The sequence below is a fragment of the Heteronotia binoei genome, chromosome 5 (genome assembly GCF_032191835.1).
Source record: "Heteronotia binoei isolate CCM8104 ecotype False Entrance Well chromosome 5, APGP_CSIRO_Hbin_v1, whole genome shotgun sequence".
Classification (NCBI taxonomy): domain Eukaryota; kingdom Metazoa; phylum Chordata; class Lepidosauria; order Squamata; family Gekkonidae; genus Heteronotia; species Heteronotia binoei.
Window position 1 is genome coordinate 129,908,296 of NC_083227.1, and position 144,179 is coordinate 130,052,474.

Below are 144,179 nucleotides of genomic sequence, written 5' to 3' on the forward strand. Positions count from 1 at the left end.
ATTTGTCACAGCAATCCAGGACTCTAAAGGTGTCTTCCACTCTAAATCAGTGGATATCAACTGTATTTTTCGTAAATATTATCAACAACTCTACTCTTCAACCAAACACTTGGGCAAACTGATTACTGACTTTTTTTCCTCCTACCCTCTCATTAAATGTCTAGGCAAAGTTCATTGCTTTGCCAGTACTTCAAACTTGCTCTCAGTCCTTCAAAATCCTTAATTGGTAATATTTTGAAAATTGCTTTATTTTCATCCAACTTCTTGCCCCTTTTTTGGAAGAAATGTGAAAACCAAGGATCATTCACACACAGTTAATGGGAGTGCCCCCAAATTGAAACTTTTTGGATTGATGTTCTCCAACATATTAAAGATATTACATCCCACTCCATCTCTCTCTCTCCTGAGATAATATTTCTTAACTGGAATGGTGTATGAGTTCCCAAAATCTGCCTTGAACTTTTAATTGGTCTCTAAGTGGTGGCCAAAATGCCCATTGCTTCATATTGTAAAGCCACTTCTGCACCCCCAAGAAACTCCTGGTTTAATAAAGTACTAGAGCATTTCATCATGGAAAAGGTCACAGATAGCCTGCAACAAACAGAAATTTATCCCCAAAATACTAATTTCTCAGAAAAATGGCTACATTTTCTGAACTACATTTCCTCCAATAATATCACTTCTGACAACTCTACCTTTTCCAGCATGTTTCACTTCTGTCTTTCAACACACAATCAGACACTTCTATCTTCTCACACTTGATTGAACTTGCAGAGTTGAATTGAGTGCATCATGAGATATAGGTATCTAGGAACTCAGGTATACGTTCTGTATATTTTCCTTATTTTTTGTCTGTCTTATTTTATGCTACCAATTTGCTTCACAATATTGTCTGGATTCTTTAAATTATTATGCCTTGTCATATTTTGAGTTGTTCCTAGATGACCATTATAAGCTACAACTGTTCTGTTCCACTACAATCTGTAAATATTTGATCTACGGTTATGTGATGTATGCATGAAGTAAGATTTTTGTATTTACTGTAGCATCCTTTGTGAAATCTCAATAAATATATTTTTAAATATATATATATATATATAGCTAGTCTGATTTAATGCTGTAATTTTATCTTGTTTATCATCTTGTAAACCTGCTAAATTTTCAAGAGAATGCAGGGAATTTTAAATAGAGTAAGACTATGGAACATCAGAATTAACTCTAGAAATTAGCTCTCAGCTTCAGAGAAGGCAATCCATGTATAGAAGCCTGTGTAGCAGAAACACAAAGGCTTAACTGGATGTTATTTCAAATGCATTCTGTATATGCTGGATTACTTTCAAGAGAATGTACATGTGCATACTTGTGAGAATGCATTCTCATTTAGATGTTCCTCTGAGTTATGCCTGTTCCTAACACCCCATAGGGAAGCCTGCCTTCATAGCATACTGCATTTTCTAGATGGGGCATCTGTATTTCAATCCTTTCAAACTGTCCCTTGAATACATAATACTTTTAAGAAGTTATCAGGTACAAAACTAAAAGACATTTAGCCCTCACCTGGATAGCCCAGGCAAGCCTGATCTCATAAAATCTTGGAAGCTAAGCAGAGCTGACCCTGGCCAATACTTGGATGGGAGACCTCCATGGAATACCAGAGCCAGGATGCAGAGGCAGGCTGTATCAAGCTACTTCTCTGAATGTCTTCCATGCTTCAGTAGGGATTGCCAGAAGTCACCATGACTTCCAGGCATGTATGTACACATGCACACACAAAAAACAACAACAAACCAGACAAACTAAAAATTTATTTTTCTGTTACATTGTGTAGGCTAACATCTCACTGGTAAACCGTTCTTCCACAATATTGTTTTTAGGTATCTGAAGGGATGCCAGCTTCCAGGATGAAATGAGACATTTGCTTTTTTTCCCCCTGCCCAAAGAAATAAAAAAACCCCTCCAAATTATTAGTAGCACAGTTTTGCCCTTGGTCCTCTTTAAAACTTCTCACCTGATGGAACATGCCTAGCAGCTCAGAAATTAAACTCAGCCAAACTGTCACATAAGACATTAGCCAGTGGCAGTCAGCAGACCAACTCATTAGTAGCTCCTTTTATACTGCATGTAACTCGTCATGCCTACCATTCAAATCAAACTGGATATAAGTTATGGGAAAGCAGCATTCATACCTTACACGTCATCTTGACATTACGACTGATTTCCCACTAGACTTATGCTGGTCTCATGCTCATCTCCGCGGGGCTTCTGTTGGATTTCACACTATCTGCCCAGGGGCTGCAACTAGCGTTACCTTTTTCACGTGGCAAACAGAAACTGATTTTTAGAGGATCTTGTTTGCTGCGCAAAAGAGGTGAAGTGAGTTGCAGTCTTGGAACAGCTTGTGCGAAATCCGACAGAAGCCCCGCTGAGGAGAGTGAGAGCGAGTTAAGTCTAGTGGGAAATTGTTCTATCTGTAAGAGATTAGTATTCTATGCTTTCTATGTGATTACATATTGAAAGACAATCCCCCTGCCCGAAATTTCAGTAAAATTAGAGAATTCAGCTGCCCATCCCAGGTAGGCAACCTTGTCTTTCCAACATCAAATACATATATGCATTTCCCTATTCCACATTAAAAATACATTTCTAAGCACAAGAAGATTTCCCTGATAGTGCTTAAATCCCAAAACAAAATTTCAGCTTTTCCTTTTCACAGAATGAATAAGGCAGAGCAGATGGGGATCTGAGACTTCTTGATTACAGCTGGTCCTTCCATCAAAATCAAGCAGATTTAGCTGCAATAAGCATGTCTGCCAAAGCACTGGCACGATCAGCTACACAAAACAGTTGTGCCGCTCCCAGTATCTTCAGTCCAAGCCCTCTATGTGTGATGCTTGACAGTGGGGTTTAATGTACTGAGAGATAATTTAAGATTATCATCAGGTTTTCTCTGACACTGAGACAACATGTGGCAAATGTGAACATTAATGTCTTGGTGGTAGCATGTTTATCACAAAAAGGAAATTAACACATAGCTTCCTGATTCCTGTACCTTTGGTGAACAACATCTGCATTGCTATGCAGATATTTAGAACATACTCTTTGAAAGGTTTCCCTTTATATGTCTAGCAATGTCAGAATGGTAATTAACTGCAGAAGCTGGCCTAGAAGCTGGAGAAAGCAAAACTGTGCATCATGAACTCAGCCAGATTGATTGCTATGAACATGGAGTATCCATGCATTAAGGAAGAGGTGAGTAGAAAAAAGTAGTTGTATCTCAGATTCACTTGTCCAGGACAATCATTTGGTCCAGTGTTAATTGGTCCCTACAGGTACCTAGCTTTGTCTTCTCTCAACTTTTGATTTCATACAGTCTGTCTTTGGTTAAATCTTTGGCTGTCTTCCATCTCTGCTAGTTCCATGTCTTGGGTTTGAATGAGTTTTCTGTTTTGTCAGTAAAAACCAATTCCTTTAAAAGCAAGAAATCCATTAAAATGTATAGTGAGGGTGTCATGATATGTGTGACATGTTGGGGTGGAGGAAAGTGTATGAAAGTGACAGGATAAAAGTGAAAAACGGGGATTTTAAACTGCCAGTTATTTGAAAATCCCCTAAAAATATGCTTTTAATGACCTGTAAGAATTAGAATGAGGCTGTACTAGCTCCTTTCAAAAATTTCCTCCATGGTACAGAAAAACTGTGGTGGTTTTCTTATGAGTGAAACAATGGATTTGTTCCCAGCACTAAAACTAACAGTATACCCACCATGAAAAGGACCATGCCCTATGATGATATGGTTCTATGTACAGTGTTTGCCAGTATGGATGTATGTGCATCAGTGTAGTGTAAATGTAGAGAGTAGATTGGGGGTGGGGGATTAATATATTCACAGGGGCTGCTATATGCCTTGATAAGTGAGAATTAAGAATATACAATCTTCTCCATCTACTTCAGCTGATGTGAAAGTCTCTACTACATCAGTATTTGGACCACACAGCAAACATGTCCTGTTACGTTCCTTTTTTCTACTGAGAAACAGGTCAAAAGATTGGCTTATCACTAGGGACGAATGATGGGGCATTATGTTACTGGTTTTCTCTTTGGCCAAATGATTTACTTAAGGTGCTCCAAGCAAAACCAAAGCAGCATTGACTGGATGCTGCTTTGGTTTTGCTTGGAGCACCTTAAGTAAATCATGGAAGTGAGCTTGATACCTGATGCAGCAGGATCCCTCTTAGGCCTGAACTGTAAAACTGGCCCCTTCCTCTCACCTCTTGCTATTTCTATTTCTTATCTCCTGATCCTGAACCTTCAGGTAGATTTTTCATAATTAAATCAAGTTTAGCAGTCACATGCTTCAACTGTTTCTCCAGTTCTTGTGTATATCTGGAAAGCCTAGGGGAGAAAGGAAAGAAAACCCACTATAACGGAAATGCAAGCTGTTGATATACTTGATTTTACTTGTCCTTTTTGATGGAAGACAGAGCTTCAGTGGCAAAAATTAGGTTACCAACATAAGGTCCTCTTCCCTTTGCACAATTTTGTGCATTGTTTTTTCATCTTGCTTCTTATGAAACCTCTTGAGCATTACGGAAATCCTCTGTGCCTTTTTGGCATTGCATCTAGGAGCCACTTTATACATTCATCTTTAGATTGTGGCTAGCGTACCATATAATATTCTCTGTGGATCTCTTCTTTCTACAGGTTCATATTGTTCCCTCTTTTCTTCTTTTGGTGTTCCCACATCCTCTTTTACTTTTTTCTTTTTACCCTTAGTATTATGGCATCTGCTTTGCATGCAAAAGGTGCCAGACTGTGTTCCTAACACCCCCAGTTAAAGGACCTGGCAGTAGGAGATAATGCAAGAGTTCTTCCAGGGACCATGGACAATAGACAAAACTGGGCTGCTTCATGTATGTATTCATTCTTCTTCTTACATGCTCTTGTCTCCAGTCACAACTAAGTGTGTACTGTCTTAAAGCTATAGCATTCTTCCTGTACGATGACAGCCCAGTAGATACTTTATTTACAAAATTTGTCTCCTGCCTTTCTGCCATTAAAAGGGTTGGCTAACAATTTAAAACATTTATTTAGATAGATAAAATCACGTGTTAACACCATTAAAATTAACCCCCTTCCAAAAAAAGATCATTAAAACAATTTTAAAAGCAGTTCAAATACAAAGCATAAAAACATCATTTGTTAGGAGGGAGGACCTCCCCTACTCATCCTATCTCACCCAGAGGAGAGAAAAGTATCAATCTAGATATTATCTCCACAGGTTTTTTTAAAGACAGGGAAGCATTTACACATATATTCCTGCTGCATAAAAATTAGCAGATCAGGCTGAGCATGTAAATAGGCTACAAATGATTGCCTGAGTAGCTAGCAGCTAACAAATGCTACACCTCATAGAAAGTATATCCTTATGGCATCATTTAGATATGTTTTGAACAAAGCCTAATTGAATTGGGCTTTTTGAAAGATTTTACTGGTTTACTACTATTGATCTTTTCACTTCTTAAAGATGGGCCATTTTGGTGAGCATCTGGTTGGCCTATGGCTCTATGCTCTTTTTGAATGAAATTTGAGTTTCAGATTCATCTCAACCTAGAACATCTTTAAACACAAACCAAAAAGCAGCCACACCCTCAGGGCTGATTTTCATACTAAACATTTGGATCCGGTGCCATCATTCAGTCTCCAGTGTCACATGTGAGTTTCTCAGCTCCTGCATATGGGGTGCCTTCTTCAGACTGGCATGCATGGAGAAGGGTTTCCCTGATGGATCAGATTGACTCCCCCCCCCCAGATAGTTCAGGTCAGGACAATGGGGGAGCCCCTTTTCTACGTATACCATGTTCACAATACAAATTGGGCACCATATACATGAAAACCGTGACACCCATGTATGACAGTTACTTTGGAAACAGGGTGGGACTTTTGTGATGTGGACAGAGCACTGCCTCCATTTTGAATCCATGATAAATTAGTATGTTAAAAAGGCAAGAGTTACCCAGGCATGAGCCATTTATTTTAATCATGCTGTACTAGGTAACAAAGGAGACCCAGGTTCGAATCCTGCCTTGACTCAAACTAGACATGACGAAATTTAATGAGCTGCATCCAGGAGCAAATAATGGCCCAGGCACACTTTGACTCAGTAAAATAGGGTTTTGGGGTGGGGGGGCTGAAAGTGGAAATACCTCCTCCTCCCCACATTGTGATCCCCAGTAGAATCAATCCCTTGTGGCTCTTTAAAAAGCAGCTCCTGTTTGTCTGCAAAGAATGCAAGCTGGGTCTGGGTTTCTGACTTGTTAAATCATAATGTCTAGCTTGAGCCTTTGCCAATGAAATTTAAATGGGTAGGTACTCTTACTCAAACAATCCTACTTACACAGAGTTATGGCATTAAATGAGGAAGGGGAAATATGTGCAGTGCTTTGAAGGGTGGGGTCAAAAAGAGGTCCAACAGATAGCTAAACAGCTAACACCTTTAGCCAGAGACTATGGCATTGAACAACATACCTTTGAAATTCTTCAGGAGAAATGGAATCATGTAGTCCTGCAGCATGACTTCTTCGCCTTCTTTCCTGTCCAAGAAATGAACAGTCAATGTCATTTGCAAAATGACATCTTTCTGTATGTGCACATTCTGTGTGATGTACTTACTCCAGGAAAAGAAAGATGCTGCATCTGTCAAGGCAAGATACCTTCTACTAGACATGTTTCTGTCTTTAACACAAGTTCCTCGTTCTGATTTATGTAAATATAAGGCTTAAAAAGGAGGATTTATGAATGGCTGGGTGAATGCAATGATTTTGCAGGAGGACATAAAAACTGGATTGAGGGTTAAGATGTAGAATTCACCTTCCTGACAAAGCCATTTTCCATTCATTTAAAAATGCTACATTTCTAGCCTTTATGTGCTTGGAAATGTCTGTAGCAACTGGTGGCTTCCTTCACATGACTAGCAACACCAAAATACATCATACAAAATAACAGCCATACAATTGTGCTCCATGCATAACTTGTACAGATTACAGAATTCATCTCGATGCTTAAGCACATAGTTTTAGAGGTAGAAATCTGCCCCCTGAACAGAGGCAAGAAAATTCTTGTTCAGCGTGTCAACAATGGTGGTCAAATCACAGCTGACTTATGATGACCCCATCAGATTTTCTAGAAAAGAGACAAATAGCCTGCCTCTGTGTAGCAACCTAAGATTTCCTTGGTGGTCTCCCATCAGAATACTAAGCAGCAGGGCTTTTTTTTTTTTGTAGAAAAAGCCCAGCAGGAACTCATTTTCATATTAGGCCGCACCTCTGACACCAAGCCTGCCGAACTGTGTTCCTGCTCAAAAAAGCCCTGCTAAACAGGGCTGAGCCTGCTTAGTTTTTGAGATCTGACAAGACTGGGCTAGCCTGGACCATCCAGATCAAACCACGTTACGGATAGGGTTTATGAGGGTTTAGTGCATTAACAGGATACATTCTGAGTTAATTTTATTTTAGATTTGGTCCACAGACTACCAGTTTATTTATTCATTCATTTATGTGCAGGTTTTTTATTCTGCAAGCAGGCTCAGGGTGGATCACGACAACCCGTTACAATATACAATTAACAAGAGATAAAGTGGTTAAAACAGGTGGGAGCACATTACATAAAGATGTCTTTGGGCCACATAGGTGGGATCAGGTGGACAGACACCTCAGCTAGATGGGAACTACAGCAGGGAGGCCAATTTAGGTAGACACGCCTCCTGCCTCACTCAAAGGCAGTTGTGATACTTCAGACTGTTACCATGCCAACTAGTAATTAGTTCTCCAGCTGAAGATTGCAAAATTGTGGTGCTGAGGTACTCTGAAGAAACTGCAAATAAATTTTGCTGTAAAAGAAAATTACCAGCTTCACCATATCAAAACTAATCCCACTCTTGCAATGACAAAAACTGTTCTTTACTCCTTCCTGAACAGATCCAATTCATGTTACACTGTTGTCTTGCAACTGGATATGGTTAGTTCATGAAGGGGAAAGGGAATAATAATAATAATAAAATTTTATTTATATCCCGCCCTCCCTGCCTAAGCAGGCTCAGGGCGGCTAACAACATCCATAAAATATACAATAGAACATAACAGCCTTACCCTCTCTGTACTAGTAGTCTCGGAAATATTTGTGTCTACGTCTGTTCTGGAGGTTGACTGTCCTCTTCTAAGGCTTGTATAAAAAAAATCCATCCAAGTGTGAAAATATCAATTAATTATCTTTATCTTGTGTGAAAAGAGTAAAATATCAAGGCATTTTTTTTCCATTACTGAAGGGCAACAATCATAGTTTTCCTCCAATGGCTGACAACTTAAAGCTCCATGACAGTAGGGCAAAACTAGACAACACCTGAAAATTGTGGCCTTTGCCACTCCACTTATGCATCTCACATCTCCCAGTAACTTCTTGCTGAAACAGACATGTGACACCACATCACACTTAACTTTTATTTGTTTCTAACATGCAGCAGTGACATAGGGCCAGGGAAATGCAGAATGCGATTACATTACATCTGATTTCTAATTCAACTAGATGCCAACAGATGCAAAGGTGTGGATTGGTGGTGGCCATGTGTTTCAGAACCAAAACACATCTGCTTTTGACTTTAATTCACATAGGCCAAGGCCAGGAGCTCATTTCACCCCCATCCACTGTTAAAATTCTAAGGGTGCAATCTGGCTCCACTAAAGTCGGTTTGCTATTTGATTTTAATAGTAGATGATACTCATAGTATGTATTATAGCAAAATTCTCCTGTGAGCCATTCTTCTGTTTGTCTACTCTAAATTATATGGGACTCCACCACTCATCTTCAGTCACAGATAGTGCTAACTAATGGTAACAACTGCTCATGTAAGCATATGCTGTTTAGGGAGACACCTATTAGCACAGAGTATTAAGTTCAAGATTGTGGGAGAAAAGTAAAGCTCTCTATCTTTTCATATTTTGGACAGTGTCATGGACACATTGTACCCAAGGTCCTGCACCCTTATCTACTGCAGAGAACTATTATGAGAATAAAATAGGACAAGCCAATTTATATTGTTCCAAGAGCTGTATGGTTGAACAAACTGCTGGATTTAGCACTGATACTTAAATGCAAATGCTTGAAGGTTCACCGAATATAAGTGACAAAGGCAGGATTGCAGAACTGCCATGATTTCCCTTCCTCCTTCAGTCCCTTCCAGCTCAGGGATGGCTGATGGTCAGGGTTACTCCATGTGGAGTAGCCATACAGGTTGGTGAGCTACAGTGAGGAAGGGGAGCGGGGGTGTGACACTGAACGGACAGAAGAGGTTGGAAGGAATGCTTCTGCTTCCTTCTATTCCTTTAGTTCAGCCCACCAACCCATGTAGCTATTACAGTCACTTTTATTCTAACAATGAAGGAAAGATCTAGCCCATTCTTCCATAGGCCTCAGTCTTTGATTGTGTGATAGGACCAACTTGACCCAAGACTTCTGGTCCATTGGAAAACAGGTAAATGTTTCTGTGGATTCCCTAGTTACAGAAATGTAGACTTCCGGGGCATTCAAAACATCATGCAATAGAACTAGAATGATGACAGCTGGACACTCAATATGGTCTTATATTCTGGCCTTATTTGCCTGGAAGCAGATTTGTGGGTTTACTTCCAAGACTTTACTAGGAGCTGTAAACTCCAGTCTAGACTTATCTTTGCTGTAAACATTTATGTATTAGGCTCATCTTTACTAGGGGCTGTAAACTCCCGTCCCACCAGTAGCTTCCAGTTCTCAATCATAATATTCTCATACCCACTGGCTAGAATACTGTGAAAGTCAGCAGCAGCTTTGTTTCTTACTGAACAATTGGGTACAATACTCTTTGCACATCTTTCCTTATATCCTTGTAAGGAAGCCAGTAGGCAACTTAGATCACCATGCAGCAAAAATTAAGATCATTTCAATCCTACTGCTTTCAGCCTCCCCCCCTCCCAAAATTTCTGATTAGTTGTGTCTTACCACATTTTATTTCAGTTACTCACTCCTCCATTCTATAATCTTCACTTGGGTTTGTTTTTTTAAATTACTTGTAATTTGTACTATGTTAACTGCACCTCCTACTTAAATAAATGAAACTACTGTGCCCCTGTTCCCCTCCCCCACTCTACAGGCATTAGAATTAGGAGGGACAGAACCATGACCAGGAAGTGCAAGGTTTCTGCTGTGCAAGACTTCAGATGAGACCAACTGTAGAACATTTAAAGGGGTACATGCCTCTTAATGCCTGTTTACACTATCCTGAATGCCTTAGAGAAAGAGTGGGCTATAAATGTGCTGTGAAGAACATCTACCTGGAACTGCCACATTAAACAGAAATCATGGGTAAGTTATCCACTCGTGACCCACATTAGGGTGCTCCAGTCTGCTTCACAAATCAAACACTGTGAAAAGTGACCTCTCCAGATGAAGTGTGCTTGCACACAAAAGCTCACACCTTAAATAAAACTTGGTTGGACCCTAACTTTGCTGCAGGCCAACATGGCTGCCCACCTGGATCTCTTCAGACACACACAAAGCAAACCTGTCCTGAATGCTGTCTTAGCAGGGGAAGAGGAGTTCCTGCGTGTGTTGACCTTCCATGTCATGCTTAGTCTGCTCAAGAAAATGAAACAGATGAAATGTTCAGCTAAGCAATCTGCTGGATGACAATTCTTACCTTACTGCATACAAATCTTCTGTCTTTGATGCACTCTTCAGTTTCAGTTTCACCAGAGCTTTATTGTAACTCTAAGCACAAAATAAGAAACAGCCCCAGTAAATTAGTTGTGTCAGGACTGGTCAGATTTTGAATAGAGAGAAGCTTCCATCCCAAGCACTGAGCAGACATTATTTGCATTTCATGATAAGTGCAATGCATATAAAATGGGCAACTATAAGCTCCTCTTGGGAATCATTTCTAGTACCAAGTTTAAAAACATATTTTTAAAATGAGCCCAAGAACATTATAGAGAGGGAATGGGTGATTTCAAAAGTCACATAAATGTTTACCACATCTTTCCAATACAGGGATGCTCAGATCACAAAGTGGTATATTTGCTGTGAAAGAGCTGGCATCTTTTGTCTCAGGTAAAACAAACAACCCAGAAATGGCTTCCTGTACTCAGATGCAAACTGAACGATAACCTAATTCAGTGTATAAAGTTGTGTCCCATTCAAGTACATGATACCCATTTAATTTTCCCTTCAACTTCTTAACACTGAACAACTAATCTTGTAGGACAGAATCATAGATATGGAAAAGGACTGGTGGTGGGGATCATCTAGATCTACCCCATACAACATCCTATACCTTATCGCATCCCCAACAGATACACATCCAACCTTTTATTTAAAAAAAATCCCATAGAGATGTCACAGCCTTCCAAGGCAGTGTATTGTATTGCAATCCCTCTCATATGGTATATTATTTTATTAAAAGCTCATAGCTGAAGGCTTTTGAAACTGTCAAGTTCCAACCAGTAGTATTATTGAAATTAACCTCTCTTTAATTTAAGACCATCTTTTTTGCCCTCTCCCTACAGGCAAGGAGGAATAACTGATGTGCCTCCTCTCTATGACGTTTTTACTAATTTGAAGACCATCAACATCTCCCACCTTAATCTTCCTTTCCTTAAGCTAAACCAGAGCTTTTTTTTTTTTTTTTTAAAGCAGGAACGCACAGGAATGCAGTTCCGGCTGGCTCGGCATCAGGGGATGTGGCCTAAAATGCAAATGAGTTTCTGGCTTTTTTTTACAAAAAAACCATGTGAAACTATAGTGACATCAGGGGGTGTGGCCTAATATTCAAATGAGTTCCTCCTGGACTTTTCTACAAATAAAACCCTGAGCTAAACATATGCAGTCCCTGTAAGTATTCACAGGATTTGTACTTTTTTTAAATTTGTAAAGCAGCATTTTTCAAATGCAGTTTCTGAAGCTGTCCAACTATTTCAGATGTGGATTTATAACGACTGAACATAATGGTTCAATTATTTCCTCAAGTCGTGGTCATGTTAACTGTTTTTTTTTGTGCCCGCAGCATCACATTTAATCTACCATAAAATCTAAGACTTAAATTCTATCTGCAGTGGTTTAGGATTAAGTCCTTCTGAACTGAGATTTACTTCTGGGGGAGGGAAGCAAAATCAGCCTCTTAATCTTTCTTGTTGGACAAAGTATGGTGGTGTTGGACAAAGTATCCTTTGGTATGGTTGTGCATTAGTTATAAGCAAGCCTTTTTTTGGTAGAAAAAGCGCAGCAGGACCTCATTTGCATTAGGCCACACCCCCCGATGACAAGCCAACCAGAACTACATTCCTGTGCATTCCTGCTTTTAAAAAAAGCCCTGGTTATAAGATATTTGAATAGTTGCTGCCATAACCTTGCCACTTATGAAGAACCTATGGAGCTGATTTATACGGACTCATTGGTCCATATAGCCTAACATTGTGTACTCCAGTTCACAGCAGCTCTCCATGGGCTCAGGCAGAGATCTTTCCCATCCCCATCAAAGATTTTTCGAGATAGTGGGAAGTGAACCTGGGATTTTCTGCATGCAAATCGTGTTCTGCCACTAAAATATGGCTCCTCTCACATTCATTAAGATCATTTTAAAACTGAGTGTTTTAAATCCCTCAAAATTTTATATCACCTATGGATTTCATGTTTGCATCATCCACTCCTCCATCCAGACGACTGATGAATAGTACCAGACGCTAGTGCAAGCCATGTGAACTGCTGCTGGAAATCCAGAAAGATATTAACTCACCCCTTCCCCCCCCCCCCATACTCAAGCAGGGGGGATGAATTAAACCTATTTTTCAATGTCATGGCTGAAATGGTATAGAAAAGGAATCTGCTTCACTGTTCTGTTGCTCAGAGTATTTTTGACCAAAACAATGAAGTACTTACCTGTCTAATAAGGTCACTGATCTCAAATTCTCTGCTAGGGATAACAGAAAAGTCAGCTTTCACTTCAGAGTATGTGTCATTAATGATCGCCAAGAACATGTTCTGTCCAAAAAAGAATCAGAGAATGAATTGACAGAATCCTAAGAGTTACCTGATCTGATCAATCCCACTCACAATTGTAATATGAGATCACAACACTACTCAGGGTGAAGGACCATGTTCAACAAGTAATTAGCATGAAAATAAGTTGCAATCCACACTGGAATGTGACTATACCTGACCACAAAACACCACATTTATCATTGGCATAGATATGATTTCTACTAATTTCACAGTTGTATCTATCCCCTCACTAGGACAATGCCATACCTCAGCATATGTCTTAAGAATAATCACAGGAATAATGGTTTTCTAAATCTGGATCTTATGTTAATAGATTAGGGCTTCATTTCTGAGTGGGAAGTCACTTCATTAAAGAGATACACACAAACTTCTCCACAATGTTCCTTTTGATTTTTGGACAGACTCTACAAGCAATGGAGTGGGGTTAAATCCTTTCCTTTAGCGTCACAAACCCAATCCAGTTTGACCCTCTGCGGTTTTTACTTTGAAAGAAAACAGTGGAAGATCTGGTTAGAGATCTTCTATGTAATGGGTAGTTTGGATCCTAGAATCATATCCTATATATGTACATCTCAATATTTGGAGCTAATTAGGTCAGGAGGCCTGGCAATTAATGGACTGGATTATTCTTCTAGGTCACTATGACAATGAAAAAAGCAAGGTTTTTTTGTAGCAGGAACTCCTTTGTATATTAGGCCACACCCCCTGATATAGCCAATCCTTCAAGAGTTTACAGGGCTCTTTGAACAGGGACTACTGTAACCTCCAGGAGGATTGGCTACATCACGTGGATGTGGCCTAATATGCAAAGGAGTTCCTGCTACAAAAAAAAGCCCTGAAAAAAGAAACACAAGTATTTTTCACTCATGTCTGTTTTTTACAGAAGCAACTGTTTGCATTTTCTTTGCTATCTTGCTGAAGATATCAAGGCTCATATTGGTATAATAAAAAGAAAGTATTAGAAAATCCATTAATACCACAGCCACCTTCCCATGCCTTCTGATTTCACCTTCTGAATCAGAGGAAATAGCTAAACAGTTATGATGAACACCTTCTCAAATTAACTCAGCTTCCCAAATTCGGGTGCCTGCAGCCCACCGTGCAGTGGCTGGGCTGCAAAGGCACGAGTTTGCCTCCCTGGACGGGGAGAGACAGAGGGCGCCCGTTCTGGCGCGCAGGCTGGGAAGCGAGGTCTGGCTGATTGACAGCTAGACCTGCGCTCCTCTCAGTCTGCGTCGGGCGCGTCTTCGGTCTGGCCGTCTTTGAAGAGCTCCGGGTGCCACTGGCTGTCTCCGGTGTTGGGAGCGTTTTTCGTCGTCGTGACTGCTGGCCTCCTGGCTGAGTTCTTCCTTCTTGGAAAGGGGGTGGTCAGGCGCGGGGCTCGGGACTGCTGAGGGTGGTTTTTTTTTTTTTACTTCAAAGGGGAGGATCGTGTGGGCTTTGTTGGAGGCAGGCGCGGGCCCCTTGAGCAGCCTGTGGGCAGAGTGTTAAGCTGCGTTACTGCAGTCATAAGCTCTGCTCACGTCCTTATATCCCAGCAGCTGAGCTTTGGGGTGTGAAGGGGGCTGGATTGGGGCCTTTGAAACGGCTCCTTTGAGGTGTGGGATCTGGCTGGGGTTCCTGTGGCATCCCAGGAGGGAGAACTGGCCTGAGTTTTCTTGATCCGGGAGGCAGTGGGACTCAGCGGAGCAGCTTCTGCTCAGCACACAGAGGGTCCCTGGTTCAATCCCCAGCATCTCCATTGGAGGATCTTCCATAAGGGCTCAGTCAGTCCTCTCTGTTTGTTATACTGGAGGCTCTTTTGGTGGTTTTTCGAGAGGGATGGTGGCTCAGTGATAGAGCATCTGCTTGGGAAGCAGAGGGTCCCAGGTTCAATCCCCGGCAGCTCCAAAAAAGGGGTCCAGGCAAAGAGGTGTGAAAAACCTCAGCTTGAGACCCTGGAGAGTCGCTGCCAGTCTGAGTAGACAAAACTGACTTTAGGGAGGGACAGTGGCTCAGTGGTAGAGCATCTGCTTGGGAAGCAGAAGGTCCCAGGTTCTCTTCATTTAGAGCCAGCTGTTTGGTTTTGTGTGTGTTCCTGGGCTCCCTAATTAGCAAAGGGGGGTTAGGGGGGCTGGATTGTTGCCTTTGGAGCAGCCCCTTCGTAGTGCGGCTGGTGGTGCTGCTGGGGCCTGGCAGGCAGCCATTGGAGGCTTCATTTTCTGCCCTGGTAACAAGGCTTCTGGCCATTTAGAGTTTATTGACAGAGGGGGGGCGGTGGCCATTTTAGGCTATATTTTTGCCTGGCAACAGGGCGGTCGGCCATTTTAGGCTACAATTTTTGCCCGGTAACAGGGCGGTCGGCCATTTTGAGGTTGATCAGCAGTGGGGGCAGCGGCGGACATTTTAGGTGTCAATTTTGCCCAGTAACAAGGCTGTCGGCCATTTTAGGGCTCATCCATCAGAGTGTGGTATTGCCATTATGGCTGGTGGCAAGGGGTCTGGGAAGTCTAAGGGCAAGAAGCCGGCGCCCAAGACACCTAGGGCGCCGCCTAAAAGACCTACACCTCCTGCATCCTTGTCTGATGAGGAGGGTGACGGGGTGGTGGAGGCTAATATTATGAGCAGACTGAGGGCGCTTGAACAAGCGTCTGGTCTGCCTTGTCCTGGTGGGTTGGACGGTGCTGGGACGTCCATGAGGGGTCGCCAAGCCAACATTTTATCTAGGCTTTCTCTCCTTGAGGGCAGGTCTGCTGGTGCATCTATGGATAAGGATTCTGGGTCCAGTGGGGGCAGATGCGGCAGCGGCTGCTGGAGCATTTGGTCTGGGGTTGGCGGTTGCTCCTTCTGGATGGTCTGGTAAGTCGGCAGGTAATTTGCAGGAAGGCAGTGGTTTGGCTTGGCCATGGGGTCCTTGTGGACCTACCTTATTGGCTGGGCAAGGTTGCCCCTCTTCTAGTTCAGCCATGCCTTCTGCCTCTGGGTTTGGGTCCCCTTTTACTTGGCCTGGGTTTAGTGGGCAAGGGGGGCCTTGTGGGGCTTGTTCGGGTGTTGGTAGTTTGGGTATGGCTAGCCCCTTTCTCGGGGCACCTTCCCTTTATGGGATGGTGCCTTTTGCTTCTTTGCCCTTTGGGGATGTTGCTCTGCCACTGGGTGACCACCTGCTCCCCGCAACGCGTGAGAAAATATTGAAAGGGGAGTATGTAGATATATTTTCCTTGCTCTTTAGGGAATTAGAGAAAAAAGATAAGGAGGATTTAGACGAAAAAGAGAAGGAAAAATTGAAGAAGCATAAGGTGGACAGAACCTGGGCCAATTGGCTTCCAGGGTTCTGTATATATGCAGGGGTGATCGCCCGGGCCCAGCCTTGGAGGGCTGCAGCCCTTTTTCAGTACTTAGATATTATATATAAGGGCTATACGGCCTTTAGTGGCCCGGCGTGGCTGCAGTATGACGAAGAGTTTCGGATGAGGGCTGCCCTTTATCCGTCTCTTCCATGGGACAGGATCCACCAGCAGCTTTGGCTGCAGGTTATGTTCCCTGCCAGGCCTATTCTGGGTGACCGCTCCGACAGCGGCCCTTTGGTAAATAGGTCCTCCTCCGCTGGGTCGGCTTCGTCAGGATCTCCCCACGATGCTGCGGGGCAGGCAGTTCATCCCCGCTTGCTCTGCTGGGAGTTCGGTTCCCTCGGGGTTTGCAACAGGAAAGCGTGCCAGTTTAGACACGAATGCCCCTTGTGTGGGGGCTCACATTCCTTTGACAGCTGCCCCAGAGCCAGAGGACATAAGAACCCGAAAAAGCCTGGGGGAGGTGGAGGAGCCTTTCCAGCTAAAAAAGGGCCCCAGCCCGATAAGGGTGGGGCCTCTTGAACGGTGGCTGGCAGAATATCCCAGAAGGGCCGATAGTTTGTATTTGTTGGATGGTTTTAGGTTTGGTGTTAGGATCCCGTTTCATGGGCCTAGAGTTCCGTTTCTTTTAGGTTACCTTAAGTCTGTGCTGGGTCTAGAGCACGTGGTTAGAGATAAAATTGCTAAGGAGCTAGGTGAAGGTAGGGTGTTGGGCCCCCTTTTCATGTCCTCCAGTGAGTACTCTTAGAGTCTCTCCTCTGGGGGTGGTACCCAAGAAGATGCCTGGTGAGTTGGCTGAGGAGCTGGGGGTTCTGTGTGATGCTATGGCAGAATTACGGTTGCCTCAGCATAGAAGTAGGGTCACACGCAGCATGAGGGATGATCTGGAGGTTTGGCAGGAATTTTTGGAGTCCTTTAATGGAGTCTCTTTGGAGGGACGATTTGAGGCTGGAAGCTGAGCTCCAGGTCATGTCTGATGCTGCGGGATCATTAGGTTTTGGGGTCTACTTTCATGGACATTGTGCGCTGATAGTTGGCCTGACTCCTGGGCGCTGATAGGTGTGAACCGAGATCTTACGTTTCTTGAGTTCTTTCCCATTTTAGTCGTGGTTTGGCTGTGGGGGAAGGATATGGCCAATCACACAGTGCATTTTTGGTGTGATAATATGGTGGTAGTCCATGTCATTAATTCCCTTTCATCCAAATCCCAGCAGGTTATGAGGTTGGTGAGGGCCTTCACTCTGCGCTGTTTGCGGCTTAACGTTTTTTTTTTAGCCAAGCATGTTCTGGGTGTGAGTAACGGGGTGGCTGATGCTCTATCTCGTAAGCAGATGGAGAGGTTTCATCAGCTGGCTCCGGAGGCCGGCAGAGGGCCAGTTGCAATGCCCCAGGAGCTATGGCTGATTGGAGAGCCGAGGCGTGCAGAGCGATAGGTCTAGCCATTGCGCCTAGTACTCGGAAGTCTTATAAACGGGCTGTGCGGCAGTTTGAGGACTTTCGGGTAAAAGTCCAGCAAGGCGCTAGGTTATAGGGCATTCATTGGCATAAGGCTTATGTGCGGCCTTGCTTAGGCCGTGTATGAGTTGGGTTTTGGGAATGTTTGTTTGGCTGGTGTTTAACTGTTTTTTCTTTTTAGATGCTGCTGTTCCTGGCCAGAAGAGCCGGAGCCGAGTTCTCATCTGCGGCCATAGCCACGTGTTTTGGGCCGCTCTGCAAGCACAGAGAACTGCGGTGGGCTCTCAGCTGGGATTCAGCCAGCACACTGTTTTTGAGTGACAGGAGCGCCGTGGCCTTCAATGGGCGGGCCTGCTGCCTTTTTGCACATTCGGGAGCGATGGCCGGGGACCATCATAGTGTGGTCAGCCATGCTGCCCCGCCTGGCGGGGGCGCCGTGGCCTTCAATGGGCGGGCCTGCTGCCTTTTTGCACATTTGGGAGCGATGGCCGGGGACCATCATAGTGTGGTCAGCCATGCTGCCCCGCCTGGTATGGCATTGTGCTTTGGACCCCGCAGCCGTAGAGAGGGCCAGGTACAAGGCTAATAAGGAGCTTAAAAAAAAAAAAAGTTGCTCGAGAAGGGGTTGGGCCACTACTGTGAAGCATCCCCCTTTTGGGGACTTTGGGGTCTGGCATGATCAACCCTGGGGTTTGAAGACCCGGGTGGAGAATGCAGACTGCCGGGAGACTCAGCTAGAGGGTGCTTTCTGGCGAGACGTGCGTCTGGGTTTGGGCCCTCTGGTGCGGGCCTCCCTGCTGGGCCTGCCCGGAGGGAGCTGAGGCCCTCAGCTCTGGCCGGGGGGCTGGGTCTCTCGCCCGATATGGCAGGGGAGCGGTCGCGGTGACCCCTAGCCCTGGCCAGGCCACCTCTGGTGGGGTACCCTTGCTGTTTATGAAGTTAATTAATAAAGTGGTCCAATTTTATTCCAATACTTGGTGTCTGTCTCGTTATTTCGTCCTTGGGGGGCAAAGAATACTTGCAGTCTACAGTCTCTCTTCCTCTCCTCATTACATCCCTGATTCCTGCACTCTTCTCCTTTTTCCCTGACTCATTAACAAATCATTACTAAGCTTAGCACTGTGGGGACTGCAGAAATGAAAGCCAGCCCTGAGTGCTTCAAAAGCAGAATCATTTCTTACTGCAGGTGATCATGATGTCCAACTTTGCATAAATCTCTCTCTTTCAAGGAATTCTAGCAGACTGACACAGTGGCATAGTGACAGACTGGTGGCATAGCTCTGGGATAAAAACAGATGTCAGTGCTAATTACTTGATGAAGATAAATTTTTAGAACTCAACTGTCAGATTATCAAATCTAGTTGGACTCTAATATATATCTTAAAAGATGGAAGAACACAAAGAAAAATAAACACACACACAGTCCAGCTATACATACATGCACTACCTCTTCATGTTGCTGTGCAGTACCTGGTTATGTTACAGTGATGATCAGCTGCAAAGGCAGGAGGAGGAAGCCACAAATGAACCTAATCCAGCCCTTCGCTCTCCCTGGTTATATAGCTTACTTTCTGACTGGCATTATGCAAATGCAAATTGAGCTGCTAGACTGGAGTAGGGAACACTTATCAGTGTTTGTCTGAATTTATAACTCCTCATGAAGGGAGGGACCCCCACACAATAGAAAGTGTCTAGAGGACACATTCTCTCCCAGTGCCACCCTCTGTCCCTGACCATGAAGATTAAGTAAGCCATTGAAGAGCCACCCCACAAACTCCTACGTCTGCAAGGCAGTGGGTCAAAAGATCATAACCATGTTGAATGCTGCTATCAGATCTAATAACAATAGCAGCGCCGACCCACCTCGATCCAGCTGTCTACAGAGATCATCTGTCAAGGCGACCAACACCATCTCCCATCTCATGGCCGGGGTGGAAGCTGGACTGGACTGGATCTAATGCTGATGTGTCATCCAGGAAACCCTGGAGCTGTTCAGCTACTTCTCTCTCAATTACTTTGCCCATGAATGATAAATTTGATTCTGGTACCTAACTAGCAGGATCAGAAGGATCCACAGATGGTTTCTTTGAGAGTGGTATCATCACAGCATCCTTAAGACTCTCTGGATGGATCCTTTTTCCTCTCATCACTGGCTTTTACTAGCCATGAGGGGCATGATCTAGAAAGCACATGATTGATCTGACAGCACCCAGGATCCTATCAACATCAGCAGGTGAGAGCAGGTTAAAAGTGTCAAAACCTGAATCCAAAGGTGGGCAAGGGGCTTCCAGTTCACATACTGTATCAATGTTTGCAGGCAAGTCACAGCGGAGTGACAGGATTTTATCCATGTAAAAGCTCACAAATGCTTCACAACTAATAACTGAATTTCTACACTTTTGCTTTCCTTTTGTCAGGGACGTCAAAGACCTAGTTATGTTAAACAATTGTGCTAGCATAAACTAGCAGACATGATGGAGGCTGAGAAGAACTCTTTCTTTGCAGCTTTCACCACAATCTCATAGGACTTCGTAAACATTCTAATTGATGTTCTTGCCACTTCATTGCAATCTCATCACCAAACTTGCTCATGTCGTCTGAGTTCCCATTTCATCCTCCTGAGTTTGTTGAGTGCCAGAGGGACAATCTACCACAGGACCTCAGAGGACATAAGGGGGCAACCTCATTGATGGCTTCAAGGAGATGGGAATTCAGTTCTCTTATCAGCTAATCAGCCGGAAGGCACTGGATCCTACAGAGCATTCTGGAATCCTATTGGATACATTAGTCTCTGCAGGCGAGCATAAATTAGCTCACTGCCTAGATAGGAAGGGGCAGAAACACCCAGCTGGGCCTTCAGAACCAGATGATCTGACCTTGGCACTTCTTCCCTGGAAGTCAGATCAATATCAATTCCTGCACCAAAGATCAATTCCAATGTGTGGCCTGCTTGATGTTGATTTATATTTTAGTTGATTTATATTTGGCAACAAAATGTTTGTTGTAGCCCCTAATATCCCTGTGAAATGCAGTATTTGCCTAAGAGAATAGAGAAGCTTAAGCACACCTGTTGGTGCATGAGATCCAAAGCTGTAGTAGCTGATACAAATGAGGTGAGATCCAGTGCTGCCATAGAAGACACCAGGTCTGAGGCTTGAGTGGAGGCAGAAGTACTAGCATGGAAATTGAAATCTCCAAGAACTGGACTTCCGAGGTTGGATCATGGAGAATTGAACCGCTTCTCAAAAGGGGAGCTGACCGGAGCCTTTGTTCTGGGCAGAGAAGGCGAATCCAATGCCTGCTGCCTACTTCTCAGTGAGGGAAAAGGCCAAGACATGCATGGAATATTCTGAGGGGATTTACTTTGGCTGACGAGGAGTCCCAGCAGGGTTCCTTTTAGGCTTTGAAGAATCCTCATTGAGGAACTGCATTCCAGCGTCTTCAGAGGGTCTCCGTGGTCATTAACTTGACTTACACTCATCAAGATTCAAGCTTTCTTTGGACTATCTAAATTTTTAAATATTAATTTTTGAAGAGGACGGTGTTAAGAAGGTTAAATTTGACTGCAAGGTAAAGAGATCTTTATCTTTCATTCTGGGACTAAAATCAACTTTATTAGAGATAAAGATTGAAATTTGGATTTAGCTACAATATTCTAAAGTTATAAACGAGAAGGGGGCAATTTTGAGACTTTTTGGAGATTTAGAAGCAAAATTAAAGGCTGAAAAACAACTTATGTTTGGAATACTTGCAGTTTCTGTAAAAACCCCCCATCGTCACTGAGTTGCTGAGCTGGAAGACTGCACAGGAAGTGACGCAAAAATTGTATTGCGAGATCTTTCAACCATTGAGAACGGGACTTCGTGGCAAGAAAAGCAGGAAGAGGCTATTAGAAGAAGGGAATTTAAAGACCTCCTGGTCTTCTCTAGGACTTGAAAATCATAGAAAAATTGCGGCCACCATTAAAAGAAGGTCAAAATGGACTTTAAAAGTTATTGGAGCCGGCAGATTTCATCACTACAGAGTGAAATATATTGGAATATATGAGTGGTATTAATTTTGGTGGCCTTTTGGGAAAAAAGAAAATTTTAAAAGGGCTAGAAAAATCACGGCCACCATTTTGTCTATTTTAAAAACTTTAAAAATTAATATCTTGGGCTAGGAAGCCCTGAGAATGGCGATTTTGGGTGCATTGGAAAGGGCATCTCCCAATCTTTAAGATCCAGTGGTTTATTTTTAATTTGGAGAGATCAACCTGAAAGCTTATTTTGGCAGTGAGGGGAGTGGAATGTTGGAGCAGAGGCTGCCAAAACAGACACGTGCAAGGACTGCTTCACTTGAGGAGGGAAAAAATGCCAAAAATACAAGAACAACTAGATGCCATGGAGACAAGACTGATCAAAGTGATGAAGGAGCTAATAACAGAAAATAAAAAGCAAGTAGTTAAAGAACTAGAGGTGGTGAAGACAGAAATAAAGAAAGAAATTGAAGATCTCAGAAAGGACTCACAAGCAACGTTAAACAAAGTACATGTGGTTGAAAATAAGGTGAAAGATCAAGATCCCATGATTAATAAATTGCAGAAGAAAGCAGCTCTGCAAGATTGCAAGTTAATGGAAAACCAATTTCGTTTGAGAGGAGTGCCTGAAGATGAAGGATCTGATTTAAGGACATATATAATAAGAATCATTGCTGAGTTTTTAGAAATAGACTCTGATGACTCTAGTTATCTGTATGATTACATATATAGGGTTAATTCCCTGTATGCCAAGAAAAATAAATTACCAAGAGATGTGGTAGTCAAATTCATTACAAGAGATATGGTGGGAAAGATCTTAAAAAAGCAATTTGAAAAAACACTGGAAATTGAGGGAAGCAGAGTAAGAATTATGAAAGAGTTGCCAAGAAAAGTAATAAATGACAGAAGATTATACAAAAAGTTAACAGATAAGTTGTGGGATATGGACATGAGATACAGATGGATACTGCCAGAAGGTCTAAGTTTTGAACATGGAGGAAAAAGGATTACAATTACAAATGTCCTGGAACTGCAAAAGTTTTTTGAAGAAAATAGGGGATTTGGGGATACAGAATAAAGAGAAGAATCATTATGGATTACAAATTAATATCTTGCAACGTAAATGGACTAAATTCACCGCAAAAAAGAAGGGCTACATTTCAATGGATCAAAAACAAAAATGTAATATAATTTGTCTACAGGAAGTACATATTAAACAATTGGATTACAAATTTTTATGGAATAAACAATTGGGAAAAGAATTTTTCTTCTTGGCTAAGGAGAAAAAAAGGGGTGATTTTTTATGTTAAACAAGAATTAGATCCAAGATTGATTTTTAAGGACAGTGATGGCAGATATCTAGCTGTGGAAGTAACAATGAATGATAAAAAGACGTTGTTGTTGGGATTGTATGCCCCAAATGGGGCAAAAGACTCTTTTTTAAAAGATATTACGCAAAAATTAGACCAAGTGATTTATGATCAAATGATGATAATGGGAGACTTCAATGGAACAATTATACATGATTTGGACAGATCAGGAAAAAGAAGTAAGGAGGGGAAATTACCAAAGTCGTTTTTTGATTTAGTGAAGCAAGAAAATCTGGAAGACATATGGAGGAAATTCAATCCCAAAGTGCGTGACTATACTTTTTTCCAGCAAGGCATAACTCTTTCTCAAGAACTGATATGTTATGGACTACAAAAGATCTTGGACTTATGACAAAAAAACAGAGATTCTTCCTAAAGTTGGGGCTGATCACAACCCAGTGATGTGGTCGGCAAAAAGTGTGAAAAAGTCTAGGAGATGGAGAATAAATGAAGATTTGCTACAGAAAACAGAGATAGTGGTGTCTCTAGAAAAAGAAACTAAAGCTTTCTTTCAAATAAATGAAAATGAGGACATTCATTTTCAAACCATGTGGGATGTGTATAAAGCTGTAACTAGAGGTTTTTTAATTACTATGAATAATATAGACAAAAGTGATAAAGAGAAACAATTGCTGGATATTCAAAAAGAGATTGGAAAAAAAGAAAAGGAACTTTAAAAAAAGACCGGGAAAAAAGAAAATAATAAAGGAAATTACAATATTGCAGAATCAACTGAGACATTTGTTAAATAAAGAGGTAGAATGGAACCTTAAAAGATTACAACAAAAATCCTTTTAAGGAGCAAATAAACCTGGAAAATACCTGGCTTGGCAAATGAAAAAAAAAAAAGGAAAGTAAATTTGTCACTAAAATTGTATTGGAAGGTAAATAAATAGTTGACCAAGCAGGAATTAAAAGGGAATTTTTTAAATACTATGTTAAGTTACTTCAAGGTCAAAAGGTGGATAAAAATAAAATAGATGCATATTTACAGAAAATTCAAGTAATCCCCTTAACAGAAAATATAGAAAAGGTCTTAAATGAACCAATTGAAAAAACTGAAGTTGAAGCAGCAATATATTCAATGAAACTGGGAAAGGCACCAGGTCCAGATGGTTTTGCAGCAAAATTTTATAAAGTCCTCGCAGAAGTCTTAGTACCAAAACTTCAAAAATTGATGAATACTATAAGGATTGATGGGAAAATACCAAATACTTGGAAGGAAGCAATAATTTCGTTGATACCAAAAGAAGATAGAGACACCACAAATGTAAAAAACTATAGACCAATTTCATTACTTAACAACGATTACAAAATATATGCCAGGATACTAGCTGAACAACTCAAACAGCATTTGAACAACTTTGTTAAAGAGGAACAAGCAGGATTTTCCCCCAGGAGACAAATAAGAGATAATATCAGAACTGTTATAGACATTGTTGAATATTATGAGAAGCATCCTGAAAAAGAAGTGGCATTATTCTTTGCAGATGCAGAGAAGGCCTTTGACAATTGGATTGGGACTTAATGTTTGCAGTGATGGAGAAATTAGGACTTGGAGAAGCTTTTATAAGAATGGTTAAGGCGCTATATACTGAGCAACAAGCAAGACTCTGTATAAATGCAGATTTGACGGAGAAAATGATAACCAGGAAAGGTACAAGGCAAGGTTGCCCTCTATCTCCATTGATATTCATAATGACGCTAGAGATATTGCTTATGCAAATACAAGAAGATAAAGGAATAGAGGGGCTGAAACTGAAGGGTTTTTCTTATAAATACAGAGCATTTGCTGATGATGTAATGTTTATTAATGAAAATCCCCTATCCGTGACACCATTGCTGCTTCATAAAATTCAAGACTATGGAGAATTGGCAGGCTTCTATATAAACAAAGAAAAATCGAAAATTTTGTGTAAAAATATGACAAAGAGTCAACAGGAAGAACTGCAAAGAGTAACAAAGTGTGAAGTTGTTTCAAAAGTAAGATATTTAGGTGTGGAAATTACTATGAAAAATATAGATATGTATAAAAATAATTATGAAAAGCTTTGGCAGAAAATTGATGAAGATTTGATAAAATGGAATAAACTGAACTTGTCTATGCTGGGCAGAATTGCTGCAATCAAAATGAATGTTCTACCAAGAATTATGTTTCTATTTCAAACAATTCCAATTGTGAAGGACAATAAACAATTTAGTAAATGGCAATGAAAAGTCTCAGAATTTGTATGGGCGGGCAAGAAACCAAGAATTAAAATGAAAATTTTAACTGATGCAAAAGAAAGAGGAGGTTTCCAACTGCTGGATTTAAAATTGTATCATGATGCAGTATGTTTGGTATGGATTAAAGAATGGATGACGTTACTAAATAAGAAGCTGCTGGCGTTAGAAGGTCATGGAAATATTTTTGGTTGGCATGCATATTTGTTTCATGGGGAAAATAAGATGTATGGCTTTTTCTCGCATCATTATATAAAAAGAAATTTGCTAAGTACTTGGGTAAAATATAAAAAATATGGTGATGAGAGAAAGCCGCTATGATTGTGCCAATGGAAGTATTAAAATTATCTTCAGAAACTGATGCAGGGATGTGGTTAACGTACAATCAACTATTAAAAATACATGGAGGAAGGGTGGAACTAAAATCAGCTGAAGAATTACAATATAAATATAATTGGTTTCAACTACAACAAATTAAGAGCTTGGTGGAACAGGACATTAAAAATGAAGGTATAAGACAGGAGCAAACAGAATTGGAAAAAAATGCTGTTGGGTGATAATGAAAAGTTGATTTCAAGAATTTATAAATTACTATTGAAGTTGTCAACAGAAGATGAAATAGTTAAATCTCAAATGATAAAATGGGCAATTAATTTTAACAAAGAAATACAATGGAATCTTGGGAGTATTTATGGAAGAACTCTATGAAGATTTCAACATGTTATAATATTAAAGAAAACTGTTTTAAAATGCTGTATAGATGGTACATGACACCTAAGAAACTGGAAAAAAATGAATAATCAGGTGTCAGACAGATGTTGGAAATGTAAAAAACATGAAGGATCTTTCTACCATATATGGTGGACTTGTGAAAAAGCAAAACAATTTTGGCAAATGATTCAGAAAGAAATGTCAAAAAATTTAGGTTATGACATCAAGAGGTCTCCAGACTCTTTTTTTGTTGGGATTACAAATGGAAAGTTTTCCAAAACAAGATAGAACGATGGTGTGGTATCTGCTTTCAGCTGCAAGGACATTGTATGTGCAGCTATGGAAGCAAGATAAAATACCAGAAAAATGGGACTGGATTTTAAAAGTTATGTCATGGAGTGAAATGGACAAACTTACAAGAATCTTAAAAGACTATGATTTGGAGAAGTTTAGGAAGAAATGGGAGAAATTTCAAAAATATGTTGAAAAACAATGGAAAGTAAAGAGACATTTAGTGATTTTTGATAATAGATGAATTGAGTGGAACCAACGGACTAAAATTTACAAAGGGAACATTTTTCCTTTGAAAAATGAAGATGAACTTATAGAGTTAACTTTTCTTATTCTATGTTTTTATTTCTTCCATATTGATATAAGGTTCTAAAATGGAGATTCTTGATTTGTTAAGTTACCTTGTTTCTTTTTTTAATTTTAAGTAAACACCGGCACTGGTCAAGAAAAAGGGAGGGAGGAGAAGGGGGGGAAAGCGATGTTTTTATTTTGTATTATTTTAAAATTGTCTTATAGATTTCGATAACAAAATATTGCAAATTAATAAATTGTTTTTAACAAAAATAAATCTTCAAGAACTAATAACCTTAGGAATTTCAAGGCCCACCCTGCTACCACCTCCAACAGGCTCAGCAGGCTGTCAGCCGGTGTGCTAGGCAGTTGATACACCAGACAGACAGCCAAGCTCACCTCAACATCCCACGCGAGGCCAGCACAATCAGTGTTGATGATCTTTGGTGTACAGAGTGGTCTGAAGGAGAAACCCTCCCAGATGAGTAAAGCTACCCCTGCCCCCAAGTTTGTGATTGATGAAGGATCAAGAACCTGTGTGTGTGAGAGAGAGAGTTTTTACAGGGTAACAGTTTCACCCTCTTTAACCCAGGTCTCAGTCACACAGGCCCAAATCCATGTTCTTCACCACAAGATAGCCTTGCAGCTTCTGATATTATTATTAATGGATCTGGCATTGAACAACATCAGTGACGAAAGGGGTTTTTGATGTCCTAGTCTTCACACCAATGTGTCTTGGGATGGAATGAAGGTTGGAAAGGGACTGAGCATAACCATATTTCCATCCCCTGCCAATTCTAGACCTTTCCCACTGCCATATCTCCCTCTGCCCCCGATCATTGGGATCCCCAGTCCAGGCCTGGCACCCAACAGGATGGTATCAGACTCCACCCCCCTATTCTTCCCCCACCTTCAACCCACAGTATAACTGAAATTAATATAATATTAACAATGGCCTGAAAACAATTTAATTTAACCCAATTAGACAAACAACTAACCACCTACTCTAACTACCCTCCTGCTCAAACCTCCCTTCCTACTAATTCTCCCTACCACCAAGTAAGATTACAATATAATTTATGATGGATAGGAAAAAGCTTCTCTACACATTGCCCAACTGAATCAATAAAACTTGTTTAACTCTATCCTAAGTTAATTAAAATAAAACTCACTAAGCAGCAGCAAAGAATCACAGAATATTCAGGTGTTTTATGAATTGTTGGGAAGGATACTGTACCTAGTCTAAAACAGTGTTCAATATTAAATTAAGATGGTAAAAAGCACTAAGCTCAGTTTTTCTGGCTGGAAAATTGGCCCAAATCCCAGGCCAGTTGTACAGTCACACCTAGGAGCAGCCAGAGATATCCAGCAAGGCTAAGGTCCAAGGGAAGTCTAGTCCGTAGATCTTCTTCGTGGTCCCTGTGCAGTCCCACACATGGGTCTTGCCGCAGGCAACGGATCCATACCTCGGAGCTCCAATAGCTCGCCTATAGCGTCTTTTGGCGCGCTCTCCTCCCGCCCTGGGGAGCAGGCAGCGACTGCGCATGCCTGGAGCGGGGGGAGAGCGCCCATTCCACTCAGTTTCTTCCCTACCGCCGCCCGGACAACACCCTCCTCGCTGCGTTCCTTCTTAGCTCGTCAGTTACCTCATCCTTTGCGTTTCTCTTTCTTCTCATCTCCGCTTGGTATTGTATTCCTCTCCTTCTTATTTCTCCTATTTTCGTCCCGAAAAAAAAAAAAGGCCCGTCTATGCGCTATCTTTCCCCTCTTCTCCCTCCCTCCCCTCCCCTGTCCGGAGCGCATGGAAGGGAAAGTTACCTTTAAAAAGTGCACGCGCTGTGGGACCAAAATCCCCACCTCGGACGGCCACAGCCACTGCCTATTCTGCCTGGGGGAAGCCCATCGAGTCGACTCCTGTCCTCACTGTGCTAACTTCGGCAAGCAGGCCCGTAAGAACCGTGCAGCCAGGCTCCGGAGTTTTTTGATTGAATTGTCCCTGAGGGCTATGCCCGCGTCGGGCTCGCCGCCTCCCCAACAACGAGCGGGAGATTCGGCCTCTACAGACGTGGTTCTCTCAAAACAGAAGCACAAGTCCGAAAAGAAACCCTCGAAGCACGCCGATACCGGCCATAAGACTTCGAAGAAATCGCGCCATTTTGAATCCACGGATTCGGCGCCCAAAAAAGCTCGTCATTCCGAATCGGCTGATTCGGCTTCGAGGAAACTCCACGAGTCACATTCGGTTCCCAAGAAGCCTCGGACACCTACCTCGACTTCGACATTCATGGATCCCACGCCTCCAGCACAGCCGTCACTTCCGCCCGAACTGTCGGCCCCGTCGGACGTCATCACCGACATGCCGCAACTGACGCCTCACTCATCCACAGCAGTGGAGGTGATACCAATTCAATCCCGTTCACCTTCGGTGCATAGCGTGGTTCCTTCGGAGTTTCTAGAGCCCGATCCGACTACCGACTCGACTCAAGCATACCTTAAACCACCTCTTTGGATCGGATCCTTCCGAGATATCGGGATTTCTCCCCTGTACAAGGACTCTGCAACTCAGGCTCCCGCTAATCGAGCTCGCTCTCGTTCGCCTGCTTATCCTCCTGCACATCAAATCCGATCCCGGTCGCCGACATTCCGAGGTCGCTCCAGATCTCCACGTAGGCGCCGCGATTCCGGCTCTTCTAGCTACTATCAAGACTACTATGCCCCTGGAAGGTTCGACCGCCTTTACTCTCGGTCTCCCTCGCCCAGACGCCGGTCTTACCACCACCCCTCTCGCTCTCCATCTGTAGAGGGATTGCGTTACTCCCCGTACTCAGCACAATTCTTCGGCCGTGAGGTTCTCACACCTCTGATCCGGTACGAGGACTCCCCTCGACCCCGTGGACGCGATCGGCTTCGGGATTCTTCACGACCCCGTGATCAGGATCGGACCCGAGAACTTGATTATTCTCGTGATTCTCCTCGACTCCGTGACCACCGTCAGATTCGAGAGCACGAATACCACTCCCATGCGGAGCCGCTCCGACTCCGGGACCATTATCATCATCGTGATGTTGCTAGGCTGCGCACTCCATCAGCTTCGGCTTCGATTGCTCCCCCGGTCTCCGCTCCTACGGACCAGCGTGATCAGATCGTAAAGCCTAAGACTGGCACTTCGGACCCGATCCCGCTTCCACATCCTCCTTCGGGTGAGGACTTCCACTCCGAAGGTGACTCGGCAGCATCATCAGACTCTGAAGACCATCCTGACTCTGTAGTCTCCGACTCGGCGCCACAGCCCCGGCTTTCCCCATCGGACGCGTCCAAGGCCTATCTCCATCTGATCACCACCATGGCCGAGGCCTTAAAGATTACTCTTCCGTCGGACTCACCAAAGGTGTCTGACATTGTACATGACTTGGTGCAAGCAGACTTCCCACCGGGTTCACTACTTCCAATGCTACCTGTGCACCTCGAAGGCCTCCGTGAGACCTGGGACAAGCCTGCTTCAGTCCCACCCACCTCTAAACGTTTTGAATCTCTCAACAGAGTTCACGCCCCTGAGGCCAAATTCCTTGCTTCCCATCCAGCACCTAATTCTATCATTGTGCATTCAGCCACTAAGGCTAAGCCTCCAGACATCCGACACCTCCAGACCGAGAGGGCAGGAAGTTGGACACTTTGGCCAGGAAAATGTTCAACCTCGCTTCCACAAATTCCAAGCTAAATAACTATCTAGCCTACTTTTCGGCTTACATCTTCAACTTGGCTAACCAATTTACGCCTCTCATCCCTTCCTTTCCCGAACCTTCCCAGAGAACGGCCTCTAGTTTGGTATCCAAACTGTCTAGAGTGTCCAAACAACAGATAAATACCATACGCCACGCTGTTTCCTGCTCATCCAGGGTCTTTGCGTCATCTGTTGCCCTGCGTCGCCACGCCTGGTTAAGGTCCACCAACTTACAGCCGGACATTAAGCAGAAGATTGAAGACCTCCCTTTTGATGGTCTGGGCCTCTTCCATGCTTCTACTGACAAGGTTCTCACCTCAATGGATGATGGACGCAAGCGTGCTAAACGCTTGGGAGTTTCCCAACCGTTCTCCCAACAGTTCAACCGTACAAAACCCTGGAGACCATCATTCCAAAAGCGCCAACGGTCACCCAAGCGAAACGACTTCTGGAAGAGGAAGAGTGTGCAGCAGAAGCCTCAGTTTCAACAAAGAACTCGGTCACAACAACTCAAGAAGTCCTCCCTCCCTCCCAAACAGTCTCTTTGACTCTCTTCAAACCCCACCTGCTTACCGCACACGTCTCTCCCCATTCCTTCCCACTTGGAACTCGATCACAACCGACTCCTGGGTGCTGACCATCGTGCGCCTAGGTTACGCAATCGAGTTCATTTCTCCACCTCGTCACCACTACTTCATTGCTACCCCCCCGTCTTCACTCCTCCATCAGGAAATCCTGGACTTGCTCCAGAAAAACGCCATAGAACCCGTCCCTCCTCTACATCGAGGGACAGGCTTCTATTCGAGATACTTTCTGGTCCCCAAGAGGGATGGAGGCAAGCGTCCCATTCTAGATCTGAGGAAGCTCAACAAGCACATCGAATACAGGAAGTTCAGAATGATCTCCCTGCAGTCCATCTTGCCCCTTATTCCCAGAAATTCCTGGATGGCTTCTCTAGATCTTCAGGACGCTTACTTCCATGTGACCATCCGACCTCAACATCGGAGGTATCTGCAGTTCGCCATGGGCCAGGACCACTTCCAATATGTGTCCCTACCATTCGGCCTCTCCACTGCACCCCGCGTTTTCACCAAGTGCATGGCAGTGGTGGCAGCTGCGCTTCGCATTCGGAAGATCCCAGTCTTCCCATACATCGACGACTGGCTTTTCATAGCTCCGACTCAACAACAACTGCAGCACAACCTCAACACAGCTCTCACCCTTCTGAGATCCCTGGGCCTTCGCGTGAATGCGTCAAAATCACACCTCACACCTACCCAGGACCTAAAGTTCATAGGGGCCCTTCTACGCACTTCTCTCCATCGTGTTTTCCTCCCCGAGGATCGGGCACTAACTATCATTGCCTTGGCCAAGTCAGTTCAACAACAGCCTCGTCAGTCTGCATTCACAATCCAACGCCTGCTGGGCCTCATGGCCGCCACAACATCTGTCCTTTACTTTGCCAGGCTATGGATGCGACAACTACAGCTCTGGTTTGTACGAGCCTACCACCCCCAGGCGCAACCGCAGAGCGTTTTGCTTACTGTTCCGCAGAGAGCACTTCTATCTCTCACGTGGTGGACTGTACCCAACAATCTCCTCGCAGGCAAGCCGTTTCTACCGACTCCTCCGATGGCCATCGTGACAACAGACGCCTCCAAGTGGGGATGGGGAGCCCACTTAGAGGACAAGACCGTCAGGGGGCTTTGGACTCCCTCCGAGAGGGCCATGCACATAAACTGCTTAGAATTGATTGCTGTGCACAGGGCCCTTCAATCGTTCCTCCCACTGATAAGGGGTCGGCACGTTCAGATCTCCACGGACAATATGGCAACAGTTTACTACATAAACAAGCAGGGAGGCACCAGATCTCTCCGTCTGTGCCGTATAGCCGTACTACTCTGGGAATGGTGTGTCAAGCACAACATCTACATGACTGCCATTCACCTCCCGGGTGTGGAGAATGTTCTGGCCGACTCCCTCAGCAGGGTTCGCATAGACGACCACGAATGGTCCATCAATCCGACCTACCTTCGTCGTATCTTCCGATGCTTCGGAACACCCAAGGTGGACGTCTTTGCTTCCAGGGACAATGCCAAATGTCCTCGATTTTATTCCAGGAGGGGCAACGACGCCTTCCTACACAGCTGGACAGGTCCTCTTCACTACTTCTTCCCACCAACCCCCCTTCTGACACGGGTGTTGGTAAAGATAGCACGAGATGGCACAGACTGCATCCTCATTGCTCCATGGTGGCCTCGGCAACCGTGGTTCACGAGGCTTCTTCAAATGTCCCGCCACACTTACCGCCGTCTTCCTCCTGTGGGCGACCTTTTATCCCAGGCCAGTGGTCAGGTTCTACATCACAACCCTCGGGTTCTGGCCTTGGCAGCCTGGAGAATACATCCGCCTGCCTCTCCACAGAGGTAGCCAACATCATCCTCAACGCAAGGAAGCCTTCCACTAGACTTTCGTACCAATGCAAATGGAAGCGCTTCTGCTCATTCGCGACATCTAATCATCTGCAGCCAGAATCAGCACCCCTTAACCTGATCCTTGATTATCTACTTTCTCTACAGAAATCAGGACTCTGCTATTCCTCCTTAAAAGTTCACTTATCTGCGGTTTCTGCGTTCCATAACCCTGTTGAGGGCAAAACTGTGTTCTCCCATCCCTTGTCTAAGTCCTTTCTTAAGGGCATGTTGCACCTCAATCCACCTGTTAAGCCCTTCGTCCCGACCTGGAGTTTGTCACTAGTCCTTTCCTGCTTGATGAAAGTTCCCTTTGAACCTATGGCTACCATAGACCTTAACCTTCTTTCCTGGAAGACAGCATTGCTGGTAGCCCTTACCTCAGGCAAACGGGCAAGTGACTTATGCGCCTTCCGCCACGATCCTCCCTACACCATTTTCCACAAGGACAAAGTTGTTCTGCGACCGGACCCTGCGTTCCTTCCTAAGGTTGTCTCCCAGTTCCACTTATCAACTTCAACTTCTCTACCGTTTTTCTCCAACCCATCCGACCAGGGTCAACGAGCCCTGCATTCTCTGGACGTTAGAAGGGCTTTATCTTTCTACCTTGATCGTACACAACCTTTCCGTAAGGACCCTAATCTGTTTGTGGCCTACGGAAATCCTCACAGAGGGCACAAAATCTCTACCCAGAGACTATCTAAATGGGTAGTTAGTGCCATCAGGTTGTGTTACGAACTGGCTAAACAGCCTCTGCCCGAAGGTCTTAAGGCCCACTCTACTAGAGCGGTCTCGACGTCTTCGGCTTTCCTGCAAGGCGTCTCCCTAGAGGACATTTGTGCGGCTGCATCGTGGTCCTCACCATCCACGTTCGTCTCCCATTATGCTTTAGACGTTCGTGCGAGACGTGACGCCTCCTTCGGTCAAGCGGTCCTCAGATCCATCTTCCATTGAAGTCAGGGGTGAGTGCATCCGCTTCCATCTCTATGTTGCATAATATGATGTGATTGGGTTATGTGACTAACTTTCTTCTTTTACCAGCGCCCTCCTCCAGGACATTTAGCTGGCTAGTCACCCATGTGTGGGACTGCACAGAGACCACGAAGAAGATAAACAGGTTGCTTACCTGTAACTGATGATCTTCGAGTGGTCATCTGTGCAGTCACACACGCCCACCCAGCCTTCCCCACTGCTGGCCTCTTGTAATTGTTGCTTAACCTTGTATAGTGTCAGTGCCAACGGCGGCTGGAAGAAACTGAGTGGAATGGGCGCTCTTCCCCCCGCTCCAGGCATGCGCAGTCGCTGCCTGCTCCCCAGGGCGGGAGGAGAGCGCGCCAAAAGACGCTATAGGCGAGCTATTGGAGCTCCGAGGTATGGATCCGTTGCCTGCAGCAAGACCCATGTGTGTGACTGCACAGATGACCACTCGAAGATCATCAGTTACAGGTAAGCAACCTGTTTTTCTCCTTTGCACCCCAGAGACTCACACTTCCACTCAAGAGCTCCAGGTGGAAGAGTGCAGACCTGTCCTCCATCAGGTCACATTGTCAAAAAAAATAAAAATATGAAGACATCTGTTGAACTTCAAGCTTGGCAGAACCTCTCTTAAACAAGAGAGCCAGTTTAGTGTGGTGGTTAAGTGTGCAAACTCTTATTTGGGAAAACCGGGTTAGATTTCCCACTCCTCCACTTACAGCTGCTGGAATGGCCTTGGGTCAGCCATAGCTCTCGTAGGAACTGTCCTTGAAAGGGCAGCTGCTGTGAGAGCTCTCTCAGCCCCACCCACCTCACAGGGTGTCTTGTGGGGAAGATTCAGTGTGGAGGACAGAATATAAATCCAATGTCGTTGTCTTCTTCAGAAGGCACCTGAGACAGGTCAAAGGGATGGGGTATGTCAGGATGATCCATTTCCCCCTTGGATCCCTGAACTTCACTAGACACGTCGCTGGGTCCACATGCATTCCTCCCAGCAGTGGCAGCACAGGGCTTCCCAGTCTAGATGAATCCAGGCCAGTTAGCCTTGGTCCCCAACTCACTGGACAAGCCTCCATGCTGTTCCCATCAGTTCCTTAGGTAAACAAATCTCCAGAGAGAGGGGCAAGTGTTGTGGCAGTATGAATACTGCAGCCCAAATATGCAATAAACCTGGCCTATGTGGCCTCCAAAATGGACTGAAGTGGTTATTTTAATGTCCATGAACTACAGCTTTGGATCTCATGCACCAACAGAGCTCTGGTGTGCAAAGGCTTCTCTATTCTCATAGGCAAATACTACATTTCACAGGGATATTAGGGGCTACAACAAACATTTTGTTGACAAAATATAAATCAACTAAAATACAGACATAATGAACCATTAACATCTTCATCTTACATCTACTTTTATTTTTCAGCCAGCTCAGCTTTAGAGCTGATGTTTCGTATTATCTAAAACACCACTCACCAGCAATACGAAGAACACAAAGAATACAAACGTAATGAAGTAAATGGGTCCAAGGATCCGGTTTGCTTGTTCTATACTGGCAAAGTTAAAATCTCCAAGCACAATACGAAACTGGGTAAAACTAGTGAGAAAGAAGTAACACACAGAATAAGCCACTATCATCATTAAATTTAATTCTAAACTAGGGTCCAGAGTGCAGATCAAAAAAATCCACACAATGAGGTCAGGGACAGACAGGGGATAAATTTCTAAAAACATGAGGAAGCCTGCTGGGAGAAGGAAGATGGAAAAGCACACCCCCTAATGTAGCCAATCCTCCTGGAGCTTACAGTAGGTTCTATACTAAGAGCCCTGTAAGCTCCTGGAGGATTGGCTGCATCAGGGGTGTGTGGCCTAATAAGCAAAGGAGTTCCTGCTACAAAAAAAGCCCTGCGTGTGAGATAGGGACCATAACAAGGGGGAGAACTGGGTGTGATTGAATGAAAAAGTTGGCTGAATTCAACACAAATGTAAGTAGGTACATTGGTGGATGTGAAGAAGACAAGGATTCAGTGTAAGAATACTTTGTCACACGGGAAAAATCAGTTTCTATTGGGCTCCTAAAACTTAGATGCCAGATAAACTGCTTTGGGCAAACTTCCAGAGTTGAGGTCCATGGAAAAATGGCCCCAAAAGGCTGTACCCCATAAACACATAGGAAAGGAGCTGAAGAAGGAGGAGAGCTTGTGGTGGGGAAAGGATTGGATTGTCCCCTTAGATTAATATGATTCACATCATGATGGGATTGATGGGATTTCAAAATACCAGTGATATGGTATGGTGTCTCCTCCTGAATGAACTTTCTAGTTGAATTGGGTGCTCTTCAGAGGCCCTCTTTGGGTGCCTCTTCCTTCAGTAGTGATGTGGAAAATGAAAAATAACGGCATTTTTTTTCCAGTTGTCATGTTGGTCTTAAAGGTGCAAATGGACTCTATGTTCTATTGTTCCTATTGATGATAGAATAGTACCAGACAAGTTGGAATACTCCATACATGCAATTCTGAAAGGTGGAAAATTCATCCACTTGTGACCCGAAAACCAGGTAACCCAATTGTGCGTATGCAAAGAAGATGATAAAGAACATGATTGCAAATCCTATGATGTCCTTAGCGCAACGGGATAGAGTGGAAGACAGTTGAGTCATCGTCTTGTTAAAGCTTATGTATTTAAATATCTAGGAGAAAACAGAAGAGGTTACATTATGGGGCTGCACCTTTTGAGTTCGATCCCACAGAAGTTTTTCACAGACACAACAGTACTTGCAGAAACCTAAAACATTTAACTTATTCCTTGCTTTCTGCTTGCAATCAGTGGAAGTGACTGTACCTCCACTAATTTATCTCTGAGTAAAAGCCATAGAGCAAAGCATTTATTCTGATACTATTTCTTTGTTGTTGGTGGTATTGTACTTTTTATATGTGCATGTGTGTCTGCATGTGCACCTGGCAGTCATGGTGATCTCTGGTGACTGACCCCCAACCGGGGGCCTGGAGGATATTTAGGGAGGTGACTCAATAAAGCTTGCCCCCACCACCTGGCCGCAATTATTCCAAGGAGGTCTGCATCCAAATATTTGCCAGAGTCAACCCTGCTTAGCTTCTGAGATCTGATGAGATCAGGCTTGCCTGCACTATACAGGCCAGGGCTACTTCCGATACTATTTTAAATGAATTCATGTGAACCATTCAATTGCTCCAGATGCACAATTTATTTTATTTTATTTTGTCTTTAAAATCATATTGAAGTGCTTTGTGTTGCTGCGGTCATTGCTAATAGAACTGCACACAAAGTACATTTTTCTTTCTCTTCATGCGCCACTGAATCCAACCCATCCTACAGCAACAGAATTAACTGATCAGCAGGTAATCTGTCAGGTGATCTCACAAAGGTAGCTTTGACTCTCAAAAGTGTATACCGTGAAAATATTGATGGTCTCGAAGGTGCTTCTGGGGATGCGGATTGGTGTAGTATAGCCCAATCTCATCAGATCTTGGACGCTAAGCAGGTTGGTACTTGGATGGGAGACCACCAAGGAAGACTTTGCAGAGGAAGGCAATGACAAACCACTTCTGCTTTGTCACTTGCTTGGAAAACCGTATAGGGTTCTCATAAGACAGCTGTGAATTGACAGCACTTTAGGCACACACAAGGAGCTACTAGACTCAAAGCTAGCTTTTATACTGCAGACCAACCCAGACACCCTCTGAAACTGATGAACAGGTTCCTCACAGTAAGCCCCATTTAATACAGTGGGACCTGCAGCACAGTTCTATGCAAGTTTTCTCAGAAGTAAAACACTCTTCACTTTGTATGTGGCATAAAATAATAATATATGTAAATACTCAGGGCTGAAGTGGGAGTATTAGCAGATAGAAGTGGAAAGTATCTGTAGAAGAGAGCCAGTGCCAGTTAGCACAGCTAGGGTAGACAGTATTGGTCTTATGGACCACTAAGCCCAATTTTACACATCACCTCTTCCCTGGGGCTAGATCTGTGCAAGACTGACATGCTGCAGACTTTGTGCTTGGCTTTCTCTAAATTTCAAAGATTATGTAACTGAGGAGAAATTAATGTGTGCATGAGTAGGGGAAGGAAAAACGGAAAGCAACGGACATAATATTGTTTTCTTCTCTATTAGGGTCCAAGTCCAATTCAAGAAATATCTGGGGACTTTGGGGGTGGAGCCATGAGACATTGGGGCGGAGCCAGGAGCAAGGGTGTGACAAGCATAATTGAACTTCAAGTGAGGTCTGGCCATCACATTTAAAGGGACCGCACATCTTTTAAATCCCTTCCCTCCATAGGAAATAATGAAGGATAGGGGCACCTTCTTTTGGAGCTCATAGAATTGAACCCCCTGGTCCAATCTTTTTGAAACTCGGGGGGTATTTTGGGGAGAGGTACTGGATGCTATGCTGAAAATTTGGTGCCTCTACCACAAGAAACAGCCCCCCAAGAGCCCCAGATATCTGCAGATCAATTCTCCATTATTTCCTGTATGAGAATATCTCCATATGGAATAACAGAGTTCCCTCCCCTCCCCCTGCTTTCTCTCTCTCACTCACACACACGCTTAACTTTCTCTGGTGCCTCCACAATGAGGTCTGGAAAGTACAGGAGCTACGCTGCTCTTTTACACACATACTCACTTGTCTGAAACGAAAGCAAAACAAACGGAGGGGATGCACTCTGACGAGGTCTGCTGTTGCTAACTCTTCCCCATGAAGTACTTCCTGCTCCAATTTAAAGGCACACACACATTTTAAAACCGTACCTGTTTGCAGGTCCTGCCAAAGATCTAGAGGTACATGGTGGCTGTGAGGGAGGGGTTTCCCCCGCCGGCCAGTTGGCTGAGGGCAGGGGGAAGTCTGTAAAACCGGGGGATCCCCCGCTGGGATCTGGGGATTGGGAAGCCTATGCTCTATGGTTGTGTCACTAGAGTTTTTCCATAGGAAGTAATTTACTGAACATTACAAAAGTCCCTAAGGAAAACAGACAAGCAGAAGATTATACCACAGGTGTAATATTATTCTCACAAAAAATGAGGCCCACTAGCAGAACTGAATCTTCACTCAACTTAGGTCTCATAAATGCTAGAAAAATAAGCTGCACAACTGTGAAATGTCTATTGCACAAATGGAGAAGACATTATGCCAGACAAGAACAGCACATGTGGAAGTGTGGTGCAAGACCTTGCTTTCATTTCTATTACCAAAAGGAAAACTTGTACATATTCCTCATAGTGAGTTTCATGTATTTGGCCTTGTACATCTCACGGGGAGTGGAAACAATATTGAGTTCTTCCCTTACATATTCACCAAGAAGAGGAGAAAGGTGTACCATTCATTCACCATTTGCTGCTAATTGCATGTAGTGTACAAACATCCTTGGAGCTGTGCCAACAGTCTGTACCAATGCAAAGACTGGGGGCCTCTAAAACAGTGCATATCTACAAAAGCAGTTACTAGAGAGAATTTTTGCCCTTTTATTTGTATCTTCAGTTTCTAACTTACCTTTCCCCCAAAGATTAGGTTTTGGATTTGGAATGCCCCCAATCCAAAACCTAATGTTTAAGAAGCATAGTGTAAGGGCTGGGAGGAGATTCCCAGATCCTAAATTTTATGATATCTGTATTTTCAACTGCTATGGGAAATGGTGACATAAGATAGATATTTATTGCTATAGTCAGCAAACATTAAACAATCAATTTACGATATTTCTATTATATAATCATGATCCTATAAAAATCAATGAAAAAGGAAAAACACATATACATTTTCAAATAGGAAAACACTATATGCAAAATTAACATCGTTTAATAGAATACAATGTAACTACTTCCCAAATGAAGAACAAATAGATTTTGCTATTGAGCAGAATTTAGCTCTCCTATCTGTAATCTGATGGTATTTATCTGCTAGGAGGACAATAAGATTTTCCCGTTCTTCCTGGAAATAAATAATATAGAAGAATGTAACCCATTATTTCCACTTCTTGACTACTGAAAGAGCAATTCCATTCATAATACGCTTTTTAAAAAATATCTCCCATTTAACAGCTCAGAAGGGGGGAACATTAAATCACGCTTGAGGAAAAGCCAATCTTGTTTTTGGAGCTATAAAATTCCCAAAATACTTTGCTGAACTGCTTATACTCTATAATTCAGGGGTGTTGAATTCATTTGATGAGGGCCAGATCTGACATAAATGACCCCCCGTTGGGCTGAGCCATGTGTGTCATAAAATGTAATGCCAGCAGAGATATAAACTTTATAAAGGACACAGAATAACACAATTAATTTTTTAAAAATAAAATAGGCTTAAAAGATTAGTACTCTTGCAGTATTTTGTTTATTTAACAGTTTCTGATAACTGACACCTCTTGCTCTGAATTATTGCATCAAAATCTGGAGACAATGTCTGTGCTGTTGCAATCTACAGTAGGCTGTTCAGGTGTGTTTGTGTAAGTTGCAAACCTAGTTTTGATTTATTGACATTCATTACAGAAATCTCATGGTTAATGCTTTGGGCCTACCCAGAGGAAAACATGAGCTAGGTTTCCCAATCCCCAGGTCCCAACGGGGGATCCCCCGGTTTTACAGGCTTGCCCTCGCCTCCAGCCAGCTGGCTGGCAGGGAAAGCCCCGCCCCCACAGCCACAATGCACCTCTAGATCTGGGCAGCTTTAGAAACCTGCAAACAGGTCCATTTCAAAATGTGTGTGTGTCTGTGTGCCTTTAAAGTTGTGCAAAAAGCAGGAAGTACTTCATGGGGAAGGGTCAGCAGCACAGTCCCTCTGTTTTGCTTTCATTTCAGAGCAAGTAAGAGTGTGTGTGTGTGAGAGAGAGAGCAGCGTAGCTCCTGTTCTTTTCAGATATCGTTGTGGAGGAACCAGACCCAGTAAGTGTGTGTGTATGTGAGAGAGAGAGAGCTGCCAATCCCCAGGTTTGGAGGTCCTTCTCCCACATTAGAGTCATCAGAAAGTGGTGGTGGGGAATGTCTACTGGGCACTCTATCATTCCCTATGGAGAACGATTCCCATAGGGAATGGGGAATTGATCCATGGGTATCGGGGGCTCTGGGGGGGGGCTGTTTTTTGTGGTAGAGGCACCACATTTTCTGTATAGCATCTAGTGCCTCTTCCGAAAATACCCCCCAAGTTTCAAAAGGATTGGACCAGGGGGTCCAATTCTATGAGCCCCAAAAGAAGGTGCCCCTATCCTTCATTATTTCCTATGGAAGGAAGGCATTTAAAAAGGTGTGCTGTCCCTTTAAATGTGATGGCCAGAACTTCCTTGGAGTTCAATTATGCTTGTCACACCCTTGCTCCTAGCTCCACCCCCAAAGTCCCTAGATATTTCTTGAATTGGACTTGGCAACCCTAACATGAGCTTTTGTACATAAGTCACTTCATGTGCTGGTAAGTCAATGGAGAAAATAGAGGCTTTGCTCTGTAGCTCTTGTATGACTGAGCGAGCCTGACAAAGCAAGCTGTGATGCAGAAGGAAGCAAGAGAGAGAGAGAAGAAAGCAGATGACAGTGAGTTGCTCGCAGGCCTGATAGGAGCCCTCTGGGGGCCTGATGTGGCCCTCGGGCCACATGCTTGATGCCCCTGCTCTGTATAATAGCATCTCCTAGCCATGCTCAGATGCTATTGTAGCTGTATACTGCAAATTCTTTGGCTGATCGCAGTTGAGGCTTTTGTATATTCTAAATTCACTAAATCCCTAGGACGAAGCCCCATGTTCTGTAACATCAGATTTAGGAGATTTTTTTCACCTTGATTGTTGACTGTCAATCAATATTAATGGGGTCAAGTTGACTGGAAAATAAATTAATTTCAGCCAATACCTAAACAAAGAGAGCCACATTCGAGTTTCAATAGTAATCAGGCCAGCTTCTAAATGTAAGACAGAATTTGGCACACAGTATGTAGAGCCAGTATAGTTCTTAAAATTTTGGTTTGTATTCTTTCCAAAGGATTAAAATTTTCATATAAACAAAGTTTATATTTTGATCCAAGTAACATTTAGTTAAATATCTTCACTACAAAAAACTTTAACCACAGAAGAAATATATTGTTCTCCTTTCATATATAAAAGCCTCAAAAACACTATTAAACTCTTTTGGGTATTTGCTTTGATACCATTTAATTGAGCATGCCAGGTACCATAATCATGAAAAGCTACCCCCTAAATATTTATAACACTTAACCTGATCAATATCTCTTTTCCATCTATGGATAATAAGAACTTTGGACTTAATAAAATAATTCGTTAAACTACCTTTAACACTGAAATATGGTAATGCTCTCAATAATTGTTTTAAACCTATAGGAGTTAAAGACAACAGCACTAAGTCATCTGCATATAGAAGAGTCACAACAGAATGCAACTTTGGAGGACGAGGATGTTCAAGGGTCTTAACTAATGTATTAATATAAAAATTAAATAATGTAAAGGCTAAAATACATCCTGCTTAACACCTCTAAGTGTACTAGTTAGTGAAATGCCCACCATGGTTACAAATGACTTTCAATCTGATGTCTGAGTAAAGCCGTTGTATCAATGATACCAGATGTTTATTTATATATTCTGTAATTTTACCCATAATCTATCTCTAGGTATGAGGTCAAAAGCTTATTTAAAATCAATAAAAGCCATGAAGAGTTATGACAGTATTTATCTACAAGGTGCTGTCAAATGAAGCGCTGAGCGTTGAGTGTCCAGTTTTGAAACCTGCTTGTTCATCTGCAAGAATATTTTCTTCCTCAAGGCAAACCAACAACTTCTCTAACAGAAGTTTTGTAAACAATTTACTAATAACAGTCAAGAGGCTAACTGGACAATGAGTAGGATCTGACCTACGGCCCTTTTTAAAATTGGAAAAATTATAGCGAAACAACAATCATTCAGAATTCTGCATTGGGGGCCTCAGTAATGGAGGAAGCCACCTTTGTCTTTGAGTTTCTCCCCAATAAGGTACCAGGGCTCTGTTCAGAATAAGACTTGTCAGAAATCATGACTGGATAAAAGGGACAGAAAAGATCTTATATAATATATACCCTTGAAAATATTTCTCAGTCGATGGGACTTCCTGTTTGGCTGGAAGACAGGCTGCAGCTCCCTAACAGAGGGGGATTTTATTGTCACTGTTCAGGTATAAAAGACCCCTGATAAGGTCTATGCTCATTAACCCTAGGCAAGGGTTAATCCAAGACGACTTATTTTCCCTTAAAGCTGTTGATATCGATCTGGGGGGGGGGGGGTCAGGGAACTGACTCCTTCAGTTCTTGATGTCCGGCAATGGGATTTGTCAACCATCGTCTGCAGTGACTCTAAAGTCATAATTTGACTCAAGGCTGTCGGAATCCAAACACTCTAGACGGACTGACTTTAATTGCAAGAAAACGTGAGCTGGGGGAGTTGAGAACATCTAAAAGGTACATTCATCATTCTTATCTTCACTCTGAGAGACTTTGAATATAGTTTAAACACTGAGTGGATTATAAACAGACGAAGGCAAAGCATAATTGAATGAAAAAAAACCCTTTTACCTTGTTAAGCTGAGCTCTGTGGCTTTGGAAGTGAACAACAGCAAAAGAACTTTAAGATAAGAGTGAAGGTTGGCAGTCCGAGGCTGGTGACGCAGAAGAAAGAAAAGAGATTTGCCGGGTATATATGCCCATAAACTGTGGAACTTTGAATGAACTGAGCTGAGTGGGCGCATAGTAGGAAAAGAATTCAGCCTGTGAAAATTGAATGCTACAAAAATAATTGCCTTCAAAGATATTTGGAGAAAGACATATTGTTTTGGGTTTTTGTGGTTACGGTTTCTTCATGTAGTTCAAAAAACTGCGAGACTTAGACACGAGATTAGACCAAGCTGTAACAGGAAGTGAAACTAAAAGGGGCTGGACAATAATTCAGAGCCTATAAGGATTACAAAAGCTGTGACATCCACCTTTGAACCAGGAAGGAATTGAGTCCAAGACCAAGAAAGACTAAGAGAGACCTCTCTGGACTGGAACTGTACCATAGAGAAATAACGATTGCCATTTTAAAAGGGAGAAAAACTGTCAAAATTGTTAAAATTCAATATCTTTGCTCAGGAAGAAGGGAGGAAAACGAAATTAGTCTCATCTGAAAGAACTGGCTCTAAGCTATTGGACTGGATGCTAAACTTTATGTGGGGATTTTTTTAAGGTTTGGTGATTTTTTATATGTCAGTAGAAAGAATAACACGTGCAAGAGCCCAATCATTTGATAAGATGCAGTCCCAATTTGATGCTCTGGAGGCAAAAATGTTAAAAGCAATGGACAAATTGCATTTGGCAATGAAAAAAGATTTTTAAAAAGAAGTTGGAGATCTTAGGAAAGAGATAGAGGGTTTTAAGGAAGAGATTCAAAATAAAGTGAAGGAGGTAGAGATGAAAGTGGATACACAGGCCTCTGCCTTGCTAAAACTTCAAGAAAAGGTCATAATACATGATTGTAAGTTGATGGAATCACAAGTTCGTCTGAGAGGGGTACCTGAAAAGGAAGAGGCAGATTTAAAAGGCTATATGGTGAATATCATCACTGAGTACATAGAAGAAGACCCTGACAAATTTAAGAGTATGTTGGAGGGTGCCTATAGAGTCTACTCAGTTTATGCGAAAAATAAAGGCCTGCCAAGAGACATTGTCATAAGACTAAGATCAAAAGAGGTGGCAGAGAAGATTTTGAGCAAAGGGTACCAAAAAGCCTGGGCAATAGAAGGGAGCAGAGTTAAAATAATGAAAGAGCTACCAAGACAAGTGATCAGTGATAGGAAAAAATACAAGAGGCTAACTGATCAGCTACGTGCAGAGGGCACAAGATATAGATGGATAATACCGGAGGGTCTTGGATTTGAACAAAATGGCAAGAGGATTACAATAAGAAGCGAACAAGAGATGCATAGCTTTTTTGAAGAAAATAAAGAACCAACATCATAATGGAGTACGAATTACTATCTTGGAATATAAACGGACTAAATTCACCACAGAAAAGAAGGAGAACATTTCATTGGATTAAAAAGCAAAAATGTGATATAATTTGTTTACAGGAAGTTCATATACAACGCAAAGACAGTAAATTTTTGTGGAATAGAAATTTGGGGTTGGAATTTTTTTCACTAGCAGAGCAAAAGAAAAGAGGGGTGGTCTTTTGCATCAAAGAACAACTTGAGCCAAAATTAATCTTTAAAGATAAAGAAGGAAGATATATTGCTGTTGAGGTGACGATAGAGGCGAAAAAAACGTTACTACTAGGACTTTATGCACCCAATGGAGCGAAAGACAAATTTTTTAAAGACATAAATCGACAAATGGATGAAGAGACGTATGATCAGGTATTGATGATGGCCAATTTCAATGGGACAATACAAAATAATCTTGACAGATCAAGTTCAAAGAAGAATGATAAAGAAGGGAAGCTGCCCAATTCTTTCTTTGAGTTGATTAAACAGGAAAATCTAGAAGACATTTGGAGAAAGTTCAACCCTGATGTAAGAGACTATACATTTTTCTCAGCAAGGCATAATTCTTTTTCCAGAATTGACATGTTATGGGGTTCCCAAAGTTTGGGCCTCATAACAAAAAAAATTGAGATTCTTCCAAAGGTTTGGGCGGACCATAATCCAATATGCTGGTCTACAAAATTGCAAAGGAAATCAAGAAGATGGAGAATTAATGAGGATTTACTACAAAATAAAGACGTTGTGTCATTCTTAGAAAAGGAGACTGCAGCATTCTTCCAAATAAATGAAACGGAGGATATGGAATTTCAAACAGTATGGGACACTTATAAAGCAGTAATGAGGGGTATATTAATTACATTGAATAATAAAGACAAAAGAGCAAGAGAAGAAAGGCTGTCAGCACTGCAAAATGAAATAAATAAAAAAGAAAAGGACTTGAAAAAAAGACCAGGGAAGAAAAAATTAATAAAAGAAATTACGATATTACAATCCCAAGTTAAACATTTGCTGAATAAAGAATTAGAATGGAATTTTAAAAATTTGAAACAGAAATCGTTTGAAAGTGCGAACAAACCTGGTAAATATTTGGCCTGGCAACTAAAAAAAAAGAAAGAAAATAAGACTATAAATAAAATCATGGCAAATGGGAAAACAATAGTGGATCAAGAAGGAATTAAAAGAGAATTCTTTAAATACTATGCAAATTTATTCAAAGGTGTGAACATAAGTAAAGAAAAAGTGGAAGAGTATCTACGAAACATTCAGGTGGCACCTTTGACGGAATATATGAAAAAGACATTAAATGATCCAATAGAGAAAATTGAAGTAGAAGCAGCAATAAAAGCAATGCAAGAGGGTAAAGCTCCAGGGCCAGATGGATTTACATCAAAATTTTACAAATCTCTTAAGGATGAATTAACACCCAAACTGTTGAAGTTGTTAAATACAATAAGAGAAGAAGGGAAAATCCCAAAGACCTGGAGGGAAGCTGTAATTTCTTTGATTCCTAAGGAAGATAAAGATAGCACAAATGTAAAAAATTATAGACCAATCTCATTGTGGAATAATGACTATAAGATCTATACAAGAATTTTGGCAGAGCGATTGAAACAATACTTGATCAACTTTATAAACAAAGACCAAGCGGGATTTCTTCCTAAAAGACAAATAAGGGACAATGTAAGAGCTGTTGTTAACGTCGTGGAATATTATGAGAAGCACCCAGAAAAAGAAGCGGCCTTATTTTTTGTCGACGCAGAGAAAGCCTTTGACAACTTAAATTGGGACTTTATGTTTGCGGTAATGGAAAAAATTAATTTAGGGGAACAATTTATAAAAATGATAAGAGCAATATATATAGATCAGCATGCAAAACTGTGTATAAATGCAGACCTTACCAAAGAATTGAAAGTGAGTAAAGGAACAAGGCAAGGATGCCCGCTATCACCATTGTTGTTTATAATGACCCTTGAAATTCTGTTACAACAAATTCAAAAAGATGAAGAAATAGAAGGTCTAAAAATCAGAAGATTCTCTTATAAATACAAAGCTTTTGCAGATGATATAGTGTTCATAATGGAGAATCCGATTCAAGTGTCACCATTGCTGTTAGCTAAGATAAAAGAGTACGGAGAACTAGCAGGATTATACATAAATAAGGAGAAATCGAAATTCCTTTGTAAAAACATGCAACCAAATAAAATAAAAGAACTACAAAAGGTGACGGGTTGTGAAGTCACAACCAAAGTTAGGTACCTTGGAATAGAGATAACAATGAAGAACATTGATTTATTCAAAAACAATTATGAAAAACTGTGGTGAAAGATGGACAAAGATTTGATGAAATGGAATAAGCTCTACTTGTCTTTACTGGGCAGGATAGCTGCAATTAAAATGAATATTTTGCCAAGGATAATGTATTTGTTTCAAACCATCCCGATTGTAAAAGATGCAAAACAATTTAACAAATGGCAAAGGAAAATTTCTGATTTCATTTGGGCCGGAAAGAAACCAAGGATAAAGATGAAGATCTTAATGGATGCCAAAGAGAGAGGAGGTTTCCAACTTCCCGATCTAAGATTGTATCACGATGCAGTTTGTTTGACATGGATAAAAGATTGGATAATGCTGTTAGACAAAAAACCTTTATGGTTAGAAGCTCACGGAAATAGATTCAGCTGGCACGCGTACATGTACTATGGGAAGAATAAAATGGATGGTTTTTTCTCTCACCATTATGTCAGAAATACTTTACTAAGTACTTGGATAAAATACAAGAAATACGGGGACGAGAGAAAACTGCTATGGATAGTGCCAGCAGAAGTAATTAAAATAACAGCTGAATCTGAAGAAAAAAGAGAAATGTCATATAATCAACTGCTTAAGATTCAAGGAGACAAAATTGAATTAAAAACCTCAGAAGAGTTAAATAACAATTATGATTGGTTTCAAATGCAACAAATTAAAAGTATGATGGAAAATGACATAAAATCAGAGGGAATTAGACGAGAACAAACAGAACTGGAAAGGGTCTTGCTAGGTGACAATGAAAAATTGATATCAAAAGTATATAAGTTATTATTGAAATGGTCTACAGAAGAAGAAGTAGTAAAGTCTCAAATGGTCAAATGGGCAATCAATGTGAACAGAAAAATACAAATGGATGCATGGGAGCACCTTTGGAAGAACTCAATGAAGATATCAACTTGTCAAAGTATCAAAGAGAACTGTTTTAAGATGATGTATAGGTGGTATATGACTCCGAAAAAACTGGCTAAGATAAGTAAGAAAATGTCGGATAGATGTTGGAAATGTAAAAAACATGAAGGTTCTTTCTTCCATATGTGGTGGACATGTGAAAAAGCAAAAGAATTCTGGAAGATGATACAACAAAAAATCTCCAAAATTTTGGGCTACGATTTTAAGAAAATTGCAGAGACATTTTTACTTGGATTACAATTAGAAAAATTTCCAAAAGAAGATAGGACTCTAATTTGGTACCTGTTATCAGCTGCTAGGACTTTATACGCGCAGCTTTGGAAGCAAGAAAAAATACCAGAGAAATGGGATTGGACCATGAAAGTTTTATCGTGGTGTGAAATGGACAAATTAACTAGAACACTAAGAGACTATGATTTAGAGATATTCAAAAGGGAGTGGAGAAAATTTAAAGGATATATGGAGAAAACTTGGAAAGTAAAGAAACATTGGACAATTTTTTAGTTGTAAGAATATATATACGGAACTTTGAGCAGTTAGAAGTGCCTTTAGTATTGGTTTGAATTTATAACCTCGGGGAAGTCAACATTGGAGGGAGGGGGGATGGAAATGTCATATGGGTTAATGCGAAAAAAAAATTAAGAAATAGTTAAGTTTTGTAACCATATGCTACCAATAAATTGTTTAAACATGAAAATATTTCCCAGTCAATGCTGTATCTCACATTAAGTTCACCCTCTGAAGTTTCCCCACGCACTATAAAATAGAAACATCATTAATATGTTTGGAAATACTGAGAAGTACCTTTATCCAAGCAAAGAAGACATTCACTGAAATCATATTATTGTAACGTGTCTGCCAGAACGCAAGAAAATAAAAGTCTGGATAGGCAAATGAATTGGAGAGCAGATTTTCCATCAACCTAGCCACTTCCATAGTGCGGTAAACATTGAAGGCAATAGCAAAAACAGATAACTGGGAAGAAAAAACCCACAAATGTTTGTGATGCTACTACAATCTAGATGCTTCTTACATTTTCTTCATATATGAATTAGATTAATCAATAAAAGAGTGGGGGAAATAAACCATGCATGTCTGCAAGCATTTTACATTTTAAAAGAAGTTGATGGAGGCAGAGAATGTATAAAGAGTCTTACTTCAGGGAACACAATCATTCACACTCTTTTTATCTTAAAATAATACCACAGAATCCATATTTTTTGTTGTCATTGTTAGGAATTAAGTACTCCATTTTCAGGTGCTTTACAATTGCCATCTTGGCTCCCCCCCCCCCTTTGTTAAAGCAATGAGAAGGAGGATACTTCAGGTGTATCTGTTCTATTTCACAGATATGTGAAATTATTCTGCTTTTGAAAGCATCCAGTTTAACTCATACATGCCACCTTTCTTTTGGCCAGTGGGCAATGCTGAACACAAGCCTTGCACTTTGATTTAGACTGGTTACGGGAACAGCCTGCAATGCATGGATAAACTGACAAAATTCCCCAAAACAACCAAATCATGAAATTTACATGAAAGGTTAATGGACTCATTAACAGGATATGAGTCCAAAGGAAATACATTTGCAGATAGTTCCAGCTTCCAAACTAGACATCTACTGTGCTAAATATCTCAGTAACATTTGGTTAAAGCAATAGCAGGTCCAGGCCTGTAGACAGAATTGTTGCTTTGGTAGCTTAAGGGTGACAATGTAAAGGCTTGTTTAAATTACTTCCATGTAGAAATATCTGAAAAGGCATTCCTACTGGCAGCATACAACATACCAGCATACAACTTCCTTACCATGGACAGATCCAGAGAAGATCTTGCATGAACGGAAGGCACTTTTGCTTTCAGGGGCAGTTCTGATTTCTCCCACCTATCTCTGGATCCAACATCATCATTTCAGTTTCATATGGAGTGCTTCCAGGGCAAGGGGGTTTTATGTTGCCTTTACATAGTGGTTTTAATATTTAAATCAGACTTTACAGTGTTATCCTTCTATCCGCTAAGCCATGTAAAACAGAATTTTGGGTCTCAATATGACAGATACAACAATGAAACAAATCCTAAGACTTCTCTAATTCCTTTCCTGATCTACTGTAAGGCACCCTTGTTTTCCTGTCCTTTCTCAGCATACTCACTTCTCTCCAATAGTATGCTGACAATAAATATCCTCCTCTTTGCTTGCCCTTTGCAATATGATATCACAATTACTTTTTCTTGAAGCTATTTTCAAAATCATAATGCTGAGACTTACCAGGATCAATAATATATCCAGCCAGTTCCAGGCATTTTTAACATATTCTTTTTTTAGTGTTTTCATTTTTATAAATTCTTGGATGATGAAACTTAAGATGAAGAGGCAAAAGATGACTTCACAAGAGGCCAAGAAATAATCATAGTAAGTAACATATCTGAGAAGCTTTACTGAATAGAACTGCCAGGAAGGGAGTATTCCACCTGTTGCGGGAAATTCCAGAACCAGCCTGAAAAGGAAAGCAATAGCATCTGGGCATCTCATAAAACCCTCACACACACACTAAAAACTATCCTGGTCCTTTAAAAATACATTCTAATGGATACAAAAGCATGGTGACCTACTCTAATCTCAGCAGTCCTTCGCTGTTATTACCAGCAGATAATACCGCACCTCAAAGTTTAGTTTTTATTTGTTTATTTATTAGCCACATTTTCCTAAAATGTTCAAATGAATGAACACACAATATGAACACACAATATTACTACTAGCAAAATAAAAATATAAAGAAAATTCTGAAGAGACAATTAATAAACCTCTCGAGGCATTAAAAAGCACAATATTACAAAAATAATTTACATTACGCCTGGTCACATAAAAAGGTTTTCATTTGGTACCTGATTTACAGTGAACTTCTGCTCAGAAGACACTTCACTGCCAAGATGCTTCACTGAAAATGGCATTTCTCTAGGCCCCCATCACCTAACTTCTGAAAATGCAGAACTGAGCCTTTGAGCCTCATCTTATCTGTTGGGCAGGTTCATACAGGACATGGTGATCCTTAAAATACCTGGGTCCTGGCCTATTCAAGGGCTTTAAAGATAAGCACTAGCATTTTAAATTGTGCCAGGAAACAAACTGGAAGTCAGTGAAGTTTTCTATGACTAACACAAGTCAGTAGCCTTCTACTGCATATTGCACCATTTGAAGCTTTCAAACAGTATTTAGAGGCAGCCCCGCGAAGATTGTAATACAGTAGTCTAATCTGGATGTGATAGCTATTTACATATTTTAGTATAAGAACATAAGAGCCAGTTTGGTGTAGTGGTTAAGTGCACGGACTCTTATCTGGGAGAACCAGGTTTGATTCCCTACTCCTCCACTTGCACCTGCTGGAATGGTAGGGTTGCCAAGTCCAGTTCAAGAAATATCTGGGGACTTTGGGGTGGAGCCAGGAGACTTTGGAGTGGAGCCAGGAGACATTGGGGGTGGAGCCAGGAGACATTGGGGGTGGAGCCATAAGCAAAGTTGTGACAAGCACAATTGAACTCCAAAGGGAGTTCTGGCCATCACATTTAAGGGGACCACATACCTTTTTAATGCCTTCCCTACATTAGAAGTAATGAAGGATAGGGGCACCTTCTTTTGGGGCTCATTGAATTGGACCCCCTGTTCCAATCTTGAAACATGGAGAACATTTTGAGGAGACTCATCAGATGCTATGCTGAAAATTTGGTACCTCTACCTCAAAAAACTGCCCCTTCAGAGCCCCAGATACCCCAGGATTAATTCTTCATTATACCCTATGGCTCAGCAGACTTTCCGTCCCCCCACCCCGGTTTCTGATGGCCCTGAAGCTCTGGAGGGCCTCCAAACGGGATCCCCTGCCCCCACCTGGGGATTGGCACCTCTACTCACAAGTTGCTGAACTTCCAAGTTTTTCACAGTAACACAGGGCAACCAAAGGTTCAAGTTTTCCTTCACACTATGCAAACAACTTCTACAAAGATTGTGCAACAAATGGAGGGTCTGGGCTGCTTTCACAGCCATGTTGTTCTGCCTCCTCCCCCCCTCCCCTTCAGCCTTAAAGACGCAGGCACACCATCCCAAGAGGAAGCCTTTCCATGTAGAGACTGAAGCCTCTGGAGGTGGAAAGACACATGATGGATGTGGGGGTGGGGCTTCCCCCCACTGGTCATCTGACTGGGGGTGGAAGGAGCCTGGGAAAGCCAGAGAACCCCCGCTGGGACCTGGGGATTGGCAAGTCTATGGAATGGCCTTGGGTCAGCCATAGCTTTCACAGGAGTTGTCCTTGAAAGGGTAGTTGCTGTGAAAGTTCTCTCAGCCCCACCTACCTCACAGAGTGTCTGTTGTGGGGGGGGGAGTAGAGGAGATTGTGACCACTCTGAGTCTCGGAGATTCAGAGTATAGGGCGGGATATAAATCCAATATCAAATCCAATATCATCATAAGAGAAGCCATGTTGGATCAGGCCAATGGCCCATCCAGTCCAACACTCTGTGTCACACAGTGGCAAAAAAAATCAAGTGCCATCAGGAGGTCCACCAGAAGCCCTCCCACTGTGCCCCCCCAAGCACCAAGAATACAGAGCATCACTGCCGCAGATAGAGAGTGCCAACAATACGCTGTGGCCAATAGCCACTGATGGACCTCTGCTCCATATGCTTATCCAATCCCCTCTTGAAGCTGTCTATGCTTGCAGCCGCCACCACTTCCTGTGGCAGTGAATTCCATGTGTCAATCACCCTTTGGGTGAAGAAGTACTTCCTTTTATCTGTTCTAACCCAATTGCTCAGCAATTTCACTGAATGTCCACAAGTTCTTGTATTGTGAGAAAGGGAGAAAAGTACTTTCTCTGCCTTCTCTATCCCATGCATAATCTTGTAAATGTCTATCATGTCACCTCTCAGTCGAAGTTTCTCCAAGCTAAAGAGCCCCAAGTGTTTTAACCTTTCTTCATAGGGAAAGTGTTCAACCCTTTAATCATTGTAGTTGCCCTTTTCTGCACTTTTTTCAACGCTATAATATCTTTTCTGAAGTGCGGTGACCAGAATTGTACACAGAATTCCAAATGAGGCTGCACCATCGATTTATCCAGGGGCATTATGATACTGGCTGATTTGTTTTCTAATGCCGTTATTCTAATCTGGATTATATATACATATTTGAGCTAGATAATGATAATGATGATGAGTAGCAGTACAATTTGAATAATAACAATTAATGAATTTCCTGTGAAATATAGACTCAAATGTATAGTATAAGAAGTTTAATTGTGGTTACTGCATAAGGTAGGTATCAATCTGACTACCCTTGAAATATTGATTCCAGAAATGACAAAAAGTAACCAAATACCTTCCTGTTCAAAACAGAATCTCAAAACCAGTGAATATAAAAATCTCACCTGACTATACAAAAGAGGTTTACATTGGCATTATACATTGAAAAGTCAATGAAGACAACTCTTGTCCCTCTGGTGAGCCAACCATGCTCCTTGAGATAGCTGAGCTTGTCTATACTTGCAGTCTTTGACTTGGGCAAAGTGAATATAAATCCGCCATTACTGTATAAACCGATACGGCCCCAATGCCACAATGATAGTGACTTAGGAGAGGAATACCGCCACCTGTTGGAAAGAAAGGATTGGGGTACTTAAAAAGGTAAAGGTAGTCCCCTATGCAAGCACCAGTCGTTTCTGACTCTGGAGTGACATCACATCACGACATTTTCATGGCAGACTTTTTACGGAGTGGTTTGCTATTGCCTTCCCCAGTCATCTACACTTATTCCATAGAAATAACCTATTCCCCACTCTGATAGTTTATTCACCTTGGAATGCAGCCTAAATTCTTTTTAAAATTCTCAGAATGGCATTCACTAGCACACATACATATAATCCTTCTCTACATGGGTGCCAGTGCCTAGTCACAGAGTGATCCCAATGGAGCTCAATAGTCTTTTCTCCCAGTTTCTTGGTGCCTGCATACAAGTGTGTACACAAAAAAGTGCACCAGAGAAGAACAGGCGGGTACTAGAGATTTCTTAATCTCTCCTATATCAGATGATGGAACTAGACGGAATACAAGGGGAAGACTGGAGCCATGGCATGGACAATATGAAAGGTATGCACAGATTTCCCATTTTCCATAATGGTTCACTGCACTGCCTGATTACATTTCCCAGGCATGCACAGAGGGGGAAAGGGGAGAAACAGACAGCTCATGGACCCTTCACCAACACGGGGAAGGATGATACTCTTTCAGTTTAATTCATATATACCCCACTTTTCAGTTTATATGCCCAAAGCAAATGACAAATAAGTGCCAAAACAATTTCACAAATGATTGTAACAAGGTAAACTCAGGTAAGCTGTGCTGGTCTGAAGAAGAAGAACAAAGTATGAGTCCAGTGGCACATTTAAGTCCAACGAAGTTTAATTGCTTTATGAGCTTTCGTGTGCATACACACTTCCTCAGATACAATGAAATCAAATTTACCAGTCCGTACATATAGATAGAGGTCGAACAGTAAATCAGCATGCAACATAGTGACAATATTTACCATATTCAGAAAAAACAAGCTTAGTTTATATGGTTACCATTTAACATATGAAGATGTTTTAACAGATGCAAAGACCAAATAAAAACAACAAGTTAAATTCACATGGCCACCATTTGTTTGGATTCAATTCAATAGAAAAAAAACAGAGAGGCAAATAAATGTCAGATATGGAGGCTGATACGTAAATGTATTGTTCTTCATTTTGAAATGCTAAAAAGCAATTAACTAAGACCCTTTGTTACGCTCCATTCATCTCCTAACAGTATCCTTTTCTTTGAAGACCTGAGAAATGCATTTCATTCTATCATCCCAATATTAATTGCAATACATTACAAATTACAATCACTATTCCATTTTGCTATACACTAAAATAAAGAGGATGTATAGCCCTTCTTGGAGAGAATACAGATGTAAGGACTGAATGAGTTTAGTATGTCTCACTACATATGCTATACTCATTCATTCCTTACATCTGCCTCATCAGATTCATCCAGAGTCTTTCTCTACCCTCACTCTAGTTGTCTCCCTTTTTTTAATTGTCACAGCCCCTCATTTTTTATCCTCAGAACAATAACAACAACTATGTCACTGGGCCAAGATCACCCTGTGAGCTTCTGTGGCAGAATGTGGATTTGAACATGGATCTCCAGGATCTTAGTTCAACACTTTAACCACTGCAGGGAGTTAAGTATTTTGGCGAGTATGGAGATTAGGTGCCCTACTCTCCTTTCCTCAATCCTTGCTGCACTTAGGTCCTCGTCTTGTCAGCCTGTCAAGTTGCTTTAGACTTTTCCACAAACAGAGCAAAAGTATTAACAACGGGTTTTTCCAGTCCTTTCCAACAAAGGCAAATTCCACTGTTAATCTCACTATGTTCAAAATGTGTTAAATCCACAAAGACTGCTCATGAAAGTGAAATGTCACTATACTTACTCAGTATCATTCTTAAGGCCAAAGGTTTCTTTATCCTCTGACAGATAGCTGTATGGACCATAGCACTCTTTCATAAATGCTCGGAAAGAGGGATAGATAGAACATGTGTCATTGCGAATTTTCAGCTGCCGGACTTGAGCGACTCCTAACAGTAAGTTCTCGTAGTAGATATTACTGGTATTTCTGTGAGCAGGTGTAGAATTACTAGAGTAAAACGTGTCCCAGTAAAGGCCATCCAGAAGAGGTCCTTCTACATACTGTATTACATGACAAAGGAGAAAATGAATGTTATATTTAACATAGCAAACTCTTTCTTTTAAACGCTTTAATTAGAGTTTTAAATGGTTCATATTGCCACTGATAATATAGTGGGTCACACAGCAGACTGAAAAGCTTTTTTTTTTTTTTGGCTTTATTATATCTATTTATATCTTCAATTTCTAGCCCACCCTCCTCACAAGTGGGCTCAGGGCAGATAACAATATATAGTATAAGACAATCAAAAGACATCATAAACCATTTAACAACTTTAAATTAAAATATCAATTAGGATATCAATTAAAATGATCACGTTGGCAATACAACTGTTATCCCATGTGGGGTCCCACAGCTAGAAAAGGCAGATCAGATGGAATCACTTCTGCATGATATTCATAGTTCTGTGGGCAGAGAGTGAGGCCATTTTAAGCAGGGAGGCCAGAGGGTATGGTATCCACCACTTCAACCTAAGGTCTGGCAGAACGGCTCCATTTTACAGACCCTGCAGAATTCCATCAAGCTCTGAAGAGCCCCAATCTCCAGTGGGAGATTGTTCCATCAGGTAAGAGCCAGGACAGAAAATGCCCTGGCCCTGGTTGATGCTAAGCGGACCTCTTTTGGGCCAGGGATAACCAGTAGATGTTGATCAGCAGAACGCAAGGCTCTCTGGGGGGTATATGTGGAGAGATGGTACCTTAGATATGCTGGTCCCAAGTTGCTCAGGGCTTTAGAGGTAAATACTAATACCTTGAACTGGATCTGGTACTCAGTTGGCAGCCAGTGCACCTGGTGTAGCCCTGGCTGCATGCACACCTGTATAGGCATGCAAGCTGCTGCATTCTGCACAAGCTGGAGTTTCCAGGTCAGGGTTAAGCCTGCATAGAGTGGATTACAGAAATCTAGTCTGGAAGTGACCATTGCATGGTGTCACTGTGGCAAGATCCTGAGTAGAAAGGTAAGGGACTAACTGCCTGATCTGTCGCAGATGGAAAGGCAGATCTGGCTGCTGTGATGACCTAGGCCTCCATAGAAAGCAAGTCCCTTATGTAAGTCATTTAGACAACCACAACAAAATCAGCCACTTTCATTTGGCAAAGTAAGAACATGGAGACTGTGAGCAAGCCCTGTATATCTGGAGCTTTATTTTCATTTATTATTTCCAACTCCAAGGTGGCTCACAACATCCAATTAAAAACTTTATCCAGAAATACATTAAAGGTAAGTTTTCACATGTGCAAATCAGGGCCCTTGCACGTGCACTGAAGATTTTAGGTTCCTAAATTTTACGCCTGGATATATTTTTTCTAGGTTTCTTCCTAGTGATCAAGCTAGTTGGGGGTTTTAAATAAGGATATAACTTGTCCTTACAGATCATTTTGAAATAGTCTAGTGACAGGGCATAGATATATTGGAGAAACCATATATGCCAGCCATCAGGTGGGAGGCTCCCTAGTCTAGCAAATATGAAATGTGCACAGGAACAGATTTTCATAAATCTGTAGTCTATCCTTCTGGATTGTGTCAGGTGCTGTGTGAAGAACAACCCCCACATCCAGCAGTAGTGTGAGGAGGGAGAAGGACTGATAATTTCTGTCGGAAGTCGGGAAACTGATTCTAGTCCATCTTCACCAAAAACAGACAGCATCAAGTATCCGTTCAACAAAAGATACCCTTATTGTCAAGCATCGATATTTCGCAATAATCAAGCGTTTGTTCTTTAATCAAAGACTTGTTTTATTGTAAAACTCCATAGCTTGCTCCAAGGACGGATTCCTTGGAAGTAATGCCATACATAGTATTGAAAAGTATCTTATAGGCAAACTTCAAAAGGCAGGGTTACAGATAACTTCAAAAGAATAACATAAAGATGCAAATTGAGTTGAGGGTTCAAAGGCTACTTTCTAGTATCTCTTTTATGGCTAAGGAATATTAGCTAATGACAACATCTCCATTTCTCACACATTCTCTGCGAGCCGATAAGGCATGGCTGTGTGAATCTGGGGGAGAGGAATTCTACACCGTTAATACAAGGTTACACTAAACATCCTGGTTCCAGATGGATTTATTATGCATCCAAAAGGGGGGGAAGAGAAAAAGGGGGAAAAGAAGAAAGGGGAAAAGACAAAGGTGATACTCTGCTGTAAATCTGGCTTGTTTACTAGGTACAAATAAAACCAGCATTTAGAAATAGCATGCTTGACACTCATAAACAGCAGTGTACCAGCAGATCACTAAAGCTTGCATGGAAACCTGAGTCAGGAACAGGTAGTCTGTTTACTAGGTACAAATAAAACCAGCATTTAGAAATAGCATGCTTGACACTCATAAACAGCAGTGTACCTGCAGATCACTAAAGCTTGCATGGAAACCTGAGTCAGGAACAGCTAGTCTGGTTACAGCATCAAACTAGGATGTGGGAGGCCCAAATCTGAATCCTCACTCTTGCCTTTGAAGCTTGCTGAGTGATGTTGGGCCAGCCACACAGCCATCCTTAGAGAGTTATTGTGAGGATAAGGAGTGGGGAACATAAGCCACCTTGGGGCCCCACTGTGGAAGAAAAGTGGGGTATAAATTAATTAAATAAAATAAATACTTGGGAAACTTTAGTATAAGAACAAAATCATTAATTCATTGGAACTACCATTTTAAGAAGTGCGCTCTCCTTCAGTTTCCTTAAATGAACTGGGGGGAGGGGGTATTAATGAAAGCTTTACCTTCCAAAAGTCAGCAACACTTGCAATGGACTTGAAGTCAGTGTCATCTGTTTCTGACATTGTGGTGTCCAGAAAGAGAGCCGACATGACTTTGTTTAGGTAATACATATCTGTGCTCACCATTCCAAATGTCACTAAAAAGAAAAAAAGGGGGAAACTCAATGCAACAAAGTGAGAGCAGAGGGCTATTCGGATTAGTAAATAACAAACCTACCACATTTATTAACAGGAATCCAGAACAGAAATTCTTTCTATACTTTTTAATAGGGCAAATGTCATAAAGGATTTATTGCTTCAGCTGTATTAATGACATGTAACTCTTGCAAGTCAATAGTACATACGGAAACCTTATTTACAACTTCACAGGCTTCCAACATTAAAGGATAAAAAAGGATTATGTTGCGTGTGTATGAGTTAAGTCAAAATCACATGTGCATATACAAGTCATTTAATAATTATTCACTAATTTCCCATGTCAGTGAATCAACATTATCATCATTCATCAGTCAATCTTCTACTTTAATCAGTGATCACAACCTTCATAACCATCGCCCTTACCAATCCTATCTGTGCAGCAGGTTTTGTGCAGCTGTCTATCTTGGGTATATCTAGTAGTTCACAAAGATGGTTTTCTATATGCAGCTTGGAAGCTATACTGTTCTGCATACTCCATAAAACAATGGGTGCAGAAAAAATAAATTCAAAATGATCCTCTTTGCTCGTTGACTTACATATACAGAGATCTGTAAGGAAAATGATGTATAACAATAGCTCTTGAAGAGTAGTTTTCATTTCTAGTTCTCTGCTACGGCTCAGTCGTGGTTTCGTAACACCTGTAACGTGACATTTTCAAATGCAACACAAAGGGAATGTTAATAACTAAAAGCTTGATGTAACTATTGTCAGTTCTAACCAAGCAGGAAAATTTTCAAGCTGGGGTGGGGGGTGGTGGAAGGAAGCAACCTTGAATTATCTGTAGATTGGTAAAAGGACAATGTAATCCAAAATTTATCAACTAGTTTCTTGCCTGTGCTGAATGCAACTAAACTAGGGCTTCTGCTGCATTTATGGAATTCAGTGTGGTCACACTGGAATTCAAAGTTGTAGTGGTGGACACTAAACAGGCTTTATAAAGGATCTGATAAATTCATAAATGACAGATATATCAGTTGTTGTTAGACACTGAGCGTGGAATCTCTATTTTTAGCAGCTGCATACCCGATTGTCAAATCCTGGAGGCAAAAAAGAAGAAACAAAAGCTGCTGTCTGCATTACTCTGGCTAGCAGCCCTTGGAAACTGACTGTTCTACTAGATGGACCTTTATCTAAGCCAGTAAGACACATTGTTTTATCTTCTCATGCTAAAGTCAGAGTCAATGTAAAAGGCCTTGGGTAGTCTCAGGATGAGCAAAGTAGGCAAGCAGTACTTGTTGCTTCTTAGTTCAGCCCCCCCCCCCAACATGGTGCCTACTTAGTTCAGGGCCCCCCTTCTATGGCGACTGTCAAGTGTTTTGGAAAGTGTTCAGAGCCAGAGGGCTTTTGTCCAGCACTGCTTCCAGCGGGCCATTGGAAGTACGATTGCCTGTGCAGATCTTTAAAAAGTTGTTTCAACAGCAGCCACCACCACAGCATAAACATCTTCTTCACTGAATGACTGAAAGTAAGCTGTATGCATGCAAGCAAAACAGTTTAAAACAATTTATTCATTTTTTAAAAGGCATCCTGTTAAACAGAACTTCGGCCTTAAATAGTGAAAAGTTACTATTAGATTTATGCATAATTTCACTCCCTGTCTTGTGACTGGATCTGTCTCTTGCAGCTGCCATTATGTGGCTGTGCCCACCACCACCCTGTGTCAGAACTCAAAAGGTGACCCACAAGTTCAAAAAGGCTGGAGACCCCTGATTTGAACTGTTAGAGAACTATATGTCCATATTATTCTAATGAGGTAGATGGCATTTGGAGACTCCTCACTGCACTTTTTTGACCTCTATGGCTGTGGGTTTTCTCCACACATATAAGTTATAACAACAGCAATATGCTCAGTAACAAGTTCTCAGGGCCATAACTAATGGCAGGGCTTTGGGTTTTTTTTTCTTTTTTTTAGCAGGAACACAGTTCTGGCTGGCTTGGTGTCAGGGAGTGTGGCCTAACATGCAAATGAATTCCTGCTGGGCCTTTTCTATGAAAAAAAGCCCTAACAGGTTCTTAGTTGGCCAGTGTGGTGTAGTGGTTAAAAGTGGTGGACTCTAATCTGGAGAATGAGGTTCAATTCTGCACTCTTCCACACGAAGCCAGCTGGATGACCTTGGGTCAGTCACAGTTCCCTCAGCCCAAAAAAATAAGTCTACCACGCCACCCAGTGGTGCATAACGCTAAAAAAAAAAATAGTACAGGGGTGGCCAAACCGAACCTCAAGAGCGGTGCGTAAGGCTAAAAAGTACTTCAGGCAGCCATACAATAATAGGATCTTCTGGCTATCCCACACACACTATCCTATAATTATATTATTATTAGTTCACCCCTGACACACGGATGTCTCACTCTCATTTACGCACACACTTCAGGCAGTAACACCAACAACAGGATGTAAATAAGTTTTAGGCTCGTGGAGCCAAAACTCCCTTCCAGCAACATTTTTAATCTGCTTGACATTACTCTCCAGGGTCTCTCTCCACAGATGACAGAGAACGGAGAGAAATACGGCAGATGCAATGGGGGAAATGGGGACTTTGGGACGCCTTCGGCGAAAACGTGCTCAAGAGTGCTGCTGGGCAAGTGGGACCGGCAGGTTGCGGAGAAACCGGCTGGATTCCGTCCAAAAGGACGGGGAGGTGCCGGGACTTGGCAACATGGCCGTACCCACCGCTACCCCGCCACTCTAGTCCGCCTGCTGAGCTCGCATCCTGGCCGGCGCCCTTAGGCATAGGTGCGTCCATGACGGCCTTCGGGAAGGGAAACGAAAGGAGCGGCCCAGCCCCACTGGCGTCTCCGCCGGTTCTCCGCGCCACATTCCAGTCACGTGTTCGGTTAACGACCTCGCTGCCGGGGCGAAGGGAGGGGCGTGGCCGCCGAACCCGGCAGGTGGGGGCGTTTCCCGGCTCGGGGGAGGGTAGAGAGCGCGCCAACAACGAAGAGCCCCCCGGGCCCGCTAGCTGCAGACGGGCGAGTAACTCGTGGAGGAACAAGCGGAATCGTTGCATTCATGCTAGCTAATCGACCTGAGGGGATTGTTGCGAAGATAAAATGCGGGGAAAGAACATCCTTTACGCTGCCCTGCGCTTTTTGGAGGAAGGACAGAGTAAAAATCATAAAACGCGGGGGGGGGGAGGGGTTGTTATACCTTTGCAGCCTAGTTCTAAGTATCTTTCCTGAAATGAAAATGCTGCAGCGTTAAGTGCATATGATTAATTCCCTTTTAATACTTAAATAGATAAGGAATTTCACCAGGTAGGAAGAGAGACTGCACCTATTAAGGTCATCTACGCAATTATAAAGGTAAAGAAGACACAAGTCTTAGGTTCTTTGAGGCCAGCTGGAGGCGGGAGAAAAGTCACAGACTGCTGTAAACTTTACACACACATACGATTGAGCTGGGAATAATTGTAGAGAAAGTACTGTCAATTTATAATTAAGGCCTAGCACTGATTTGTTTTATGCTTCACATGAATTTGTGTGGTGTCATGTATGGAGGCTACCCATGTGCCTAAATTAGGTTTTGCTTACTAGTACAATGCATATAAAGACTGGCCCTTACCTCCTTTATGCCTACTGCAAATCAAGAGTTGCACATAGCTACCACTCAGGGTGACATCTGTTGCTATAAATTGTGCTTTGTGGGATTTACATTACGATCAGCTATGTACTGCATTAGTGGGAGTGTGGATCATTCCTGTATTCATATAGATTGGACAGTTAACTGCACATTCCAGCACTGGAAATGTGTGAGCAAAGATTGACTTTGCATCAGGACAAGTGTGTTGCGAATAGTATCCAGAACTCACCTTCACAGTATTTAGAGCCAGGACTCAGAATAAAAGGCATAAGTATATAAGAAAAGCCCTTCTGGATCAGACCAGTGGTTTTTCTGGTCTAGCAACTTTTCTCACATAGTGGCCAACCAGCTACAGGGTCAGCAACAGGATATAGAGGCTGAGGCCTTCTAGCACTGATTTCCAGAGGTTTTCCCTAACATCTGAACATGGAGGTTCGTAGGCAGCTATGGATGGACTGCTCCCCCATGAATCTGTCTAATCCCCTTTTGATGCTAACTAGGCTAGCCCTCTACACCCACTAGCAGTGAATTTACTAATTGAGTAAAGTAGTACTTCATTTTGTCCATCTTGAAACTATTGCCCATTGACTTCATTGGATACCTCCAAATTTTCCTGTTATGGGAGAGGGAGGGGAAGTTCTATCCTCTTTCACCACCCCATAATTTTATAAACCTCTTGCCTTTGTCTTAATAGCAAAGCCCCCACACTTCTTTCCTTGTAACAAGAGTTGTTCCATTCTTGAGTGCTCTTCTGCACTTTTTCCAGCTTTGCAATACCCTTTCTGAGATGTAGTGACCAGAACCATAAATAGTGTTTCAAAATGAGGCCATAGCATAGATCTGAACAGGGTAATCACAATACTGGCCATTTTATTTTCACAGAACCTTTCCCATTAACACTAGCATGGAGTTTTTGCTGCTGCCATACACTGAATAAACATTTTGATTCAGCTGTCCTCTACCACATCATCTCTTTGTCTGAGCTCAGACCCCCATCAGCACATATTTAAAGTTGGGGGATTGGTTGTTGCAAAAGTGCATTACCTTACACTTACCTGCGATTAATTTCATTTTCCATGTTGTTGCCCATTCCCCCAGTTTCCAGCAATCATCTTGTAACTCTCCAGAATTTGCCTCGGTTTCCACAATCTTGAATAATTTGGTATCATTTACAGCCGTGATCACTACACTGCTCATCCCCAATTTCAAATAATTTATAAACAAATAACACATATCCCAATATTGATCCTTATGGAACCCCACAATTCACCTCCCTCCATTGCAAGAACTATCAGTTTATAGCAAAGCTTGCTCCAGAGAATGTGGAATGTGCCTTTCACTCATCAGAAAGAACCCATCGACTTTTCCTCTGTAAGATTCAGGACAGATAGCAATTTCTAGGGATGCTGGAGCCCATGTATTTCTGTAAGCACTACCTCAGTTTGTTTACTTTTATGACACCACTTTCCCAATATATTTGGAGATCAACATTCCAAAGATCTCTCTTGACTGAGGATTCTGAATCATCACAAAATGAAACCCAGTTTTCTCCCCACCCCACCCCCACACACTGGTTTTTAGTGTCCTTGCCATAGAGTTGCACATAGCCCTTCACTAGTTTCCACTCTGCTATAGCACACAGTCCTGACTGTAAAACAATCAGTGTAGATTTGAGGGTTCAAAAGAACTGCTGTGGAAACACTTTGTACTACAGGGAAACAAGTGATGATCACTGGTATTACAGGAGTAGTGTGCACTATTACTGAGATTTTGCTTTATGATCCCCACGCAACTGCAGCATCTTTCTTGCTTCTGCATGACACTTTTGCATTCTGCTATGCGCCACCCCCCCCCCCCCAATCACCACCACTGACAGGCTTTCTTTTTTTGTAAAGTTGGAAATGTGTATATTATGGTGCTGCATTTCTACTGCTTAAAAGAACTTGGCAAAAACCCTGCTTGTAGTAATGGGGAAAATGGCAGGAACAACAGGATACCCAGAGAGGCATTTGTAGCAACACTGAGGACAAAGCAGGGAATCACTGCATGACAAAACAGCTGTTGTCTCTTTGTTACAGGTTATATAGGCCAAGGGTGGCCAACAGTATCTCTCCAGATGTTTTTTGCTTACAACTCCCATCGGCCCCAGCCAGCATGGCCAATGGCTGGGGCTGATGGGAGCTATAGGCAAAAAACATCTGGAGAGCTACCAGCCACCCCTGAATAGGCCATCCCTGAATACCTGGCTGCAGATCCTTCCCATACAGTCTGTGAATTCCCTTCCACTTTGAGTGGATGTAAGAAATGGGGCCTTCAGGTGTATAGCTTCCTTCCAGAGGACACCTGTCCTAGCAAGAGTTGACATGTTTCATCCTTGGGGGAAAATTTATTTCGAAGTATGATCTCAATAAATTTTGCTGTGGCCATCTTTCCCTGTGAAATTTGAGATCTGCTGTTTTATTATTAGTTGAGCCTTCTTGGCTGGTATTGTATGACTGTAAAAAGTGAGCTACATAGAGAAAACTTCCAACAAACCAGAAATTTGGATATAGTTTAAGTATGCTAGAGCCTGGAGTTCTAGTCTTCTTGGTATAGAAAAGCTCCTTTTGCAGCACATGAGCAGTTCTAGAAAACTTTTAAGTACAAGTCAAAATCCAAAAAAATCAAAAATGAATTTTTTTCTGATGTTTCTTTGAAGAGTGATAGTCAATGTGCATGTTGTATTTAAAACTTTATTTGCATCTACAACCTTCATTAAAAACACTCAAGTTATGTTTAGTATTCAGCCAACAGAAAATTGTAATACTATTAACAAAGCAGTACAAATAAAAACCACTTTAAAAAAAAACCTTGTGACTGAGTCTAGATGCCTTCAAGAATTTCTACATTTTCGTAGTCATCTACTGACCTGGATGCTTGACCCTTACAATTAAAAATAGAAACGTTTGATATTTCCCACTGTTACAGTCACACAAGATTGATTTTTCACAAATTTGTAAGTCACAACAGCAGGAAGTTAAGAGCTGAGTCAAAATATAAATTAAAAATGTGCTAGATATGTTTCCTATCAGTGCAACCACCACTTAATTGCACCTATGTGCCATACCTAAGTGTATGTTGCAGGAGCCCTAGAACTTCTTCCCTGTTTTCAATTAAAGTTCATCACTCTCATAGAGTCCAGACTGCGCTGCCATACGCTGAAACTCGCCTTCATCAGGCAGGAAAGCTTGTTTCACATCCAGACCTTTGCCATTTAGTGCCAAGTATTTGCTAAAAGTTGGTCGAACTCTCAGTTGCTTTGGATGCGGAACTGGTTTATACATGTGAGCTGAAATAAATTTCGAAAGTTATATGACAATATTCATTCCTATCATAGTTTCAATACAAAAGAGCTACTGGACAGTCAAATGAAACTCCCCACTTCATCTTGCTACTGTAGATTCGCTGTATAGTACAGATGAGAGGCATAGAGGACTTAAGCAGCAGTTGCCTCTCACACCCAGGAAGACATGCACATGTTTAGTGCATCAATACTGACTCGGCTGCACATAAGCAGCCTAATCTTGCCACAGTTTAGTATCACTGGGTTGGGTTCTCCTCTGAAGCTCTGGTGACTCTTCTGAGCACTGTTCCTCAAAGTGCCATGGGCCCCATGTTTCAGGAATCTCCTCTGTAATATAATTCTCCAGACAGGTTTACCTAATCTCCCACTGGCTGAGCTGCCTGACACTCAGTCTCAATGGAAAGTAACCCCCCCACCCTCCAGCCACTGGCTGAGCTGCCTCCCACTCAATCTCAATGGAGAGACACCCCCCACCCTCCAGCCCCAGAACAGACAAGGATTGAGCCACTGCTTCGCATAAGAGAGAAAGAAATCCTTCCCTTGATTAGCTGAGGGAGGAGAAAAGCCAGAGAAAGCATTCTCTTAATTGGCTGAGGGAGGAGGAGGGAAAGAGCCAGAGAAAGCATTCCTATGATTGGCTGAGGGCTCCTCCCTCTCCTCCTCTGGAAAGGAAACAGCCAGAGATGGAGGAAAATGGTGACCTGTGGCAGCAGACCAGATACAGAGAGGGAGGGAGGGAAGGAAAGCAAGACACAGAGATTCTATGCTTAAGACCATCAAAGAGAGAGTTGGTCTGAAAGGTATCACTAAAGGCCTCTGGGGGAGAACTCATTGGGACCAGTCCTGACCAATGTTCCCTCTAAACTGCAGTGTCTTGTGAGCAAAAATTCTATTTTGTGAGCTATTGGTATTAAAGTTGTGAGCTATGGGCAATAAAGTTGTGAGCTACTGCATAAATTATTGTGCTCTGGGGTCATCCTTCTTGATCTAAGACAAAAATGTATGAGCTGGAGGCTAAAAATCTGTGAGCTAGCTCATGCTAACTCAGCTTAGAGGAAACAATGGTCCTGACTAGGGCTGCCAGTTCCAAGTTGCTAGTAAATTCCTGGAGATTTTGTGGTGGAGTTTGAGGAAGGCATAGGAGTTAGGGTTTCAGAGTAGGGTCTGCCAGGCTCAGGTTCTTGCTGTGGAAGCTGACTGGGTGATTTCAGGCCAGTCACAGACTTTCAGCCTAACCTACCTCACAGGGTTGTTGTTCAGATCAAAGGGGGGAGAGGAGAACGAAGTAAGCTGCTTTGGTCCCCCCGCCCCAATTGTGGAGAAAGACTGTCCTTTTCCTAGGTAGACACTGCAGGGAGGGGGGAGGCAATGGAGTCAGAGAGGCAGATAAAGGGAAGGATGTAGCCAAGAGGCGCTGCCTGCTTATACAGGAGCACCCCACTAGCAAGAGGGAGTGGGGCTCCTAGTCCTGGAAACAAAATGAAGTAGAACCAGCAGTGAGCTTGCTCTGGTCATCACCTAAGGCACCCTCTTGACATGGCCCTCTTCCCTGCCCAAACAGAATGCATGAGGACAATGAGGTCTGCTGGTAAGAATTACTCATGATCTAATTCTCAGCTACTGATCAATAGCTCATCCCTTAGGCCCATTATTTTTACTCAGCTTTTTCTATTTACTTCTATGCTAATGCCTATCACGTTGCTCAAGGTCTTTGTCTACTACACTTATTCCCTTCCTGGGTGTCGAAACCAAACCATTTTAAACCCATCAAACTGAATCCTGGCCCATCCTAGTAAGTACCATGTAATCGTGATCTATTTTTTTCAACTGGGATTCCATTCAGGTGTCCCATTAAGACCCATCACCGGCCATTAAGGTCTCCCTAGTTACTAAGGGGTCCCCACCCCTCAGGACCCTATATAAACTGGGTGAAAATTTCATTAAATTGTGCATTCTGTAAGGTACCATTTACAGTCTGTACCCCCCGTTACTCTTTGTAATAGGGTCTACAGGATGTCATGCTGGTCATGCATGCCCTTCTCTTCAATTTTCCTGCCAAATGGACGTCTTATCTCCTGGACCGGGTAGTATCACCCTCTTCAACGATCCCTTGAACTCTCTATCAATCACCCTTACCCTTCCTAGCCTCTAGATTGCCTGTATTGTGTATTTTTGTGTGTGACTGTACCTTTCTACATATTTTTAAGTAAACATAAAAATATATTTGCTCGGAGTATTCCTTTCTGAAAACCCAACCTCCGTATCCATTGGAGAAAAGATCCTTGCTTACAATTTGCTCTACCTAGTCTCTCTTTGCTAATTCCCCCATCTAAAAAAGAAGACTCAAACATTTCCAGTAACATGGAGATAGGGTTGCCAACCCTATTAGTGGAGATTTAAGGGGTGGCCATACCCTCCAAACCAGCCATGCCCTCCTGAGGAACCACTGTTGCTGATGTCCAGGTGAGGGCTGGAGATCACTCAGAATTACAACTGCTCTCCAGATGGCAGAGATCAACTCTCTTTGAGGTGTGTGTGTGGGGGGAATGAATGCTTTCACTTGGGTGGGAAGACAGCAAGGGTGGGGGGCACTTGCCCAGAGCCTCTTTCTAGAGCTAGAGCCCATTATATTTTTCTTCACAACAGGCGTTATTCCTAGTATGAAATGAAACAGAATATAGTGGAACCTTAAAGACCAACTGGCTTCAGCATAAAGATTGTGGGCAAGGCTCTTGCCTAGTGGGCTTGTGGTCAGCAGTCTTCCGGTTTATGGTTAATTATCAATGTGGCTCTCATGAGTTGTGCAGTGAGTGCTGCTGACTTACTGAAATTGCAGAATTAAGTATACCCACCTTTGTATGGGACAGTGCCATTACTTGTATGGGGACCAATATTAAGTGTATATTAAAATGACACAATGTAACTTTTAACTAGAGGTGCCAAAAATGAAACATACCTCCCCACCCTTTATAATTTAGCAACTTCTGTAACAACTCAGTTCACACCTGAGGGGCATAAATTGTTTTTGACTGATGGTCCCCAGAGGAAAAGTTGGGTGGAGACTTCAAAAATTCCTGTGGCAACACCATGATGTCACTTTCCATTTTAGAACTGGAGTGATGTCAAGGTGTTGCCAATGTCAGTTTTGCTTTCCCCCCATTTTTCCCCTGTTGCTTAATGGAGTGGCAGCTATAGCACACACCTCCAGGTTGCTAGCCCTATTCTTGCATTGCTTAATCAGGTTTGTGTATAATAGTGAGGCTAAATGAAAGTATTCAAAAAGACGACATGAGTCTACCTTACGATCACTTTTTTTTTTTTTAAGTGTGTCACTTACTGGCAACATCCAATCTGGCATGACAAGTTGCTACTCCTGCCTCATTGACTGCAGATACTGTGTACCAGCCAGCATCTTTCTTAATTACATTGTGGATCAACAAACAGACTTTCCCAGAAGCATCATGAAACATACTAGGAGAAAAAAGAGAATATGCTCATGAACTTAATTAACAGTTTTCATTTTCCCCTCCATGAAATGTCCATATATATACACATACACATCATTTTTTAGAATTTTCAGGCACTTTGTCATCTTGGATATTAGAATTTTCAGGCACTTTGTCATTGACTGAGGGGTGACATGATAGAGGTTTACAAGATTATGCACGGGACAGAGAAGGCAGAGAAAGAAGTACTTTTCTCCCTTTCTCACAATACGAGAACTCGTGGACATTCAATGAAATTGCTGAGCAGTTGGGTTAGAACAGATAAAAGGAAGTACTTCTTCACCCAAAGGGTGATTAACACGTGGAATTCAGTGCCACAGGAGGTGGTGGTGGCTGCAAGCATAGACAGCTTCAAGAGGGGACTGGATAAACATATGGAGCAGAGGTCCATCAGTAGCTATTAGCCACAGTGTATTGTTGGAACTCTCTGTCTGGGGCAGTGATGCTCTGTATTCTTGGTGCTTGGGGGGGCACAGTGGGAGGGCCTCTAGTGTCCTGGCCCCACTGACAGAGCTCCTGATGGTGCCTGGTTTTTTTGGCCATTGTGTGACACAGAGTGTTGGACTGGATAGGCCACTGGCCTGATCCAACATGGCTTCTCTTATGTTCTTGGATAAAACAACTTTTCTCCAGACTGAATCATAACCAGATCTGGATCTTTATGTAAGCAAACTGCCTGACTGTATATTGTAGACCTACACTTTGAAGAAAAGTGGTAAGAGAACCCAGAACAACTTTTGATATTGATTTATCTATACCATGAAAAGATCAATAGTTATTTTAGTGAATGGAACCACGGAGACAACAACCCACAATCCATATATTAAAGGAGAACTTGCAATACTTTTCACTTTGTGAAACCACCAATAAAAACTGATTCTGCTTTGACTCCTGAACAGCCGAGAGCATACCCCTCAGGTGGCTACCTACCTTATTCGATCTGTATTAAACTGTACCATTTCATTATTTCTTTTCCAGTAGATTTGTGGAGGAGGGATAGCAGAGACTTGGCATTCGAGCCTGGCTGAATCCCCCTCATAAACTTTTGTACTTTGTGGTTTAAAGATGAAACTTGGGGCTTTCCGATGTTCTCGTGCTACAGATTTTAACAAGGAGATCAGTTAGAATGTTAAACACATGCACAAAGACCAAAAACAAATCCCCCCCCGCCCTTATCTACATCAATGGCATGAACACTGAAGGCCAAGAGAAGATCTATCCCAGAAAGCCTTACAAATGACATTCTTTGTTGTCCTAGAGCAATGGATCCACTATAAACTCTTCCGGTATCCCAATTCAAATGGGAAATCAGGTGCATCTCATTGATGACTTTCAAAAATGTTATTAAAATTATTTCCAAACCCAAGCCCATGAATGTACACCCACATGTAGTATAGAAATTTATAACTATCATTTAACTTTACCGTATAAAGAATTTTGCTGGCTCAAAATGTGCATTACAGTACACATGAAGAAGTGGTCAAGATAATCAGTTGTAAGAAAACACAACACATGAAATATCCAAGCATTCCCGTACCAATGACATCGAGTTTTACTGTAAATGAAGCTTCTCCAGCACGATTGAAAGCTACACACTCCCATGTTCCTGCATCAGAGACATGAACTACTTCAAAAATGAATGAGTGGAAGCCTTTTTCAGATACAATCATTTTATGGAAGTCATCTGGGTGAACCAGCCGTCCATTCAAATACCATGCCACATCTGGAGTTGGTAGTCCACTGACCTGTAAGAAGAAAGACCGTGAATATGGTGGTGGAAAGTGTCATCAAGGTGTCACTGACACATGCCAACCCTGTAGAATTTTCAAGACAAGAGATGTTCCAAGGTGGTTTGCCTTTACCTGCCTCTGTGTATTGACACTCAATGAAATTGCTGAGCAGTTGGGTTAGAACAGATAAAAGGAAGTACTTCACCAAAAGAGTGATTAACACATGGAATTCACTGCCACAGGAGGTAGTAGTAGAAGAAGAATTGCAGATTTATACCCCGCTCCCCTCTCTGAATCAGAGGCTCAGAGCGGCTTACAATCTCCTATATCTTCTCTCTCCATGACACCCTGTGAGGTGGATGGGGCTGAGAGGGCTCTCACAGCAGCCGCCCTTTCAAGGATAACCTCTGCGATATCTATGGCTAACCCAAGGCCATTTCAGCAGGTGCAGGTGGAGGAGTACGGAATCAAACCCGGTTCTCCCAGATAACAGTCCGCACACTTAACCACTACACCAAACTGGCAGCTAACAGCATAGACGTCTTCAAGAGGGATTAGATAAACATATAGAGCAGAGGTCCATCAGCAGATATTAGCCACAAGGTAAAGATGGAACTCTGGGGCAAGTGATGCTCTGTATTCTGGTGCCTGGGGGTAGGGGGTGGGGAGAGCTTCTAGTGTCCTGGTCCCACTGGTGGACTGCCTGATGGCACCTGGCCGCTGTGTGACACAGAGTGTTGGACTGGATGGGCCAAAAGCATTATGCTCATATGAACAACAGCTTCTGCTGGTCCCTGGCCCAAATGACATCCGTTCAGCTTTTCAGCCCTGGCTCTAGCCTGGTGGGACACTTTCCTAAGTGAGATCAGAGCCCTGTGGAATCTGCTTCAGTTCCATAGGGCCTGTAAAATGGAAATGTTCCACTGGCCCTTTAGTTGTTGTGATGAGGGTCTTGTTTGTTCTGGCCTCCCCTGCTCCATACCCTGACCTGGCATGTTCAGTGACTACTGGGGGTGAGCATCCACTGCCCTATTTAAACTTGGGCACTTCTACAGTCTTATTGGAGCATGCTCCTAGGTTTATGGGCCATCTTGATGTGTCTAATGCATAACAAATTTTTAGAACTGTAAAAGGTTTCTATTTTATTATCCGTGTTTTTAATTGTCGTGAGCCACCCTGAGCTCTGAGGGCAAGAAAAGGGGGAATAAAAATCTAACTAATTAACAAATAGCAATGCTGACAGATTTATGCCCTTGTTCTCCTTTCTATAAGGTTACTAGTAACTGCGTAGTCCAAAATTAGAAGATCTTGGTCTATAAGAGAGAGAATTCTTCACATTCTTACAGCTACATAAGAGAGTTCTTCAACAATGGGTGATTAGGCTGCTCAAGAAGGCTTTTAACCAATTCCTCTTACTAGAGTTCCATAGGTAACATACAGAATTCATTACTACAAGATGTGATGCACAATGACTTTGAGTGTTTTAAAAGAGGATTAGGAAGATTTACGGAGGATTTAGGTTTATTATTGTTATTAACTATGGAGAAGTTAAATCTGATCAGTGGCATTGTTCTTCCAAACAACAGATGGACAGAAATGTTATCATCTTCATGTTTCTAAACTTCCCAAGAACACTGGACATACAAAAGACAGTGGCCGTTTTCGCACTCACGTTTTACTGGCGCCACGACCATCCTGACGCCGGCGAATCTGCATGGCTTTCGCACCAGAAGCTCCGGCGCTCCCAGAAGCGCCGGCTACTTCCGTCGCTAAGCCAGCGCAAACGGAAATCGCAAAGATGCAGGAAAACGTTTGCGCTGGCTTAGCGACGGAAAGCGCCGGCGCTTCTGTTGCAAAATCCATGCAGATTCGCCGGCGTCAGGAGGGTCGTGGCGCCAGTAAAACGTGAGTGCAAAAACACCCAGTGCCACATCATTGTAATATTGTCAGGGAAGGGTGGAAGAGAGCTATTATGATTTCAACTGTGTCAAACAACATCTCAGAATTATTATTACCTTGAAGTCAATTCTGCAAAATCGTCCCTCTTCAACTGTTAAGTCCTCAGGCACTTGCACAAAACGTGGCTGAAAAAACTTCTCCTGGATTGAGCCATGCTCACTCCTCTCTCCTCTTGAAGATGGTCTGCTCCTATAAAAGCACATTTGCCAATTAAAAGCAATTAAATTTCTTGTAATTTGTATCTCCAGATAGTCCCACCCCATACATACACATCACGTTCACAGCATGTTTTAATACCACCACTCCACAGTCATCCAGGGACCATAATTCCCAGAGGGATGAAACCTTGGACAAGGCACCGAGGGCTGTGGCTGGGTGGCTAAAACAGAGTAGACTGAGATTAAATCCAATGAAGATGGAGGTCCTGTACCTGAGCCATGGAGGTGAGATCAGAAATCAGGCTCCCAACTCTTGGTGGGGCATTGTTGTTGGTGATGAGGGTGAAAACCCCGGAGGGTGATCCTGGATGCATCACTCTCAGTGGAATCCCAGGTCAACAGTTGTCAGATCAGCCTTTTTCCATCTTTAGCTGGTCAGGCAGCTGGTTCCCTATCTTTCCTCCCAAGACTTAGCTACAGTGATCCATGCAATAGTCATTTCCAGGTTAGATTACTATAACACATTCCACCCAGGGCTGCCCTTGAATCTGATCTGGAAACTGCAGCTAGTGTAAAATGTGGCGGCATGCCTACTGACTGCAATGTCTGTGGAGGTGTGCATTCAGCCAGTATTACGCCAATCACACTGGCTGCCAATTGAGAACTGGAGCCAGTTCTAAGTTATGGTACTAACCTTTAAAGCCCTATGTGGCTTAAGACTGACATATCTGCAGGACCACCTCTTTCCCTCTGTGTCCCATAGAGCTCTGTGCTCTGCCAAGCAACATTTGCTGGAAGTTCCCAGCCCAAAAGACATCCAATTAGCTTTGACCAGGGCCAGGGCATTCTCTGCCCTGGCTCTGGCCTGGTAGAACATGCTCCCACTTGAAATCAGGACCCTGTGGGATTTAACGCAATTCCATGCCTGTAAAACTGAGCTGTCCTGCCAGCCCTTTGGCTGAGGTGGTGAACATCTAAATACTTTGACCTCCCCTGCTTATACTGCTTGGGTAAATTGCCTTTTTACAGATTGCCACGGCATCTGCTTAGTGGGTCCTTATCTTGTCAGCATATGTCCAGCACTGGAGGAACCTGTGGATATTGGAAATTGAAATTTTCTGCCATTTGTTGCTGCTTTTAGGAATTTTAACATTGTATGAATTTGTATTTGTATTTGCTATTAGGTTTAATCTTTTATGACTTGCCCTGAGCCCATTGGGGAGGGGGTAGGATATAAATCCAATAATAAATAAAATAAATAATGTTCCTACATGTGAAGTTTCATAATGGCAGCAAACACAGCCACTACCGTGTTGAACAGGAGAACTGCTTTCATGTAACGTAACTCCTATTTTTGGCTTCATTCTCAGGATATTCGACAGATTTCTCATGCTTTAAAGTTTTTCCTCACATGCACCTAAAGCAAGTAAATTATGTTTTTGTAAAGGCTGCCATTATTTCTCAAATCACCAGCATACATCTTGAAGTGCATTACTTCAAATCACTCAGATCCACCCCACTGAACAGGCAACTGGTACTTTGCCAGTTGTTCCACTGAACACAGCTCCAGGTATTTCCCTTAACCAATTACACTAACAGATCAATCCTAAGGGAGGATGGGCTGAAAGCAATCTGTGAGCCACCTGACCTGTAAATTGGCATATGTTCCAGATACACATGCATAAGGGCCAATTACAGTGATGAAAAAGCCCAGCGCTGCTCTGTTGATCTTGGCCACCAGTGGAGGACTGTGGCAGCCACCCATTGGTGCAACGAAGGCATAGGCCCCTACACTGCCATGGTTGCAGGTGGTTGGGGGGGGGCATGGCCAGAATTAGGTGGCTCCCTAAGTCCTTTCAGCTTGGGAACACCCCCCACCAGAGATGGAAAGTTATGCCAACAAAAAAACATGGTGTAGCCCATAGGCACCAACAGAACCAAAACCTGAAGTCTCGCCCCACCCTCCATTGCAGCCTCTTAGGCTCGGAGGAGCTCAGGATGCTGACTACAAGCTCACCCAATCACCTCCCTCCCCATGGCAGCCAAGCCCCCTCCCCAGCACCCAATCAAACATCCCTCCACTGTACAAAAACTTCAGCCAGGATCTCTCATAACTTAGTAATTAGGTCACGCAGCATGGGACTCTGTCTCAGAGCTGCTTGCAGAGTGGATGTAGAGTATCTGACAAGGCACTTTGATGGTGAGACAGACACAGAGAGGGCACTCAGTACTACTGGGTGAGCACTTAGCATGAATACCCAAGGTGGAGAGCAAAGTCATTCTCTGTGCCTGACCTATCCCAGGTACTCCACCTTTGGAGGTTCAACCCAGAGGGGCAACCACACACAGATAAACAAGGGCAAGGATCCCAAACCTGTTCCCCTCACTTGTGGCTGGGGGCAACAATGATGCCTCCTGCACTCAAACCCAGCTGCAAAAGTTGAAGCACAAACCACAGCCATGCAGCACCATGGTCCTGACATGCCATGGGAAAAGATCCCAGGAAAATTTCTCAGGAGATGGTGGGGGGGAATGCTCTGTCATTTGCCTTTTTCCCACCTTCAGCTGAGGACAGGGCATGTCTATGGCTGGGGTGCGGGGTTTGACAGCTGCTCCACTGTATGTGGTGAACCAGCTTGCCATGCGACCCTTTAACTCATTTCCTTGAAGAATCTGAGCCCTGAGCAGCAGCTGCAAGTGCTGCTATAGATGGATCACCAGCAATCTGTCAACACCTCAACACAGGACAGGTGAGTGTAATTTGGATGGTACCATCATGTGCCACAAGGGAGGGTTTGTGGTGAGCCCACCCCAGAGCTCTATCTGCAGACTCTGTCAGGACACCCCGCATCCATAGCTAAGCCATTCATGCCCACTTCCCATGGATAGATATTTATTTTTTTACTTTCCTGCAGAAGATTCAACAGGCAGACTTGTGGGTGTGGCAAGTTCTGCCTCCTCCCCACATACTGCTCAGTCTGCAGTTCCAGCCCTCCTCTTGAAGTGGAGCATTGCACCCAGCCAGCCCTTCCAAGCTCCACTTGCAATGCCATCCCACTTAGACACATGCCACTCTGGGGATCCTCATTCCTCTTCCTTGTGGACCCAGGAAGAAAGTGAATGGAATCTTGACACCTATTCATGGTTTGCAGTACGTCTATGCTGTGCCACAACTATGTATCTGTTGGTTTGGTTTAGACTACATGAAAGGAGCTCTATGCCTCTCCCTGCCCCACTCCCTCCCCAGCCTATCCGTGACTCCCCATGAGAGCTTATTGATGACAAGTCTTAGAGGGAGGGTTCTTGAGGGCCTGAGTTGGCTGTGGATAGTTGTTCAGGTCCCACTGGCCATAGTCATCTGCCAGACATAGCAGCAGCACCTCCAAAACTGACCTAACAACAGGCTTCTCCCTTGCTTCACAGACTTCTGTGGGGAGGGGGAGGGTGGTCTGGGTGAATGAGCCAGTTTGGTATAGAGTTGGTGGTTACAGAATGAGACTAGATCTAGGAGACCCAGATTCCATTTCCCACTTGTTCCATGGAAGCTAGGTAGGTGGCCTGGGCCCACGTGCACACTCTCAACCTAATCAACCTCACAGGGTTATTGTGAGCATGAAATGGAGAATAGAGAAATGAAGTAAGCCACTTGGGGGACAAGGGTCAGAAATAGACTGAATGACTGAAGTTCATAACAGTTTGTCTGCTCTGGGGAGGGGAGGGGCTTCTGACTCCAAGGGGAGACCATCTGTGAAGGTAACATTGAGAGGGGAAGGGGATCACAGGGATCCCTGAGTCAATAGCTGGTGAGGAGCAAGTGCCGTAGACAGACTCAGTGTTTCTGCAGAGGGGTGGGGCTTGTGGGGTATGGCCATTGGACATACTGGCATGCAGGAACAACAAATGACTTGCAAGGTTTCCATTGCAATGTGTCACAACTACATCACTACACATGGAAGCAATGAGGATTACAGAATGGATTTGGAATAAGTTTCTGGGCAATGACTGCAATGATTGCTCTGGAACTGGAATAATGAAGCCCAGAGTGGAATGACAGTTATGTTGCCCCTTCCCCCATTCTGGGGACTTGGAAAGAGTGAACAGCTGTTCAAGTCGGATTTGTGGGGGCCGCAGCCGCTGCCACAAGTCAGTCAAACATGGCCATGGAAGGCAAGATGCAAATCCCATCCTGGATGGGAGGACAATCATGAGAAGGCATATGCCCAGGTAGTTGCCTCTATTCAGCATCCTTCCCCCTGAGGGGTAATGGATTCCTAGTCTGAAGAGGACATGAGATACTGAAGGAGCCCCACATCCAAGTGGAAGGAATGGCAGTCTAAGTGGTCCCTCTCTCGAAAGATGGGAGCCATGTGCCTGACATTGGCACAGATCTCTTTCAGGGGGGCACATCAGGAGAGAAGAATGGGGCTCTATCACCTGCCCTTCTCTGCTCCCTAGCTATGACATGCACTAGCATCTGGCCCCTTGAATGGCCACTCCCGTAAGCTGACAGTAACTCACCCCTCATGCTGCTCCTGCCTCAAAACTATACCACAATACCACGCTAAGGCGGAATCACCATGGACATGGCAGAGCAAGCCGCCAGCTTCGCTGCCAGAAAACTCTTTCCCCTGCTCAGCTGTTGTATAAAATGCCACTTTGGGAGCCAATTAGCGCCACCAACCCTGCACCACGGCTGGCTGCTCCAGTGCAGGAACAGCTCAGGATTGCGCTGTAAATGCATCACTCCACATAAACCATGTTTGTAGACTGCAGATCATGTTTGCAGACTGTGTATCATCAAAATACACAAGAGACACTTTGCACCAGAAAAGTGGTGCATGGTAGTTACCTGCTTTGTGCTGTAGGCACCTGCAGTCTTGTGGTTTCTAAATTCTGCTGCTGGAAAGACCAAAACAGGTACATTATCATCACTATCAGATCCTGCTAAAGCAGTTAAAGCTGAGTCAGAGCTGTACATCCAATTTCAGCAACCTGCTTTTCAAATGAAGCCCTATTAAAGCAAGCAATTAATTCCCTAGGGCAACAGTAAAGTTTTGTTCTATTGCACCATCATCAATAGTAACAAATGCCAACAAGTGTCACATGTATGCCATGATGCAATTCTTTCCACTTATCAAAAATATTTTGGCAAAGATCTAAGCCTTTGTTGGAGGAAAAGGGAGGGATACTACCCCACTGGAATATCTGAAATGGGAGCTAGGGACATGGTGTCCTTCAGTTGAGCAGGAATAGAAGTCATTCTAATACAGTACTGGCAACAGCACACTGTTGTGTCCACTCACAAAAGGGAACCAATGGCAATTAACACATCTTAAGCTGGAAAATATTTTCCTTGTTAGATCATAGCACTAGTTAAACTTTCCAATAGCTTTTTCACTAAATCAGAGAAACATTTCTAGCAGCTGAAATGTTTTTACCCTCCCTAACTGGACTCATTTTATGTTAGCATTTTGAAGAACATAGCATATGCAATAGAAATCAATACCTGGTATAATTCAGGCACTGTGGTATTCCTACCATTTCAGCAATGAGGACAGTTAAATATAGGAAGTGCAGCACTGACAGTTCTGAGTATTTGCAACATATAAGCTCTATATCAAGTCCTTCACATCCACCAGGACTGCAATTGGAACACCTTTACAAAGTCTGGTCTTATGAACGATATTGGGCACTATTTTTATAAAAACAATATATAGAAATGGTTTTATTTCAACTATCTAGAAAGAAAATGCAAAACTGATTTTTGGCATAGACAGAAATGGAGCAAATTTGCTATGTGGAACTATATATGCCCTTTGCCCAAGACCATGTTATTCCTCTTGAGAAGCACAACTACAGCTCTTCATTATGAGGAAATACTACTGTGGAGAAAAGAAAGGACTGACTATACCAGGCTGGATTCACTAAACAGCAAGACTTGGAGAAACGTGGTAGGTATGCTTGCATGACACTCACTCACACAATGCAATTCCACATATTGAAAGAAAGTTAAAACGACAGCCTCACAAAAAGACAACACACACTGCCTGACGTTAATCTATAGGAGAATAGGTATATAATAATGGATTTCATTTGGCAAAATTAATTAAGCAAACTGCTTACAGGCAAAACACAAAAACCTGCAGCCACACTCAAGCATGGCAGAAAATATTTTTTTCCAGTCAAGGCTAATTAGTTATTTCAAGCTATGCTGCCTCTCCATGTTATGCAAATATCCGTTCACTACTAAAAAGAAGAAAAACCTCTAAGTTTTATTACGAAATGTGTTCTGCACTCTATACCATCCAGTGAAATTGTAAGAGCTGGGACTGGGACCAAAGTAGATGCTCTAATATATTTGAAAAACATCTTCCAATGCCAACAAGTCACTCAGGACCTCTCATTCCCAGGACACACTCCCGTCAAGGGCACTCTGCATATGTACACTCTGCATATTGCGGAGAACCATTCAAGGTCAGCCAGGGGCCAGAGTAGCCTTATCTACATTAACCAGGCAGCACAAGAAACTGGATACAAACCCCACCTTGACCATGACCTCAGTGCGTGACCCTAGTCAAATGCCAAGGGCTTTCCTTGCTGGTTGCTACTCCCAGAAGTTGTTTATGTATCTGTGGAGTACCAGTTCTGGGGGATGTGTCTCATACTGTCTTGCCCCTTCCGTATAGAGCCTAGAACCAAATTTCTCACAGTGCTCCTGAAGGGCTTAAACTTTTCCTCAGAAGCAGAGAAGCTGATTTTCTTCTCTCAGGTACTGACAGTGGTGGTGCTAGCCTTGGCAGCCCCTGTGCCCCCCACAAAAAATTAGAGGTAAAAGTTCTCATCTTAAGGGTGATTAAAAAAAAATTGATAAGCACCTTCAGGCCTGGCTATTCCAGTGATGTTACTTATGATTTATATTTCATGCTCAACGTGACTGATTATAACAGCCTTTGAACATATACCATAAATACCTCCTACCTGCCCATCCAGTGCATTTTCCTCACTCTGCGCTTCAAACACAGATGCAGCATTTTCTGGTCCAAGTAACCGACGAGCCATTCTCTCCTCGTAGCTTAAACGCTTAACAGAGCAAAGTGAAAGCTAGTTAGAAAAACATTGGTTAAATTTTAATTTCTTTTCAGCATTACAGAGCTCATAGTAAAAGATACAGAAGAGGGTAAAATCATAAATGAAGCAAAATGCCCATAAGCAGGTATGGGGCTGAGAGAGCCAAGCTCAGAATCAAGAAAGAAAATATTAGAAAATTGCATCCCTAAGACTGGGGAAGGCAATGGCAAACCACCCCGTAAAAAAAATGCCACATGAATTCTTCCATTGAATAAGACTGGATGCATTCTTTTTATCCATTTTTCCAACTGAAAAAAAAGGATTTTAATTTAAATGCTCAATGCTTCAGAGCAGAAGAAATTTTCCTTGGTAACCCTACACTCAGCATGGTCTACAGACAGATCTTGCTGCAAGACTATATATTATGTCTCCCCATGCCTGGTGGCATCCTTTTCATCCAGATACATTTGGAGTAACTATGGGAGTGGTGCTTCCAGAACTGTCCACCTGCTCTAGCATCTTCTCAACCTAAGCTTCTTTCTGCCAGACAAAGAGAAGGTACACTATTTCAACAGCAGTACTAATTTTATTTTCTTAGATAAGGGTAGGAGGGAAAAGGAGGAATTAATAGGACCAGGGCTTCATACAGCCAACAAGCAGGCATCAGCCAAAAATGCCCCTAGAGAGAAAGACATTGCCAGATTATCTACTATTTATTTATTTATTTATTTATTTATATTTATTTATTTGATTTATACCCGCCCTCCTCGCTGAAGCAGGCTCAGGGCGGCTTACAGCGTAAAATTCCAGAAACGATAAAATTAATAAGTATTAAAAATACATATTCGGTAATAAATAACAATGATTAAAACGGTTAAAACTAAAACAGAAAAACGGACTATTAAATTGGCATCACACAACAGAAGCTTGACAAGTTTTCGGTTCTTGGGCCAAGAGAAGTCACTCACACAGAGACTGAACTGGTGGAAAAAGAAACGTGTGCTTCACCTGAAAGCCAGTTTCACTCTTAAGATCCGACACAGACATTCTTGCTAGCAAAGAGTAAAAACAGCACTGATGCAATGTAAAAGATCTGTTCAAATAAAGCATACCTACTGAATGTTGATAAAGTGTATCAGTATAAACTACACAGCATGGTAGTTTACAATGCGATCCTCCTGAGTCAGGGATCCATAACTGCAACTCCCAGCAATTTTTAAAATTCAATATTCAGCCCTAATTCAGATTAAAGCTGGGGGGGGGGAGGGCATCACACCTTCTGCTGCTGTTTTCCCAGGAAGTTGTTATTTGCCCAAATGAGGCAAAGATACAAGTACTCATGTCCATATATATTTGAAATGGGGTGGGAATTAAATGCAAGCTCCTTCAAATATGAAGCAGTTCAGTTCAAGATGAATGATACCACATAGTTAAGCCAGCTGTATAAAGCTGTCTGGATCTTCCAGTTCAGGAGAACAGGGTCTGAATTTGTTTCTTTCCAAAGCATTTTAAAACTTTGCACAATGAGAACTCTACACCCCGCCCCCCTCAGAAGTGTGTGTGTCTGTCTAAGATGCATCTCTTTATGCCACATGCAATAGACAGAGTTGCCAACTATCCAGTTTTCTACTGGCATAACCAGTTTTTCTCTCTTCTAGCCAGTAGCCGGAAGCTTTTTAAGGAATAGGAAAGAGCCCTGTTTTTAACAGTTTGGTTCCTTTTTAGGCAAAGGAATTTGCTGTGCTGTACCTTTAAGATTTTTGGAGCACTAAGCTTGAAGCCAATTTTAACTTTCATTTATAACGCAACATTTTCTGTGTTTCAAAAGTGCCTTCTGTGCACACAGCAGGTGTCTTTGGATGCCTTTTCTGCAAGGGCAGAATGTCTGTTATGGACACAGGGAAAAGTTCCAGTGGTCCAATGATCACTGGCCATTCCAGCCAAAGTGAGTTTTACCCCACTTTGAGTAGATAGGGTTGCCAGCCTCCAGGTGGGTCCTAGAGATCTCCCACTTTTACAACTGATCTCCAGCTGGAAGATAAGCTCCTCTGGAGAAAATGCTCTGAAGGGTGAACTCCATGGCATTGTACCATGCTGAGGCCCCTCCCTTCCCCAAACCTGACCCTCTCCCAGATCCACCTCCAGGTATTTTCCAACACAGACCTGGCAACCCTGTGTGGGTAGGATTACCAGCTCTGTCGTGAAATATCTGGAGATTTTAGGGGTGGACCTAGAAGGAGGCAGAGTTTGGGGAAGAGAGGGATCTCAGCAAAGTATAATGCCATATAGATAGGGTTGCCAAGACTAATTTAGAAAATATCTGGGGACTTTGAGGGTTGAGCCAGGAGACTTCCCCATTCCCATGAATGAATGAATGAATAAAATGCAGCAGTGCAGTTCCCCTGAATAAGTCTTCATTTTCTCATCCCCCAGCAGCTTCACTTTCACTAATTGAAAGTGAACACATACACTCACAAAGCAGCCAAAATACAGTTTGCTAGCTCACACTTTTGTGGTCTCACTGGGGCAATTTACTCACGGTGTTGAATGTAACCATCTGCTGTATAGTCAACTATGTTCTTCAGACTAACACAGGGAAACCAAGGGTTCTAGTTTACCCTTTACTATGCAAATGACTTCTGAAAGGATTGTAAAACAAACTGAGGGTCTGGGCTGCTTCCCCTTCCTTTGTTACAGCTTCAGAGCACACTGGGAGCAACCATGTTATTCTGCTGGCTCACCCGGCATTTGTTACTCTGCTGCCATTTGCCGGTATTTGCCTTCACTTTGCCTTGTATTTGTCTTCCTGAACAAGTTCTTGCAGAAAAGCCAGCCAGATGAGAATGGCTTTTGAAAGTGCACAGCTAATACTGACGACATTAGCAGGTGTCCAGAGTACACACCCAAGCTCTCTTATATAAGCATGCCAAGTATTGCAAGACCATCTGCCAAACTCTGAAGTATTTCACTGTTGGATATACTCATAGAATCGGTATTCTCTTATTGCAATCCTATTTACTAAGAAAGGGACAAAAATAAAGTTATTATTTCAGCCTCTTCCATAATAAATGTATCTATGTGACCACTTGCAGGTTTCTCAGGATTTATACAGGGGACCTACTTCTTTCTAACCACAAAGCTGATTTAGGCTGTGCTTGTGGCTATACAACCAAATCTAGACACTCACCATGGAAAAGATAAGTGTAACAATCAAGCTGATTATTTGCCTCACAAAAGCCACCAGATCAGAATTTCAGAGGACATTTGTTTGAATTAGATTGATAAATTGAAGAGGGGAGTCATGTTAAGAGATGGTAGACTTCATTTTTTTTTCAGAGTTACAGTATTAATTTGAAAGTTGGTATAGGATAATCTAGTACAATTCTTTTGTCCTAAAGCAAGGTAGAAGAAGAGATTGGATTTATACCACGCTCTTTACTATCTGAAGGAGTCTCAGAGCAGCTTACAGTCTCCTTTCCTCTCCCCACAACAGACACCCTGTGAGGTAGGTGGAGCTGAGAGAGCTCTTTTGAGGACTGCTCTTGAGAGAACAGCTCTGAGAGAACTTGTGACTGACTCAAGGTCACATCAGCAGGTGCATGTGGAATCAAACCTGGTTCTCCCAGATAAGAGTCTGCGCTCAAAACCACTACACCAAACAGGCTATCCAATCCAATCACCAGCCACAATGCCCTGCTCCTACAGCCCATATAATTCAATGGGTTGGACAAACCATTGCCCCAAATCCTATAGTTGAACCATCATTTCCATAAGACTATGGCTGGCGTACAATAGTTTCCATGATTAAATTACAGACATGAACCTGACACTGAAAACAGCAGCCCTGTTTTTCCCATTTCTCTGTAACTCCCAGTTCAACATGCATCTTGTAATGAGGACAAGACATGGAGTAAGTTGAATTAAATGTTACTGAGGGGGAAAGAAGATGCAACACAGAGTAATCACTCAGAACAGCAATTTGTAATGAGTAATACTACAATTTCACATAGTTTGAACAAGTTCCTGATCACACCATTACTTTGATCCTTTGCACTCCTAAACACACCTCGGCAACATCAATGGGTCACAGTACTGCATTCAAGAATGGTACTAGGTCAGAAGGCAGGCACTGGCCAATTTAAGAGACATCTTATCCCCAGTAGAATCATTCCAATTCTGCAATAAACATAAGGAGTCTGCTTGATTGACAGTGAACAGCCTGAGAGGACAGACAATTTTGTGCATGCTCATTTGTTTTTAAAATTCACATGAACAGTGGGTTTTTGTTTTTTTAAAAGGCATTAGCTTATTAAAGTTGTTATAGTAGCCAAGCTTCATGTAACCCAGTTCAGTTGCTAACTTTCTAATCCTTCAGCACACATGATATGTATCGTTCTTACTTGGTTGCCGTTGTGGAGAAGGTTATCTTTGCATCGTAATTTCCTTTCCAAGTCTTGAATGAGAGCGTCTTTTGTTCCTTGTATCTCTCTGTCAGAAGTCTTCTGCACTTGTTTGGTGCTGCTAGCTTGCTTCTTGTACATAGGCTTTGAATAACTGCTAATTTAAGGGAAAAGGGAGGGGTCTCAATTTAGTCATTTGGCACTGATATCAGGTACTGAAGATAACACCATTACAAGTCCCTCATTGTCCAGTTGATGTGCAAAGAGAAGATGACATCACCAATACTATGCACAGAATTCTACGTTTCACTGAACTGCAGTACTGAGTACCATATATCATGTGGTATCCAATTGTAAAGACTGGAAGAAAGGAAACACAGATCACTGTAGCACCCATACCTTATGTTTCATATGCACTCTTCCAGCAGGTATACAATGAGTTTCTTCACTGAAAACTTTGTTTGCTTCCAAACATTTTAGATTTTAAGAGATAGTTTTACACAGAGCTACTCTAATCTAAGGCCATCAATTTTAATGGGAGTACCACTACCACCCTAAACAATGTTATGCTCTTTTAGATCTATGGGTTTTGAAGGGCATAAGTCTGCTTAGGATGCAGCTTTCCTTTCTAAGACCCAGGACTACTCCTTTAGTGAGGAGACCTGAAAACTGTCACTCATTGCCCCAGGTAGCAAGACCACAAAAATGCAATTTCACTTAACTTGTTTTAAACTCAGATAGTCAAAGAATCTGGATTGCAGTCTCTGGACAACTATTTATAATAATATCCTCACTACTTTATTTCTTTTTATTATAAGGAAAATTCAACTGTTTGTCCTTAAAAGCTAGCATTTTCCAGTACTGCAAAATTTATGTAATCAGATTAAACTATATTTTTTGAAAAATTGTAAGATAACAAAGGATGCCACCAATGAAACTAGCAGCATGTTTTTAAAGAAAGATTTTTAAAAGATAAGTAGTTGCGGTGCTTACCGTTTGCAGCTTTTATATTAAAAGAAGGAAATTCTCCTTTCACAGATAATGCCCACTAACACACATGTAGATTATCTAAACAAACAAATACTGCATTTTGCTTCAGAACTACTGCTCTTACTCATATGTAAATTGATGCTATTTTAATCAATTTACAGAGGACTTAAACTGAAGTAACTGCATTGCAGTCAGTCAAATAAATTATACAATTCACTGACTAAACTCAACAGAATCATTAGTCTAATTTTTAGAGCAAACCACTGGCAGTATTTTATTATTCTTTTTCTGTCCATCATTTATAGTTAATCTCCATTACTAGTTACAGCAGGATTCATGAACTGGAAATCTGTTCTTGAATTTGTCACACTTGCAAGTCATTTAAATTCCACTTATGCACTTATACAGAAGCAAGTCTCACAGACTGCAGTGGAATTTCTTCTAGGTTAAGCATGCTTTAGGATTGCAGCCCCAAAGATGAATAAAGATTCCTTGCCTCATATTATGTTGAAGTCATTCAATAAAAAGGTAGGAATATTTAGTAAATTTTCAGTGAAAACCATTAAAGGAATGCATTATATTTTACAGTGTATTACAACAGTTACCTCAGGAATGTGGTAAGCCTTGTGCAGTTCTCTGAAATAGAATTCCAACTGGTATTAAAGTTCCCAGACTTCTTGTGTTCCTGCCACCTGTGTTTCAGTCCTATTATTAGTACCTGCCATTCCTCCTACCATTGTCCTTTGTGCCCTTCCTTCAAGCATTAAGCAGAACCCTGATGTCACTGCTTTTTAAAGCAGGAAAGAGAGAAGGCTGGGTACACAGAAGTCTGGACATTTAGCGTTTTGTCGTGAAAAACCAGAGAGTTGTTACTATCACTCATTCTGGGAGTGTGAGCACTTATACACCCACCCATCCCCACTGTCATTCAAGAAAACCTGGTTTCCTCCTTTCATTAAGGATAAGAAAGAACTTTCCTTTCCCTTTCATTTTCCACAGCTGGATCTTCATTATATATTCTGCTGATTTAAGTCAGAGCATATATTGCCAAAAGTGCAATACACTGGAGAACAGCAGGATCTATACTCCACTACAGTCATTGGACATTTTCCATTCAGAGCTGTAATGCACCCAAGTGATGCTGCCACTTGTTCCATTCCACTTGCTTAGGCTTCTTCCACATGGATTATCTGCACCAAGTTCAATGCTTTGGGAAATGGGTCCCCACCCCCCCAACTGGAGAGCCAGTTTGGTGTAGTGGCTAAGTGTGCGGACTCTTATCCGGGAGAACCGGGTTTGATTCCTCACTCCTCCACTTGCACCTGCTAGCATGGCCTTGGGTCAGCCATAGCTCTGGCAGAGGTTGTCCTTGAAAGGGCAGCTGCTGTGAGAGCCCTCTCAGCCCCACCCACCTCACAGGGTGTCTGTTGTGGGGGAGGAAGGTAAAGGAGATGGTGAGCCACTCTGAGACTCTTTATATCCCGCGGAGGGCGGGATATAAATCCAATATCTTCTTCTTCTTCCCCAGAGCACTGTGGTGCACCTCCAGGGGTTTCCCCAGTTTTTCTCCAATCTTTCTCAAACTTGCTTTTCTTTGGAGTTCTGAGAAAGACTGCAGTAAAGCCAGAATGGGAACCCAGCAGACATTTTCCTTGACCCTGTGGCACAGCAGCCATTTCCTCACCCCACTACCCAAAGTTCTTTAATATTTTTAATCACCACTATAATGTCATTATATTGATATAACAAAACAATATATGCACCTGGTTCTTTGAATTCCCAACTTTTATAAAAAAGAACATCTCCAGTAACTTCCCTTGCAGAGATATAAGAAAAAAGATCTATCTACATCTTTTAAAAATGAAAGTTGGGAATTCAGAGTACTTGCTGCACCAATAATTACAATGGTGTATCAATGTGATGATATTCTCTAACACTGATTATTTTAAAAATTTACAAAAACCCTGTTGGCCAGGGGCGGGGGGGCTGCTTCCAAGGGATTTGGGCAGGGAAACTATGGGGAAATCACCATGTGGAAACCCCATTGTTACACTTAATCTGCAACTGCACCAGGGGTGAGGGGGGGGGCTGCTTCCAAGGGATTTGGGCAGGGAAACTATGGGGAAACGGCCATGTGGAAACCCCAGTGTTGCACTTAATCTGCAACTGCACCAGCAATTGGAAACTCACACACACAAAAAGCATCCCTCTGTAGAAGGCACTTTAGCTTCTGGATACACCAATGTGGAAGCAGGAAATGCTCCACAGAAAGAATCTTTAACAATGCAACCCTAAAGTGAGTTACTAGTTTCTAGACTTAATTTACTTCAATGATCTTGGAAGGATGCAAATATGTTCAGAACTTCACTGTAAGTTGGCTAGCTGGACAACTACAATCACACTCCAGAACAATTTTGTTTTATACAAGACAAAGCTGTTCGCAGCAACCTTTTAATAAGAATGGCTTTCACCACAAATCAATGTGTTTGCTGCATCTTTCAGCAGTAGCAAACCAACTGTTGATAAAGCTGAGGTATTTGGGGACTGGTTTAGAAATCCACCTCAAGTATTCTCCATTTGCAAGTGACCTCTTGCATCTGTGTTCATGTTTTGGAGGGGGGGGGGTTGTTAAAAATCTTGTCTTTCCTTCTGTTAGGCTTTGGAAAATCCCACATGTACTTCTCACATACAGGAAAAAAACCCAGTAAGACACATCCCTCATTAGGAAAACAATAGCAGTTAAAGTTTGCCTGGCTTAGCCTTCTTGCCTGCTTCCCACTGCAGTGCCAACACCTGTGTTGAGTGGACATGATTTCATATGGGCGCACAAGTTCAGCAACACTGAATGTTTCAAGAGCCACACACACACACATACAATTCAAAGCAAGGGAAAGCATACTTACTTGGATTCCACTGAGGAAGGACCTTGACTATTATAATCAAAGTGGGAGGGCAACACAGAGCAAAGGAATGCTGCAGGGGACTGGTTATGCATGGATGAAATCCTCTGCCCAGATGATGAGCTAGCAGGAGACTGTGCAGATGCAGGTGTTACGGGAAATGAAGCACTATATGAAGGCGAGGAGAGTGAGATTGGCGAGCTCAATGATGAAGAGGAAGAAAACTTCTTCTCACTAGGGTTACAAGGCTGGATTAGAATGGAAGACTGTTTGGTTTGCCTGCTTGGAAGCGTAGCGGATGGTTCTGGTCCTGGAGGCTGCAGTTTCCCTTGATGTGCATTCTGAGACTGGATAAAGTGTTTTGGACGCTCATAGTTAAACATGCTTGGTTGGTACATAGAGGAAACAGATGGGAGGTTACTGACACTCATGGAGAAGCTTTCACAATTCTCCTGTGCTTTAGGTGAAAACGGGCTTTGGGCTGGTGGCTGGAAAGAATTGGACGATAAATTTTGTGGCCTTTCTTGGCTAGGTTCCCGGGAGGCAAGGAACCCCTGCCTCAGAAAAGAGTAGCTGTCTTGATGATGATAATCCCTTTAGGAAAACAATACAAATAAAATAAATAAATGGCATGCTATTAACAACTAGCAAGAGTCCATCCAGTCCTAGAACTGGAAGGATTACCAGTGAAGGATGTAGTCCAAAGCCTGTTTCTGACAGTGGATTTTGCACCTAAAACTTCCCAAAGAAATGTCTATTTGATGTCTTCTTTCCCCATCTTAAGTTTTTCTGCTCAATTTTTATCCTTGCAAACTGTGTTTTACCACTTATCACCTATGATTCAGCATTTTTCATATGAACACTCAAAATACCTCACAGATTTTAGAAGTGTTTAAAAACTCATATTCCTGTGTATTTTGACAGTTAGCTATGAGTGATCATCAGCATTCACTTGTTTATGCCACTGTTCACTGAAACCCTTATCCATGCATATTTACATGTCTGTTAAAACACTATGCTCCTCTCCCAATGAAATCAGTGTAACATAATAGTGCTTAGTTTTGAACAGACAACAAACACCCTTTGTTTTTACTGAAAAATATTTGCTCCTTACATGATCTGCTGTAGCAACCATTATCACTAGAGACTCTCAGAATAATGCAGTTCTGCAAATTATTACAGTCCAGTAATAACAGTACTTGCACTCCACTACATTTCCCCATAAGCTTTCCATTTTGCAAGGAAATAAAGGAAATGTGTCCCTAACAGGTGGCAAGAAACTCACCACTTGTCTCCTAACCTTTAGTTCCTCCCAATAAGGAAGGCATCTAGAGTTTGTAGATAAAAAGACATCCTTGAAGACTTCAGAATAAATAGATTGGCAAGAGATCCAAAATAAGTATTGGACGTGTATGAAGTGCTCCCATAGAAGGGCTCAAAGCTGACATCAAAAAGGTGGTGCTTTATATTTCTGTATGAAGACTCTTGCTAACATACTGTTAAGCTTCCAAAATACAAAGCCCCTTTATGGTTATTAGATACAAGATCCCCTCCAAAAAAAGTTAAGGGCATGTATGAATTAAGATCAATGGAGTTTAAATACATTGATTTCAATGTAGATAGATCCAAGAGGGCAGCCGTGTTGGTCTGAAGCAGTTGAACAAAGCAGGAGTCAAGTTTCACTTTCAAGACCCACCAATTTGGTTGGTCTTAAAGGCGCAGCTTGACTCCTGCTTTGTTCAATTGATTTCAACGGCACTTGTCAAAGTTCAGCTTTCTCTAGACTACACTCAGACCTGCAGAGACCTGCACACACATGCTTCATTAATATGTTTGGGAATGTATGCATCCCAATAGCTTTTCAGGAACCAGTGGTCATCCTATGGATTTTTAAACATCTTTCCCAAATTTCCTGATCTACTGATATAGTACCAGTCATTTAACAATTGATGTATGTTGAAAAAGGATTGTTTTCTGCAGTAATAACAGTTAGCCCAAATATTTATGCAACTCACAAAGATACCCTGAAGATTTATACAACTATTTACACTGGGGTATTCACAAACAGTGTAATCTATAACAGATTTATGTGCTTCTAAAGCCATGAAAGTCAATAGGATGACATCAAGGATATAACTCTACTGAGGATTGCTTTGATCGTTAGCAGCAATTCCCACTATGATGGCAGCGTTTTTTCTAGCTTTGTGATCAGAGAATTATTTCTGATTAGACTCACACTCACACAGGCCAGCCCACATAAGTGCATTCCCAGGAGCAGTAAGAGAGACCGCTCCCTTGGAAAAAGAGATGCTGTGCGAGGCAGTCCTGGAAATCTAAATATGCTTATTTCACAGTTACAGCTGAGCCAACTCTCTAGTTAGTTCTGACCTTTAAAAAAAAAGCATTAAATGAACTTTTATGAAAAAGACTTGACTATTTAGGAAATGTAGCAATAAATACTTAGAGGATCTTAGATGTAACTAATACAGGTTTTAAAATACTGTTGCGGGTCAAACTACTTGTTACACCCTCCTGTAATGAAGCACTCCCCCCCTCTCGAGAAGAAAGAAAAGCAGCTTCAGAAGGCTGCTATTCTGAACAAACTTTCCTTGCAAGTGGGGGGTTGTTTGCATTACCACCCCCCACTTGCAAAGGAAAAAAGCAGCCTCGGACGGGTGCTATACCGAACAAACTGTGCAAGATGTTTAACTCCTTCCCTGCAAGCAGTTTTTCCATTGGAAAATGAGACCCATCAGCTGCTTCCTCCAGGACCAGCTGTTTAGTAGCTATATATGTACAGCACGTTGTACTCCTTTCCTACAAGGCTCCATGAAGCCGTCAAGAGATCCTCAGTAGCTTGCTAGATCAAAATTTTGTTTTTATTTTACTTTATCAAGAGAACTTACAGACCAAGTAAATCAGAAATGTCTAGGCACTGGAAATAAACAACCCTTCCACGCCCCTCCGCCGGGAAGATAAAACTAACAATTCTAACTAACAAACTCACGAAGAAGAGGTAGAACGCTTTCATGGGACCTTCCCCACTCTAGAACAAAGCGCTCCAATTCCAATTCCCACCCCCAGCCAGAAAGAAATGAGACCGTGTCTCAGGTCCTAATACACATGTTAAAAGTTAAGCCTTTCCGCTACACTCGAAAGCAATGGGGTTTCCCCGCGCCTGTTTCCCCGTTAAAGCTTTCAGCAAGCTTGTCCCGATCCCCAGTTACTGAAACTCACCTCCACGGCACTACTACGCTTGAATCAGATCTCTTCGCAACACGGCGCGGACAAACGAAGCGCGCGAAAGCTAGCTGGGAACGGCGGAACAAAACCGCTCTTTACCTACGAGCACAAGAAGGCGCCACCCGAGAAGGCTTTTTAACCAACGTTTAGGAGAAAGGCTGGCCATTCACTCCCCCAGCCCACAACCATTATAGCTCTCTTCTTAGTATTAATAAGCCCAGTGACTTTTATCTGCTGCCAAATAATGACATCCGATGTGCTGGCTTGTCCACCTCTCCAGGCTAAGGTATCAAAATAAGAGTCTCTGCTCCGTCTCAGGCGCGAGCACCTACCACGGAAAGGGGCAAGGAAATGGGCGAGAGCTAGGGGGACCCCTCGTTCCTCCTCCTCCGCTTGTTGCCTTTTAAACTCGCGGAAGCAAACCTCGCGCAGTTCAGCCGCGCTTTAAGGGAGCTTTAGCTGCACAAATCCTTGCAGAGGGAGAGGTACTATAAGGTGGCAACCTAGCTATATAAATATCCGTGCAAAACATTTTGAGGGCCACAAAGAAACCCCGCGTTTGTTGACGGGAGAGCGACGGCGCTTGCGTGCCAAAGGCCCTCTTTAAAGAGGAGGACGCGGCTAAGTCTCCCGCAACGGCTTGAAGCAGCCGGCCTTTTCTTAGAAGTCCGCTGCCGTGAACACAATTCTGAACAACGACCTATGAAAGACTCCTATTCGTTGAAGGACATAGACAGAACAATGCGAGAGTCTCTTTTTTGCAGCCGGATCTTCTTCAGAGTTGGGTGACCTCACTTTGTATTGGAGGAGTTACTACTACGTCCTATGGAGTTAACCGGCTCATAAGGGTGACGGGCAGCCTTAAAAGACCGCGTAGTATCCCGGACGTTCCTTTCGCATCTGACCGATGCTAAGTCGAGAGGCGGCCGGTGATTTGATCCGTCCTCTGCTTTGGAAGGGAGTTTGCTGAGGACACGAACTGCTATAGTTAGGGCGCTTCTTGCCAAGCGAGCAGGCGTGGGGAGCTGCAGACGCAAAGTAATCCGCAGCACCGTGCTGGAGTCTCCTCGCTCTGACTCGGCGGGCACTTTAAAACGAACTGGCCTCCCCGAGGGGACTTTGATTTTGAAGGAGAGCCATTCCACAATCCTTGTGCACGCGATCGTATTTCAGACAGAACAAAATTCAGTGGCGCCTTTTCAAGACCAACAAAATTGTATTCAAGGTATAGGCTTTAGTGTGCAGGCACACTTCTTCAGATACATTGAAATGGAAGTTACCTGTCCATACATTATAGGCAGAGGGTAAGCAGCAAATTAGCATGCAGGCATAATGAAGATGTTTAACAGAGGCAAAGACCAAACAGGGATAACGGACTTAGTTTATATGGTCGCCATTTGTTTGGATTTAATTCCAGGGAGAAACATTAGTTAATAAATATATCAAAACTTGGAGATTGATGGCTAAATGTATCCTTCTTAATTGTGGAATGTTGAGAGTTATTAACAGAGACCCTGCTGTTAGGCTCTACCTATCTCTTCTCAAGCATGGAGGTAAAACTAACAGCATCCTTTTCTTTAAGGTGGAGTGATTGGTTATGCAGTGTTATATCTCTTATGTCATCAGACCAGATACATGCATTCCAATCTACCATTTCAAATTACGTTACATTCTACCATTCATTGCATTACAATCACTATTCCAATCTATCATTCCAAATAAGAAATACAAAAATAAAATAAGGAGAATGCATGACCTTTCTTGGTGAGATGTAAGGACTGAATGAAATTAACATATGTAGTGAGATAAGTAACTAATATCCCTGTTAAGTCCTTTTTTGGGGGGGTTGTTTTGAGTGTTGTATAACTTGTAATTCAGCAATTTCCCTTTCCAGTGTGTCCCTGAAGTTCCTTTTCAATAAAACAGCAGCTTTGCAGTCACCCATTGGATGTCCTGGAAGGATCCTGTTCTCCTACAGGTTTCTTAGTCTAGTGATTCTTAATGTCAGATTTGTGTCCAGTTATCCTTTGATGCAGCAATTGACCTGTTTTTCCTATGTAGAGAACAGAAGGGCATTGTTGCCATTTAGTAGTATATACAGTGTTAGACGTTGAAGAAGTGAATGAGCCTGAGATGGCATAATTGATGTTGTCAGGTCCTGTGATTATATAGTCTGGGTGTATGTGCCAGCAAAGTTGGCGGCTGAGTTTATTGCAAGCTCTGGTACCGGTACACATGTTCAAGTTAGAGGTTGTATTATTGTGGGTAAACAGTTGTTTAAGATTGGAGGGCTGTCTGTGCAAGGAGACAGTCTTTGCAACAGTGTCCTCCTGGTGCTCCTTTTGTTCAAGCAGCCCTCTGTCCTTCTTGCCTTCAAGAGAGACTCTTCAGACAGCCCTCCTTCAGACAGCAGGCTACATTTGGGCATTGTGTTGCTACAAAAAATGGCCCCAAAAAACGGTTTATTCTTCACCCACATTTCAACCACTTAGCCTAAAAGCACAAACACTCAGTTTAAACTGCCTTTCATTGGGTAAAACAAAATCACCTTGGCTCCCCACATAGTACACTCCTTCAAGATTTTGGCATGCCAGCCCCACAGAGCTATCCCATTGCTCTTAGCTTACATGTGCTGCATTGCAATAAGGAAACCACAAGCCAGGCTACAAGGCTATCACCAAATTATCTTACCCTTCCTCCAGAGAGCTTCAGGCAACTGAGCTGGTACTTTCTCATTCCTTTTTTATGGGAGAGTTGCTGGCTCAGGGTTAGGTACCTCTTAAGATTCAAGCTGAGCAGGGCCCTGACCTGGATAATACACTGGTTAATACACCTTGACAAAGATGGTTGAAATAACAGAGAGGCAGGAACTTAAAACAAGTAAATGGAAATGTGTTATCCAGTAGCAAGCCTGGCCAGGACTGGAGACTGGATTGAAACACAAAATCAAGCAGAATTGGAGTCCTACCGTGGTAAGAACAAGAAACATAGGATTTTCTGAACAAAACACTCAGAAAAGTCATGCTCTAACAAGATACTATAGATGGAGGAGCTGAATAGGAAGATTGATATGCACAGTTCATAGATGGAACATAACTATAAATGACATCAAGAGAGCAAATGAAGATACACATTTTGAGGAATGCAGAACCTTATTAAAGTCCAGATTTCCAATGAAGACCAAGAGTTTTCAGGAATCCTGCCTAAATTACCAACAAATCTAGAAAAGGTATTTCCATAGGAAACATGACACTGAGAATAACTGGATCACTGGTAAAACGAAGTATTAGTTTCTCAAGACTTAAGAGAGAATGCACAGTGAGAGGGCAGTTTCACCCAAGGAAGGGCACAGATGTTCCTCTATAACACGTTATAACTTCAAATGAAAAGAGGTCTTGTAGAAACCAAATTTTGTGAGGCAGAACTTCAAAACACTGCTCTTTTCAGGAAACAAAAACTCAGTACCAACAACAAAAGGAACCCCCAGATCCAAATGAATGAAAAATTGGGAAACAGCCCAAAGTAAGACAGAAAAACTACCAGATTCAACACCTGAAGACCACATGCTTCTGGTATGAGATATACTTAACAAAAATCACAAGAGAAAATTTCCAAAAAGTTGGATACTGTATTGTTTTAGCAGAATAGATGTTCCATATAAACCCAAGATTGCAAATATAAACTTTTAACCCATTATCTCAGATCAGAAAAACTTAACAAGAGATCTGTTAGGTGCACCATTTCTTTAAAACAAAGGAGATCACAAGATAAATATCTTAAAAGTATTCCTCTTTAAATTAAAGCTACAAAATCTAAGTACAAGGGAAACTGATAATGGCCACTAGAAGAATATTCTCAGACTCAAAAGGTAAAGCAAAACAAAATAAATTATCAGAGGAATAGCTTCTAATCTAGAAGAACTCTTAGCCTCAAGGCAGTTTACAGGCAGGGTCTTTTCTCTGGCAGAGAAAGATTAGCTGTAAGTGGAACTTTGGGATGCCAGCTGCAGGCTGGAGATTTCTGAATATCTGAATCAAATTTGAAGATTACAAAGCATGCAGTCCATTTTCTTGGACACTTTCTCTCCCAGAGGCACTGGCCTTAATGTTCTGGGCATTACATTATATTTTTGGGAGTGATCTCCAGGTTCCACCTGGAGACTCGCACCCTTGCAAAACAGTAGTGTTTTGAGCAAGCCAAAAAGCTTTCAAACTGGCTTGCTTATTTTAACATATACACATCTTTCTTCCAGGCATCTAGAACTACACATTTTGTTTGTGGAGACATTCTTGCAGAATTTCAAAAGTTTGAATTTGTATCTTTTAGACCCAAAATCAGGAGAATATGAGAATTCAGAAAAATATCTCAATTATGCCTCCCCCCTTAGATACCATGGGGCATATATATAAACACAAGATGGGGAAGGTGATGAGATATCTGCCTGGTGGGGGTTCAGATTTTACACTTCGTATTTCAACAATTAAGACTAAATTTGGCTAAGTGCCTTTTCTTTCCTAAAACAGTTAAAGATTGTCTGCAAAAGTTTTCCTAGACAAAATCCAGTGAAAGTTGCTAGGACATAAATTCCTTGCAAAAGAGAAAACTCTGACTCTTTGCAAATATGCTGGCAGTTTACTTCTCTTAAGGAGACAGGATTAACTTTGTATCAGAGAAAAGATTTTCTTTCCGATTATGAGAGGAGAAAATTCAAGCTTTAGATGTTTCCTTATTTGCATGTGAAAAAGATGATACCTGGAGTTTTCCATCAACTTAGTCACATAGTTAAGATTTTCAAATCACCAAATTTCTTCCTTTTTCTGGTTCTATTAAAGATTTCAGATTGAGTAAAGAGAAGATTAGCATTCCTTCCCGATGGGGGAAGGGCAGGAAGGAAAAAGTCCCCTGTGCAAGCACCAGTTGTTTTCGACTCTGGGGTGACGTTGCTTTCGCAACTTCACAACGTTTTCATGGCAGACTTTTTTAATGGGGTGGTTTGCCATTGCCCAGTCATCTACACTTTTCCCCCAGCAAAGCTGGGTACTCATTTTACCAACCTCAGATAAAATTGTTTATCACGAAAGAAGGATGAAAGGCTGAGTCAACCTGGAGCCAACTACCTGAAAACCCTGCTACCACTGGGGATCGAACTCAGGTCATGAGCAGAGCTTAGGACTGAAGTACTGCAGCTCTAACACTCTGCGCCACGGTGTTCTTGTGGGGGGAAGGGCAGGATGACTGCAAATTTGCAATCTTTAATTTCCCTAAGCCAGGCTCCAATTTGGGGCTGATTTAGGCACTCTCTGTACATGCTCAGAGGCCTTTCCTTGAGCCTGAAATTTATAGAACTGAAGCAGTAAATATTTAACAAAACTAATTTAATCTCTCTTTCTCAGAGATATTTGGTTCTGGCATTTTAAAGGTAAAAATAAAGGTACAACTCTCTGAATCTCTCTTTCAATCATGGCAATAAATTGTATTTATTTAATTTGCATCTTTGCTGCATTTTAAAAGAGCTGAACCTAAGTTCTTTTGGGCTAACTGTAATGTAGTAGCCATGTACTAACTGAATTTTAGTGCTAAGATAGCTGAATAGCCTTAACTGGCTACACTACGAGTGTCTGGGAGGCATAAAAATAAGTACATTTTTTTGCCTTGCCTAACCTAGACTAGAGCCTCTATTATGCTGAACAGCCTCCTGATGGGTGCCAATGAAGAATCAACCATCTTTGTTTTGAGGATCTGCTAGGTAACTGATTTTTTATGACATGTCATTGCAGGTTTACTCCTGGTCATCATCTAGGGTTGCCAAGTCCAATTCAAGAAATATCTGGGGACTCTGGGGGTGGAGCCAGGAGACATTGGGGCGGAGCCAGGTGCAAGGGTGTGACAAGCATAATTGAACTTCGAGGGAGTTCTGGCCATCACATTTAAAGGGACCACACATCTTTTAAATCCCTTCCCTCCATAGGAAATAATGAAGGATAGGGGCACCTTCTTTTGGGGCTCACAGAATTGGACCCCCTGGTCCAATCTTTTTGAAACTTGAGGGGTATTTTGGGGAGAGGCACTAGATGCTGTACTGAACATTTGGTGCCTCTACCCCAAAAAACAGCCCCCCCAGGGCCCCAGATACCCGTGGATCAATTCTCCATGATTTTCTATGGGAATAAATCTCCATAGGGAATAATAGAGTTCCCAGCAGACGTTTCCTTCCCCTCCCCTCGCTTTCTGATGACCCTGAAGCAGGGGAAGGGTCTCCAAACCGGGGGATCCCCTGCCCCCACCTGGGGATTGGCAACCCTATCATCATCACTGTAAATGCTGAATACTTTTTTTGGGGGGGGGGGGAAGACAAAATGCAATTCTAAACAGCCTAATGGGTAATCGGCACTCTGCTACTTTTATCTTGACTTCTTGCCAAGGAATGAGGGGAAAAATGAGAGGAGAAAAAGCTCAGGAAATTGTCTAATATGCAAAGGGGAAACTTGCATATCTTCCCAATCATATTATGCAGAAATCCTCCCCAAATCTGGAGCTCATACATCTCACAGGGTAGTTTGGAGGAAAGTCTTTATTTACTTCATTTATCATCTGCTTTTTGACTAAGATTCAAATTACAGTGAGGTATTTGAGTTACCTCTTCAGGCATTATGCTGAAAGCTTAAAAATGGATACATTATTTCCTCTCTGTCTGAACTTGTTGTCAAAGAGGAAGTGTATGAATATCAAAGAGCTCCCATTGTTCTAGTTCTCAGTGATAGTTAACATGTGCTTGGGTTGTATCACCACTTCAGATGCAGCTGGGGTCTCGTGATTGAATGTTGATCCGTATCACACCCCCTAACCCAGTGTACACAGAAAACTTGCACACCACAGAGAAAACTAAGCTAGAATCTTTCTTGATACCTGTTCTTGTATATGCTAGCAATTTTTTTTGTATGAATGACCATTCAAACATGTGAGTACCCACCAGTATCCTGGAGAGGTACATCCTAGTCATACGTTTACCACCCCAGTGAGAAACAGGGCTGACTTTACAACTATGATCTAGAAAACTTCTGAAGAAAGCTCACTGGTGAGTAGAAGACAGCTGTCCCGTGGCGCAGAGCGTTAAAGCTGCAGTATTGCAGTCCTAAGCTCTGCTCGTGACCTGAGCTTGATCCCAGCAGAAGCTGGGTTTTCAGTTAGCCGGCTCAAGGTTGACTCATCCTTCTGAGGTCAGTAAAATTAGTACCCAGCTTGCTGGGGGAAAGCATAGATGACTGGGGAAGGCAATGGCAAACCACCCCATAAAAAGTCTGCTATGAAAACATTGTGAAAGCAACGTCACCTCAGAGTCGGAAACGACTGGTGCTTGCACAGGGGACCTTTCCTTTTCGGGGAGGGATGGTGGCTCAGTGGTAGAGCATCTGCTTGGCAAGCAGAAGGTCCCAGGTTCAATCCCCAGCATCTCCAACTAAAAGGGTCCAGGCAAATAGGTGTGAAAAACCTTAGCTTAAGACCCTGGAGAGCTGCTGCCAGTCTGAGTAGACAATACTGACTTTGACGGACCGAGGGTCTGATTCAGTATAAGGCAGCTTCGTATGTTCATATGTTCAACTTTGCTTCCTTAACCCAGTCATATGTTACCTGGATTGGTACCCTTCTTTGCATTTTGTAAGAGCACCTCCACCCAGCACTAATGATAATCAATATCAATATCCAATAATCCATGTCAATAATCCAATAGTATAGATATCAATATCCAATAGTATAGCTATCACTATCCAATAGTATAGATGTCAATATCCAATAGTATAGACCAACCTCTCTCTCTCTCCCCCCCCCCTCGCTCCCTGATGCTGTTTAATTGTGTAAGTAGGATTCCCATACCATTGGGTGTCAATATGAAGTGCCTGACCCAATCATTTTATCTTTTGCATGGTAAAAGGAAAGAAGGCATCCTCTTCTACTGTGCGAACTCTTCTTCAAGGCCTCTTTGTTAGTTCAGCCCAAAGTAAACTCTTAATGTTGTAGGAGTCACTTTCGGACATGAGGGAAGTGGGATAAAATGGAGGAGAGGTTGATGGAGTTTGCCCCATATGCTTATTTTTTTCCCATGTGAAAATCTAAAAAATGCTATGTTGTTTGAAAACTCACTCCATCATTTTCAGCAGGTATGTGCTCACCTAGGATTGACTGATCATTGCCTGTTATATCTCTTGTGATTTAAATAGCTCAGATTTAAACATGTCTGACTTTTTACTGAGTCAGACTGTTTATTTTGTCTTGCATAATATCATCTGCTAAGAATGGCAGCAGGTTCCCCCCAAACTGCTCTGCCTAAGGTCTTTTACCAGAAAGGCTACGGAGTCCTTAGTAAGGACTGAACCTGAACTTTATAATAAATGCAAAGTGATTGTACATAATGAACTATGATCTCTCCAGTGTATGTAAGACCTTTTTGAGTGGTGAGACTGCAAAAATAAGAATCTTTTTGTTGGGTTATTATCCAATGTAATAAACACATTAACTGCTTCCCAAAACATCATCCTCAGGTTACAAACCTGAACATACTTGAAAACCATCCCACTGAAAGTCAGTGGGGTATAACACTACGAAAGCATGTATAGATTCTCTCGGATATATCACTTACTTTAAGAAACAAAAATCACTTTACTTTTGTAACTCTAAGTTGATTTCTGGGAATGGCAGCTTCCAGACAAAGCTGGGGTCAGCCAAAATACTGGTCTGCAATTCCTCCCATAAGACTAGAGTCTGTACACAAATGATGAAAAAAGTTTGTAGTGATTTATTCTTGTGTCTGCCATTACAAAATGAAGATTTGGAAGGAATCCTTTCTCCCAAATTAATTGAACTAGTGATTTGCAAAAATAGTAAAACCCAATATTACTTTTTAAAGCTGTCTTAAGATTTAGGACAGAAAAAAAAATTCTAAACATACAAACTTTCAGATTCTCTTCTTTTTATTGTTTGGCTTTTGTCAAATATGACGGTAACAAGGTTAAAATCTGACTCCAGATGTAAACTCCCATTTGCATACCAATGCTTGGGACACCTATTCTGGGTGGCAAGTATTAATTGGGTACTAATTAACATAAATTCCTCCCTCCTCAAGAAAAGTGATTATGAGAAGGAAATGTGTCCTGACTGAAAGCCAAGCCTTCTAACTTGAAAGCAGGAATTGGCCAACATAAGAGGAAGTTGCAGTGTAATCATATGCTTCATAAAATGCTATGAAGGTGTTACATTCTCCCCTTTGATTCCAGTAGGAGTTAGGCATGCATAGTTGAAAACCATTTTTGACAGCCAGAAATCAATTTTAAAAACAGTTTATCTCTGCATGAAGCTGAATTAACAAAGAAAAGTATGGATAGTATTCATTCATTCCTTGTTTGTTTGTTTTTAAAATCAGCACAGAGGTGGAAAAACAACCTGAATAAATGTGTACAACTGTGTTACCTAAGGCTCGACCCACAGTTTTTGAATACTGCACTCAAGTAATAATTTACATACTGGAAATTTTCTGATATTTAAATTCCCATTCTGCTACAGAAACTCTCTGGGGTGACCTTGTGCCAGTCACTCTCTCTTAATCTACCTAACAGGATTTTTTTTGTGGGAATAAAATGTAGGAGGGGAGAATAATGTTGCACATCAACTTCAATCAATTAATAAAATGGTCCTAAAACTAATAATAATAGTAAGAAGAATTGCAGATTTTTACCATGCCTTTCTCTCGGAATCAGAGACTCAGAATGGCTTACAATCTCCTTTATCTTCTCCCCCCACAACAGACACCCTGTGAGGTAGGTGGGGCTGAGAGGGCTCTCACAGCAGCTACCCTTTCAAGGACAACCCAAGGCCATTCCAGCAGGTGCAAGTGGAGGAGTGGGGAATCAAACCCAGTTCTCCCAGATAAGAGTCCACGAACTTAACCACTACACCAAACTGGCTCTCCTAATAGAGACATACATTTAAAACAGGTGGGGAACGTCCGACCCGAGGGCCATTTATGGCCCTTGAGATCACTTGATCTGGCCCTTGGGGATTGCTGGGCCGAGCCAAGCCATGTGGTGGCCTCCCTGGGGCCCAGTTGGCCAGTGAAGATTGTGAGGCCCGTTTATTTTCCATTCTTTCTCACATTTCTTTATTTTCCTTTCTTCCTCCCATTTCTTTGTTTCCGTTTATTGCTCTTTCTTCTCCCTATTTCTTTATTTTCTTTTCTCTCTTCTCTCCCCCCCCCCCCTTTCTTTCTCTCTGTGGAACCTGAGTGGTGGGCATTGTGAAGGACTGCTGCTGGGGTATGTGGGTGCCTTTAAAGGTCTGCTGAGAGCAGCTGCAGTTTCTGCATGGAGGGAGGGCTTGCAAACTGGGGGGGAGGGATGTTATGTATTAGAGTCAATGTTGTTATCAATGGTGTTCCTGCCTGGCTCATTGGAGCCTGAAGGACTGAGCTTGGGGTCTTGGGAACAATGGGCAGTAGGATCCAAATCCAGACTGCCCTGCTCTAGTCACAGGCGCCCTGCTGGTTTGAATGACCCAATGATGTGCTAGCGCGGGAACCCAGTGTTGTATATAGTTGGCCCAGCTCTCACAGCAGCTGCCCTTTCAAGGACAACCTCTGCCAGAGCTATGGCTGACCCAAGGCCATTCCAGCAGGTGCAAGTGGAGGAGCGGGGAATCAAACCTGAGAGAATCTTATTAGTGCAGCCACCTACCATGCTGTACTCGATAAAGAACTTGTTATCACTTCTACCTCGCCTCTTCAATGCCTAAGAACCCACTATATTATAGTTTTCAGTTATCTTTCCACAAGATCAGGGCCATTTAAATCAGCTTGTCCCATTGGATAAGCTCAATTTCTTTGAAAAGATCCAGCCTGTCCTGTTATTAAAAGCCTCTTTAGCTTCAGTATGGTTTCTTTTCTTAAAAAAAAAAGGATTCCTATTAATTAGTGCAATTTCTGCAATCTATAATAATTGCTACTATTTGGATTGTTGCTCCCACCTACATGTGGAGTGAAAAAAACCCTGTGAGACAAGTTTGTCCAGGCTGAGAGCGCTTGAATTTTGTCTTCCACTGTTACAAAAAGATTTCTGAAGAAAAAGCAGAGGTTTTTTTTTTTTTAAGGTAGTAAATAAGAGTTATAAGAAGAACTCTGACTTAGTGGTAGAATACATGTGTTGCATTCAGAAGATCTGAGGTTCAGCCTCTGGCATGTGACTTAAAATATGTCAGGCTGCAAATGCTGGGGAGAGACCTCTCTGCCTAAGAACCAGGATAGCCACTGCCAGTATTGAGCCAGGTGGACCCTAGTAGAATGCTTCTTGCCATGAGCACTTCCATCTTGGTTCAGACTTTTGTAATCTCACTGCTGTGTTGCTAGAATTGCTGGCTTGCTAATCAAATGTGTTTTGTCTGTAAAACCAACTAGTAACCTTTTCTCATCCTGAGTTACGTGGTACACCTAGGCATCAAGGTCAGCCATGCTTGGAGGCTATTGCTTTTGAAGTAACTTGTTCTAACTGGAGGTGATACTAAGGGGGTGAGGAAGGGGAAATGCTTCATTGCTAGAGAAAAGGGTGCTCACTGCTTCAAACTTAATATAACTGACTGTCTGTACCTGAGGGACCCAGTTCCACCAAGACATAGTCTTGGCCCTGTAACTTCTTCATTAATTGAATAAACTTCTTATGATTTCACCATCATAGACGTCATCTTTGATGGAGATTGTGCGGTACTTGACATAAGGTAGTTTCAAAAGTTCATAAGGGTGCCGCTTCAGGACTGATGCTGATATAAACCTAGAATTTTCTTCCTGTTACTTTTCTAAAGAAACAAATGGTTACGTAGATAAGCTTCAATATTCTGGTGTAATAAGAAAATTATTGTGAGTAGTCTAGGGTTGCCAAGTCCAATTCAAGAAATATCTGGGGACTTTGGGGGTGGAGCCAGGAGACATTGGGGCGGAGCCAAGAGCAAGGGTGTGACAAGCATAATTGAACTTCAAGGGAGTTCTGGCCATCACATTTAAAGGGACTGCACATCTTTTTAAATGCCTTCTTCCATAGGAAATAATGAAGGATAGGGGCACCTTCTTTGGGGGCTCATAGAATTGGACCACCTGGTCCAATCTTTTTGAAACTTGGGAGGTATTTTGGGGAGAGGCACTAGATGCTATACTGTAAATTTGGTGCCCCATCTCAAAAAACAGCCCCCCCAGAGCCCCCGATACCCGCAGATCAATTCCCCATCATTCCCTATGGGAATCATTCATGGAGGTGCATGATGGCTATGGGGGTGGGGCTTCCCCCGCCGGCCAGCTGGCTGGGGGAGGGGGGAAGCCTGTAAAACCGGGGGATCTCCCTCTGGGACCTGGGGATTGGGAAGCCTAGAGTAGTCACAAGTTTTGATGTTTCAGGCAGAAAAATCACTATTTCTATACTGACTCCTGCATGGATGATGAAAGTAAAGCCAGACAATCCACAAGCAAGATTGGGGTCTCTATCTTCTCTGAGGTCATTCAGAAAAATATCATTTTGTAAATGAACTTCCCCAGCCCTCAAAAATAGGTCTAATGAGGACGAAATATGGATCAGAAAGGACAGATTGTTGTGAGTTGCTAAATCTTCTGATGGTCCCCAGCCTGAGAGAGATCCAGCTGTTCTCAATCAGGGCTAGGGTCTTTTCGGCCCTGGACCCCACCTGGTGGAATTCTCTGCCTAACAACATCTGTGCTGTATGGGATCTGCTACCATTCTGTAGGGCTTGCAAGGCAGAGATGTTCTGCCAGGCATTTTGCTGAGAACAGTGATGACCTGGCACTCTCACATCCTGCCCTCTCCCTCTCTCTGCCTTACACCTTCTTTACCCAGGGGGCAAGAAAGTACTGAAATTTGTCCTAGCTTGGACACCATGCTACTTTAGTCTGGTTTTTATGTTGTTTTAACCATATATTATTGTGTATTTACTGATGTAAGTTGTCCTGAGCCCTGCTTGCAGGGAAGGGTGGCTTACCAAATAAACAACCAACCAACCAGACAGACGGATGGACGGACGGAAGACAGACAAATAAATAAATAAATAAATGTCTATTAAAAGGAAGCTGAGGGGAAAGAAACTAGGCTGTTCAAACACTTCAAGAATTTACAGAATCTTGGCGGGGGGGGGGAGATTTCAGTGTGGGATTTCCAAATTATTCCTCCCCTTCCCCATTGATTCACTGCAGGAAGGTAATTGTAAATAGTCAAAAAGGGGGGAAAACCCTCACTGGCAAGTACTTGGATGGGAGACCTCCTTGGAATACCAGCACCTGGGAGGCAGGGACAGGCTTTATTCAGCCACCTCTCTGAATGTCCTCTAGGCCCCCAGTAGGGGTCAGTCACCAGAGATTACCATGACTTCCAGGTGCACACACACACATACTCTACAAAAATACAAGAGTGAGTATGTGTATGTGTTAGAGAAAGAGAGAGAGAGATGACATGAAGAGAACTAAAAATGCCCCATAAGAGATAAAATGTTAAGAGTAGTGAATGACAATTAAAGGGGGGGAAGTGTGGGAGGAGATACCAGGGTGTTGAAGTTCCTAATAATTTATCGGATGTGGGGTGAGGAAGTTTATGGGATAAACAGGATTTCTGTGCCTCCCCCCCAGCTTCTAAACAATATATTCATAAACTGAACAACTGACAATTTGCCTTGTAGCTGCCTCCTGTGGGGTAGCTCCAGGGCCGGCTCGCCCACTAGGCAAACTAGGCAGTTGCCAAGGGTGCCAGGAGCAAGGTGTGCTCAATCGGCTTCCCCCTGTGCACAAGACAACCACCTAATTTGCCTCCTCCCACCGCCAGCTCCCTCCTGCCTGCCGCACTCCCGCCCCTGAAGCTTGCCATGCCCTACCTCAGCTAGCTCCCTCCCTCCTGCCCTTGAATCTTGCCCTGCTGCCGACTGCCCCCAAAACTTTCCCTGCCACCCCCCACAGCCATCTGCCTTTCTCCCGTCCCCCCAAGTTCGCCCTGCTACCGCTGAGCCAGCTCCCTCCCTCCCGTCCCCCCCTGAAGTTTGCGCTGCCGCCGCCAGCCAGCTCCCTTCCTCCCGTCCCCCCCCCCCGAAGTTTGCGCTGCCACCACCGCAGCCAGCTCCCTCCCTCCCACCACCCAAAGTTTGCACTGCCGCCAGCTCCCTCCCTCCCACCCCCCCAAGCTCGCCCTGCTGCGCCTGCCACAGCCAGCTCCCGCCTGGCCCTGAGAAGCATACCAGCTCCGAGGTCTGCACGTGTTTTGAAGAGATCCCCAGAGGAAATTTCTTCCCCCTCCTTTCCAGAAAGGAGGGGGAAGAAACTTCCTCCAGAGGTCTCTTCAAAACACCCACAGACCTTGGAGCTGGTATGCCTCAGGGGTCCTCCAGGTGAGTGGGGGGGCCCTGCCTTTGGGCCGGGAGGCATGGGGCTGCTCGTGAGTAGCCCCACGCCTGCTGCCTACTTGCGAGTAGCACCCATGTCTACTCGCGAGTAGGCCCACGGCAGGTGCGGGGACTCAGGGGCGGGCAGAGCTGTGCTTCCTAGGGTGCTGGAAGGGCTTGGGCCGGGCCTGGGTAGCTCTAGCTGTGGTTTCAGATATTTCATGAGTATTGAAAAGCACAGTTGGAGCTACTGGGAGTCAGATCTAGAGTACCATACAAAGCAAACTAGTTGTTAAGTTTCTGGTACCCTGGACTTCTGAAGAATTCTTGTACATCTCTTTATGCATAGGATCCAGTTCACAGCATTGCTATGCTAGTGCCCTAACCCCAAGGAAGCTAATTGATGAGATTAAATGTTTATAACCTATACTGGAATAGTCATAATAGCTTCTTTATATTTAATTACAGCTGTTCTATATATAAATTTTAGATGGAAAAACCACAGTGGTTCAAATAATGAATCAAAAATTTGCATCAGCAAAACAACAAAAGAAAAAAGGGGATGGCAATTTCAACTTGGGGAGATAAACTAAAATTTCCTATAGACTGCACCTTTGTTTTACAGATAGTCCTGCTATTACAATTAACTTTTTAAAGATGTAATCGTTCCACAGGAATCTTTCTAATTAATCCGCCCCAACCCTCTTATGACTAGCTAGTAGTTGTATGTTCTGAACAGGTTTAGAAGGTTGATTACTAAATCCAGAAATAGAATAATTGACACCACTGAAAGTCACACTTTTTTGTCACAGGAAACTTATGATGCTTGAATGCATAGGTATTGTTAGAGTGCAATGCTAGCAGAACTTGCAAGGCTCCATGCACTGGTTCTTGTTTGCTTCGGTGTTGATCTGCAACAGTTTTCAGTCCTATCGAAAGAGGATGGCACAATAACTAAGACCGATTTTGCACTCACCTTACGGTGCTCTCACATTCGTCTTCTCAGTGTGGCTTCCTTCCGATTTCACACTATCTGCCCCGGGGCATTTTTGCGCAGCGAACAGAAACTGCTAAAAACCAGTTTCTGTTTGCTGTGTGAAAATGCTGATGCTTGCTGCAGCCTTGGGGCAGATAGTGTGAAATCGGAAGGAAGCCACTCTGAGAAGATGAACGTGAGAGCGGCGTAAGGTGAGTGTGAAATCTGTCTAAGTCTTGTACTTTAACCAAGGGCAGGGGAAACAATTTGTACACTTTGCAAATCTGTGGCCATATTTCATATAATGGTTAGTATGCTTGTGCCCTTTGATTGCACAGAAGTCTGTCTAGGCTATCAAAATATCATCCAGTCTTTGTTTTATACCAAACTCTTGCAAAGGATATACGGCACAAAAGCTTCCCTGCTCATAGCATGGCTAGGTTACAATATGCATGCAGAGAAACCAATAGCTAGGTTTCTAGAATCCATACATGGCACACACATAGGGGTCCCAACCCTCCCGGTCTGGCGGGGGAAACCAGGTTTTCCAGTCTCTTCCCCCGCCCCCCCCCAAAACGGCAGCGGGGGGAGGGGAGGGGAGGGAAACGGCGCCTTCTGCAGATTCAGAAAGGAATCTGACTCTGCAGAAGGAAGTTCTGAGGGAGAGGTGTGCGTGCGTGTGTGAAGCGGCACGCGGAGGTTTCTGTCGCATGCGCAGTGGCTGAGGCTCAGTTTGAGAGAGCGCGCCGTGCTGTTGAGGCGCAGGCTGAGGGAAGGCGGGTCGGCCGGCTCGCGGCTGCCTGGCCTCGGTCTGTGGCGGCTCAGGCTCCCGCAGGACGTTCCAGAGCCCCCGGGGCTATGACCTGCCTCCCTGGCTTCCTCAGCGGCGGCTCTCCCTGCGCCGCCCTCCGCTCCCGAAGTTTCCCCTCCTCGCCTCCACCGGGCTCCCCGCGCCTTCCTCGGCGCAGTCGTCGCCCTCGCCACGGCACCTCAGCGCGGAATCAGTCGTCCCTGGGATCTGTGACTGTCAGCCATGAACACAGATGCCTGTCTCTTGATGAAATTAGATGGGGGTATGTGAAGAGAGCAAGCACACACACACACAGAGCTCTTATGGTTTTTTCTGTGTGCTACACGATAGTGATCTGTTTGGAAGCTACAATGCCTTTTAAAATTTAACTATGCCTCTCTTCCTATATTTCCTTCTGTATATAGTAGGCCAAGGGCTATTTTAAGTTTTAGATTTGGAAACATGTTTTCTTTCTGGCATGATTAGGGCTGTTTGTTTTCTGCCAGCTGCTGGTTAATATTTGGGCGGGGGTGGGTGGGGGGGTTAACATTAGAATAGGCAATAAGCAACTTTAGCTTGACATATATGTAAATGAAGAGTTATATGAAAATAGTCTGTGCCCTATTCTGTGCCCTCAGAGTTCTTGTTTCAAATTCACAGTAGAGGAGCTTTTCCTTTATAGAGTGTCACAAGATTGCTAGAAACTATTTTAATAGCTATTTTTGCCATTTTGAATGTGAAGTAAGGTATAAAAACAGCAGGTTTGTTCTCTTTTTTAAAAAAAAGTGGCATATTTTAACTGAATAAAGTATATTTTTAGGAACTCAGCTCACATTCATACTCCATGCAAACATTTTAGTGAAATTATAGGTAGATTTGTGTAAACATGAAGAGTTTTTGTGAGCTCCTCAAGCTGTGGTGTGATTTAGTGAGTCTTGCTGTACCTAATCTGCGGATATCTGGGGCTCCGGGGGCCCTGTTTTTTGAGGGAGAGGCACCAGATTTTCAGTATAGCATCCAGTGGCTCTCCCCAATATACTCCCTAAGTTTCAAAAAGATTGGACCAGGGGGTCCAATTCTATGAGCCCCAAAAGAAGGTGCCCCTATCCTTCATTATTTCCTATGGAAGGAATGAATTGAAAAGGTGTGCTGTCACTTTAAATGTGATGGCCAGAACTCCCTTTGGAATTCAATTCTGCTTGTCACAGCCTTGATCTTGGCTCCACCCCTAATGTCTCCTGGCTCCACCCCCAAAGTCTCCTGGCTCCACCCCCAAAGTCCCCAGATATTTCTTGAATTGGACTTGGCAACCCTACACACACACAAGGAATACACATGGAATACTATTTGTAGGGTTTTTTCTCCCCCTTGCAAATGCAGCTGCTGCTCTTGGATGGAAGGCAAATATTTGTCTTTTCAGTTGCATTGGCTTACCGGTAGTTTGAGTTCTCTGAAGGGTTTTCATACATGCCGCAGAAGTCCTTGCTCTCGTGCCCATAATTCTGCCACCGAGAACTTGCATGCTCAGCCTGGTTTGTTGGGCCAGCAGCAGGCCTTTGTAACATAATATTGGAAAAGTACTGGCTCCTTGGTGCAGGGGTGATGCTCTTTATAGTCGGTGCTTCTGATACTGGGGTGTTTTTAAAAACTTCTTCTATTCCTGGAAAACACAGTTCTTTAAATGACACACATAGAAATTAAACCAATGACAGCAACTCTTTCCATTATGCCATTCTTCTGTGGTAGTATTCCTTTATTTAAACAAACACCTTTCTTGTCAAATTGGCTAATCTGGCAATCTCTTTACTTGGAGAAATGCCACTATCACTTCTTAGTGAAGAGGAGAACAGTAAAATGAAACAATAACAACAAGGGATGACAATGTTCAGATATTTAGGATCAGATTTTAATGGGGAATTATTATTTATTTGGAACTCTTTTATGAAGCCCGTCTAGGGGACTTGCCTGAGGTGGCTTACAAAGATGGGAAACCTTAAGTAATCCAATATATAACCCAGCGCCACTAAAGGGAAAATACAAAGAATTTTAGGTTCTTTCATGAAATGAAAAAGCAAAAGTCACAGTGAGAAACTATGGATTGTCTTCTTGAGAATGAAAATCTCACAGAAATTGCAGGCTCAAGCACTTCATTTCTTTCATATAAATCGTTTCCACTTTTGTGACAAGTCAAAGTTTGTCTGAACCACAAACTATGGGTTTCTTCTCATGCTTCCAAAACATGGCTTGGAATCTGGGTCTTAAAGGAATAGAACAAAGCAGTTTGTTTGTCATTTCAGTGAAATGGCTAATAATAATAATAATAATAATAATAATAATAATAATAATAATATTTAATTTATTTCCCGCCCTCCCCGCTGAAGCAGGCTCAGGGCTGCTCACAGCATAAAACTTCAACAATTTAAACAATACATATTATAAATCAAACATACATATTATAAATCATCAAACATACATACAAACATACATACAAACAGTGTTTTTGTGTGAAAACAATTACTTTCTGAACCATACACAGGGAGGGGGAGAGAGGATAAGGCTGAGTATTTGTCATTACATATGAATCATGCCAGAGTCTTGCACTGTTTTTGGAAGAGAACCAATCCTGGTTTGATTCAGACCTTCGTTGACAGTGACCTACAAGCTGGGGAACAGCTGAGCCTCTCCTGGGAATGGTCAATGCCAATGACCTCATAGACTGTAACTGCCAAGCAAGTTGATTTATACAGGTAAGTATTAGAAGGAGCCTGCGCACTTGTCAGGGATGTTAGCTTGAGCAGATACCATACCAGCTGCTAACCCTCCAGCAGGGGTGAGAGTAACTTGCATTTCTTACTGGTACTCTCTCTCCCAGGGAGATCATAGCAGAAGATGGGAGAGCCTCCCTTCTTACTAGTACTTTATACTGATCTGTACCAGCTTGCTTTCACCCTAGCTCTTCAACCTTGTGGAATAAAGACTATGGCATGGTTTTTCAGCTGCTTAATTTATTTATTATATTTATGTCCAGATCTTTATTTGGGACACTCAGAGGTGTTTACATGGAGTTCTCTGCCATCTTTTACTTAGGCACTGAGCTATGTGAGACTCACGGGTCTTTTACAATGCAGTAGCATCATATGCCCTGCAACCGTTCTTCGGCACACAGTTTCCAGACAGTTTCTCAAACCAAAAAAGTTGCACATAGAAATCTTCACTAGATACATTAACACAACACAGATTTTTCATTGCTCTAATTGTACTTCCATTCTGATCCTATGCTCTGTTGAACAGCTCTTTGATAACACAGAACTGTCTGTATGTCCCAAGGAAAAGCCAAGAGAGGTCAACAATAGAGTCATGTTTCCAGACTTGAAACTTAACACTTGAAACTTCTTCCACTCCCTAAGAAATGGTTAGGGGGAGAGAAATCTGCAGTTACCTGCAGAAACGAAAAGGTAAGCATCGGATGCCACTGCACCAAACTCATTTTCAGCGACACATGTAAATAGGCCAGAATCTTCAGGGAATGCTTCTGTGATCACCAAGGTGCAAACTTCCTCTGAAGGAAGGAAATTATGAATGAGGCAGAAATCTAGGGGCAGTAGGTTACATAGCTTCATCCCTCTCACCAATGACAGCAGCAGTGAAAATTTATCTAATTTCCCGTAAAATTAAAACAGCACTCGGAAAGAAATAATATTTCAAATGTATGCATAATGATTATCAAAGATTTTAGGTTTTCACGGCTGGTAACATCATTAGGGTTTGTAGAATCTTTTGGGATCAAGTGCTGTGTTCTACTGGAGAAAGTTTTCCTTCCAGACGTTTCGTTCTCAGCTGCGGAGAACATCCTCAGTGGCATTGCAGCCGGAGCAGGCGCTCTGACCTTCTTGGCTGCTGTGCATTGAGTGGGGCCAGGGCTGCTGGTGCATTTTCATCCACCAGTCTTGGTACCCAGCTCTGCAAAACACCCTACAGACTATAAATTGCAAGAAGTCTCAGAACAACTAGCAAATTCCACAGAACAATCAGCACAGTCAACAACCATCTTCCTTATCTTCAAACCCCTTCCAACCTTCCCAGCAATTAACACAGAACAATGGTCACATTCAACAGCCAGTTTCCTTATCACTACCCTTCCAGGAAGCCCCACCAAACAATGGGCACATCCACAAACCAATTGCCCTTTCATCACACCCCCTCCAGCCTAGAAATAGCAGCTCTCCAGCAGCCCTGGCCCCACTCAATGCACAGCAGCCAAGAAGGTCAGAGCGCCTGCTCCGGCTGCAATGCCACTGAGGATGTTCTCCGCAGCTGAGAACGAAACGTCTGGAAGGAAAACTTTCTCCAGTAGAACACGGCACTTGATCCCGAAAGATTCTACAAACCCTAAGTATGCATAATGCTTTTACTGTTTGTGCATGTAAATAAAGCCTAGGTGGATATATTTGGTGCATGATTTCTTGTACAAGTGTATTGCTATTTGATCAAAACTTCTCTGTACCTGATAAAGGGGTGTGTGTGCGTAGTGTGGCAGTGCATGGAATTCAGTGCATTGCTCATCTCTGCTGCTTCTTGTGAATGGGTGTAACTGGAAAGCATTGATTCTCATCTGCCAGTAGTCTATCCCTGCTGCAGTGCTGGATTAAACCCTGTGGAGGCCCCTAGGCAGTCAAAATCTCGGTGCCCCCCTCACAAATTATCTCAGAGCAGGAGTGCCCCCACCACCACCCACGGCCCCCACTGCACCTGCGGGCGCCTTCTCAAAAGCCCCTTTGACAAAGCTCTGGGAGAGAGGCAAAGTTGGCCAGGACATCAGCAGCAGCTGCACCAGGCAAGTCGGGCAAAGAGTGGCTCAGTTGCTGGCTGCACGTGCAGGCTGGGAGGGCTGAAAGTAGGGGGGAAATTGAGGGGGAAGCCAGCCTGGGGCCTCTAAAGGCGTGGGGCCCATAGACCAGTGCATACTTGGCCTAACTGTTAATCCAGCAAAGGGATAATGGGCATCAAAGCAGATGTCTACACATGCAGTGGATGGCTGAATATATCTGTTGATGCAAACAGGGATGTGAACTAAATGTTGTCCTAGCATAATTCTGTGTAACTGCAGCTAGATTCGGACCAAAGTCTACTTACCAGGGACCAGTGATAAGCAGGCCTCTGTAGGAAGAAGATAGAAAATTATTATGAATTGTTATTAAAATGTTATGTCTTTAAAAAAAAAAAAACACAGGAAACTTAACTGGCTGGAAATGATGTACTGTTTTCAGGACCATTTTACCTGGCTAGTTTCCCATCTATATTTTCTATTGAATATTCATTTGTCACTGCAGAGCCAGCTAGAACTTGAGATAGGAAACCCAATGCTCCCCTCCTCCCCAACAGGAAAAATATAGTGACTAATAAAGCACAGCACTTGAACAGACTTTTGGCTTCTGAGGTCACACAGCATTGTATTTTGCCTCTCCCATCCCATCCACCAAGCAGGGGCCATCATTTTGGAAAAGGAAATAACTGACAAAGCCAACCTCCAGTAATGCTTCAAATATATCACTTAAGACTCCCTTCCTGCTACTGGTAGGCCTTTCACCAACAGCTCAGCTCTGGCGCAATTCTAGCTCCCTGACAAAGATTTGCATGACTGCAAACTTATTGTTGCATTTATATATTACATTTTTTGCACATAAAACATGTTATTGGTACGGTTTAAAATAAAATATGTAAAACATACCTTAGGGGAAGATTTAAATCTTTTAACATATCTTTTTCCTTATTCAAGTTTCAACACAAAGAAATTATCTTGGCAAAAGCACTTTTAAGAAACCCTGCTAAATGTTTACTATTTTATTTATTCTACCATTTTTCTTGTTCCAACTGGGCTTAAACAAAAAATAGTCACATAAACAAAGAGATTTAAAGCAATGTAACAATGTTATAATATTTCAGAGATCTAGCCAAAGACTCTCCTAAATGCATTTACTTTGCATCTTCTAAGGAGCAGCAAAGATGACTTTGCTGGGCAACCTGTTGCAGAGGAATGGTGTTGCCACAAAAAACCCTCATCCAGGCTGGTGAAGATCTTACCTCCCGCAATGAAATGGCACTCAATAAGTCCTGCTGGAATGAGCAGAGCATGCTGGCAAGCTTATGGCTGATATGTGGATTCCTGGCTGTATAGAGAATTAAAGGCCAAAACCAGCCCCTTGAATGAATTAAAAGCAAACTGGTCGAAAATCTAAATGTTCTAAAATCACTGTGGTTGGCCCTGCTTGTCCCAATCAACATTTGTACTGCTAATTAATGTACTTTAATTCAATAATTTAAATTAAATTAAGTTTCTGTTCCTTGCTTTGCAAGGAGTCTGTGCTACCTCCAGGGTGCAGCTTCTTGTGCCATGGGACTGAAGGTGCCCCTCCTTGTTATGAGTCTGGCAAAGCAATCCATCTCTCCCTTTCCCATCAATGCGGGGTGCACCTTACAAGCCCTGCAGGCAGAAGGTCCAGTGCTCCAGCAGGCAGAAGGTCCAGTAGCTTGCAAGGTGGACTCGGGACTCACGTGAACCCCGCCAGAAGGAAGCTAGGAATCAAAGCATGGGGGTGAATTGGGGTTGCCCATGGTCACCTGGTGGCTCTGATACCAGTTTGTGTTTCTCCTGTGGCTCACCTTGGGTGGATGGAGGTCAGGGCATAGCAGATTCAGGAGGAGGCATCACCCCTCCCACCCCGCCTAGCTATGGGCCTGCACAATGGGGTTTCTAGGAGCATCTACAAGGTGTTTTCCTCCTCCCATTATCCTTTCACAGTTTCCCCTTCTTTCCTCCAGTATTTCCAGACTCTGCTCTGATCCAGTGTTTTTGGAAATATTGGAGTTAAAGCATACTAGCTGTCATGTGGATAGGAAGGTACCTCCCTGCCTACATCTGGCACCATTTCCCATCCCATTACAGCTGCTCCCCCCCATTGCAAAAATTTTTGTATCTTTTAAAAAGTGATTGTTTAGCAATAGACACACTACTAATCCTGGTCTTGAGACTGTAATAAACTAAACTAAACTAGACATACTACTATTTTTAAAAAGCAAGTTGTGCATAACTTGTGGATTGCCTCTAAAATTTATCTCCATTTTTCTATATGATCATTCATGGCTACTCAGCTGGTGGGCTTGGAGCTACCAATAGATGAGTAGAATTCTGTGGTTGGGAAACAGGCCTGTAGCACCCCATGGGGCCCACAGGGCCCAGCCTCCTTGTGGATTTTACGGACCCCCTCCCCAAGCCTTGGCTCCCCACTCTCCCTCGGGACCCCTCACTCCGATCACCTCAGCACATGAATCAGGTAGCGGCACCGACAAGCTCTCCCCTGAAGCACTCTGAGCAGAGTTGGGTGGATGAGCAGGCAGATTCCAAAAGTTGGGTGGGTAGATGGGCAGCCAGCCCCACCCCCTGCTCGCAGCAGCCCTTAGTCCAGCCATGAAGAGCTGGGGGCTCCATGTGCTGCCTTATTTTCCACCTCCATGAGCCTGAACAGGAAGTTCTTGGGTGAGTGGAAGGAGAGGCCCCTAGATTGCACAGGCTGCTATGGCAGCTAGAGTCCTTCCAGGGTATGGAGGGAGGAGCACGGCCAGGACATATCTCCCCCAGTCAGTGTGTACAAGCTGTACACATTCCCTGCTGCTCCTGGTTGGGGAAGGGCACAGGAAAGCAGGGAAATGGGGAGAGAGCGCAGAGATACAAATCAGCCTTCTTTTGAACTTTGGAATTGGAAGTTGAACATTGCAGGCTGAGCTCCAGGAAAGGTAGATGGGGAATTGGAGCTTACATGCAATTTAAATCACACTGGAGGGGGGCAGGAGAGGGGTGGCCCCCAACCTCTCCAGCTTCTTGCTCTCACGCCCATGGCTCCCCCCTCCTACAGCCCCCCTGTGGCTCCCTCCCACTGTGACTCTTAGCTGTGGGGCTGCTGGGAAATCAGTATCAAGCAGTGTCCCATGGAAACAAAACAACACAATCATCTAATGGAACAACAGGATCACGTTATTGAATCAATAGATGGGCAACATGCACCTTATTGAAAAATTTGGGTGCGTCGGCATGCTCATTTGATGAACCTTTTCATTTTAGACTCACACTGTTGGTGGGAAAGCCAGGGGCAAAGGGTGTATTTATAATGCCAGTGCAACGTAAGAAGCTGGTGAGATGATGGAATGATGTTATAACTTCTGCCCTGAGATTTACAAGCTCTTATAAATACTTATTCAGCTACTGGAGTGATAAAAACTAAACATGTGTTTCTAACGATCCAGTCCTAGTAAACACTACTGTGAGATACAGAAATAACATGCTCAGGTTCTAATGCAACAAATGGACCTAGTAAACCCCAATGACAGTCCCACTGAAGTCAATAGCATCTCTGTCAATAGAGCCTTTTGAGGATTTCTGTGCCATGTCTCTCAATATGAGGGATTCTTATGGTTCTACCCAATATGGATTCTTATATTCTACCCAAGGCACTGCACCATGCATGCAAGCAGGGGGGTTTCCTTCCACCTCCCTATCCCCCACCCTAGTGCTTTGCAGCTCCACCCATTCCCGCCTCTCTGGGCCATTCCATGCAGCTTCCTCTGCCTCCCATTTCGCTGCCTACTTTCCCTCCACCTGTTACTTTTGCTACTGCAGTGCACTGTGTCCTGCTCAGCTCTCCTGGCTCTGGCTGCCACTGGTGATGCTTTGCTGGCTCAGTCATGTCAAAAAGAAAAAGAAAAAAGCAGGCTGTACCCCAGAGGGCCACCTGGAAGTTGGGGCCCTTACCTGGAAGTCAGGGGGCAGTGCCCCCACAAGCCCCCCTATGATTACAGGCCTGAGTTAGAATAGCTAGATCCTATCTCTGTCTCTTTACTGTCTAGAATGGAGCTCCCTAAATAAAGAACTTTTTTCATTTGAAACCAACAAGTGGCAGTTCTGTGTAACTCTGTGACTGGCTAGCACACTCAGAACAAAGAGAAGTTCTGCTGCATTTAGCTTTTAGTGCATCCTGCTGCAATAGAATACAGATTACTGGCTTATTGTGCCAATGAACCTTCTATCAGGATGCACAATGTGAACCTTCAGGTATATCTCAGCACTTTTGGTTGGACACTATGATGCTGTTCTACCAAGGAAGAAAGATGCTGTTCTGCCAACCAAGTAAAACAATGTCAATGATTTTAAGAGGCTAATACTAATAGAGTGGGCTTATGATTCTTCTGCATATGAGCACAACATCACATGGGTACCACATGTTGTGGCTCATATGTACAATATCTTTATTTCTACCATTTCTCCTCTTTTTTGTTTTTTGAGAGGGGAAAACTGCTTTGTGTGGATGGCTGCACAGACAGGTCTTCACATGAAATGTACACAACATGATATTTTGTACATTGTAGAGGAGAGGGGTGTGTGTACACTCAGCTTTCCCTTGCACAAAGACCATAGCTATGCAGGTGTTTGAAGTAGCTTTAGAAAGAAGCATATCATCAGGCCCTTGAGCCTACCCAAAGCAATCCTAAACAGAGCTACAACCTTCCAATGAATTGCATTCCCTATGAAGTCTAAACCCCATGGACTTAGAAGGGTGGAGCTCTGCTTGGAATTGTACAGTGAGCCCCTCTCTCCAAGAGTGTTGGAGAATCATGAAAGAGAAATTATTTGCCAAGAAGCTTTATGGATTTTGAAAGAAGCCAACTGCAAAGCAATCTGCAGGGGCATGTGATGTACTTTCAAGTTTAACGGGGCTATGACAGGGAGAAGATTGGAATCACCCACTTCTGCCATTTCCTCCTTCCCCAAAGCACTCTGCCCCTCTTGCAGATTACATTTTGTTATAGAACCCCCTGATTATTAAACAACATTTCACTAATAGGAACTATAAATCACATTTTCTTTCAAACACAGCACTTACATCACAAGTGGGAAAAGTTTTTTTTTTTTTTTTTTTAAAACCCTACTTTTTCTTAATATCCGGAAATCTGCAGAATCGATTATTTGATTGTTCTCTCTGTACCAGTGAACTTGGAAAGGGGGCGTTGCTCGTATTCGGCATTCAAATACCACTAGTTGTCCTTTGGCAGCTCTGATATTTTGTAGGCCCTATAAAAGGGGGGAAACAATTGTAATTTTTATGTATGAAAAACAGCTTCATGCACATATGCTATCCTAACTCACTAGGAGATAAATTGGAAAATATAAAGCTGGATCAGAGAGTATGGGAGCAATCTTTAGCATACCTACTCAGAAGGCAGGCTCATTGTATTCAGTGGGGTTTACTCCTAGGAAAGTGGCCCTAGGATGGCACTGCACGAGAGGGAGAAAACATGTACAGCAGGTACATACCAGGGCAGAAAGCAGCCCAGGGGCAGCTTCAGCTGGGGAAAGATCATGTGAGAGGGAGGAAACAGTGAAAAAAACCTTGTCCTCACTGCTGGAACACCAATCCATATTGACCCCCCCCCCTCCTTCTGCTTTTAAAAACTACAATTTGAAGAACACAGTCATGGATTCCCAAAATCATACATAGTTTGATCCCAAGGCAAACAATCTCAGTAGGCTAAGCAAAGCTGGAAGAATTAATGACAGTAATAATTTGTTGATTTACTTTCCCTCTCAATTTTTTTTCTTTCCTTCCTGTAAGAACATCAAAATGGTCAAGATTAAAGAAAGAATATTGGGCACGGCTGCTTTTCTAAACAGCTAGACTCCTTTTCTCAGTGGCACAATGAATAAGGGTTAACATGGATTTTAAGGGCCAATCTAATAAACTAATCTAATTTGAGGTTGCGATGAATTTTCCCTGGATCACTGGTGACCACAGGTACTTTGCCTGTATTATGCAGCATACTTGACTGACCATTCTGCGGACATTTTCCTTTTTGGCTGGCATAGTACAGCATAGCTAAGTTACTCCTGCTGTTCTCATTTAGAACACTATAATTTGAAACAATAAAAAAGGAAATCTGTTGAGAAATCTGCTTTGGTTCAGGAATTTGGCATTGGTTAATTTGTTATGGAAGTTTCAAAATCTGGCTACCCATCTGTGAGGAAAAATGATTTCTAAAGATTGAGCTATGACATATTACATGACACTTCCAGATAATGTTTGTGCTGGAAAGGATAACTTATGTTAGCTGAGGAAAAGATGCCTTTGGTGTAGACAACTGAGAGCAAAGCATGTGTAAACTTTACCTCATACACTGTTGTCCATCTCCAAACAAACAGACCACTCTTGAAAAATTGTTCATTGTGAAGCTTACAAGGGGAGGAAGATTTGACAGATGGAAACAGCAAGCAGGGAAAGAGTCATCTCCCCCCATCCAGTACCATTCTACTCCTAATCACCCCTGCTTTAAGTTGCTGTATATGTGATGTGGGGAATTTGGGCCGTAGACTGACTTTGAGGTATACAGCAGAAGGTATTTCAAATCTTGGGAAATATCTGAGCCATACAAAATCTCTGACATTTCTCAAACACATTTTCAGAAGGGGATCCTTTGTCTCCTTAGTCCTGTACTGGTCAAACAATTTAATGTGAATGGAATAAGGCAATAGAAGGAAATATATCGGACAGAAAATTATGTGAAGAGAAAGATTTGTGTAAGTAGAAAGATCACACTGCAAAAGAGGATTTCCCAGTACTCTGGAGTAAGTTTCCTGGAGGCTGTAAACAAGGGTGCCTGTTTCCCATTAGTGTAGTGGGATCTTTGGATCCACAATATCTTGCTTACCTTTATAAAGACAGGGGCTGCTTCATAGGCAGCTTCAGTCTGCTTTTTCAATGAACTCTGCATCTGTATATTAAACAAAGGGGATATATTGCAGTAGCTAGCCTTGGTATCTGCTTAAATCTTTCAGGACATGTTCTTCTGAAATCCCTTGTTTAAGCACCTGAGGTGATTTTATCCCTACAACTCTGTGATGTAAGTTAAGATGAGAGAGAATGACTGCCCCAAGTTCACCCAATGAGTTTCATGGCTGAGTAGGAGGTTTGAACCCAGGTCGTTTAAGCTTGGCTGGACATTGTAACCATTATGCCACAGTAGCTCTACCATAGGAGGTTTTGACAGACAATTCAGTTTTCATTAAATGATTATTGATTTTTTTGAGATTTGATATTACATACTGTAATGGTGTAAGTGGTAAATATTGTAAATATTGTGGATATGGACACAGTCAATGAGAACAGAAATGGTAAACCTGGATTTGTAATTGCTAGGATGTGGGACACAGGGGAAGGGTCCATGCTGTATGTTTTGGGGGAAACTGTTGCTATTTCTAAGACTGAGTGCATGCTTGAAGTTTCATGCAAAAATCTGTGAACATGCAGGTTTTACAAAAACACTGTAAATGTCTAGTATTCTCTCCTCACAAGGGAACAGTTACTTCAGTGGCTATCCTTGAAACTTCCTATCGCTCAGCAAAGTTCTAAACAATCCAGATAAGTGGTATTGCTGGAAATGCATCTGCTCTTTGCTTTAGCATAATCATATAAAAAGAAACCTGTGTAATCTCTCTCTGTACTTCTCTCCAGCCACTTGAAAGGCATTTAAATCCCTGAATGTTTTGAATTCTCCATCACTATACTAAGTAGCTGCTTTGATCCAACTGTCCTTTCTTAAATGTCTTTAGAAGAATATGACAAATGGCTAAGCTCCAGGGCAGCCACATGACTGGTTCTAATCCTCCCACCGACTGATGCCAAAAATGTCTGTAATGGGAAGAGGAATAAACAAATGAAAACAAGTTGAGCTTCAATGTGGGGCTCAATATCTGCAGAGCATTGTTACATGTTTTCAATTAATGCAAAGAGAAAATGAATAGTTGAACCTACTCTTTGAGGGTCAATGGATAATGACTGAATTAATGTGGAATAACTGTGGCAGGCTTTATTGCTGCTGCTAGACTCTTCATTGGCTGGGGAACCAATGGTCAGGGAAAGAGTGGAGGTTTTCCGCTTGGTCCTATAAGGAAAATAAACAATACACATGGCTATAGGGAGACAGACGGTTTATTGGGTGATGATATGGAACAAACAGCTTTTGCACTTACTGAGACATTCCTCGGTGACCCGGCCTGAATGCCAGCACTCAGAGGTCAGGATTTCCCTATAAACCTACAGGAAACAACATAAATCAGACTTGTATGTTAGACTCAAAGATCTTCAGTGTCCCTTGAGGGGAGATGAAGAGCACCTTTAACAGATTAGGTGCAAATTGCATGGTAGGCAGACATCATGTAATGGAAAGGAATGTGCTGTGCCAAAATTAGCAGTGTTACCACTGTGCACAAATAGAAGCAATATGGTAATATGCCAGCCCCTTTGCCAGGTGGGGAGTCCTTTAGATTTAGTTTTTAGTTTATATTATTTTGCAAGCATTATTTCCTTAAGATGTTTGAGTTTAGTTCTTTTGAAGAATTCAATTAGTACTATAGTTTTAACAACTGCCTCCTGTATGGTGTTTTGTCAACAGGCAATTGAAATGTAAAAGACATCAGTTCCTTATTGAATATGCTAACCTGGTGAAAACTCTTCCCTCTTAAGAACCACTGGCAACAAAATGTTATAGAAGGAAATGAGCTGGCCTTTTCCATCAGTGAAGAAAAGGGACGAAGGTCTTAAAAGTGTCAACAACCTTAGAAATTACAATAACCTTTGAAAGTAAATGAACGGCTGAGACCTTGGAATGCTGTAACATTTCTGAATGATAAAGAAAGGGGTTTGTAGTGACAAGTGTGCGTGTTGTTGTTTACATAGCCTGCTGGGGAGTAAGATCCTCTATTCGGGTACTCAAAGCTTTACAATTAAAATAATTTGTTTTATTCTATAAGATGGTGAACTATGAGGTTGCTTTCAGAAAATCTGAATGCAAGGATATTATTCAGCCTGAAGCAATTTCTTCTCATTTTTTTATGAAATAGTGGGGTGTAGTCCATAAAAATATATGCAGGAATGAAATCTTATAAATCTTTTAAGGTGCTATAAAGCCTCTCTTTATTTTTGCAGCAACAGATGATCATAGCTATCCTGCCAGCAGATTTTCAATAGTTCAAAATAAACCTGCTTATTGAGAACAAAGATCCAGTTGTATCTGTTGTATGAATTTAAAGAGCTAATGTTGCCTTATAAATAGCTTATTTGTTTATTTAGAAAGTATATATGCTGCTTCTCTCAACCTGTTTGAGTTTGTTCACAAAAAAAATAAAATCATGTAACCACAGGGTAAGAAACACCATAAAAACAAGCCACAAAGTCACGGTATAAAAACAGCCAGGGCATAAAAACATAAAACTATATTCAGCAGCTTAAAATGATCTTAAAAACAGCTAAAAGAAATGGAATCGTTAGTCAAAAGTCTAAGTTAAGAGGAAGCAAAAGAGAGTAGGGTAAGTAAAGAGAAAGCAAAAGAGAGTAGGATAGATGCAGGGGAACCTCATGCTGAAAGGATTCAGATGCCGTGCCACCACTGAAAAAGCCATGTCACTGGACACCTCCCTCACCTCTGCAGGCAGAGCTTAAGAAGAGCTGTAAGAAGAGCTTAAGAAGAGAATCTTAACTGGTAAAAAAGGTAAAGGTAGTCCCCTGTGTAAGTACCAGTTGTTTCTGACTCTGGGGTGACGTTGCATCATGACGTTTTCATGGGGTGGTTTGCCATTGCCTTCCCCAGTCATCTACACTTTATCCCCAGCAAGCTGGGTACTCATTTTACCGACCTTGGAAAGATGGAAGGCTGAGTCAACCTTGAGCTGGCTACCTGAACCCAGCTTCCACCAGGATTGAACTCAAGTTGTGAGCAGAGCTTGCTGCAGTACTGCAGCTTACCACTCTGTGCCACAGGGTAATACAGGAGAAGGCAATCTTACTACCTTGGCCCCAAGCAGTTTAGGGCCTTTAAAGAGAGGGGGAAAAATCACTTTGAATTGATCTTGGATACAGTTTGACTCTGAATATTTCATTCAGATGTAAGGATAAAGGCTGTAAGATATAAGGATAGACAAGCTTGGGCATTCCTCTTGGTTGCAAGTTCAATTCCCATTCTTCCTTCCCTTGCATGCAATTTGGAAACTGAGGATTTCCTGGTTCTACAAAGCCCAGTTTGGGCTGAATCACAAACAAGGAATAATTTCTTGGTCATGAACCACAAATTCAAATGAAGATTTAAACTATTAGGATATCTGTGGGATAATTAAAATCTGAAAGGTCTCTTTCTCTTTAGTTGTACCAGATTCAAATATTCATGTCTCCTGTACCTTGTGACAGAACTACAGCTGCGCTATTTTCCTTTTTTGATTAATCAGGCAATTGACATTGGGTTACCTGGAGTTCTCTTAGAATTACAACTGATCTCCAGACTACAGAGGTCAGTTTCTCTGGTTAAAATGGCTGCTTTGAAAGGGGGGATTCTATAACATTATACCTCACTGAAGCCCCTCTCTTCCCCAAATTCCACCCTCCCCAAACTCCACCCATGAATCTTCAGGAGTTTCTCAATGAGGAGTTGGCAACCCTATGCTGAAAGTAGATTCTCTAGAATACTGGACAAACACTTATCTGTTATGTGAGCAATGGCAAGTTATCCAGTGATGGATGAACATTCTTGCCCCAAAACATTACCTTATCAGAAATGTAAGCGATGCAAATGAAATACTATTGTCCCTGAGAGACAATTTCATTCAAAACACTGTATTGTCAAAAAGGTTATTCATAAAAAGGTAGCCTGCATGGATCAAGTTGGAAGACAAAGCACAGGAGCTTCATGTAACTTTAAGAGGGGTGGGTGACCATCTTGGAGGCTAGGGGTGGACTGTTCAGACGTCACTCCAGGGCAGCATCTCTAACCTCTGTGCTGGCCAAACCCTCTTTCTTAGGGCCAGTGACAGGGAGGAGGTAATTCTTGCTGGTATTTGTGCTATAGCAGCAAAACATACTGGCGCTGGGTATAGCCACAACTTCTAGAACTTATGATTCCACAAGTTCTGGTCCTCTCCTGCAACTTTTCCTGTATAGTAGCAATTATTACTGTTTGAGATGCAAAGAATGTAAAAAGCGTATTGAAAATATACTATGTCAGAATAATACATTTCATCTTACATTTTTGTCACTGTCTCCTATATAACTTGGATCTTTGAGTGCTGCTTTGAGAAAGACAGGCAGAAACTAAAAGAGGCACTTTTTAATAGACTCTTGTCTCTGGAGGAGAGGAAACCAGGTTATTCCATTGCACATTTCATCTAAAAGATGGTTCTGAATTCATAACAGAAGCTAAACTACTTGGGAAGACTGAACATGTTAGCTTCAGTTTTAGACACTGTTTTGAATGCCAGATCTCATGACTAGAACATGCAAAACTGTAGTGAAGAGTGCTTCTGAGCATGTACAGAGGTCATTTCAGTCTCTGTTAAATAATCTCAGACCACTCCACAGATCTGGGGTGAGGAACTAAGGTTTTTGGTGTGCAGTTTTCTGACAGACTTCAGTGGTTGATTGCAGAAATTGATTTCAGCTGACAACCAGTGTTGATAGCAGAAGGTTAATCAGCCTTCCATCAGCCGACCTAACCTCCCCCCGCCCCCAGCTCCCTTGTTCATAATTTCACAGTATTAAAAAGCAGTCTTATAAGTTCAATGGTACATGCTAAGCAGAAACAATGTGATGCTTCTTGCCATGCTCTCCTGCATCAAAAGAGTATAGTTTGCTTTGGCAGAAACCTCTGTATTGTAGTGATTGTGTCCTTGAAAGAAGAAATAGCATGCACTGTACCTAAGAGAGTCATTTTAGCAACCTCAGTAAGCCACGTAAATGGCAACCTTTACTTGGTGTAACTAGATCTTAGTGAAGATGACCGAATGAGACTCTGCCAGATGAAGAGAGGTGGATCTTTGCAACTCAACCCCAGAAATATTATAAGGTACATACCAATTGTGCTCTCAGCTGACTCAAACAATGATGACAACTACCTGAATATCTAAAATGTTTGCGCAGTTACCGTATGCTATCTCCAGTGCAGGAACAAATGTAATGTAGAGAAGGACAGGAAAATATTAGTAAGGCTCCATGGAGCACTTTGTCAGAGATCTGAAAAGTGGACAGTGTATTAAAACCATTTTAACAACAGTCATTTGGGTAGATTTGAAATAAATGCTGTTGGGATTGGTGGGGAGGTCGGGGGTGGGGGAAAGAATCTTTGAAACCTCCGTGCAAAGAGGTAAGACTGGCTTAATTCTAATGCATGGATGTGCTGTTAAATAAACATGGTCCATCTGTTGTACCGTCTGTTAAATCTGGATGCAATGAATTAGACAAACACCTACCAGTGTTGTTATGTTATGTTTTAATAAGTGAATGCTGAACATTTATAATGTGCCATGCTTTTAAAAATTATTTATATTCTTAAAATCTATTTTGTGGGGGGTTTTTTTGAAAAGTAATTTTCTTGGGTTTGTTAAAGCAGAAAAGAACAATGCTTTGGCATAGGCAGTATGATAGAGGTAATTCTGTTGCTGGTTTCATTTTAGATCTCTGAAGGCTGGGTTAGGGAAGTGCAATGGATATGGAGAATCTGTTAAGGAAAAGTGACTTCGATAGAAAATAGTTTTAAATGTTTGTCAGCGACATATTGACAATTAAGGTATGTTTCAAGAAAGCTTTTGGCCAACAAAATCCATTCATGGCAATGAGCTTGTATCCTAAATGTGATACTGAAAAACAGCAAATTGTTGACTGCATATACATTTTGTGTATCAAATTTTGAATCTATGACCTCCAAACAAATAAGTACTGCCTTATCTTATTCAAACCCAACAAAATCCAAGGGAGCACTGCTATTGGCATGTGCTTTTTTCACTTTTGATTAAAAAAATATTCTAAAGAGTTTGCTAGAAGCTATTTATGTGGTGGGTGATGAAATATCAAAGATAATTGATTGCTGATCTAGTACCTTCATTACAGAATGAGAATTTTAAAAGAGAGAAATAGCAGCAAATTAGTGAATGACTTGAGCCAATATTCAAGCAGCAATAGACGAACAAAATTAAAATATTCTAACAGATAGCCCAGGCTAGGCTTATCTTGTCAGATCTTAGAAGCTAAGTTGGCTCTGGCTTGGGTTGGCTCTGACTTGTATTTGGATGGGAGACCAAACCAGAGTCCTGATGTGGAACCAGATATCACAAACCACCTCTGAACATCTCTTGCCTTGAAAACCCTATAGGGTTGCCATAAGTCAGTTGTGACTTGACAGTAAAAAAAAGAGAGAAAATTTTCTTAAAATTTATTAAATATAGATTAGTAGAATTAGTAGAACAGGGACCCAAATTATCCCCGTGCATACTGCACAGATATAAAATGCATGAGATTTGTAGCTGTGATTCTGGATAAATCTTTTAACATTTGGTGGGTTTTTAAATAATCTTAGCTCAAACTACTACCAGGTTCTTCTAGATCCTCTAAATGCTTTGAGCATGAAGAAATATGCTCAAGTGATAGATGCCAACCAAAAGCCCTTCATCATTTTGACAGCAGAGAACTGACAATTCTGAGATGGGGAATGTGACAGTCCCATATTACAAAACACAGCTTTGTGTTAATTCATGCTTTGTACTATTTAAATTGACTTTCCAGAGAGCAGCTTTGTTAGTCAGTTGCTGCTAAAAGACTAACAAATTTATTGTGGAATAAACTTCCAAGTCAGAGTCCACTTCATAAGATGCATATTGTTTGGGGTATTATGTGCCTACAGAATTTTGTTTCTGTGCAGAACCACTGGATATCTGTTGTCCAGTTCCTATGTAAACAATCCTTATTCAAAAACAATAAATTAACCTATTTCTAGTCTGAGCAGCTTTAATAAAGGACAATTTTCCAACACACATATTGCTGGGGAGCCTCCTAGTGGTGGAGATTTTCTGCTTGGAATGTTTATTTTACTTATTCACCCCAGAGGAAACAACTAACAGGTTTGACCCTTTATTTATTTATTTAGACACAGTGGGCGTTGATTGTGACCTCCTTAGTAGTATCTAGAGCCTGGTATTTGCCACACTCTGCCAATTGCTGGTTTTAGCAACAGTTTTTCTACTAGTCCTGCCCATAGCAGCATATTTTCTCAGAAGAACTTAGTGTGATAAATGCCCCTATTTTTTTCCTTTTTTAATATTTCTTGGGTTGAACTTGTTTCTGGATTGGGGAACTCTGCAGAAAACAAACATATTTAGGGACTCTTTTTCAATTTAAATAACAACACAGAGTAAATGAATAGCTTAATGGCTACAGTAACACACAGCTAACTTGGCTAGAGTTGTCCCCTTACAAAAGAGGCGTGGAAAATAATGTTCTTGCTTTCTTTCAGACTAAGAGAACAAAAGAAGATTGTGAGGAGGGGAACGGGAGTTTGTTGAATAGGTGGTCTTTGTGATGATCTGGAGACATCGCACAAAAATAGGTATCTTTGCAAAGGAATATGGTTCCTTGAACATTGTGTGGGTTGCACCGCCTGATTAGTAGAACAGGGACCCAAATGTAAGACAACAATTTATATGAAATTTATTTAGTTAATTTTGTTATGGACTGTTTTTCAACTAAAGCAGTCCACAAGGTGGTTTATAATATAGTTGGACTAGTCCAGAGCCAGTCCCTCCTCCTGCATTCTTTTAATGCAAATTTAATGAAGCTGTCACGAGATCTAAAGGTTTCAAGACCAGCAATGGGGGGGGGGGGGTAGATCTATTCGCACAGCCAGATGCCAAGGAGAAGGAAGATGGATGGTCTCCTTTCCCACAGTGGAATGGGGGTGGGGGGAAGAGAGAGAGGGAGAGAGAGCGAGAGCGAGAGGTCTTAAGGTTGCCCACTTATTAGAGAAAAAGAGTCCTATCCCTTTAATCTCTAGGCTAGTAGGATGTTATTTACCAGATGATGTTATTTCCTTCCATACCATGAAAAGCTTTAGTAGCCCATTTCTACACATTAAGCCTTATTAAATAGACCGGGCATTTCCCTCCCAACACTACTTCAGGCCCTTCCTCATCTTCTGAAGGAGGGAGTTCCATACTCAGGCAGCAGCTATAAAAAAATTTCTTTGCTATGCTAAGGCTGAGTCATCAAGTCTTAGGTTAGCTGTGATAGGAATGGAGGTTTAGGCTTAAAGTAAAACCCAGCCCTTTGAATTGCGCCTGAAACAGCGTGGAAGCCAGTGTAGTAATATGATCACCCTGGTGTATCCCTGTAAGGATCATAGCTATCACATTTTTGACCAGTTGAAGATTCCAAACCATCTTCAAGAGTAGCCCCACATAGAATGTGTTACAGTAATCCAGGGGTGTCAAACTAATTTGTTATGAGGGCAGGATCTGACATAAATGAGACCTTGTTGGGCCAGGCCATGTCAGGTTGGGCCGGGCCATGTGTGTACCTATTTAAGATTAGGTAGCAGAGATGTAAACTTTATAAAGGATGCAGACAAACGCAAATATATATATATATTTTAAAACTTAAAGCATGCTTAAAACATTAGCACTCATTGGTCTTAAAGGTTCTTTCTTTGCACTTCTCCCATGGGATCTAGGGAACTGGGCAAAGGAAGCTGTGGCTCTTTCCTTCCTTTCTTAGAGGATTGGGAGGGAGTCTCAGCCAATAGAAGGAAGACAGGCTTGGCTCAGAAGCTCTGCTCTGCAATTGAGAGAGCCTGGAAAAACAAGCTCTGCCTCCCCCCTTCCTCCCCAAGGGAGGAGCCTCAGCCAATGGAGAAAATGGAGGTTTTGCTCTGTAGCTCCTGTGCAACTGAGAAAGCCTTGCAAAGCAAGCTGTTATGCAGAAGGAAGCAAGTTATAGGGAGAAGGAAGCAGATGACAGATAGTTTCTCAGGGGCCTGATAGGAGCCCTCTGGGGGCCTCATTTGGTTCCTGGACCACATGTTTGACACCCCTGCATTCTAGCTGTTATTAAGGGAAGTGTGTCTGTAACTTTTAAATAGAGTTGCCAGGTCTAACTTAGAAAATAATTGGGGTCTAACTTAGAAAATAATTTGGGGGTGGAGCCAGGAGACTTTGGGGGTGAAACAAGGAGACTTTCCCATTCCCATAAACAAACAAACAAACAGAGGTGCAGTTCCCCTGAATATAGTCTTCATTTCCTTGTTCCACAACAACTGCATGTCCAATGAATGAGAACAGACACAAACACTCACAAATAAACAGATCCAGATGGGCAGCCGTGTTGGTCTGAAGCAGTAGAAAAAAGCAGGAGTCACATAGCACCTTTAAGACCAACAAAGTTTTATTCAGAATGTAAGGTTTCATGTGCTCTAAGCACACTTCATCAGACAATAGTAAGGAATGGTAAGCAGTCCTAAATATAGAGAAAGTGGGTTGTGAGTTAGTATGCAGAGTCATGGCTTAGAGCACACGAAAGCTTACATTCTGAATAAAACTTTGTTGGTCTTAAAGGTGCTACGTGACTCCTGTTTTGTTTCACAAATAAACAGTTTGCTAACTCACACTTTTGTGGTCTCACTGGGGCAATTTACTCACAGGAGCTGTTGAATGTAGCTATCTGCTTTATATTCAACCAAGTTCTTCAGACTAGCACAGAGAAACCAAACTCTTTACTCTCTATTTTACTATGCAAACAACTTCTGAAAGGAATGTAAAACAAACAGAGGGACTGGGCTGGTTTCCCTTCCTTTCTCGCAGTTTCACAGTTTCACTGGGAACAGCCATGTTGTTGTTCTGCGGGCTCACTCTGCCTTCATTCAGTCTGACTCCTACAGAAATTTAAAGGCACACACACCTTCCAAAAAGCAAGAGTCCCTAAGCTTTGTCTAAGCCTTCTGAGGTGGAAAGGCACACTATGGCTGTTGGGGCAGGGCTTTCCCTGCTGGTCAGCTGGCTGGCAGTGGGGAGGAGCCTGCAAAACCAGGGGATCCCCCACTAGGACCTGGGGGTTGGCAAGCCTACTTTTAAAAGTTCACTTTCTCCTGGAAAGTTCAATGTTGGTGAATCTGCCTTGATTGGTAAAGATGTTCTGGGCTACTTCTGATCCTTCTAAGACAGTGTTGAATCTAGAAGTACACCCAATTTGTGCACCTCATCTTTCAGGAAAGATACAATCCCATTCAGCATTTGGAGAACCCCTATACCTGGATCAGCTTTAGTTTCCCAGTTGTAGTACTTCTGTTGTGTCTGGATTAATCTTCAATGTATTAACTCTCACCATTTATTTGCTATTTCTAGACACTGGTTTAACACTTTCACTGCCTCCTTGGATTATGTAGGAAGAGTGAGAGGGCACTCTGTCACTTGCAAAGTGATGACATCTGTGCTCTAGATTGCCCATGGATCTCTTCCAGCAGCTTCATGTACGTGTTACAAAACACTGAGGAGAACATCTATGCTTGTGGTGTCCCATAAGCCACTACTTTCCGGTACCTGCATGCCACGAAGGAATCAAACTACCACAATACTGAGTTTCCCAGGCTCACCCTAGCTAAACTGGTTCTTTAGGAGGAGGTCTGACTATAGTCTCTTTTCACACTGCAGGTGTGTTTTCCTATAGCGAATAATTCATAATTAACACCATCCAGTTTGGCAACCTCTCCGTGCCTGGGCAATTTTGCTAGCCATGAACTGTTAGGGAATTCTGTTTGAAATTCTATTTCTTTATCTCAAACAGTGCAATGGATCACTGGATCAAATAATCATTGAGAGGCATTTAACATGAAAAGGCAAAAACATATTTATTTCTACAGGGAAAGGGTACTGGGAGGTGAAAATAACAAACGCTATAGAACTACAGCCTCACACTAGAAGATCATGTGGTTAATGAAGGCTACTTCCTCCTTCTTCTTGACCTCTCTGCCTAAACAAAGGAAGTCACCTGACTAACTGACCAAACAGACAAAACAGGTTTTCCCGCTTCTAGACCTTGATTGACAGCAGTCAGTATCTTCTTCCTAGGTCATGCAGACAATAGGGAATTAGGCACAGTGTTAACCCTATAATGACTGGAACTTTAGAACATTGGAAAGGGCATACAAAACAGATACATATTTCCAACATGAACAGCATGAGCCTACTGGACAGGTGGGAGTCTTCAGCTTCCCAAATATCATGTTCACGTCCCCGTTTAATTAATTGAAAAATTTCCCTACGAACTGAAGAAGACGAATCTTAGTTAGCACAGTGTCCAAGTCGAATCAGATGCAAACAATTTTATCCACGATATCTATTAAAGTGGTCACAATGAACTGCAGGGTGTCAGCTCAAGGGAGAAGGTGTTCAGGAGCAATGTGCCCTCTAAGCTGCAAAGTCTTGTGAGCAGAAATTCTACTTTGTGAGCTATTGGCATTAAAGTTGTGGGCTACTGCATAAATTAGAGTGTTCTGGGGTCATCCTTCCTGAGCTAAGACAAAAATCAGTGAGCTGGAGGCTGAAAATCTGTGAGTTAGCTCACACTAACTCAGTTTAGAGGGAACACTGTTCAGGAGCAATCATGTCAAATGCATGCTGGGCATCCCAGTTTCAGAGGCCCAGTAGCTCTTCCACACAACTGCTAGTCCTGTCAGCAGGAAAATCTATCAGCAGTCAAGAATCCATTTGAATGTATCCTTCTCTAAAGGGAGACCATCGTAATTTAATCTGAGTCTTAACCCTTGGGCATGTTTTAAATGCAGGAGAAAAAGAGAGCCAATCTTCAGATAATTAGACAAGGTGGTAAACAAATAATGTCTATTTATTTACTGAAGCATTCAAAGTACCTTGCAACTAGACTATTGAACATTCCTCATCAGAATATAATTGGTATTTTTCCCCTCTTTGCTTTCGAGAGATTTTTTACAAAGATCGAAAAAGTGGACAAGACTATTTAGAGCGTTTAAATAAATCATTACATTGCTTGAGGCTTTTGGCAGTTCATCTCTTAAATTGTTCACCACAGTTCAGTCCTGGTGCATTTAATAATTTTTTTTAAAAAAAAATCACATTGGAGCAGCTGTAGAATGTATTTTTCTCACCACAGAGCAGTTACAACTTTCCCCATGTACCTGGATTAGGGGGCCAGACTGGATGGTGTTGCCTCCTTGTAGACTGAGCTCCAGCACTTCACTGTTTAGAAATTAAACACTAGAGCAAGGCTTAGCAACAGAAGATTGCTCCCAAAGGCTACCCAGTAAGTCAACACTATATCATGCTTCTCTACCTGCTTCTGTTTTCACATCTGTGAAAGCAGCCCCTTTTTGATACCAGCTGCTCTATATCCTCCCCTGTTATCTTTGCAATTTCTCTGTGTTCATTAGGGCTGCTAATGGGGGCTAAGCCCTGGAGGCTCATAGAACTGGGTCAAGGAATTCATGGGATATGTTATCATAGGATATTTGAGTTGGGTTTTGAGTGGTGGGGGTAGGAAAAGGGGGGATCTTTGTTTAGTGGTGGCTCTTGGCAGCCCTGTTGCTAATGAGAGTTGGTGGTTTCCCCAAGGATGTAAGGAGAAGCCCTGGAACATAGTTGCTTCTAGATAGTATTGCCCTAAATTAGTAACAAAAGGGAGGAGAGAATGCCAAGACACTTGTGTCCATAAGCTATATAAAGTTCAGCACTCAGTCAGCGCCATTCTCCATTACATTTGTTCTGCAGACAAGCAGAACAAAGCTAAGTGTAGGAAGTTATAAAATGGAGGATATAAAAATTAACCCAGGAGTTATGCACATTTTTCCTTTGTACATCTCTGCTGCTAACGCTTAAGATATTTATTACCGAAGCATATATGATTTTTAAATTTGCTGCCTATTGTTTGTGAGGAAAAGACCCCTAATTTCAGAACATCATAGTCACCCGTTTGGTTGCCAGGTTGCCTGGAGATTCAACTCACACACATCTGCCAGGAGAACGTGGGTTTTGTCTACCAGAATGTAAGGGACTTATGTGAGTACTAACAGCTACAACGTTGCAGCAGCACTCGGTATCTCTGGAAGAGTGCTAACCAGGAGGACAGATGGGTTTCCAGCCACTCTGTGCGTGCACCATCTCGGCTGTTGCAGCGGAAGAAGTTGCGCCGCCAGGAACTGTCTGGGCAAGCGGATTCCAGCCTTGACCATAGAATCCATATTGGCAGGCTAACATCATCAGCAACTATCTTCCCGCAGTGCCAGACACCATGACAGCGAAGCGGGAGGCTCATGTACTCAACAGATGTCACCTATGCATAAGGCAATCAAGCTTATCTTAGGCATGGATCCTGTCAGATTGCCTAAGCCTTTGTCCAACAGAACTTAAGGCAAAGGATGGTGCCAGTAGAGGAATAAAGAAGAGGAAGAACATCTTCACCCAGAGCCAAGTTTCTTTGTATAGATCAGGTGTTACCTTAGGTAGCAATTTGGCCATCTATTGTCACCCTTTTAGATAAGTTTTGACATCTGGTTAATCCCTTCCACCCCAATGATTTTAGCCATTATTTCCCTTAATGGTCATCCTGGAGCCTCCCCCTTTTCCCATTGTTATTTGAAGGCCCAATCAGGTAACCAGGGTCAGGTATGCTCATTGGCCAGGTATGGGTACCCAATCAAGTGCCCCCCCAAAAACTGGCCATTGGACACCGCAAAAGTCCAGCCCTTATGGTCAGTGCGGAACCTCCCCTTTTTCTGAGGTCACCACCTGTCATCCGCCCCTGCACCTCCCATCCCCTAAGGGCTCAAGGTAGTCCTTATAACCTATGATCCAGCTTCCCACAGGTGTGCATCTAGCAGTACCCCATTCCTGCTGTTTAGATACATCCCCGATTCTTGGCCAGTTGAGGGTCCCCTTCCCCATAGTCCTCGCTTGTCACCATTGGAGCCTTCCTTGAAGACTACGATCGGTAATTATCACCCTGTTTGTCCATCCTTATGTTACCTCTATGCATTTCTCTCTATTTTTATTAGGACTGTATGTGTATTGTATGTATCCATTACCTTGTATGTGTGTTCTATAATTTCTGTAATAAATGTGTAATTGTTTTACTTAATTAGTGTCCTTGGTAAATTTAGCAATAATTTCTGGAAGTGGAATCCTGTATACAGATTCTAGATCCTTTTTAAGCCAAAGGTGCCCACCAATCAATTCCCCAACCTCTTTTGATAGCATTTTGGCTTACTTGTTAGTGCTTTAATCCTGCATGTTCTTTTCCTGTGCTTCTTTCCTACCTCTAATTTAGGTGTGTCCCAGCTAAGTCATCCTGATAACATTGGGTTCATTTGCCCTTCAAAGCTGAACTGGCAGAAACAGTTCTGCTTACTTTCTTGAGCAGGTTTTCTGTCAGCTGCTAGGAAATAGTTTCACATCATTAAGCAACTGTTCAAATTACTAGGGAGTCATAATGAGTTGCCCGCCCGGTGTTAAAATAGTTTATTTGCTCCTGTATATTATAAATTAGTTTATTCCAATTATTACTGTTAATGCTACAGTCATAGCAAGTAGCATCCTTATTAATGTTTTTTCCTCTCTGGTCTTATGCTCGATTCTGTCCTTCTCTCTTTAATGCAGCATGGTGGGGTGGGTTTTTTTTTTTTTTTGAACTTGCAGTGGAAGACAAGCACATCACCAGATGCTGGGGCTAAATTTACCTGGTAGGGAAGGATACCAACCCCGAGTTTACCCATCTGAACTGCACAGCTTGGATGAACTCTTCTATAAAGGCCAATGTGTCACTCAAGGAGATGTTACAAGGCCTGTGGTCATTCCCTATAAGTGTGATTCACATTTTTCTATTCTGGGACAACATGGTCTATTGCTGCTATATGTGCAACTCTTCAGTGTTTGATATAAACACTAGATGATGAATGTTGTGTTTTTTTTAAATAGTACTAGGCCTTGTAGTTTCTGTAGCACAAATAGCATTCAGCACATATTGGCAACACTCTTACAGCAAAATTATCAGTTTAAAGTAAGAGGAAACATAATTGTCTAAACCCCCAGAGATGAACGAGAGTATTCTAGAGAATAGGCAAACATTTTTGCTCTGAGATCCTGCAATGGAATTTTCTTTGGTAAGGATGCTTCTATTAATCTGATATAGAAATTGCTATTCTGAGTCAGACTGTGCCCAAACCTATCTGTCCAGCTGGTAGGGCCTGTTACCCTAATTTGGAACCACTGTTATATACAGCTTAATAGACCAATGGCACATATTAACATATGTATTAAACTGTAATCATTCTATTGCAAGTACTTCAGCCATAATTTCTGCCCAAACCATACCTCATAGCAAATAAAGACTTCCAAGAGACATAATTAAAGTCATGTCAAATTTGCTGAAGAAGCATTAGTTCACATTGTGTCCAGAAGCAGTTTGGAAACCAGAATCTCTTCTGCAGAAGTTGATTAATGTGATCTCCAGCAGCTACCACTTGCTAAAGGAGCATGTTGCACCTGCTGTGGCTTCCGTGAAAACTTCAAGGGTGGCTCTATATGCAGCACATTGCAGTAATACTATCCGGCTTCCACAGAACTGTGAAAAGGGCTGAATGTGAAGGAAATGCTTGTAATCATTCTACCAAGTACAAAATGGTGAAGATGTTTTTGGCTGCTGATGCCTACTTCAAGGATTTTTGAGCAAATACAGATTTTTCCCAAAGCCACTAACCCATAGTCCTAAGGGACCACAGATTTAGACAAAGGGGTAACTCAGTTCAGGATTACATTGTGAGGCTGTAATCATTCCAGAGTTCCTTGAAAACATGAGTCACATGACACCCCTAATTCTGATGGTTACAGAAAAATATTGTAAGCGGCCCGGCTGTTGTTAGGGCTCCCAAGAAGGGAGCACATCCAGCCAGGGCTCCGGGATCTGCACTGGCTGTCGATAGCTTACCGAGTCCGGTACAAGGTGCTGGTTATTACCTTTAAAGCCCTATATGGCCTAGGACCTGCCTACCTGAAGGACCGTCTCTCCCCACATGTTCCCCAGAGAGTACTCAGATCGGGAACTCGAAACCTCCTAGTTATACCCGGGCCAAAAGAAGCCCGCTTAAAATCTACAAGGGACCGGGCCTTTTCTGTTATGGCCCCCTCCTGGTGGAACCAGCTGCTGGAAGAGGTGAGGGCCCTGCGGGACCTCGCCCAGTTCCGCAGGGCCTGTAAGACAACCCTCTTCCGGCTGGCCTATGACTAGCTGGTACAAGAAACTGAGTGTAGTTACACTAGATGTCTGCTGTCCCTAATGTTTTAAATGGTAAATGTCTTAAAATTTAAATGTATTAATTATTTTAACTGTTTTTATGCTTAAATCCTATTTATGCCTAATTCTTATGTTGTGAGCCGCCCTGAGCCACTTGCTGGGAAGGGCGGGATATAAATCATAAAATAAATAAATAAATAAATAAAAGGACATTCCTGAGATTCCTCAGGCACCTGAGGCATCTTCTTCCACTGGTCCAGCTGGCCTTGATTTGGATATTTCCAGAGGATTCTTTATAAATCAACTCACTGAGAATGACAAGTTTATATTGCTGTCATGAGTGTATAAGCAGAACTGATCTAAGAATTCAAAGTGCAGTGCAGTAAATATTAGGAATTCAAATGGGGTTAATTAGATAGATTCATCACATGTGCATATTTGAAAAGCCTCACATAATATATTTAATGCAGATTTTGAACTAAAACAATAGATTAAGCTTAGACAATAGATTAATGTGAACATATGTTGTTAATAGGGTTGCCAGGTTTGTGCTGGGAAATAGCTGGAGACTTTGGGGGTGGATCCAAGAGAGTTTGGGGCGAGGGGAGGGGTACAGGGTACAATGCCAGAGAGTCCATTCTTCAAAGCACCCATTTTCTCCAGGGGAGCTGATGTCTGCCAGCTGGAGAGCAGTAGTAAAAGCAGGAGATTCCCACCTGGAAGCTGGCAGCCCTAGATATTAAAATATTTATTTAAATATTTACATCCTGCCTTTCCTTGTAGCTCAAGGTGACTTACAAACAGCAATTTAAAACATACAAAATCCCAAGTAACCCCCCCCCCCTTATTCCTATAAAATATAGTTAGAATTTATATATAATTAATTAATCACATAGGCTTTTGGGCATGACGTATCCTCATTCAGGGCTCCTGAGCCCCACAAGGGAGAGTCAGGACTGGATCAATGTATGGGGTGTGTGAACAGGGCTTTTATTTGATGTAACTCTCTATGTGCTACAATGGATATGCACCCAGGCCAAGCAAAGGTGAGCATGAGAAGAATGGATTAAGCCCTATGCTGTTTTTTTTCCCCCTGAGTACACAACTATGGATTATATGCAAACACCAGCATGGTTATAGTGATTTAGAGTTCTGGACTGGCATCTGGGAGACCCAGGTTCAAATCCCTCTGCCACAGAAACTTTCTGGGTAGCCTTGGGTAACTCACACTCTCAGCCTAACCTTCCTCACAGGGTTGCAGTTCTTGTAAGAACATAAGAGAAGCCATGTTGGATCAGGCCAATGGCCCATCCAGTCCAACACTCTGTATCACACAGTGGCCAAAATACACACACACACACACACACACACACTGTGACTAATAGCCACTGATGGACCTCTGCTCCAATATTTTTATCCAATCCCCTCTTAAAGCTGGCTATGCTTGTAGCCGCCACCACCTCCTGTGGCAGTGAATTCCACATGTTAATGACCCTTTGGGTGAAGAAGTATTTCCTTTTATCTGTTTTAACCTGACTGCTCAGCAATTTCATTGAATGCCCACGAGTTCTTGTATTGTGAGAAAGGGAGAAAAGGATTTCTTTCTCTACTATCTCCATCCCATGCATAATCTAGTAGACCGCTATCATGTCACCCTGCAGTCGACGTTTCTCCAACCTAAAGAGCCCCAAGCGTTTTAACCTTTCTTCATAGGGAAAGTGTTCCAACCCTTTAATCATTCTAGTTGCCCTTTTCTGGACTTTTTCCAATGCTATAATATCCTTTTTGAGGTGTGGTGACCAGAATTGCACACAGTACTCCAAATGAGACCGCACCATCGATTTATACAGGGACATTATGATACTGGCTGATTTGTTTTCAATTCCCTTCCTAATAATTCCCAGCATGGCATTGGCCTTTTTTATTGCAATTGCACACTGTCTTGACATTTTCAGTGAGTTATCTACCATGACTCCAAGATCTCTCTCTTGGTCAGTCTCTGCCAGTTCACACCCCATCAACTTGTATTTGTAGCTGGGATTCTTGGCCCCAGTGTGCATTACTTTGCACTTGGCCACATTGAACCTCATCTGCCATGTTGACGGCCACTCACTCCATTTGTGAGCATAAAATGGAGGAGAGAACAATGATATGAGCTCCTTTGGATCTCCATTGGCAAAAATAGTGGAATATAAAAATTTAAATTAATACCCAATGTTTAAATTGGAATTATTCAGACTTTCTAAACAGAATAAATGTAAATATCTGGAATTCAATATATAAATTAGCAATTCAACATTGATCACACTGTTAAAACAACATAAACTACTACTAGATTAGACTATCTAGTCAACAGACGTTGGCTATCACGTTGCTTGTTCTTTTTAGACAAATTGTAGGCTGCATTTTAGAACACTGGATCCACAAAAGACTACTTTCAAAATCAAAATAGTGTAAAAACCAATGTCATTCCTTAAAAAAAAAGTGCTACAATTTATGGGATAAAAATGTGATTGCCCTGTTACATGAAGGCGAATTATTTCCAAAGGGGCTGATAGGTTTGCTAAGTCTTATCTCATTGCAAATTCTTCATCAAAGGAGAATGTGAGTGCCTCAAAATACAGAAGCAAACTTATCAAACATAATGAGGTGTTTTGATAGCCAGTGGATGTGGATTTTCAGGATTAACTGAATAGCAATGGTCTGTATTCTTGCCAAGCAAACTGTCTATTAGGGTTGGGAAGCCCAGGCCATGGGCCCCGTCTGTCTGTGGGATGTGTCGCACAATCCACCTTTGGAAACCTGATCTGGTTAATTTCTAATTTTAACTATGTGTATTGCATTCAATATAGAAGCAGCTGATGGTATATAAATCTACTGGCCTGTCAAGCAGCTCAAGTACGTTGCTAAAGCCAATGTATTTCTTTCAACGCAAATGCAAGCTGGAAAGCAGTGCTTTGCTTTATAAAACTTGCTGCCATTGCATTTCAACAAGCAGAAATGAGCACAGCAATTTCCACATACACAAATGGTGTGTAACACCCCAAAGTCCTAGAATTTAATGGCAGGGTATAAATCACAAAATACATGATTGATTTACTTTTTTTTTTTTTTTTAGCTTTTACCCCCTGGTTAAATGACATGCTATTACCTACCTGTTCGTGTTTTTAAAAGCAGTAAAAAAAAATCTTTCTGGTCATACACTCCCTTTCGGAAAGGACTCTACAGTACAAATCTGAGTGGCTGCGAGAGATTCATCAATCTCCTTGAATAATGCTGCATGCAAATCACACCGCAAAAGTTTTCAAAGAGTGACATCCATGATCTGAGACTATGCTGCTGGTGGACCCCTTGAGCTACTGGGTGTGACTCTAATCACTTAGGGATAAATTGAGGAAGTGACCTCAGGGTATGCTCAGATTTCTGTCTTTTTTGTCAGCTGACTCAAGATTACTAGATAGAACAGCGGGGCTCAGACTGTCAGTGCCAGAAGATGATAGTTGAGCACACTCATATACTAAACTCTTGGTGACAAGATGGCCAGTAAACAAAATATATGACATCAGTATATGCACGTAAGACTGCTAAGATACTGTATATTGCTCTCTGTTTTGACAGAAATTGCCTAAATGAGAAAAACATTCCTGCATTTATTTGCATTTTCCAATAGCCTCAGAAACTTCTGCCTTACAGGATAAAGGGTTAAATCCCTTTTAGATAAAATACAGCTAGCTAGCAAGTAACTGCAGTTTTGAAGTGAAGTTTTATTTTAAAAATAACTTGTATGTTAAATTGGTCAAAGAAAGCTTCACATAGTATGTGAATATCGGTAACACTGCAACATACTGATGTTTAATAATAATTTTAAAGCATTTAATGCCTGTAAACACTCAACAAGTGCCTTGGATCAGACTATAGGTCACCTAGTACAGAATCCCATTTCTCACAGTGGCCAGTCAGATGTCCACTAGAAGACCCATGGCACAAAGACCCAGATTTTCACCTTTATTTGCCCCCCAGCAACTGGTATCCAGGCCTACACTGCCTCTGAACATGGAGGTTCCATTTAGTCATTATAGCTAATTACCACTGAGCAATCTGCTAGGACTCAAGTGGGAAGGGAAATGACTTTTCCCCACCAGCCACCACTTACTCCAGCCTTCTGGCTCTGCTTCCTCTAAGGTTGTGTGGGGTGGAGATCTCCCAAAATTACAACTGATCGCCAAACTGCAGAGAGATCAGTTGCCCTGGAGAAAATGGCAGCATTGTGTAGTTGCCTCATTTATTTATTTATCTATTTAGAATTAGGAATATGGCCCATTGTGAAGAAAAATATAATGAGCTCTAGAAAGAGGCTCTGGACAAGTGCCCCCTAACCTTGCTGTCTTCCCATCCACCCAAGGCAGCTGTTTTCTGACTTCAACTTTCCATCTCCTCCCCTACCTAGGAAAATACAGTCTTTCCCCACAGTGAGAATCAAAGCAGCTTATATCATTTTCCTCTCTCCCTTTTGATGTGCACAACAATTCTGTGAGGTAGGTTAGACTGAAAGTCTGTGTCTGGTCCAAAATCACAGTGTGGATTGAAGCAGGAGGGAAGTGGCCTCAGCAGGGTATAATGACACAGAGTCCACCCTGCAAAGCAGCCATTTTCTCCAGGGGAAGTGATCTCTGCCATCTGGAGAGCAGCTGTATTTCTGAGTGATCTCCAACCCTCACCTGGAGATTGGCAACAATGGTTCCTCAGGAGGAAAAGGCTGATTTGCAGGGTGGAGTGTATGTACCTGTCTGAGGTCCCACCCCTCCTCAAACCCCACCGTCTCTAGGCTCCACCCTCAAATCTCCAGGAATTTCCCAACCTGGAGCTGGCAACCTTAACTTCTTCCCTTTATCTGCCTCTCTGACTTCAGCTTTCTGCCTCCTTGCAGCCTCTATCTAGGAAAAACATAGTCTTTCTCCATAGTGTGTGTGGAGCTTACATCATTCTCCTCTCCCCCCTTTGATCTGCACAACAACCCTGTGAGGTAGGTTAGGCTGAAAGTCCATGAGTGGTCCAAAATCACCCAGTCAGCTTCCACAGCAAGAACCTGGATCTGACAGACCCTGCTCTGAAGCCCCAACTCCTATGCCACACTGGCTGTCATAGGGGGGCTGCTGATGAACAGGAGTAAGCAGCCAGGCCTAGGGTAGCCAGCCTCCTGGTGTAGCCTGAACATCTCCTGGGATCACAACTGAACTCTAGACAACAGATCTCTCTCCCCCAGAGAAAAAAAATGCTCTGGAGGGATTAGGACTGGCCCTGGTGAGTTCTCCCTCAAACGCTTGTAGTGATACCTTTCAGACCAACACTGTCTCTCTGTTAATGTTGTGGTCTTAAGCACAGGACTTCATTATCTTTCTCTCTTGGTTTCCCTCCCCCCTTCCTCTCTCTCTCTTTGTATCTGGTCTGCTGCCATGTGATGCCATTCCCCCCCCCCGTTGTTTCCGTTCCAGAGGAGGAGAAGGAGGCACCCTCAGCCAATTGAGGGAAGGTTGCTTTCTCTCCTCTGCGAAGTAGTGGCTCATTCCTTGTCTGTCCTGGAGCTTGAGGGTGGGGGTTTCTCTCCATTGAGATTGAGTGACAGGCAATGGCTGCAGGGTGAGAAGTTTCTCTCCTTTGAGATTGAGTGACAGGCAGCTCAGCCAATGGGAGAATAGGTGAATTGTGACCAGTCTGTCTGGAGAATTATAGGGGAGATACTTTTATGCCACCTTTCCAGGAACCTGACTGAGGGAACTTACAAAATAACAACAATAAAAACAAAACACAAAAATATATTAAAATCTAGGGTGGGGAATGACCTATCATAAAAATATCTCCATCAAAACACATCAGAGACACCCTAAAATACGTTTCCAGACAAAAATAGTATTAAAAAATCAACCCCTTAATTAAAAGCTTGGAGAAAGAACCAGCAGAAGCTCTTGAACTCAGCTTCCTCTTGGACAATGGTGACATGGGAGGAGGCAATGAGCACAGCCTATACTTGTTGCTTCCGAGAGCCATGCTGCCAACTCCAGGGGTGTTGATATTGGTTCTGGGGCTTGGCTTTCCCCAGCCATTGGTGGTTATTAGAGGAGGTAGTGGGAGTAACATAAGTTTGTTATTTCGTCCCAGGCCAAGTAGAAACAGAACCTCTGTAGTGCTGTTTGGGCTCAGACTGATCCCATGGTAGATGGTGTATGGTACCTGTGTGGAGCAGCAAAGCTCCTTGAACCACCGCCCCCTCCCCCAAAGCCAGCCCATACCCTTGCTGGATTATTTTAAGACTTCTTCATGCCTGCCTATTTTTAGTGACCACTGCACATGAAAATTGGAGATGAGAGATGACAATCTGGATTACTACATTTTTGGTCGAGATTGAGCTGGGGGATTTCTCACTATAGTGGAGACTTTCCTGGAGACCTGTCTTCCTCCCAGGACTGGATCTACATGTTTTTTGAGGGGGGGGGGGCAAAATTAAAAAATGACGCCCCCTTTTGGGCCATTCTATCTTATGGTCCCATAGAATAACAATGGACTCCATACCAAATTTGGCACCTCCCCCTCCGTCAGCGCCTGGGGCAAGTACCCCCCTCTGCCCCCCCCCCCAGATCCGGCCCTGCTTCCTCCAAGGTTTCTACATTACAATCCACCAGGATTTAAAATCATGTCCAAAAGTTTCTTTCTTTTCTTATTTTTAATTATGTTTATAATATCCACACTAAAGAGGAGTGCTGTTGAACTCAGATATCTGCACAGTGTTTGGTATCAGTTGGTTGGTCCTAATAAAGGTTATTCTCAGTATCTTTCCAAACATTATTGGTACTCTTCTAATGCAACTGGTGTTGCTGGAGCACAGAGACCCCCAGTTCCATTAATGAAAGTGAAGATCAAACTGAGTAAACAGGCAATGCTGAGAAGGCCAATAAAAATTCAGGTACTGGTGTTTCTGGCTATTGTTCTGAGGCACACCAAACAAATCCTCAGTCTGCCTACTAAGAGATAATGCCAATGTATGCTGGGACATTAGGTGTGAGTTCATAGATAATTTGGCATTGACATCACAAATAAGAATGTTGTTCATCTGACAAGTTTTTAACTTTTTAATTTTGCATAGTTGGGTTTTGGAGGTTGAATACTAAAGTGCAAAAAATAACAGGTCTTCATTCTGGAGGCCATATTAATGATGGGGTTTTACATGGTTTGTAAAGATATTTCTGAGTGAATTTTTTTAAAAAAATAATTTGAATCTCCTCTTTAGATAAAGAATATATGTGGACAGATAAGCCATGATCTGCAAAAAAGGTCATATGCTGCTATAGCAGAAATGGAGGTTTAGATACCCTGAGGATGCAGGAGTCTTTTTCAGCAATTTGAAATGTGCTTCAGCTTGTGCAAGAACATTTAGGCAAGTGGAAAAGGACTATAGGATTCCAGCCTCTGTTCATAGAGTCATGGTTTCCTGTTACCTGTCTCCTCCATGACATGCTTTGGTGAGTGGGACAGTAATCCTAGGGACTGTTGGACCAGAACACCTCTACCACTGTGCTAAAGATGTTTATATAAAGCCTGGACGGAGGCACTGCTTTCTGTCTTCAACTAGATAAGCCTCACATGAAGTGGTAGCATATCCTAAAGTCTTTTGCTACAACAGCACAGGGCTTCCAGTGGTGGCGGGGGTGGTGGTGTTCCTTGTACTTTTATTAGAGCACCAGTCTGGTTAAAAACAATGTGAGTTAAAAATAAACAGTCACTGTTCTGAGTATGTCCTAAGTGAAATGAAAATGTGCCCACCCCACTTGACTTGTTGACTTGTTGGCCTTTTACATGCAGAATCATCCTAGTGGAGCCCACTGCAATGCTATGATGGATAAGCCAACGGCACTTCGACTGTCACAAAAATGTGGTAAGGAATGTACTTACAAACTGATAGATTATTTGCTTGACTTCCATTTGACTTTTGTTCGTATTGTCTTTTGTTCCCTTTAGCTAAGGAAATTAAATCTCAACTCTCCTGTTACTTACTGGGATATTAACATGGCATTAAAATTCTTTTTGCTGATCAATGCAAAATATTGGACTTTTTTTTTTGTAGAGGAAAAGTATTAAGTATTGAGTCTGAGTTCTACAAACA

The 144,179-nt window shown here is 42.5% G+C and overlaps 2 protein-coding genes across 9 annotated transcripts; both read right to left on the minus strand.

The window, feature by feature from the left end:
* Positions 1–1,787: 1,787 nt before the first annotated feature.
* Positions 1,788–61,645, minus strand: PKD2L2 (polycystin 2 like 2, transient receptor potential cation channel). The gene is made up of 15 exons (XM_060238325.1): positions 61,490–61,645; positions 59,355–59,456; positions 58,624–58,757; positions 55,652–55,908; positions 53,562–53,783; positions 50,417–50,645; positions 48,961–49,131; positions 36,431–36,612; positions 35,400–35,520; positions 12,958–13,059; positions 10,724–10,794; positions 8,145–8,217; positions 6,526–6,590; positions 4,269–4,392; positions 1,788–1,930 (listed from the first exon to the last, which is right to left on the minus strand). The coding sequence occupies exons 1-14, from the start codon at positions 61,560–61,562 to the stop codon at positions 4,281–4,283; spliced, it is 1,914 nt and encodes a 637-aa protein (XP_060094308.1). The 5' UTR covers positions 61,563–61,645; the 3' UTR covers positions 1,788–1,930; positions 4,269–4,280.
* A 3,467-nt stretch (positions 61,646–65,112) lies between these two features.
* MYOT (myotilin) lies at positions 65,113–120,959 on the minus strand. 8 transcript variants are annotated; one of them, XM_060240404.1, is made up of 15 exons: positions 120,937–120,959; positions 120,719–120,848; positions 119,616–119,678; positions 117,843–117,984; positions 111,304–111,423; positions 109,299–109,524; positions 88,456–89,046; positions 84,563–84,716; positions 80,073–80,174; positions 77,944–77,993; positions 72,993–73,125; positions 70,785–70,992; positions 70,178–70,343; positions 69,079–69,212; positions 65,113–65,726 (listed from the first exon to the last, which is right to left on the minus strand). In XM_060240404.1, exons 1-15 carry the CDS (start codon positions 120,942–120,944, stop codon positions 65,551–65,553), a joined length of 2,403 nt encoding a protein of 800 aa, XP_060096387.1. In that variant the 5' UTR covers positions 120,945–120,959; the 3' UTR covers positions 65,113–65,550. The 8 variants fall into 8 exon arrangements, with proteins under 8 accessions (XP_060096387.1, XP_060096388.1, XP_060096386.1 ...); XM_060240405.1 differs by having other exon boundaries at positions 77,944–77,990; positions 84,563–84,719; XM_060240403.1 differs by having other exon boundaries at positions 84,563–84,719.
* Positions 120,960–144,179: the final 23,220 nt, after the last annotated feature.

Bases quoted from the DNA above. Each gene is read 5' to 3' on its own strand.
- PKD2L2 (XM_060238325.1), bottom strand. From the start codon at position 61,562: ATGGACGCACCTATGCCTAAGGGCGCCGGCCAGGATGCGAGCTCAGCA. The intron at 58,758-59,354 runs GTAAGTCAACGA...TTTTCTTTTTAG, and splicing joins CCTTACAGATCTCTGTATAT to TGACATTTGGAATGGTGAGC. The intron at 50,646-53,561 runs GTGAGATTTTTA...TTTCCTTTTCAG, and splicing joins AACCTCTTTTGTATAGTCAG to GCTGGTTCTGGAATTTCCCG.
- MYOT (XM_060240403.1), bottom strand. The intron at 119,679-120,718 runs GTAGGTTCAACT...TTTAATATACAG, and splicing joins TATCCATTGACCCTCAAAGA to ATGCAGAGTTCATTGAAAAA. The intron at 65,727-69,078 runs GTAAGTGACACA...AATTTATTTCAG, and splicing joins TGCCAGATTGGATGTTGCCA to CTCACATGTATAAACCAGTT.